Source organism: Amblyraja radiata, chromosome 1 (assembly GCF_010909765.2).
Source record: "Amblyraja radiata isolate CabotCenter1 chromosome 1, sAmbRad1.1.pri, whole genome shotgun sequence".
Taxonomy (NCBI): domain Eukaryota; kingdom Metazoa; phylum Chordata; class Chondrichthyes; order Rajiformes; family Rajidae; genus Amblyraja; species Amblyraja radiata.
In genome coordinates, this window is record NC_045956.1 from 18,789,667 (window position 1) to 18,919,915 (window position 130,249).

The window sequence follows — 130,249 nt, forward strand, 5'->3', positions numbered from 1 at the left end:
AAACAAAGCAGTTCATGCCTGCTCACAGCATGAGAGAGACTATGTTTAGACATGAGCAGATAAATAGTGTGACTAGTTCCAAATCAGAATTGTGTGATTCTGAAGGCATTCATGAAACTGTGTACCACAAAAATGTGGGACGTTCACTGTCTGCAATAAGAGAGTCTAATACCTACGCTTGACATTCAGCAGCTCTCACCATTGAATGCCCCCCACCATCAACATGGTGGCATTGGGAGCAGTATGGTGGCACAGTGGTAGAGTTGCTGCCTCACAGAGACCCAGACTGGATCCTGACTACGGGTGATGTCTGTGCCAAGTTTGTACGTTCTCCTCATGACCACATGGGTTTTCCCTGGTTAATCTGGTTACCTCCCACAAAGACATACAGGTTTGTAGGTTCATTGGCTTCAGTAAAGATTATAAATTGTCCCCAGTGTGGTGGATAGTTTTATGGGCCAGTCCTACTTAGGCGATTTTTCAGTGGACTGCCAACTGGAACAGCAACTGTCAGAGTGGAACACACACACACACATCGCTTCCTTCACCAGCCCGTTATGCAGGCGGGGACAGGGCAAGCGGGGGGAGCGCTGTCTACAAAATTTGCACAGTGCAAAGCCAAGGTGATACAGACACACACCACAATGAACAGGAAGGTTGGCGCTGTAATTAAGATGGCTAGCACAGTGTATGGTAAGTCCGTTAAAAGAGGGGGGGAAGAGGGGGGAGAAGGAGTGGAGACAACTTTCAAGAAGCCAGAGATACACGGCTGTGAAGCTCAGCAGACATTAACATTACCGGTCGATCCAGCGCGGCGACCCAGGCAATGCATCGCCCGCTCCGCTCCACGATAGCGCTCCAGCGCTGTGCCGCCACCGAGTCTTCTGCAGTCGCCTAAAAAGTCACCAAAGTGGGACAGGCCCATTAGTATATGGGAATCGCTGGTCAGCGGGGAATCGGTGGGCCGAAGCGCCTGTTTCCGCGCAATATCTCTAAACTAAAAAACTAAACATCCTGAGGGTCACGATTGACCAAAAACTCAACTGGACCAGTCATTGGATTGCTATGGTAACAAGAGAGGATACTACCAAGAGTGATCCACCCTCTGATAGCTCAAAGATTCTGTAAGGCATCTATTAGGAATTTGATGGAATAGTCTCCACTTGCCTGAATAAGGGCAGCAGCAAACACATTCATCCTAGACAAAACAGCCCACTTGATTGGTAACCCATGTGCCACCCTGAACCCTCATTCCCACCGTCACTGGCCCACAGTGACTGCAGTGGGGTGGGAGATTGCAACCTTCACGTGGTCCGCCCTGTTTCGACGAATGCAATCAACCTGGCGTGCACAATCAAATAAGATCAAATAGAACAAGGTGTCTTACAAGGTGCACGCCATACTCAAGAAAAAGTGACTGCAGTCTGTAACATCTAACAATACACTGCAAATGTTTGTCCATTCAAACAGATTTTCCTAAACCAATAAACCTCGACCAAGGAGCATAAGGGCTGATTGTGCAGAAAGATATCACATTTGCACATTCTCTTACAAATCACAAAGCATCTTGGAAATATATTGCTGGTCCTTACCCAAATCAAAATTAAACAGAAAATTCTGAAATTACTCAGCAGATCGGCCCACGTCTTTAGTAATAGAAATAGAGTTAACATTTCAGGGGCAGCCAATTTTCACTCCTTGCCATGTTTCCGCGTTTATACAGGCACATAAACAGGTAGGAACAAAGTAGCCATTCATATACACAATGTGGCGAGCTGAAGTCATGTTTTGGATCAGTCATTCACATTTACTTTGAGGGAGTTATATCGCCCTCTTCTGGAAATCGATGGAAATTGCTCCCAGAGTTGTTCACATCAAACAAACGGGTGATTGAGATTGCAATCCTATTTAAACATAGGAAACTATTTATTTTAACAATAGTATACTTCGAAAGATGTCTTGATTTATACCAAGAATTTGATTAAATGGGTGACGGTTGGATATTTATTGACAAAAATTGGCAAGAGACATGGTTGGTGAGGAAGGTTGCCAAACTCACAGCAGGGTATAAATCAGTTGAAAATATTGGCAGAGAAATAATGGATGAAGTTTCATCTGAGCAAGGGGTAGATGTTGTACTTTGGGAAGTCAAACGTAAGGGAAAAGTGTACTGTTAATCAATGAACAAATGGATATAGTAGCAACGTTACAAAATTTTGAGATTTAAAAAATCTAGTCTGCAATTTATCCCATCAGATAAAGCATAAAAAGAGGTTTAATTTGACATCTAATTCACTTTCATATCTTCAGTATTAAAAAAGTTATGGCCATTTTCATACTCGGAAATTAGCATCTTGTTCCCCATTGATTTTCCATTGACTTAACACAAAAGCTGTGATCAAGGACAGTCTAAAGCCCGTAACTTTATTAAAAATTAAGAGAACGGAAAGAATTTTTCAGTTATTATAGATTGAAGCATTCTGAAACAAATATTAAACAATCTTACTTGGATGACCTGAAATTAAAGCATATAATTAGTTAGTTACCCAATTGTAGCTAATTCTAAAATTCAATTACTAGATCTAAACATCTATCCATTTCTTAAGGAAAGATTAACATTTTTAAATAGCCTAAGTGTCCAAAGAACATTCACACAAGAATTCACAATAAAACATGATTTTTAAATCTCATTGACATTAATTTATAGGCCAAATGGAAGGGATTTAGTGTTCAATTGCTGTAAATTAATGGCCATTTAAATCAGCTTGCAAGTGGGATTTTGTGGAATGCGCTGGTTTGGACCGTTGCCATTGCGGTGAATTTGAAGCCCATATGCGGCATGAAAGATACTGCGGGATTGAATGGGCCCCCAAGTCAGCTACTCGCAACATAAAATTTTGTATAAAGGGATCTTAAGAAGCCCTTTTTAATGTAAAAATAAACAACCTACCTTGCCTTGTCCCCTACATGAGATCCGTCCCGTTGTCGGGGTTCGCGGCTTTAGAGGATGATTTTTAATCTACTATAACTATTAAATAACCCAATTTAGTTTAAAAATACCTGCAGCAAACGAATTTCGCAGCGATTTTTCGTCAGCAACTAAGTAGGCTGAACAACATCGATTTCAACAGCCTAGAGAAAATCGCGTTTTAAACCCGCCCCCCTCTCAAAGGCGCCAAAGTCGCACACACGGGCAGCGGCAGAACTGCAGCGCCGCTGAAGGTAAAGTTTGCAACATACCTAGATATTGGGGTTCAAATCCATAGCTCCCTGAAAGTAGCAGCACATAGAGAGTGAGGTAAAGAATGTGTCCGGCATACTTACTTTTATCAGTTGAGGGGTTAAGTATAATAGTGAGCAGCATATTGGAGTAGTATAAATCACATTTATCATAGTTAAATCACATTTGGAGTATTGTGTACAGGTCTGATTGCAGCTTTACAGAAAAGATTTGGGGGCTTTGGAGAGGATGCACAAGAGGATCCCCAGGATGTTGGTGGATTAAAGGGTGTTAACCAGACAGAGTGGTTGGACACACTTAGATTGCTTTTTTTGCAGCGTGTCAAGATGAGGGGTGACCTGATAGAAGTATATAAAATTATGAGCGGAAGAGTGATGGATTCTTTTTTCCTTGGGTGGAATTAAAGGGCGCTCATTTAGAAAGGAGGTGAGGAGGAACTTCTTTAGTCAGAGGGTTGTTAATCTGTGGAACTCATTGCCACAGAGGGCTGTGGAGGCCAAGTTCGTGGATCTTTTTAAGGCAGAGATAGACACATTCTTGATTAGAACAGGTGTCAAGGGTTATGGGAAAAAAACAGGAAAATGGGATTAGGAGGCAGAGATCACCGTGATTGAATGGCAGAGTAGACTCGATGAGCCGAATGGTGTAATGCTACTCCTGTAACTTGTGAACTGGTGAAATATCAAATACTAGAGGATATAAATTTAAGGTGAAAGGGGGGAAGTTTAAAGAAGATAATCAAGGCAAGTTTTTTTTTCACACAGAGGATGGGTTGACAAGAACAGATGACAGGGGAGGTGGTGGAAGTTGATATGGAAGTGGCATTTGTGGGGCCTTTATACAGGCACATGAACAGGTGGGGACTGAAGGATATAAATGATGTGTAGGCAGATTAAATTAGTTTAAATTAGCATCATAGCTTGCATAGCTATTGTGGGCCAAAGGGCCTGTTCAACTGCACTATTGTAGGTTATAAATATTTTTGACACAGTCACAAACTGTCTTTTCATTATTGAATAGTTAATCTCCCATGATGTTGTTTATAGCTCATCAGAGCGTAACATGGTCCTGACCAGAAGGTTCACTCCACCTGTTAATCTCCAATTTCCTCCAGGGTCTTCCCAGGATACAGATAGGAACACTTGCAATGAAAGAAGGGCTGTCTACATTAAAAAAAAATAGAAGCATGAAACTCAGAAGCCAGGTGGAAATTATGAATTTATAGTAGGAAATAGCGACAATATTGTGTCACTTAAATGGTGAGGTGTGGTGTGGTGTGGTGTGGTGTGGTGAGGTGAGGTGAGGTGAGGTGAGGTGAGGTGAGGTGAGGTGAGGTGAGGTGAGGTGAGGTGAGGTGAGGTGAGGTGAGGTGAGGTGTGGTGTGGTGAGGTGAGGTGAGGTTTGCTTAGGTTTGGCTAGGTGAGGTGAGGTTAGGTTAAGCTAGACTAGGCTAGGCTAGGTTTGGAGATACAACATGGAAACAGGCCCTTTGGCCCCTGAGCACACTAATCATCAATCATCAAGAGCACCCAAGCAGTCACAGGGAAAATGTGCAAACTCCACACAGACAGCACCCAATGTCAGATTCAAATCTGGGTCTCTGGCTTTGTGAGGCAGCAGATCTACCAACTGTGCCATCGTGCTGCCTTATAGCAACTGAAATGATTAAAATAAAACCAAGGCACTCAGGTGATATGATGGCAGATGCATGTGCCTCTGGTGAGAAATTTTGAAACATGCAGATATATTTAGTAGATTAGAAAAGTTTAAAGGGAATCTCAGAACTGTTTGAAATCCTGACAGGAATTGGTAAATGAATGGTTTTACTTCTAATAATTGCGAACAAGATGACAAATTCAGGAAGATCACACACAGGACTTCAGAAGGCAAATATTCTTCAGGTCGGAGGAATTCAGGTTAGAATTCCTCAGTACATTCTAAGGGCTCGGTCATTGCCAAACCAACCATGATCTTTACGAATAAATTAAATAAGTGTAAAAGAAGTATGCTCCCACATTGCCTATCCATTCCTTCCACAGAGGCTGCCTGACATCATGTTTTCCCAGAGCTTTGTGCTTTGGGCCAGTAGCAACTGATATTCATCCACTTAATAGGTTTGTGAGGACCAGAATCTAAAAGGACTTAAGGGCCTGTCCCACTAGGCCGTCATTTGTGTAGACGCAAAGATAGACGCAAAATGCAGGAGTAACTCAGCGGGAAAGGCAGCATCTCTGGAGAGAAGGAATGGGTGATGTTTGGGGTCGAGAGCCTTCTTCAGACTGAAGAAGAGTCTCGACCCGAAACATCATCCATGATTACCATCAACACTGAGTTACTCCTGCATTTTGTGTCTATCTTCAGATGATGTCACATGCTCCAGACGGCTGTGCAGTCGCATGATGACGCTCGCGACTGTCGTGCATCAGTCACTACCGGCCTGTCGCGTAATTGACGACCAAGTGGGACAGGCCTTTTACCCTTGAAGACATGCAGCAACAGGAAATACTGGACTGTCGCTCAAAGAGGTAGATTTGATCCGGAAAATGCAGAAGAACAGCACACATGGGAGGGGGTCAACTCCAAGCCTTATTCATGCTGCACTTGAGGTCTTGTCAGTGGAGGTGCAATGTTGTTAAAATGTCCTGATCGGTAGAGAGACAGGGTTCCCTCTGGATAGACATAGGCATGCAATGACAACAGGCAATCTTGGATGTGAATACCTCATATAGAATCCTACAGTGTGGAAGCAGGCCCTTTGGCCCAACATGCCCATGCCAACCAACATGCCCCATCTACACCAGTCCCACTTGCCTGCATTTGGCCCATAACCTTTAGTTTAGTTTAGAGATACAGAGTGGAAACAGGCCCTTCGGCCCACCGAGTCCGCACCGACCAGCGATCCCCACACATTATCCTGCACACATTAGGGGCAATTTACACATACACCGAGCCGATAAACCTACATATCTGTACGTCTTTGGAGTGTGGGAGGAAACCAAAGATTTTGGAGAAAACCCACGTGGTCACAGGGAGAAGGTACAAACTCCATACAGACAGCACCCGTAGTCAGAATCGAACCGGGTCTGCAAGGCAGCAACACCACCTCTGCGACACCGTGGCCGCCCTATCCCATCCATGTACCTGTCCAAACATTGTTTTAATGTTCTGATAGTAATATCACAACTCTGGTGAAAGTCAGTGAATACTTCTTCAAATGCAGTTTCCTCCAACTGCGTCACGAACAGCGTAAATGACTCAATGTTTCAATACTATTCAAACATCCATCACTCAATGACGAACGATCTCTGTCAATGATAATTTGTAGCTAACATTCAAAACCTAACCTTGACACTTCTACACAACTGCAAGCCGCACACACATATCTCACAATGCACACACACACCGCAGCTATTTCAAATTTAAATCCTGTCACCCTAGCAGACTGAAAGAGCTTCGTCAAAAGATTTCCACCTTTCTCAAAGGACAATTGGATGATCAGCCATGATCATATTGAATGGTGGTGTGGGCTCGAAGGGCTGAATGGCCTTCTCCTGCTCATATTATCTATGTTTCTATGCTTCTATGATGTTTTTTCACAAAAAAGGGCCCCCGTGCTCACTATTCAGAAAACTAGTCATGTTCCAGAATATATGGGCTGTCTCTTGCCTGCCGCATGTCCAGATATTTTGCACATTAACAAATGTTATTGTTCTGGAAGGTAATTTGAGTGGCACAGTGTAAACCACCGACCCGGCAAAGCTCTGCCGCAAATAGCAAAACATTGGCCTGAAGTTCACCACCAGAGGTCCTCAACAGTTTAAAAAGGGAAGATAGACACAAAAAGCTGGAGTAACTCAGTGGGCCAGGCAGTATTTCTGGGGAAAAGGAATAGGTGATGTTTCGGGTCGAAACCATTCGAAAACATCCTCTTTTCCTTTACTCCAAATATCCTGCCCGACTGCTGAGTTACTCCAGCTTTTTGTGTCTACCTTCGGTTCAAACCAGCATCTACAGTTCCTTCCTACACAGCTTAAAAAACAAACTTGTTTTTGGTTTCTGAATTAATATATATGCTTTTAAACACATTTTCTGTTTCTTAAATAAATGCTAGTCTAATGTGCTCCTATATTACAGAATTATTCTGTGTATCTCAAATTTGAAAGGTGTGCTCAGAGGGTGTCAATGCCAAGATGTATGTAGGGTGCAGCATTAAACCGTGTGCATGGCCTTATCCTGCATGATTAAAACCTGCATGATGATCAGGAGGGACAGTGGAATGCCCTCCTCAAGGTGACTGCTATTTGTATACATTGTGTATGCAAGCAAGGACTCTCACTGTGCCTAGTCACATGTGACATTAATGTATTCATATTCCTAATTTCATGCTTCTTGAATCTTGTGTATTATGACTGTTGGCAGATCAATTTCCCTCCTGGGATAAATAAAGTTTTATTAGAAACATAAGAACATAGAAAATAGGTGCAGGAGGAGGCCTTTCGGCCCTTCGAGCCAGCACCGCCATTCATTGTGATCATGGCTGATCGTCCACTATCAATAACCCGTGCCTGCCTTCTCCCCATATCTTGACTCCACTAGCCCTTAGAGCTCGATCTAACTCAGTCTATCTAACTCTATCTATATTGTGTCATATCGTTTCGTAAACAGGAGCACCTGGAGAAAACCCACGCTGTTGAGTTGATTTTAGATTATTGTCACGTGTACTGAGCTACAGTGAAAAGCTTTTGCTGTGTGCTAACCAGTCAGCAGAAAAACAATGCATGATTACAGTACAATCAAGCCACCCACAGTGTACAGATATATAATAAAGGGGATAAAGAGAATGACATTTAGTACAAATAAAGCCAGTAAAGTCCGATCAAGATAGTCCGAGGGTCTCCAATGAGGTAGATAATAGTTCAGGACTGCTCTCTAGTTGCGGTAAGATGTTTCAATTGCCTGATAACAGCTGGGAAGTAACTTTCCCTGAATCTGGAGGTGTGTGTTTTCACACTTCTATACCTTTTGCCGGAAGGGAGAGGGGAGAAGGGGGAGTGGGCAGGGTGCGACTCGTCCCTGATCATGCTGCTGGCCTTGCCGAGGCAGCGCGAGGTATAAATGGATTCAATGGAAGGGAGGTTGGTTTGTGTGATGGTCTGGGCTGCATCCACAATTCACTGCAATTTCTTGCGGTCTTGGATGGAGCTGTTCCCAAACCATGCTATGATGATCCCGATAAAATGCTTTCATAGGGAGAAAGATTTCTAAAGATTCTTTTTGATAGTATGCAGGCAGCTCAAGACACTGGAAAGATAAATAGTAACAACACATTCCCCACAAAATCTTCTAAATCAACGTAACAGATGAAAGAAGGGTCTCGATCCGAAACAGCACCCATTACTTCTCTCCAGAGATGCTGCCTGTCCCGTTGAAATACCACAACATTTTGTGTCTATTAACGGATAACAAACTACTCTTCCTGGCTAACAGCGAGGCCCTCATCACAGGCGCCTCTCCGTGTTTGGACAGGTCATGCCGATTGACTGCCTTGCACCAGACTCCTGAAACAACCTGTGCCCAGCTTTGTCATGCACAGCCATACCTGTAGGGTGAGTCGTTAATTGCAGCTACATAAAGACACTGGGCAACTGTGCAGAAACTGTGCTGTAAGAGAAAGCCTGCATGCACGACCCAGAAACTGACCTAAAAGTGCAGCGACCTATCATGGGCCGAGGAGGTGAAATCACCAAGTGGATGTACAGGCTGTGAGAACAGAAGGGATGCTTGACAGCAACAGAGTCAGAGTCTGGCGTCTGACCTCCTGCCGGTTCTCGATTATCCACAGAGATAGCCTTCACAATAGAGTCTCCATATGTCAGCGAGTTATGGAGCTACTGAAGGAGTTGCTTGTTTACACATGGGATTGCGAACTATAACAGTACAGCATAGGAACAGGCTCAACAATCCTCAATGTCTAGCCCAACTAGATACAGCTCTAAACTAACCCCATCTGCCCACACATGGTCTGTATCATTCCATCCCTTGCCTGTTCATGGCCTGTCTAAAAGCCTCTTAAATGTTACATTCATATCTGATTTAACCACCTCCTTGTGGCTAAAGGGGTTACGTTTTCGGTACATTTCGGCTTATTATTGCACAGAGATACAGTACAAAGCTTTTGTTTGTGTGCTATCGTATCAAATCAGATAGTACTATACATTAATATAATCAGGGCAAACACAAGTATGAAAGATAGAGTGAAGAGAAAGGTGCCAGAGGACGCAATATCGTTTCTCAGTATCCTAGCGTTCCAGGCACCTACCGCTTTCTACGTCAAAGAATTTTAAATATTCTCGGTCTCACTTTAAACCGATGCCCTCTAGTAATTTACATTCCCACCTTGGGAAAAAGTACTCAGACCATATACCCAATCTATGCCTAGGATTACGTAGTTTCAAATCAAGGCATAGATTAGATATATAGTCCGAGCACCCCCCCCCCCCCCCCCAAGGTGGAAATGTGAAATACTAAAGGGCATTAATTTAAAGTGAGACTGGGGACAGTGCTGACAGATTTTTAAGTTTTTTTTTCTGCAGCTATAATGCATCCTAATTGTGAATGTTTGATACCATTGGACTATTTTTCACACTTGAAATATTACAATGAGATTTAGTTTCGTTTCAAGATACAGCGCGGAACCAAGTCCGCGCCGACCAGTGATCCCCACACATTAACACTATCCTACACACACTAGGCACAATTTACACTTATACTAAGCCGATTAACCTACAAACCTGTACGGCTTTGGAGTGTGCGAGGAAACAGAAGATGTCGGAGAAAACCCACGTGGTCATGGGGAGAACGTAGAAACTTCATACAGACAGCGCCCACAGTCAGGATTGAACCCGGGTCTCCGCACTGCAAGCTCTGTAAGGCAGTCAACTCTGCCTCCCACCGTGCCGCCCTGGGGTGGATTGTAACCAATTAAATGGGCATTGTAAATTAAAAACATGAATTATTCAAATGTGCATCCAACAGCTGACCTAGGTATCGCACAGGAAAGAGTAGTGAGAAGTGAAGTGTGGTTCTCAGGAGTAATGTAGTGTGATGTTGGATCAAAACTAAAGCTGTCAGCCGATTGTTCGTGGTGATGGGAATCACCTTAAAATTAGGATCCTTCGGTCACCAAATTATTGCAGTAAAAGTGTCTGGACTGTCAGTGGCGGTGTACATGAGAAGAGTTGCGCAGGGGAGTAACTGAGAACCGGTATCATTGGGAGTACTACGTATTCTGATACATGTGGGTTGGCTGTAGCAAGATAGAAAGGAAGGTTCCTTCATACCTTCCAAGATTACAGTAATGTCTTAGCTTTAATCATGGTACCTTGTTAGGAAGGTGTTTCATGCCATTTACAGGTGGACAGAAGAAAAGGTTCAATGACATTCCCAAAACCTTTGTGAAAATTGCAACCACACTGACACCTTGGAATCTCTGGCCCGAGGAGAGAAGAAAGAGCATTCAGGGTCTCAAGCCCATGTATTGGGAGCACACACGAGCCCAGCATGAATGGTAGAGGAAGCACATCAAGCACAGGTCACCACAGTGGCGCATCGGTAGAGTTGACACCTTACAGCGCCAAAGACCCGGGTACCATGGGTGCTGTCTGAGTTTGTACATTCTCCCTGTGACCGTGTGGGTTTTCTCCGTATGCTCCAGTTTCCTGCCATTTTCCGAAGACGTGCAGGTTTGTAGTTTAATTGTATTCTGTACATTGTCCCTGGTGTGGATGGAACTAGTGTTGGCGCAGAGTCAATTGGCCGAAGAACCTGTTTTCAAGCTGTATCTCCAAACTAAAACCTTCCAAACCATGCATCTGTCCAACATGCCAGCATTGCTTGCCCCCTCCTATGTAAAATCTGCAGGTCCTGCATTGGTCTTAACAGATCTCATTGCACAGGACAGGAATGGAAGCAAATTATCCTGTGATGGCTCTCCCATCAACCCTCCGACCTACCTCATTGCAGAAATAGGACTTTTTCTCAGGAAGTGTTACACTTCAATGCTGAAATCTATATTCTGTGTTCTGGTATTTTTCTCTTTGCTCTGCCTGTTGCATTTATGTATGGCGTGATTATATTCATGTATAATATTGTCTGATTTAATTGGATAGCATGCAAACAAAAGCTTTTCACTGAATCTTGATCCATGCAACAATTATAAACCAAACGCAATACCAATTTTAATGGATCACCAAATAAGAGGGGTTGTGCTGGAATGACATCTTATCTTCAATCAAAAGCTCATGCATCCAGTATGTAAATAAAACTTGAGAGTGTCAAGGAAGCCATAAGACCTACCATGTGCAGTGATTATGACTTAGTAAAACCAAGCAGTTATAGAGCCTTAGTCATAGAGTGAAACATGGTGAAAACAGGCTCTTCGGCCCAACATGTCCCAGCTACACTTGTCCCACCTGCCTGCGTTTGGTCCATATCCCTCCAAACTTGTACCTGTCTAACTGTTCCTTAAATGTTGGGATAGTCCCAGCCTCAACTACCGCCTCTGTCAGCTTGTTCCATACACCCACCACCCTTTATGTGAAAAGGTTACCCCCTCAGATTCCTATTAAATCATTTTACCAAAATGTTTGTACCTTTTTCAGGCTTTACCGGTTTTTATCCCCAGGTCCTTCTTTGACCATCTTGACTCAGTTATTTTCTCCTATATATGGATGGCTAAGTGGCCTCGTCTTAATAAGACCCACCTTCAAAAAACCAAGGCTGCTGGTGGCCTGGCTCTCCCAAACTTTCGCTTTTATTATTGGGCTGCTAACCTGCGCTGCCTTGCATTTTGGTCTTTCTTTCACAACCAGCCCGATTGCCCTGACTGGGTAACCATGGAATTACACACAGATGATAATATGTCCATACCTGCACTACTTGGTTCCTCACTTCCTCTCCCCTCAATTAAATCGGTAAAAAATCCAGTGGTTAAACACTCTTTGAGGATATGGGTTCAATTCAGGAAATGGTTTGGGTTGCATAACTTTTCTCTACTGAGCCCTATTGCATCAAACCACCTTTTTAACCATCAACTCAGGACCCTGGTTTTAACGAATGACATAGGAAGGGTATTGTGCGCTTCAAGGACCTGCTTATGGGTAACACTGTAGCATCATTTGAACAATTAAGCAACAAATTAAATCTTCCAAAGTCAGATTCTTTCCGATACCTGCAACCAAGACATTGTGTTCTATAAACTGCCCAGCTCTTCTATACCAACAGACACAACCCTTGTTGATACAGTTCTTTCTTTAAACCCATCTCAGAATAGACTTGTCTCAGCTTTATATGGCAGGATGTTGGACCTAAGGCGTGCCCCCATGGACAAGCTCAAGGCAGCATGGGTGGTGAGGCGGCGGCGACATCACTTCGGAGGTCCGCTGGACTGGAGGGCGGCATCTTCGGCCTGGATCGCCTCAGCGCAGAGGGAGAACAAGGAGGGAAGAGACAGAGACTAAGACTTTTGCTTCCATCACATTGAGGAGGTGCTTGGTGAACTCACTGTGGTGGTGTTAACTTGTGTTTATTGTATGTTTTGTTATTTATTATTATTGTGTATGACTGCAGGCAGGGAGAGGGAGAGGGTGAGGAGAGGGAGATGGAGAGGGGGAGGAGAGAGGGGTGGGGTACGGGAGGAGAGAGGGATGGGGGAGAGAGGTGTGGGGGAGGGGGGAGGGAGGGAAGGAGGGAGATGGGGTGGGGGGGAGGGGGAAGAGTGTGGAGGGAGGGGGAGAGGGGTGGGGGAGAGAGGGGAGAGAGTGGGGAGGGAGGGGTAGGGGGAGTGGTGGAAGAGGGACAGGGGTAGGGGGAAGGGGGCAAGGGGAGAGAGGGAAGGGGGTGGGGTAGAGAGGGAAGGGGGTGGGGGAAGAGAGGGATGGGGGTGGGAGGAGGAGGGGGAGGAGAGGGAGAGGAGAGAGGGGAGGGGGAGAGAGGTGTGGGGGAGGGGGGAGATGGGGTACCACCATGAGGTACCACCTCCAGTTTAAATTCCATTTGGAATATTTAGGAGGACCAAGAAACCAAGAACCAAGAGGAAGACTTGGGCTCCACTCTCTCGGAAGATACATGGAGTTCCATTCTTAAACTGGTTAATTCCACCTCTCTATGTGCTCGTCACTGTCTGATTCAATTCAAAGTGGTACATAGGGCTCATATCTCAAAAGCCAAATGATCTACTTTTTACCCTGAGGTTAGTCCATTCTGTGTTAAATGTAAAATTTCTGAAGCCTCTCTTATCCATATGTATTGGTCATGCCCCAGCCTTAACAAGTTCTGGCTAGAGGTCTTTCATACATTATCTCAGGTGTTAAACATCAAATTGGAACCAAAGCCTCTAATCGCTCTTTTTGGGGTCACTGGTGAGGTTAGATTAACTGCAGATAAACGCCGCACTATATCTTTTGCTTCTCTTCTGGCTCGGCGAACAATCCTGCTCAGATGGACGGAACCTACCCCGCCCACTCATACACAATGGCTGACAGATATTATGTCCTGCCTAAAGCTCGAGAAAATCAGGTACTCACTTCAACATTCAAATGGAAGGTTTCAGAAACGTGGGGACCTTTTTTAAATGCATTCCAGACTTTATAAATGCTTGATCATCAAGCACAGTTTAACAGTTTAACAGTCTACCCATTCATTTATCGTGGATTATTGTTGTGACAGGCTGATATTGGCAGTGACTGGGGAGGGGTTATTTTTGGTATCTCATTTTTCTTTTATTGTTGTTGTCTTGTTATATGTTAGCATAAGTTGTTTTTTATTTATTCTTTTCGTACACTCTGTCTGTAACAAATAGACAACTTTGCAATTTGTTATGTCCTAAATTTAAAAGATTTTGATTTAAAAAAATATATATTTTCTCCTTCACCTTGAACCTATGTCCTCTGGTCCTCAATTCCCCAACTCTGGGCAACAGATTCTGTGCATCTACCCGACCTAATCCTCTCATGATTTTATACACCTCTATAAGATCACCCCTCATCCTCTGGCGATCTAAGGAAGAGACCCAGTCTACTCATTAAAGTCCCGCCATCACAGTTGCTCAAAATGAATCTATAGATGGTACGACTGATTATATTTTACAGAATATTATAATCATAACCAATTTTATTCAACATTATCAAATAAACATACAAAATATTATAAAAGGTTTCTCATTTCAAATAAATTCTCATAATGCACTACATTGTAGTTGGTATGTCTGGGAGCAAACAGGAAAATGTCATCATGTGAAATGTGTAGGAAGGAACTGTAGATGCTATTTATACCGAAGACAGACACAGAATGCTGGAGTAACTCAGTGGGTCAGGCAGCATCTCTGAAGAGAACGAATAAGTGACGTTGTCAAAGTTCGTTTTACCTTCCACAGACAACCAGACACAAATCAAATAAAGCAAGATTCTTTTATTCGCTAGCGGGAGCTGGCGGTAGCTGTGAAGTTGATTGGTTACAGTCTCACAGCTCCTCATGGTCCAACTCGTCTTTGACCTTTAAGTCCTGGTTCAAGGCCGATCGTGTTCTGGGTTTCTGCCAGCTGGTTCATGTGCCGCCTCACCTCATAGCAATGGGCACATGTCACAACCTTCCCTCCAACTCCTTGGCTTTTGACCGTCACCCCCATTCATTGGTTTTCTTTGCTGGTCAACATCATTATCAATGTTGACTACGTTTCGGATCGGAACTCTTCTTCAGACAAAGGAAGGGTTCTGAGCCGAAACATCATCTGTTCTTTAAGATGATACTTGACTCCAGCATTTTGTGTCTATCATTGTGTGAAAACCTGCTTCACTTCAAGAGTCAAGAGTATTTTATTGTCATTTGTCCCTAAACAGAGCAATGAAATTCTTACTTACTTGAAATTCTTATATTCCGAATACCTCCAAACATTTTACCTTACGCAATTCTTCAAAGGGTAACTTCCTCAGGATACAAAGATCCAATCATCCGAACCTCAATGTCTGCACAAGGCAATGTCTGAACATGCTGGGGATAGCCTTTGGCAGATGCGGAAGCTACATTCCAGCCTTCACTGCTTCCAACTGCCCAGCAACTCAATTTTTCACATTGTATCTGACATTCTGACATTATTATAACCGCTAAAGACTATCAAGAACTATTAAAAAATAACCTTTGAAGAATAAAAAACTTTTAAATTATTAACTAAGTTAAATACATTTACTGTAAGTGAATAAATTAATTCAAAGAAAAATGTAACTTATCTAGCACCTTCAGAGCTATTCCTTTCCATTTAAGTTCAATGGAGTAATAAACCCATGCCCAGGTCTAACATCACCTTCAATCAGCATGCTAATTCCCAAACTAATTCTGAAGGAATTGCAGGAAGTTGGTACTCTGCTGACTGTGAGTTCTCCGACATCAGAAATTGCCAGCAAGAATTTGCAGCCAATCTCCATTTGATGAATTATCTTCGATTTATTTAAATAATTATTTATTTCACCATTTACATCCATTTGACGAGTATGTACCCAACCAATCGCTGGGATGGCAGGACTGGATCAAGAATGCATCAATTAGTCCTGTCATCCATGGAATTCAGATGAATGGAAGAGGTTCTCTTGAAGTGTGTAAGGTTCCAACAGGACCAGTCAGACGGGATAGAGCAGGGGTGGGGAACCTGCAGCCTTAAGGCCGTATGCGACCTTCTAGGCCATTAAATGCAGCCTTTTGAATCAATCCAAATTTTGCAGAACAAATCCTTTTATTTTTATTTTATTAATATGTTTTTGTTCGTCTTTTATTATTCTTATTTTAATCTTAAAATGAACGTATTTAAAATACCAAAGAGTAAAAGATTCAACAAAATAATCCTCCCCGACTGATGGCCACAATTAAAACATTAGTAAGTCATGAGGACTATTTTAACCTGTTCTGTTCATGATTTAGTTCTAATGCGACTCTAGAATGTACGTTAATCTCCCACAAAAAGCAGTCACAACAAAGTCATTAAAAGGTTAGTTAACTTAAGAATTAACTTTTTTTTTTCATTTTCTTGAAGTTAGTACATAGTAGTTAGATTTTTACAAAATAATGTACATTTTGAAGTATATCTAATTGAAGTTTCCTGGATGCAGCCTTATTAGATTACAGCTAACTTAATGCGGCATTCCAACATGAAAAGGTTCCCCACCCCTGGGATAGAGGAATGATGTTCCCATTGGCTGAAGTCCAGAATCAAGGGTCACCATCTCAACACTTAGGGTATGCTATTTGGAACTAAGGTTAGGAGAGAATCTCTATTACAAAAGGAAGTGGAGACCTCGTCATTAAATGCATTTCTTAATTTTAATGTGACCAAAGGTTTTGGGGAGACACAGGGAAGTGTAGATACTGGAATCTCAGAAGAAGGATCCCGACCCGAAACGTCGTCTATCAATGTCCTCCGGAGATTCTGCCTGACTCGCTAGAATAGAATAGAATTGGGAGTGAATTACATCTGCTCCTATTTTCTATGTTTCTATTCCCTCTAAGTTCTATGCTATTAAGTTCTAACTTAGAAACATATTGTCTGAAAAGGTAAGCAAACACAAGGCTGACCGACATTTTGGTGGAAACTGTCAGGAAACTGTCAGGAAACATCAGGTGCAGCAGATTTTACTTGGAGAGGACGTTTGTACCTTCGATATGCCCCAATTTTTGAAGCCGCCTCAGAAATACTTTTATTGCTACATATATGTTTCATTATTCAAAAATGGAGCACCGTTCACATGTTTATCATCCACCAAATCCAGATTAATCTTTTTGTTAAATTTAAACACCGAATGTTGATAGCAAGGCCAGCATTATTACCCATTGTCCAATGTCCTCATGAAGATGGTTAGAAACAATCATCTTAAACCCAGTCATCCATGCAAACATTCATAGTCATCGAATGATCCTGTGTGGAAACAGGCCCTTTGGACCAACTTGCCCACACCGGCCAAAAAGGCCCGGTTACACTAGTCCTACCCAAAGATCCTATAGCGGAGCGATCTTTGGTCCTACCTACCCACATATGTTCCATATCCCTCCAAACTTGTCCTATTCATGTACCAGTCTTATTCATGTATCTGTCTAACTGTTTCTTAAATGTTGGGACAATACTGCTACAATAATTCCTACAATACCATTTCAGAAGTTACTGGGTTTTGCCACTTTGAAGAAGTGGTAATGCCGATAGAACTAAGCCTCCATGATGCACAACTTAGAAGGAAACAGATGCTGGTAATGTTTTCTTGTGCCTGCAGCCCTTGTTGATGGAGGTGTCCCATGTATGGAAGGTGCCATCAAAGAGGCAATCAGCAAGCTGTTATATAGTGCATCTTATGACCGGTATATATTCCATTACTACAGTTCATGATTGAAAGAGTTTGTGGCTCTGAATTGTGCATTTGAGAAGCGAGTTTTGAATACAAGAGAAAACATGTTTTTACACACTCCTGAATAGTAGCCTTACAGATAGTGGAATGGTTTTAGGTGGTCAGAAAGGAAATCATTCATTATAAAACCTGTTACTGAAGAATTACAGTAGATAGTTTAGAATTAGATAGGTCTGAAGAAAGGTCTCGACCTGAAACATCACCGATTCTTTTTCTCGATAGTCACTTTTCTCGCAGTGATTAGTGGGGTGCCCCAATGCTCGGTGCGGGGACCCCAGTTATTTACAATATATATATAAACGACTTAGACAAGGGAATTAAATGTAGCATCTCCAAGTTTGTGGATGACACAAAGCTGGGTGGCAGTGTGAGCTGCGAGGAGGATGCTATGAGGCTGCAGGGTGCCTTGGATAGGTTGAGTGAGTGGGCAGATGCGGTATAATGTGGATAAATGTGAGTGGGCAGATGCGGTACAATGTGGATAAAGTTTGGTCAAGAACAGGAAGGGAGATTATTATCTAAATGGTGTCAGATTAAGAAAAGGGGAAGTGCAACGAGACCTGGGTGTGCTTGTACATCAGTCACTGAAAGCAAGCATGCAGGTTCAGCAGGCAGTGAAGAAAGATAATGGCATGCTGGCCTTCACTGCAAGAGGATTTGAGTTTAGGAGCAAGGAGGTCCTACTGCAGCAGTTGTACAGTGTCCTGGTGAGATCGCACCTGGAGTATTGTGTGCAATTTTGGTCTCCTAATTTGAGGAAAGACATTATTGCTATTGAGGGAGTGCAGCGTAGGTTCACCAGGTTAATTCCCGGGATGGCGGGACTGACATATGATGAAAGATTGGGTCGACTGGGATTGTATTCACTGGAATTTAGAAGGATGAGAGGGTATTTTATAGAAACATAAAATTCTTAAAGGATTTGACAGGCTAGATGCAGGAAAAATGTTCCCAATGGTGTGGAGTCCAGAACCAGGATTCACAGTTTAAGAATAAAGGGTAGGCCATTTAGGACTGAGATAAGGAAAAACTTTTTCACCCAGAGAGTTGTGAATCTGTGGAATTCTCTGCCACAGAAGACAGTGGAGGCCAATTCACTGGATGTTTTCAAGAGAGTTAGATTTAGTTCTTAGGGCTAAATGAATCAAGGGATATGGGGAAAAAGCAGGAACGGGTTACTGATTTTAGATGATCAACCATGATCATATTGAATGGTAGTGCTGGCTCAAAGGGCCGAATGGCCTCCTCCACCTATTTGTCTATGTTTGTATGCTGTGTGACCCGCTGGGAGCCTGGACAAGGTGGGAGCAGGCCATGGACCGAAAAATCACATGGACTGAGCTCTGGCAGGCTGAACCACAGCGCATCAAGTTCCTGGTCCAGGCAGTGTATGATGTCCTGCCCAGCCCATCGAACCTCTTCATCTGGGACAAAGCGGAATCTCCGGATTGCCCGCAATGCTCAGGCAAGGGGACGTTGGAACACATCCTGAGCAGCCGCCCAAAGGCTCTTGGGCAGGGCCGGTACACCTGGCGTCACGACCAGGTTCTTAAACCCATTGCAGAAGCCATCAGCATGGGAATCAGCAGCTGCAGATGATCACCACCCAGATGATCACCTTCGTGAAGGCTGGAGTGCAGCTGCCAAGAACCACAGCAGCCAGGAATCCGGCAGGAATCCTGGCGACTGCGCACGATTGGCAGCTTTCCATAGACCTGGTGAAACAGCTGAAGTTCCCACAGCACATTGCCACGACCACCCTGAGGCCAGATATCCTCCTGGTCTCAGAGGCGACCAAAAACATTGCCTTGTTGGAACTGACAGTGCCGTGGGAGGACCGTCTGGAGGAGGCCCACGAGAGGAAGATGGCCAAGTATGAATAGCTGGTCATAGACTGCCGCAAGCAGGGCTGGAAGGCAAGGTGTATGCCCATCGAGGTTGGCTGCAGAGGTTTTGCAGGGCAATCGCTCTACAAAGCCTTGAGTGCACTGGGCATAAATGGAGTGACGAGGAGAAGAGCCATCAAGAACACCACAGAGGCAGCGGAGAAGGCCTCGAGATGGCTCTGGATCAGGAGAGAAGGTCCATGGGGAGGAGCGAATGCCACCTGAACACGTCGTGGTCTGATCAACCACGGCTGGGTCGCCTTGGTGAGGGTGTCTGATGTTGAAAGACCCGAAACACCCAATGACCCAGGTTACATCATTGATGATGTGTTCAGGAGCATCTATCGATGTATTTGTATCAACACCAACTTTTTGTGTCCATCTTCAGTTGAAACCAGCATCTGCAGTTCCTTCCTACACATAGATAGTTAATGAGCTAGAACCAATAATTTGACTATGTATACCCTACTAAATAATCAAACTTTACTGCTTTAAACATTTAATGTGCTAGAACCAATAATTTCACTATGTATGCCCTACTAAATAATCAAACTTTACTGCTTTAAACGTTATTCCCTTCATCCTGTATGTGTACACTGTGGGCGGCTTGATTATAATCATGTATAGTCTTTCCGCTGACTGGATAGCACACAACAAAAAAGCATTTCACAGTACCTCGGTAAACGTGACAATAAACTAAATTAAACTAAATGACATCAATCCCATTCTTTGTATTCTCCCCAAATTCTAAGCAAGGCCCCCTGGATTGTGTCATTCACTTTTACATTGTAGGCACTTTAAAGCAGTCAATTAACCTACTGACCCACGTGTCATTTGAATGGGAGCGGAAACTGGACAAAATGAAATTGAATTAAGGAATGGGTGATTGCACAGAAACAGAATTTATTTCAGAAGCAGAGTTACAACCAGGCACATTTCACAGAAGTGTGTAGGAAGGAACTGCAGATGCTGGTTTACACCAAAGATACAGTAAAAATGCTGGGACAGGCAGCATCTCTGGATAGAAGGAATGGGTGACGATTCGAAAGGTGACAGTCTGAAGAAGGGTCTCGACCCAAAACGTCACCCATTTCTTCTATCCAGAGATGCTGCCTGTCCCGCTGTTACTCAAGCATTTTGTGCCTATCTTCACATTTTACAGAAGGGCGAGTTGCAAGCTGGATTATCCTCTTGCTGTGATCTCTTCTGCTTTCTCATACTGCTACAAATACTCAGAGGTGTTTGCGTTCAGTTTTTCTGAGTTTATAATGTATATTATATCAAGCCATTGTGTATTCAATAATAATTAATATTATAATACTCGTTTACCCCTAATCAAGCTCCCCTTGATTGCTTAAAAGGTTAATAAATGAAATGTCAGCAACATATCTCAAAATGTTACTTGTATAATGACATGTGCCTGGGAATGCATCGGAAACACTGTTGTGCTTCAGACAAGTTTTCTCCCGCATTAATCACATTGGTTCTTCTGGAGATGTACATAGAAGATGAAAGACTCAGAGGAGAAACATCCTGAATTGCTGAAAATCTGAAATAAAAGGGAATGTTGGACATATTTAGACAGTATCTGTAATAAGGGAAAAGTTTGAGTGAATGATTTTTTTCCTAGATCTGACAAAACCTTAAAACATTCTTTAATCTTCTCCCCACTGAAGCTCCAAGTCTTTTGTTTTTAACACAGATTCCCAGTATCAGCAGTTTTATTTTACTTCCAGATTATATATGGGTCAGGTAGTTTGTGTTAAAATTCTTCCCCTGATCTTAGGTTGAATTGAACCAGGTGGTCCTCCATAAATAAATGCACTAATCACTACTGCTTATTTAAAATAAATAAAAGATAAAGAAAAAAACTGCTGGAAGTATGTGGAAGATTGCATGCCGACAAAGACAATAGAATGATCCCCAACCAGAAACCATAGACGAACCACAAGTTACTTTCACTGTTAAGATCCGCTGCATACAAGTCAAACAAACCCCAATGGTACAAGAAGGACCTCTATGATCTCTGCAAAGCCATCAAGGGTGCCAAGAGACAATACTGGGACAAACTCGAGTCCAAGGCATAATCAGTTGGACATGCGGAGAATGTGGCAAGGTCTGAATAAGATAACTGGCTGCAAAGCAAGGTCAGGCAACATCATTGGTGATAGTGCGACCTTACCCGATGAACTGACGCAGTCAGGTGACGCAGAGGTCTACAAGAGGTCCAGATACGACCTTGACAAGGCCATCAAAAAGGCCAAAAGGGACTTCCACTCAAAGCTGGAGGATGGGGCGGATGTTCGGCAACTGTGGCAGGGTTTGAATGCCATCACCTCTTACAAGGCGAAATCAGGAGGCAGCTCAGATGCTTCTCACTACATACCAAGTAAACCATTTTCTTTTGATAACATGATTATGGCGTAAAAATACTAAAGATAAATTCTTTTTTGATTTTAATACAAGCAATAATTTCATTTAAAAAAATTACTTATTGCATCGTCTCTCTAAAACTCGAATTCAGAAAGTACAATATTTGTAGTGATGTAAATAAAAAGACATTTGATACACTGCATATTTCAGAATCTAATAATTCCTCACGATCTAGATTGTTTTGAAATATTCATTGGTGCGTTTTTTGTTTCTGTTTCGAGTGGATCTTACCTGGGCACATTATGGTCTGGCTGTGGGAACAGCAGTAACCTGGTCACTAATCTGATAGTGATATCTTTTGACTGGAGTCCCCCAATGGGCAATATGTGTGATCCTCCAAGTTTAAAGCTGGCATCCTCATCTTGCCAAACTATCACAGTTCATACTGAATGTCCAAAATTCATTTTAAATAAAATGAACCTTAACTACCCGATCAGTAAATTCAAACCCACAAATTGATAGACAAAATTAATGGGAAAAGTTAGCTGTCCACACTGGGAAAAAAAAGTTAGCCACAGAGATAAAGAACACCAAGTATCTTGAAACAGATACAGGTCAATAGAAATCAACAATATTCCTGAAATGGCAGGTTAATAATGCAAGGATAGAAAGCTCAATTAGAATGGCTCTGCTATCAACTCAATATAACTATTATCCTCTTTTATCAGTTGGCAAGGCAAGAAATATAGGCTGGTTCAGTCAGTTAAATATCAAGAGAACTATTATGTCTTTAGATCAGGAGGCGTGGTTCAGAGGAAGGGAATAAAGGAACCCACCTATGCACTTCCTGGACTTAACATGATTAAATTGTAACTGATACACTGCTGAAAATAAGCACACTTAAGTAGGAAATCTAAAGTAGAGCAGAGCAGAAGCAATCTTGCAGCACTAGAGCAAGGCACCCAAGAATCAGAAAGAGGATTTGCAAGTTAAGTTAATTTAATCATCCCATCATACTAATATTACGAATGGTCCAAAGAAAGTAATTTGCTTATCAAAGGGAGGGGGCATGAGGGTTATTATTAATAAGGAAGATGGAGACTGGGGACAGAGATGGAGTCCGTTGGTAGGAATTTGCAAGGGAAGGAAACTGGCCTCCAATGATAAGGTTGTCAATCTGTATTTAGCACGTTTTATTTTCAACACTGCAATGATTCTCTCACCAGTAACATGTTAAATTATCAAATTAATTATCCACATTACTATACGATATAGGAACAGTAGGCCATCGAGTGAGCTCTGCCATTCGATCATGGCTGATCTATTTTTCCCCTCAACCCCATTCTCCTGTCTTCTCCCCATAACCTTTGATGCCCGTACTAATCAAGAATCTATCAATGTCGTTTTAAAAATACGCAGTGATTTGGCCTCCACAGATGTTTATGGCAATGAATTCCACAAATTCATCGCCCTCTGGCTAAAGAAATTCCTCCTCATCTTCATGCTAAAGGTACGTTGTTTTATTCTGACTGTGCCCTCTGGTCCTAGATTCTCCCACTGCTCGAAACATCCTCTCCGCATCCACTCTATCTAGGCCTTTCATTAATCTGTAGGTCAAGTCAAGTCAAGTTTATTTGTCACATACACATACGAGATGTGCAGTGAAATGAAAGTGGCAATGCTCGCGGACTTTTGTGCAAAAGACAAACAACCAAACAAACTATAAACACAATCATAACACACATATTCTTTTACATAATAAATAATGGAAGGAAAAACGTTCAGTAGAGTTAGTCCCTGGTGAGATAGGCGTTTACAGTCCGAATGGCCTCTGGGAAGAAACTCCTTCTCAACCTCTCCGTTCTCACCGCATGGCAACGGAGGCGTTTGCCTGACCGTAGCAGCTGGAACAGTCCGTTGCAGGGGTGGAAGGGGTCTCTCATGATATTGTTGGCTCTGGAGTTGCACCTCCTGATGTATAGTTCCTGCAGGTGGGCAAGTGAAGTTCCCATAGTGCGTTCGGCCGAACACACTACTCTCTGCAGAGCCTTCTTGTCCTTGGCAGAGCAATTCCCAAACCAGATGGTAATATTTCCGGACAAGATGCTTTCCACCGCCGCTGCGTAGAAGCACTGGAGGATCCTCGGAGACACTCTGAATTTCTTCAATTGCCTGAGGTGGTAAAGGCGCTGCCTTGCCTTACTCACGAGTGCTGAGGCGTGTGATGCCCATGTCATATCCTCGGAGATGTGGACTCCCAGATATTTAAAACAGTTCCAATGAGACCCCCCCCCTCCCCCCATCCTTATCCTGTTAAACTCTACCGAGTACAGAACCATCAAACTCTACTCATACGTTAACCCAATCATTCCAAGGATCATTCTCATTAAGCTCCCCTAGACCCTCGTCAACGCCAGAGATGAATTGATAACGTTGTTCTTATTCTTATGGCCGAACACAACTTTGTTACACCTGCTGGGATTCAGCCAAAATTGATGGGCACTACCTCCGCCCAACAGTTAATTGGTAAAACAATACCGTTCAGCATTGTTTTATATACTATAGTTTTAATATTAATATGAATTAACTTGGTATGGAAAAATAAGGACAATAAACATGGACAAATAAAAGCAACTTCTCTCAAACGTACCCTCAATTTCTCCACCGCATCTTCTCCCAAGTGCTTTTCTAATACACCTGAGACGTGCTCTTCAGTAAGCCAGGTGTCCGCCTACTGTTGTGGATGGACCTCTCACTCATGTCACCTCTGTGCCTCGCTATTTTGCTCTCGCTTCCCCTCGTCCCAGATGGAACAAGGACAGAGTTCCCCTTGTCTTCTGTTCTCCGCATCAGGTTCTGCTTCCAACGTATCATTCTATGGCAATAGACAATAGGTACAGGAGTAGGCCCTTCGAGCCAGCACCACCATTTAATGTGATCATGGCTGATCATCCCTAATCAGTACCCCATACCTGCCTTCTCCCCATATCCGGACTCCGCTATCTTTAAGAGGCATTTCCGCCACATTCAACGTGATCCCACCCGTCATATTTTCCCATCCCCACCCCCTTCTGCATTCCATAGAGACCATTCTCTTTGCAACACATTGGTTCATTTGTCCTTTCCAAGTCCCTTCCAAGCCAATCCACCCTCGTCCCAGGTATTTTTCCATGTAACTGCAGATGTAGCACCTTCTGGAAATATAGTTAGGAATACTCAGAAATAAACAACAGCACTTCTCAGTTATATTTATTCCCCAGCTTTGTATAAACTGGATGTAGAAGCATAAACAGTACATTTCTACCATTTTCAACAAAAATATAACCATTATGTACAATTATTGTATTAAAAATACAAAAGAGATACAGACTCCACCAATTGTCTTTCTAAAAGACATACAGGTACAAGTAGTATCAAAAGTATGAGGAAATCACCAGTTAATCATACATTTTGCACTTAACATCACAGATTTGTTGAAATGAGATTAGCATTTCTATGTTCTACAATTACAGTTAAGTTTATATTATTTGTGCAACTCTTCAATATATCTATTATTTATCTTTGTCTGCCTATATGCACACAATTTCCATTGACTGTAGAATGACATCGACAAATTATGCATAATACAGTTAAATTACCAATGTATAACTGACCAACATGAAGTATTTTCAAATAAGGCGGGCCAAAAGTATGATTTCATGACAGTTAAATAAAGCACTGATGTTTTAAATACAGTGAAAACACTGCAGTCTTCAATTGAACCTAAGTTTATTTACTGATCAATATGATCAGCTGAGCTCAATGGAAATAAAAATACAAGAAACAGATCTAAGAAAAGCAGTTTCCATACACTTGAGTACTACTCAGACTGGCAGCCTTCACTACTGGGAGTCTGAAGAACGGCAACAAAAGTGCTGCTGCCAATTCAGTAATTTGAAGTTTTAAATAGCAGCAGAAGGTGGTTTGCTTTGAAGTCTCAGTCTTCATTATAGGCATGCAGTGATATTCCAAGAAGCATAAAATAAGTTAATTTCCTTGTACATACTGCAAATTTCAAAGGCTGGAAAAAAGAAATGAGGCTTTTCTATAAGAAGCCTTGTGTCCCTATCATCAAATAGGAGGGCGCCATAATTTTGTCAAAGGGAAGAACTAGCCAGCATGATTCTAGGATACAGAGCGCCATCCACTACATTGTCATCCAGTTCAATTATTTAAAATACTAATTCAAAATCCTACAATCAAAAAATATAAGTTATGTGTAAAATAATACTGTAATCGTGGAGATCTTGTGTTGGTTGTTCTGTAAGCAGTATTTAATCAAAAAAGTTGACATAAATTAAAAACCTGTCTTGATCTCTGTGCCCAAAAGTTAAGTGAATACAACATGTCCTATAATTAGCTGAAATACAAAATCATGCATGATTCGCTTGTTGTTTAAAATCGTCACTTTTTTTTGTTTAAATGACTAACGTGCCAGAGTGGCCAAAAAAAGCCTGCAAAAGAATTTGAAACGTTCTAGGCTGATTAAAGAATGCATCAAGAGCAGGTCCATAGTGAACAAAGTAAAACTCAATTCTGAGCAGTTTGTGGTGCTGGGTGGTAACAGGAGTAGTCTGTTGAATAAGCTCTGTGCATTAAAAGCAATACAGTTCCAAAGTGCCAGGACAGTTTCTTCACAGTATTCCACATGCGGGGATAAAAAGCCCCATGCTGCTTTAAGGCAGGGAAAGAGGCAAGTGGCATCAGGAATTTCATTCAAGAGAGTTCCAAGGTTCCTACATCTGGATGATCTGTTGTGCTGTCCAAAATGTAGCTTGCATGAAGTGAGATAAACTTAAGAAAAAGCAGGAAGCAAAAACTGGTCAAACTGCAGAAACTTGTTCATCTTCTGTGAAAATAAATAAAAGTTGAAATTAAAATTCTCATAATAATCTATACATGTCAACAAATAGTAAAAATCTAAAAGGTGGCTTGGTGCTAAACTGATATTGTTGGATAGTATTTGGCTATTAATGTGAGAAATAATTTCACCAAGATTAAATAAAAAGTCTAGCAATTAATTTAACAATTCTAATTAGCACATGATGCTACAATCCATCAGGGAAATGATCAACTTGAAGTGAACATATCTTTCAGAAAATAAGCACCCCACATCACACTGTATTAACCTATACCAGATTTTGGGAAGTGCTGCACAGGGATATTTTTCTATAGGGGTAAGATCAGCAATTATCTCTCGTCAGAGTTTTTCCTTGAAAGGAACTGTTCTCTAGAGACCACAAATTTGATCATGTAACCAATGGGCAAACTGAATCACAATTAAACGAAGCAGAGTGAAAGTTGTGCTTTACAATACATAAGACTGGGTGACCAAAAGGAAAGAACTACCAGATGCTCTGGCTAAATGCAATAAATTGCTATACAGCTGAAAAAAGTTCTAAAGTCCTTAACAGCACCAAGTAGCAATTTTAGTAATTGAAGATGGATAATGGTAAAATAATTCAGAAGACAAAGGTAGACAAGGCAGCCTTACAAGTCTACAGCTAGAATGTTCAAAAGAAGCAAGTTAAAATGTTAACCAGAATTAACAAATAGACAGAATTAAGTGCCATAATTTTTTTGAACTTCCACTCCATCATTATAAAGTTGTCACAAGCTCCTCTTATGAGTTTTAGAAAAACATCCACTTAAATTACAGGAATAGAGTGGTATAAGCTCAGACAATTTTAAGGAATGAGGCTTCCTTCATTCTGCGAACTAACTTTATCAGTTGTTGCATTGTGATCCTCCAGAATTGTACAATGAAAGTACTTGTAACTGGCTCCTTGGCAAAAACCCGAGACGCATTATGCAGAGATATAATACTGTGTTAAAGATTGATATTAGACAAATATTAAATATTTAAGTAATGGGCACTCGAGACTGATAATAGATAACAAAAATGAAATAAACTCAGCAGGCCAGGCAGCATCTGGGGAGTGTTAATGTTCCAGTTCTGTGTTAGTTCTGTGAAAATGCCAATATAATTTTACACCTGGGAGCAGTATTGACAAAACTCTCAACAGTATGTTAAGAATAATACAGGTACAGATTTTTAGTCTTCTGTAATCGCTACTGAAATAGCTGGTTTTATCTTTAAAACAAAATTAAAACTTTTCTAAATCTTTTGCCAATGAGCCATTCAGTATACCTTAAGGATTCTACCACATTCCGCACTCTTAACAAAGTGGTGCTAAGAACAAAGAGAGTAGCTTTCAGCAAATTCTTTTCTGAACTTTTCATATTTTATTGTCTAAATTTAAAGGGACATTTTCTTTGAGCCCTGGGTATTTTGCATTTCTGCTGAGGTTACAGTTGCTGTGTGGAACAAAATACAAGGAAGTTTCAGGCAACGCACCACTTGCAGGGAAAGAATGGAGCTTTATAAAAGAACTGTAAACAAGGTAATGTTTTAATTTCACACTGGCACTAACCGCAAGGAGGAGAAATACTGTTAAAAAGAGCTCATCTATAGCATAGATGTTTTGTCAATGTGGTCTACGTGGACTTTACCGGTTCTGGCGCTGTACATGCGGCAGCCAGCCTCTTCACTTGTCCATCCATCTATTTATTTATTTATTTAATTCCTGTTTGTTTTGTCTATTTTTAGGTTAGTTAGTTTTCGGACCATGTTCTGGGGGAGGACATGTGTGCTGTGCAATAACTGGTCACTTAAATATCATGATTATTTGTTATTTCATTTTTATAATGCACATGATACTTTCAATATCTTGTAACTTTTGACTGGCGGCAGACCAATTTCCCTCTGGGATAAATAAAGTGGTATTGTATCGTATCAACAAGGCCTTTTCAGATCGGAGACCTGTAACTGGTGGTGCGGCTTAGGGTAGGTGCTGGGTCCTTTTTGGTTTGTCATGTATATTAATTGTTTGGAAGAAAATGGATGTGGCATGATAAATAAGTTTGTAGACAACACCAAAACTGGCAATATAGTAAGTAGACAGTGAAGCGGGTTGATAAAGGTTACAATAGGATGCAGATCAACTGGAAATGTAGGCAAGGGATGGATGATGTAGTTTAACTCAGACAAGGGCTAAGTGATGCAGTTTCAGAAATTGAACCAGGTCACACCATATCGAAGTACACAATTCCCTGAAAGGTCAACACTGTGGTGAAGGTGGTGTATGGTATGCTTCCTTTCATTGGCCAAGTACTGAGGATAGCAGATGGGATGTCATGTTCCATTTGTATAAATCAGTGGTTAGCTGCTCTTAAGAGTACAGTGTGCAGCTCTCTGCTCCCTGAGCTATAGCTTGAATGTGATTAAAAGATTTGCAGGAATGTTATCTGAATTGGAGGGCTTGAGTTATAAGCAGAGATTGGATAGATTAGGATGGTTTTCCCTGGAGCAAAGGAAGCTGAGGGATGACTTTGTGAAGGTTTATCAAATTATGAGCAGCTTAGGCAGGATACAGTCAAAATCTAAAATCAGATGGCTGAGGGTTAAGGTGAGTGGGGAAAGATTTAAAGGGAATTTAAGGGGTAAGCTTTCTTTACACAAAGGGTTGTGGTTTTATAGTATGAGCTGCCAGAGGAGATAGTAGAGGCAGATACAATTACAATGTTTTAAACACATTTTGGACAGGTACATGGATGGCAAAGATTGAGAGGGATATGGTCAAAATGCAGGCAAATGGGATTAAAGTAGAGAGGTACTATGTCCAAGACGGCATGGATGAATTGGGCCATAGTATCTGTTCCTGTACTGTATAACTATGAATGTTTATGAAGCTATGATATCTATTAATGGGGAAACTAGCTGCCTAGGCTTTGCCATAATTGTATGTGAGGAAACTAAATAAAACAGATTTAAGATTTTTTTTTTAAAGTACATTAAGGGAAAGAGGGTAACTAGAGAGAGAATAGGGCCCCACAGAAACCAAAGCAGTCATCTCTGTTTAGAGCCGCAGGAGATGGGCAAGATCCTCGATGAGCATTTCTCCTCTGTTTTACCGCGGAGAAATACATGACTCGGGAGCTTGGGACCGTTAATTGCGATGTCTTGAGGGCAGTCTGCATTACGGTCGAGGAGGTGCTGGATGTTCTGAGGCATATGAAGGTGGGTAAATCTCACGGGCCTGATCAGATATTTCTGAGGACACTGTGGGATTTGAGAGAAGAAATTGCAGGAACCCTGGCTGAGATATATGAATCTTCATTGGGCAGGGGTGAGGTGCTGGAAGACTGGAGGGTGGCTAATTTGTGCCTCTTGTTAAGAAGTACTGCAAGTAAAAGCCTGGGAACTATAGACCAGTGAGCCTAACATTTGCGGTAGGCAAGCTACTGGGGAAGAAACTGAGGAATAGGATATATATGCATTTTGTACATGGGAGGCCATCTCTTACGAATATGATTTGAGGTTTTTTGAAGAAATAGCAAAAAGGCTGATGAAGACAAAACAGTGGATTTTTTCTAGATGGACTTCAGCAAGGTTATTGATAACACTCCGCATGATAAAGTGCTGTGGAAGCTTAGATCACATGGGATTCATGGGGAGCTAGCTAAATGTATACAGAATTGGTTTCATGGAAGGAAACAGAGGGTAGTGGTGGAAGGTTGTTTTTCAGACTGCTGGGCCCATTGCTGTCTGTTGTTTATATCAAGGATTTGGATGAAAATGTACAATGCACAGTGGTGCAGCAGTAGGTTTGCTGCCTCACAGCACCAGTGTTTCAGCATTGAAACTGACTACGGGTGCTGCCCATGCAGAGTTTGCATGTTCTCCCAGTGTCTTCATGGGTTTCCTCTGGGTGCTCTGTTTTCTCTCCTCTGGGTGCTCTGTTTTCTCTCCTCTGGGTGCTCTGTTTTCTCTCCTCTGGGTGCTCTGTTTTCTCCCACATTCCAAAGACGTGAGAGTTGGTAGGTTAATTGGCTTCTGTAAATTGTCCCTAGAATGTAGGGTAGTGCTGAGATCAGGTGATCACAGGTGGGCCGAAAGGCATATTTCCAAGTTGTAACCCTAAAGTCTGAAGCACAATTAGTGATTTTGCAGATGACACTAAAGTGGGTGGTCAGAGCCATACAGCATGGAAACAAGCCCTTCTGCCCAACTTGTCCATGCCGACTCAGATGCCCCATCTACACGTCCCACCTTCCTGCATTTGGCCCATATCCTCTATACCCTTCCTATCCATATATCTGTCCAAATGTCTTTTAAAGGTTGTTATAGTACTTGTCTTAATTATCTCCTCTGGCAACTCATTTCACATACCCTCCAAGGTGAAAAAGTTGCCCCTCATGTTCTTATTTAATCTTTCCCTTCTCCTGTTTCTTTCTTCAGCCTTTTGGGAGAAAGGTTGGATGTTCAGACTTAAGAACAGCTTCTCCTGAACTCGTTCACCTCATTCACACCCCTTTCCTGGACATGTACTCATACTCTTAACTCGACCCCATTCGGTAATTCCACTGCATTTTAATATTCTAATGCACAACTCAGATTCTGTATTGCCATCTTGCACCATTCTGCTTTTTGTACTTGTTGCATTTATCATTATGGTAGGCATAATCATTATTCAGAGGTTCATGTGAACAAGGAATTTCAGTGCACCCTGGCGTCCATGCCGATAAGATAATCTGAAATATGACACTGAAATATTTACCCTTGTTCCATGCTTTAGTAGGAATATGGTTGATTTGTATCTTTGTCTCATTTATCTACTGTTGATCTATGTTTAGATATTATTACCTAATAAAATTACGCTAATCTTAATTTTGAAAATGCCACTTGATCCAGGATTCAGTCTTTTGAAGGAATACAATTCCATGTCTCCACTATCCTTTGCGTGGAAAAAAGTTGTTTTTATATTTCACTTCTGAGCAGCCTAGCTTTAATTCTAAAACTACTACCATTGTGTTTAGTGATACTATATATTAACTAACCCTTCAATAATCTGCCTACTATGTTCTGTTGTGCTGAAGCAAAGCAAGAATTTCATTGTCCTATCAGGGACACATGACAATAAACTCTCTTGAATCTGACCTGAAAGATAGCCTACATAGATAGCTTGCTCAGACAAGGCAATGCAAATGCCTCTCTTCTTACTGCATTTATGGATGGTTAGCTTTTAAGTTCTGACTCATAGTTTTTGAAAAATCAGGCTGTAGTTTTTTTCCAGTATCAAGATTTCGTCTGTATCAGGACAGCACGTTGGTGCAGTGGTAGAGCTGCTGTCGTATAGCGCCAGAGTCCCAGGTGCGATCATGACTACGGGTGCTATCCGTACGGAGTTTGTACGTTCTCCCTGTGACTGCATGGGTTTTCTCCGGGTGCTCCAGTTTCCTCCCACACTCCAGACGTGCAGGATTGTGGGTTAATTGGCTATATTATCCCTTGAGTGTAGGATGGTGTTAATACATGGAGATTGCTGGTCGGTGCCGACTCGGTGGGCCAAAGGGCCTGGTTCTGCGCTGTATCTGTAAAGTCTAAAATAGACTAGAAGCTGAAATCCTGGTTTTCAAGCTTTGGATGAAGAAAGGAGCAGCTGCGCAAGGCACCTTCAGAAGGGATTTTAAAAATTGACGTGCATCTGCTGAGCAATTGATCCAGCATATAATTCCGAAATTTAGAAGCTGAAGTTAATTTCAAATTTCCCTCAAACAAATTACAGCTGCAGAGATTTTGACGTTGCATTTATAAAGGAGAGAACTAGTTTCCTTTCCACTTTGCATGTTGAAATTCATCATCACCTTCAATATGCTAAAACAACTTTAGTCGGTTGAAGAAAAGGTTGTTTGAAAATCTAGACCCCACGCCTGACATGAAACTCATGGTGGACCGGACAGTAGTGATCCCTTCATGCTTCTGATACAATAGGCAGCTCCAACTGCATTTGAAAGATATTATCAGCAGAATTTCTGCAAAATCTGCCAAATTTACTGGAAAGATAAATAACCCACGTCAGTGCCCTCTCCCAGCATTGACGTCCTAATTACACTCAGACTAAATCATGTGCCTGTCATCAGACTCCTTAAACAAATGTTCTTTACCCGAGTCTATCACGGGAAGAGATTGCCAGTTGGACATGGGAAAAGTTTCTATGATGTGCTCAAAGCCCCGTTCCCACAAACTCCTTGAGAATATCTAACTCATGACCCATAATGTGGAGAAGAAATGTTATATAATGTCATCATGAGAACATTGTCCAGGTACTGGAAGCATACAGATGACCTGCTCAATGGTCAGAAGCAGCATGCCAACTCACAAACCACCCACCTACTCAAGGCACATGTTGCCCATCCGTCTGCAGATCACACACTAGCCTTATCAACGATCATGAGACCCACAAAACAGTGGGGCAAGTCATCACAATCTTGCAGGATAACTGAAAACAACTTTTTAAACAAAATGAGTAATCCTTTCTCTACGACCCTTTGATACAGTGAGCTCAGAACTCTGATCATTTTCTTGGTGAAAACAATATATTCTCATCTATTCACTAACACTTCTATTAATTATGTCAAATCCATGCCTCCCGGTATTGTAGTCTCTGCTGACAGTCCATCCTAATCATTCAGTATTGATCCCTAGTAATTTAGAAAAGCCTGAATGGTATCTCTCATCAGGCTCCTCTGCACCAAACAAAAGAATCTAAGAAGACGAGGAGAGGGGGAGGCGAGGAGAGGGGGAGGCGAGAGGAAGGGGATGGGAAGGGACGAAAAGGAGAGTGTGGCGAGAGAGGCGAGGGGTGGAGAGGGAGTTGGAGAGCTCAAAAGAGTGCAAGAGGTTTAACGAGGTAGATTCAGAGAATAGGCTATTACCTGTAGCTTATGATAAATCCGTTCAATCGTCTAATAACAGCAGAGGAAGATGTTGTTCCTGAATTAGATGGTACATGCTTTCAGGGTTTTTTCATTTTCTGCCCAACGGGAGAGGGGAGAAATGTGTATGCCCGGGGTTAAACGCTACTTGATTCTGTTGGCTGCTTTGGAGCATAGGTGGAATCGATGGGTAGGAAGAGGTGTCAGTTTGTGTGGCGGCTGAGCTACATCCACAACTCTCTGCAACTTCTTGTGGTTTTTCTTTTGTAACCTTAGACAATCTTCTTCACTATTTTGGTGCCACCTGTAAATCAATCCCTCATCTCAATCCAGAGATCTCAGCAGCCCGTTCAGGTGTGACAGAGCTTAAACAATATCTATAAATAAATAAATAAATAAATAAGCTTCAAATGCATCTCTTCAAACCTCACCTATTACACTGTATTCTCAATGTGGCCTCCTTTCCATCGGCAAGTCCAAGCATTGATTAGGTAACCACTTCACTAAACAGGTACACTCAGCCCTCCAAGGCCAGCTAGAATTCCAGTTGTTAATCATATTAACTCCCCTTCCAATATTGACCTTTCTGTCCTGGGCCTACTCAATTGCCAGAGTGAGGCCACACGCAAACTGGAGGAACAGCACCTCATCTTCCACTCGGGTAGCTTCATAACCCCCACCTTCTTTCTTTTCTGTGCCCACACACCAGGCACGTGCCGTGAGTAATTACTCAGGGTAGGCAGTCAGTCGGCTTTTTAAAAATCTTGAAAACCGCGCAAGCGCAGATTGTTCTCCTCTCCATAAGCTGTCAGTCGGCTTTTAAAAATCTTTAAAACCGCGCATGCGCAGGTTGGTCTCCTCTCTGGTAGGCAATCAGTCGACTTTTATAAAGTAATTTGTCTTCAAAAGCCTTATCTCTTAATAAAGTATTTAAAAACATATAGCTCAAAGAAATGTACTTATCACATTATTTGTACACAAACTCCATTCTTCTCTCTTTGCTTCTTATGATACTCTTAAGATAATTACAATCCATGTTTGAAAAACCCGCCAAGAAACTTGCGCTGCGCATGCGCAGTACACTGCGCAGCACATGCACGCAGTCCACGGTGCAAAGGCAGAATTTAAGCTGCCTTTATAGGCTGTTGTCATTGAAGGTTTGAAGCGGCATCGACGGCACGCGAGTTGCACATACTTTCGCGTATTACATGTACTGCGGATGAAAGACACGGGAGAATTATGCCTACCGAAGAGATCGATCTCTTAGGTAGGCATAATTCTCCCGTGCCTTTACTATTTATATTTAATAATTACCATTTTATAATTTTAGTCAGGGTAGGCACTGCCTACCTTGCCTAACCTGACGGCACGTGCCTGTCACAGATTCAGTGCGCACCCATTCCTATCCCATCCCTCTTGACCCCCCACTAACCCTGTCCCACATATCCTACCCTCTGGCTTTAACTTTCACTCCTCTTTTCTCCTTATCTGACATTCTTTTGACTTCTTCTCAACTCTAGACATTGTCGCATCTACCCATCTGCCAGTCAAACCCCTGTAACCTGTATCTACTTATCACCTGCCTGGCCTTGTCCCACCCACACCTCTCTATTCCAGCTTTCTCCACCCTGACACAAGGTCTGACGAAGGGTCCTGACCCATAATGTCACCTATCCATTCTCTCCTAAGATTAAATTTCAGTTGAGAGGATATTTTCACAAAAATATTCAGTCCACACAAACCAATATCAAATTATGAGTGGCCCTGGTTATATATTGTGCACATAAAAATAATTCTATCCTTGTATCCTTATTTTACATTTTTCGTCGTTTCATCTCAGGCCTTTGTCCTACCATCAGCATTCACAATATTCCACTCCCATTCAACTCTATATACTTGTTGTTCCAAATTCACGCTGGTTGATTATTATAATTATATCAGCATGAAGCCTGGGGTCAAGGAAAGAGCGTTCACGTCACGGCCCCGTTTTCACCAATTTTTCCACCACCTCGCACAAGAAGCACAAGAAGCGCAAGACAGACACCATTGTATGCAGAAGGCGATAAGTATGTTAGGCTCTGGCTGAACAACTTCTAATCTTGAGTGTGGATTCGATAAGAAGAAGCATGAAGCCTGTGCTCACTGCACTGTTAATTGACTTATCAAATTATTTTAGAGAAAAAAGTTGACTACTCCCAAGTATGTGCTTGCATCTTTTAAAGTGCTTTATGATTGCAGCAGCTGTTGGTAGATATTCTGAAATGGGAGCAATAACGGTACAATTATCAAACTACACTGTGGACATGTGATTTTCTGACGCTGTGCAGCAGACCCTGATGCAAAAGGTGGAAATACGACAAAAATGCTTTGTGTACAAAAAGCAATTGTTTTCTCTCCCCATGTATGATATGGAACTCAAGCACTGCACCCACCCCAAAAACAACCGTTAAATGGAAGTTAAGTATTGTGGTTTTCAGGAACCAAGATTCAAGAGTGTTCCGGCAATGGAACAAAGAAAAATATCAGATATGTCCCTGTTTCTCTTGCCTTTTTGGTGACATTTTTCAAGCAGGATTTCATCAAATCCTTAGGCTAATTTATACCAGAAAGATTACATTAATTTTGCAAATAAATAACTCTATACACTCAAATTCTGATTATATTATAATTTTTAACATTTATCACCCGATAAGATGGTTTTCTGATGCCCCAAGTTTTTGTAGCAGAACGGGAGTAGCAGTCAATTTGGTCACGTGTTAAATGTGTGAATTTAAATTATTTATTGTTTAAGCTATTAATTGAAATACTTAATAATGAATAGAATTTAATCCTGAAATAAAAATCTAGTATGCTCACCTATTTTAGCGATGTCTCATTCTGTTGTGTGACCCCCCCTCCTCCCCCACATTGAGTAATGTCGTGAATACTATTTTTAGCGCTATAACGGGTTTTTATTTGCACTCGTTGCAATTTTTTTTTTAATGTATGCAGCGCGATTATGACCCTGGCATGAACTATGAGCCTCGTGGTGGGTTACGTGCTGACATTTTGTAAGGGAGCTTCAAAATCAGTAAGTGTCCCATAGGTCTTATGTCTTATAAATAAAAACAAATTCTCATTTTGTTTATTCAAATTTTGAAAGTATTAAATTTTGGTCAAATTTTGGTCGATTTTGATCACAAATTAGCTCAAAAGGATCATAGATTGTCCCATTTTTTATCCTGTGGTATTTCATTACGATTTAATAACTTTCAAATTTGGCCACCCATGTCACATGTTGGCACCCTTATTTACGGAAACACCCATATACCAAATTTCCTCTATTTTCTAAAGAAGTAGAGGCATTGATGAGATTTCTTTGCAATTGCAACATGCTGGGACCCAGGACAGATCTTCAGAGATAGACATGTCGAGAAACCTGGAGCTGTGAGTAAAGTGTGAGTCTTTGGCGAGGAGGCTGAGGCAAGGAGGCGACACTTGATTCGAAATTTGTGATTTTTGGCCCATTGAAGAAATGGCAGAAAAGTGTGAGGTGTTGCATTTTGGGACGTCGAACAAGGGCAGGACCTCCACAGTAAATGATAGGCCTCTGGATAGTGTTGTAGAGCAGAAGGATCTAGGAGTACAGGGGCATTTGAAGGTCGAGTAAAAAGGCTTTTGGCACTTTGGCCTTCATCAGTCAGAGTATTGAATATAGGCGTTGGGAGGTCATGTTGCAGTTGTATAAGACGTTGGAGAGACCGCATTTAGAATATTGTGTTCAGTTCTGGGCACCATGTTTTTGGAAAGATATTGTCAAGCTTGAAAGGGTTCAGAAAAGAATTACGAGGATGTTGCTCGGACTAGAGGGTTTGAGCTATAGGGAGAGGTTGAGTAGGCTGGGTCTCTATTCCATGGAGTGTAGGAGGAAGAGGGGAGATCTTATAGAGGTATACAAAATCATGAGAGGAATAGATCAGGTAGATGCACAGAGTCTTTGCCCAGAGTAGAGGAATCAAGGATCAGAGGACATAGGTTTAAGGTGAAGGGCAAAAGATTTCATAGGAATCTGAGGGGTAACTGTTTCACACAAAGGGTGGTGGGTGTATGGAACAATCTGCCAAAGGAGGTCGTTGAGGCTGGGACTATCCCATCGTTTAAGAAACAGTTAAGACAGGTACATGGATAGGACTGGAGTGAAATTGACAAAGCGCAGGCAAGTGGGACTAGTGTAGCTGGGACATTGTGGGCCGGTGTGGGCGAGATGAGCCGAAGGCCCTGTTTCCACACTGTATCACTCTATGACTAAGAAACAAGAACAAAGTAGAAAGAAATCGACATGAACTAAGCACAAAATTAAGCAAAGCCTCATATTTAATCATTTCAGACTATTACCCAAATCAACTGGCAATGAACAAGAGAAAAAAATAATGTATGGTTCAAAGATGTATGTTATAAAACTGTTTTAGTCCATGGGGATATGGCATCAGTACTGTGATAGGTAAGACCTGTATCTTTGGGATAAAGTGTTGTTGCTACAGAAAGTATGTTTGGGGAGTTAATAATTGAAAACAATGTGGGAGCAAATAAAAAGGTATTTTGCATCATTCTTTATTAAAGGAAATACATGCAACATCCCAATGAGAGCAGAGGTAGATAAGTATAGGAGGAAAAGGTTACCAGAACGTTACAATCAGATTAGATATAATCTTACTGAATAGCTGAGTAGACACAAGGGGCCAAGTGGTCGACTCTCGGTCCTAATTTATGCCTGTCAGACAAGGATGACTACAGCACTTGTGCTTCAGCATATTAAATCTGCCAAATGCCAATTTGGACTGAAATTAGGAAATACTGCACCTTGAGTATGTCATTCAAATTTAGAGTATCATTGATGGTTGAAATTAATTCAAAAGGGGGACTTAAATAAAATATTCATACTTTGAAGATCATGGTTAGCCTGAAGAAGGGTCTCGACCCGAAATGTTACCCATTCCTTCACTCCAGAGATGCTGCCTGTCCCGCTGAGTTACTCCAGCTTTTTGTGTCTATTTTAACCATATTTAGTGCAAAAAAAAAATGACCCAAATTATTTGGCTCTGCCCTCTGAAATTATTTCTTGTTTCCTGAGTGATCTCTTTACCTTTTTGCTCTTTGCTTTCTGCTTTCCACTTCATGTTCTTTTTTAAATTTGTCAATTCTCTTTTTGTTTTCTGTTCCTGGTATCATGTGAGCAGAAGAAAAAAAACAGCGAGAGAAAGACATTACAAACAAGGAGATTAAGACCAACAAAGAGCGAGCCTGACATCACATATCACATAAAATAAAGAGCAAAGGATAAAGAGAGAGATGATGGAGGAGCGAATATGACCACATAAATGAGGCTAATTTCAACAATAAATTGAAGACTGATTGCTAAATATTATAAATAAACTGGAAAAAATGTGTAAGTCCAAAATGGGAGTGTGTTGAAATGCAGAACAAATATAACGTATTAACATAAACATACTGGAAACGATGCCAGGGAAAAGATGAATAATGTGGTTTTGTGCAATAAATGTGGAAATGCAAATATGGAATATGTCAGAATGCAGACATATTTATAATAACAATACAATACAAATATATAAGGGAATACAGAGATGCAAGCATAACAGAACAACGGCAATATAGCAGGACATAAAAGCTCGATTGAACAGCTCAGAGAAAGAAGCTGCAAATTGCAAAATAGTTTAAGATTGAGTGATATTTACAGATCTACTGAAAGTAGCATTCATTATTTTATACCTATCACCTCTGATATCAGAATGTATTTACAGTTCTGTGATCATTGTTTAAAAGTGAGGGCTAACACATTGACACCAATGAGGTAAAATGTTTTTTCCGAGCATTTTGAGCCTATGGAACCCTCTTCATTGACGGACAGTGGCAGCAGAATCTTTAATTTTTTTAAGTAAATAAGCATTTGATGAGCAGTGTTGAAAAATGACCATAGTCATGCACAATTGGAGTTGGAATTCCAATGAGGTCGGCAGTCAGAGCAGGCTAAATTGGAGTGGTTTACTCAAAATTCAAATGTTTATCAATAGCATCCTAATATCATAGCATAAACTTTTTTGGTCCTCTTTTGATGTTTCTCAAAGTATATTACCCCTTAATTTACTTTTGAATTGAAGCATTTGTCTGCCTAAGTGGAAATATGTTCCTCAGTTTGAAAAACAGCATTGAAAACATATTTATGTTCCTAATTCACTAAAATATAGAAAAATGGCAATTTTATTTATTCGGCAAAGCATAATGTTCCATGCAAGACATAAACTATACAAGTTGAAAGGGTGTCTCTCATAAAGGTTTTGAGATTTATAGTCCTGCTCTACATTTTGTCTTTGAACATCTTATATCCCGTATCAAACCTTTGAGATATACCCAATAGTCTTTTTTTTTTGTGAAAAAAAGAATCACTATAAACAATACTTAAAAAAATTAGTACCATAACTCAAAGTCTTGAGAGAGAAACATTTGTGCCGAAAGTGCTTTAGTGGTCCAGGAAAAGCCCAGCAAATGTGGTCATTCTAAGCAACATGAACTGCTAGTAGTTGTTACACTATATTTGACAGCTAGCAGCCAGTAAAGCTTAACATTACTCACTCCCGCCCCCCCCCCCCCCACCCCCTCATTTCTGCAAATCATAGAATCTTTCAAGCAATTGCATGGAGTACAAATATTTCTAGAAAAATCTCCCACATTATACTTTAACACTGGCTATGAAAAGCCTCATGCCATAGATGTATTTTTCAAGGATGGCGTGGCCCTATAAATTCTATCATGTACTGTAATATTTATCATGTCTTCCGCAACGGTCATCAAATTATTTCTGTGTCCTCTCTGCACAGAGGCACCCACCTCTGCAAAGGTGTGTTATAGGTGCAATGCACATGTGGGTTTCCTTTCTAAGATAAATCACACAAGAATGGCAAGCAGTAGCAGTTCTCAAGCCAAATGTGAAGCTTACTTCAGATACATAAAATGAAGGTACACAAAAATGCTGGAGAAACTCAACGGGTGCAGCAGCATCTATGGAGCAAAGGAAATAGGCAACGTTTCGGGCCGAAACCACATAAAATGAAGTCTAGTTCTGGAAACTGGTTACAAATAGTTAAAAACATAGCCATCGGTAGAAATCTCCCTTGGGGGTTACAAATTGTAGCTTACTGAGTTTGACTCCAACCATCCTTATTCTCAACAGCCACACCTGATTGTGAAAGTGATCCAGCAACTGATAATGAACCTTACTCACTGCCACATCAAACTGACTTTTGAGATTTCCTTGCCACCAACCATTTTTAGCTGCTGATATACTCCCCTTCTATTTGACCATTGGCCTCCCCTCTACCAATACATCCTATCTTACACGAGTTTCAAAACTGGAACTCAGCAAGTTTGGCACATCTGGGGAGGGAATGGACAGGTGACGTTTTGGGTCAGGACCCTTCTTTACTTGCTTATTCCACAACGGCAGATACCCCAGGGAAAATTTCTAAACTCATCATTTTGTTGATTGTTTTTTATTAGCTTGGAAATTATTTCACTACATACATTTAAAAGATTTAGTTATGTGATCAAATCTCATTAATTCAATGCAGGCACTGGCTTCTTCCAACGTTCAGTGGGTAAATAAAACAAAATCTAGAAGTGTGAAGAAATACTTTTTTGTGTAATAAAGCACTTTTTTGAAAGATTTCAAATGCTCCTACCTCACTTACATGAATCTGAATCATTTATCTCTTATCACAAGTGCTCCTGATTAATTGATAAAAATTTGGTTGTATGGTATTTCCAGATAATTCGTCCTAGAACCTTATCACTACTTCAGGTCTTACCACTCTTAATGTTAAAATGTATGTCATCTGGTCTTTGAACTTTTAAATGTAAGGATCAATTTGGCCAGGCCAACAGGTTAACTCCCCATAGTTAGATATCCTCAAGAAAATCTGTATTAATAACATGTCCTATGCGTTTTAGCAACCAACAGATTGCCTACCGTCAAAGCTATATGTATGGCTGGCTAAATACCTTGTCACATCATCTGACTATTTATTTGCATAGATTTTGGCCCAAATCAAACCACTTGTAGTTATAGATTAGTTTTCACTATGAATTAGTGAAAGGTTTGTGGGCCATTTATCTCTTGTCCTAGGTCTATGGCTCTCTTTTCCTAATGACATCACACTGACAACCGGGAACAGTGGCCAAGTAAGCACTCACATCTGGGAATAGTGGCATTTACAAACATTTAGAGGTCAAGATACAATTCTAACTTCTGGCATTTTGCTCCCGAAAGACCAGAAACTGTGCCAAATCTGGCAAACAGTGCTTCTCAATAAATCTCATAAATAAAGAACAAATCTTTAAACTACTGGTGATCCTTTTGAATGTACAGTTCAACACACATGACTAACGAGTGCATCAGGAAGGGGCAGAGTACATACACAGGAGTATACACCAGAAAGTAGAGGCAAAAAAGAAAATTTATTAGATACAATTATAGGCAAATATGAAAAAAATGAGGAAGATAACGGATACTTGATTAGGTCAGAATAAAGATTTTACTGGAATTAGTGAAAGTGAAAATTAAATAACAATTAAATGTGGTTTACCAGTCATGTATATGAATCCATGAAGTGTGGTGAATAAGGTTGGTGAATTATTGGTGAATTATTAACATTTTCTATCTCCACAGACACTGCCTGATATGCCCAGCATTTTTCTTTTGTTTTGGTTCAGAAATAGCTCTGCACTTCATACCTTTAACATGTTCTTCTGTTTGCTTTCTCACTCTCAGAAGTGCCAACATTAAAAGGAGCTCGCTTTCTCAATTTCCCAGTTCTAAAGAAGTCTTCAACCTGAAATATTGACTGATTCTCCAATGCTGTCTAACCTGCTGATTGCTCCCAGGATTTTCTATTTTTATTTTGGGTTTTTAATATCCAGAGTTTTTTTTGATTTTCAGTTACTGGTCTGATTTTCTAGACACATAGGCATTATATCAGTTTATTTATTCATGTGTTTTGTAGTCAATGCCTACTATGTTCTGTTGTGCTGAAGCAAAGCAAGAATTTCATTGTCCTATCAGGGACACATGACAATAAACTCACTTGAACTTGAACATTAACTATATCAACTATACATCAGTATATATATATATCTATCAGTACGCTGGCACAATACTTTCTCTCTGATTTATTAAATATAAATATGTATATTGATGCCTATGCTTTCTCTTCCCCAGGTTCTTTTACAAATAATCAGACATAACTCATCTGAACCTGAGGAAAGGATCCATGAACCAGTCTTCATCCACAAGAGTGCGGTGGAGAGAGTCAACAGGTTCAAGTTCCTGGGTGAAGATTTGTCCTTGGTCCAGCACATTGTTCAATCACAAAGAAAGCTCATCAATATCTCCACGTCCTTTGAAGATTGTGGAGATTCAGTACATCTCCAACTACTTAAGCAAATTTCTATAGGTGTATGGTAGAGAGAATATTGACTGGCTACATCACGGCTTGGTTCAGCACTTTGAATGCCCAGAAACAATGGAGACAACAGAGAATAAGAAGACATTGATCCATCACAGGTACTGACCTCTCCATTGTCGAAGGCAGATACATGATGCGCTGCCTCAAAAATGCAGACGATAGCATCAAAAGACCCACACCCCACTGGTCATGCTCTCATTTCACTCCTTCGAGTTTAATTTACTTCACTTGCATCTCCCCTTTTCCCTAATATAAATGCACATATTCCATTACTCATTTGATTAGACCATTATTGTATTTTAATATTCGTTTGATTACCCATTTGGTTATTTCATTAGTACTTTAATATTGTTTTGAACTATTTAGATTTTGCACTACCATCTTGCACCATTCTGCATTTAATGTTATATTTATTACTATCAGATTCATGGGAACAAGGAATTTCATTGACTCCCTGGTGTGAAAAACAATAAATTAATCTAATCTAATTACTCAGCTGCTTATCCGTTGCCATTGGTTACATGGGAAATATGAACAAAAAGATAAGGGAAGGAATTCAGCATCATGTGAACAAGGACGTTGCATGTCCCAAGCAACTGTGATTTACACTCTACTCAACTCCATTTTAAATCTCTCAGCATAATACGCCTTCCCTTTCATCTTCATTTGCTTATGGTAGACACAAAATGCTGGAGTAACTCAGTGGGACAAGCAGCATCTCTGGAGAGAAGGAATGGGTGATGTTTCAGGTCGAGACCCTTCTTTTGACTGATGTCAGGAGAGTGGGCGGGACAGAGATAAAATGTAGTCGGAGACACTAAGACTGGTGGGAGAAATGGGGAGGGGGAGAGGATGGAGAGAGAGGGAAAGCAAGGGCTATTTAAAGTTGGAGAAGTCAATGTTCATACCGCTGGGGTGTAAGCTAGCCAAGCAAAATATGAGGTGCTGATCCTCCAAATTCCGCCGGGCCTCACTCTGACAATGGAGGAGGACCTGGAGAGAAAGGTCAGAATGGGAATGGCAGGGGGAGTTAAAGTGCCGAGCAACCGGAAGATCAAGGCAGACTGAGCGGAGGTGTTCAGCGAAACGATTGCCAAACCTGCACTTGGTCTCGCCGATATACATGCGTTAACAGCTGGAACAGCAGATACAGTAGATGAGACTGGAGGAGGTGCAAGTGAACCTCTGCTCACCTGAAAAGGCTGTTGGGGTCCTTGGATGGAGTCAAGGGAGGAGGTAAAGGGTCACTTTCCCCTGCATCTCCTGCGGTTGCAGGGGAAAGCACCTGGCGAGGGCATGGTTTGGGTGTGAAGGGACAAATTGACCAGGGAGTTGCGGAGGGAACGGTCTCTGCGGAAAGCAGAAAGGGGTGGAGATGGGAAGACGTGGCCAGTAATGGGATCCCGTTGGAGGTGGCGAAAATGTTGACAAATAATATGCTGTATGCGACGGCCGATGGGGTGGAAGGTGAGGACAAGGGAGACTTTGTCCTTGTTATGAATGGGGGGAGGGGGAGCAAGAGCGGAGCTGCAGGATATCGAGGAGACCCGAGTGCCTCATCTATAATGGAAGAGGGGAACCCCCGTTCCCTAAAGAATGAGGACATCGATGACCTGGGATGGAAAACCCCATCCTGGGCGCAGATGCGGCGTAGGCTGAGGAATTGGGGATAGAGTCTTTACAGGAAGCAGGGTGGGAAGAAGTGTCGTCTAGATAGCCGTGGGAATCAGTGGGTTTGTACTAGATGTCAGTCAATAGTCTGTCCCCTGTGACGGGAGATGGTGAGATCTAGAAACGATAGGGAGATGTCGGAGTGAAATTGTGTGCAGGATGGAAATTAGTCGTGAAGTCAGTGAGATCTGCATGGGTGCAGGAGGTAGCACTGATGCAGTCGTCATTTTGCTTCATTTGCTTGTCCAGCTTTTCCGTTTCATTATAACTACACTATCCCTTTAGCTGTATGGAAAAAAATGCTGGATAATGAATCTACTTCTTAATTCCCGATTGTCTGCTTTTAGGTGTCCACCTTAACATTCTGACTTCTCGCCTGCTCCACATTGGGAACATCTCTTAGCTGACACTATATATCTGTACCTTTCAGAGTTTTAAAATTCTCTATTTGGTTATCCTTCAGCCTTTTCTTCTCAAAAGGCACAATCCATTTTATCTTCCTTGTGAATAGCAAATCCAAATGATGATTTAATATATCTGCTACCTCCCCAATATTATAGGTGGTATTGTCCTGAATTACTGTATGTCAACCCAACCTTTATATTTAGCTAACATTAGGGTAATTTAAAAAAAATCACTCTCAAGGATTAACTATCCAAGTTCCTCACATGTTGCTCTTTACGATATATAGATATTCACCATTGAAATACCTTTTCTTTTCATTCCCACACTATTTCAATAAAGTCGCAAGTGACTAAACACTTCAGATATTATTCTGTATTTATAATTGTAATTTAGCATGCTCTTCTGAACTCTATAGATTATAGCCACTTGCACCAGCATTTAATTATACAAAAATACAACTCATACATCAGAATAATAATTAGTTACTTACCATCCTCATCTTCTGATGGTAAACCTTGAGCCTGCAGATGAACTAGTCTGGGGTCTGACTCATTTGGCTTGTGCCACTGAGGCTTGCTTAGAGGCCTAACCTGTGAGTGACTGACCATATGTGAAGCTGCATTTTGCACAGACGAATGGCCAATGGTATCACAAGATCTTGCCACAAATTGTGATCTTTGTAGTGCTACATTATAATCTGGAGGCTTCATTGCTGGATGTCGATGACCTTCTTGGAACTCTGCAATTGGAATGCCAACATACCCCGGAGGTGTTGGCGGTGGCTCTCGATATCTGCCCTCTTTACGTGCTGTAGTGTAAGAATACAGGAGCATAAGATATGATTAATATGTACAAAAAACACTCCCCCACTTATGTAAGGGTTACGTTCCGTAAACCCTCGAGTCATATTTTATGCAAGTTGGAATCACAAAGAACTGCAGGTGCTGGTTAATACTCAAAACAACACAAAGCGTTGGAGTAACTCAACAAGTCAGGCAACATCTCTGGAGAGCATGAATAGGTGAAGTTTTGGGTCGGGACCCTTCTTCAGACTGATTCAGTCTGCTGAGTTACACCAGTGTTTTGTGGCATTTCAGTTTTAAAAACTAGGCGCCGGATGCCGCTAGTGTGCACCAGTGAGTCTTTCTTCACCAACTGTCACATCATCCAGTTGATGCAGATGTTGTCATGGTTCACATTGTAGCACCTGGCTGACAGAGCTTTCTTCAGTCTGCCGCCACCGTTAGGATGCGCTCGATCACCATGGGGCTCCCTCCCCTCTCACCAACTGTCGCTTCTTCCTGTCCCTCCATCGCTGCCGCCTTCTCCTGTCGCTTTGTCTACTCCCCGCTTCACAGCTGCCTCCTCCTCCTCCCCCACAGTCAACGATATATTCCAAGGTGGAAGATGTCCTCAATTGCGGGCGTAGGGGGAGGAGAGGCGTTGGGTGGGGGGGGGGGAAGCAGAACAGGCGACAGCCGACAGGAATAAGCAACAGCTGGTGAGAGGGGAGGGACCCCACGGTGACCGAGTTCATCCTGTTGGTGGCAGCGGTCTGAAGAAAGTGCAGTCGACCATAGGCTACAACATGAGCCGCAACAACAGCCACATTCAACTGAACAGTGAAGGTGGTCTCGCTGGTACGCCTTGTGGAAGATGTTGGCACGTCTGCTGGGTGTCGCTCTCCACCGCCTTTCCAGTGTCACAAGTGGACAAAACTGGAAGAGCAGCAAGCCCAGGCAATGCTTTTATATCTATGATCCTGCCGTTGCAATGCCCTTCAGGTCATTCAGGAAATAGGACCATCTATTGTGAATTGTTTACGTAGGTACAAGTTTACTCAACTTACCTATCACATAAGTTGGGAAGTGCCTGTAATTAGGTTCAGAACAACAACCATACTTTGCCGACAATAACAAGATTTAAATTTAAAGAGTGTTTTTAAACTGTTAGAATTTACGAGCACACTAATTATGTCATTTGAGAAAGGTTTGACGTAAATAGCAGAAAAAAAGATGGCAAATTGTAAATCCCATCACTAGGATAAATTAAATATTAACAAAGCAAAAATGTTTCCAAAGGTCTAGTGAAAGAACAAGTCCCTCAGACTCTGTTCCGTCTTTGTGAACCAATTTTTCCAATCTCAGAAAAGCAAATTCATGAGGAAAGTATCAAGTGATGTTCCTTTGATAAATCTAATTCAACTGCAGCATTCAAAAATAAAATAAAGCAAAGGCAGCAAAAGGACTTTGAAGACACAAGCAGACACAGTACATGCTGGTTTACAAAAAAAAAAGTGCTGGAATAACTCAGCGGGTCAGCCAGCATCTCTGGAGAACATGGATAGGTTACATGGATATAATGGTTTTAAAGGACAATGCATATTTATTATTTAAACTAATAACTTAAATAAAATATATGTTGTGTAAATGGATAGAAAAAGTAATCTGTAAAAGTTATTTTATAACTCATAGCTTAGCACTGTGACGTTATACCACGTGCAGGGACATCAGACACCATGCGATATATCATTGCATTCCATGACTGGAAATACTTTCCCAAGGAAAAAGGCATCCGCTAATCTCATTTTGTTGACTAATATATTGCATTGGAAACAATTGCTATTTACACATAAATAAGATGACTGTAATTTCAAAGTTCTATCTGCTTTATGATACAAATTTTCTTGGCACACTAATCAACATTGTTCTTCACATGGGCATGTGCCATCTGAGAGTATTTTTAGCCCAGTAATTTGTTTTGTAGCTGACATTTATATTTGGATAATTTGCTTTAGCAACCATTTACAAAATGATTAAATCGCTCATATGCAGTGGCAAAAAAAAACTACTCTAGGCAATGCTCTTTGTTCAAATCTTTGCACGAATGAATACTTTTAATCTTTTTTGTACTCTTAAAATAACAGTTTTATCACTGCGCATGAAATGAGAAAGTTATCCTAGGAATCTATGCTACATTAACTTTAGTAATGTAGCGTATACAATTGGTGCTACAAGATTGCAAAAGGATAGGGGAAATATACTTTAAAATGTGTGCCATCGTTAATATGCGAATTAGTCTCCACCGGTTTTGAATGCCTGACTTATGGACATGTGGTACTTATAAACAAGCATTTCGGGAACGGATATAAAGGAGGAAAGATATACTGACTGTTGCAGGCCAACGGGAACCTTGTGCCAGGTCAGAATGGGCATTTCAACGTGCTCTCCTCAGCAGCCCCCACCCCATCACCCAAGCCACAACAATCGGGAGCTAGATTAAGCTGAGCAGAGATGGGAACACAGTGCAAACTCACTTGCTGAGTCCACGATGCCGGCTGGTGGCTGTTCTTCCCGAACCTGCTCTCCCTTCCGTTACAGCTGTTTCTGGGATCCACTCTCACACACTCTTTTCTTTGGTTCCGACTTACAAACAGTTTTAGTTCTGAAACAATTCTCAGAAACGTAACCGCACTGTAACCGGAGAACTGTCTGTAAAAGCACGGTTGGACCTCACGTCTGTTCTGCTATTTAATATAACCATGATTAATCTGACAGCAACCCAACTTCATATTCTTTCTATTCTTCAGTCTCTTATCGCAAATCTACCTCTTTTTTAGAACTATTCTATTCAAAAAAAAAACTCTACCTCCACCACCTTTTAGGAAGAGACATACAAAGATTCATGATCCCCAAAAGGATGACCCATTATCTTTTAACTGTGATCCCTAGTAGCATAATCTCCCAGGAGAATAAATAACCTTGCACATCCACCGTACCAACAACCCCAAGGAGCCCACAATATTTTAAAAAACAAATTCACTTTTGCAGTGAAATCTATAAAGAAAAAATGTTGTTGATGACTTAAAAAAACAATTTAATGGATGTCCTACATCTCGGTCTACAGCATAATGCACCTGGAGTATTGCGTACAGTTTGGTCTTCTAATCTGAGGAAAGACATTCTTGCCATAGATGGAGTACAGAGAAGGTTCACCAGACTGATTCCTGGGATGTCAGCACTTTCATATGAAGAAAGACTGGATAGACTCGGTTTGTACTTGCTAGAATTTAGAAGATTGAGGGGGGATCTTATAGAAACTTACAAAATTCTTAAGGGGTTAGACAGGCTAGATGCAGGAAGATTGTTCCCGATGTTGGGGAAGTCCAGAACAAGGGGTCACAGTTTAAGGATAAGGGGGAAATCTTTTAGGACCGAGATGAGGAAAACTTTTTTCACACAGAGAGTGGTGAATCTCTGGAATTCTCTCCCGCAGAAGGTAGTTGAGGCCAGTTCATTGGCTATATTTAAGAGGGAGTTAGATGTGGCCCTTGTGGCTAAAGGGATCAGGGGGTATGGAGAGAAGGCATGTACAGGATACTGAGTTGGATGATCAGCCATGATCATATTGAATGGCGGTGCAGGCTCGAAGGGCCGAATGGCCTACTCCTGCACCTAATTTCTATGTTTCTATAATCTGAAAACACCAAGGACATGGAGATGAAAGAGTGCTAAACTTCCGTCTCATGCACTCATATTGTAGGCCAGATCAATAACTGCGGCGGAACTGGGAATAAAGGCGAAGAGTGCAGTACAGGCCAGAAAAGTAGTGATATTAAAAGAAGGAAAATTATATAGTAGCTTTCACAAAAATTAAAAAATATATTGACCAAATCACATGTGGTGAAAGGCAGGTCTGAGATAGTTGGAGGTGAGTGTTAGTGTTCTTGATAGTCCACTCTTCCCACTTTCCATCCAGCCTCAACTTTATGCCAGACAGGCTAACATAGGAACAGCAATTCTTTCAAAATGAATGGAGATCTTAAACCCATCAGAAAAGATTACTGTGGTTATTTTGAGTTTTTAGTAATTTTTGTGAGTATGTTAACATGTTTTAATTATTTCAATTTTAATTGTTGAATTAAAAAAATGAATTTAAGTCTATCTGAATAGATTAAAAAATGTTTTTGTCTGATACTATTGAGGGCACTGGAAGGAGTGGTCAGCTTGTTCCATCTCTCACATCCACGAACAATGTGGGTGGGCAGAGAGAATTGGGTAGATTCTGGATGGAAAATAACAACTGATTATTTTCAGGTTTTCTAGTAAATTAGATGTGGAGCATAATCTTAGTTTAGACAAATAACCTGTAACTGTGGTATAGATCCATTGAACACTTACCAATGAGACCTTTTGCTGTAGATGAAGATGCTGCTATATGAGAAGATCTCACAGTTTGATTAGAATCTTCTCCAGATAACGTCGTAGTGCTTCCGTCAGAGTCAACCGATACATCCTTTCCACCCCTCCGTTTTATAGTTCCTGTGTCACCTTCGGAATCCTCTGCCCAGTAACCTGGCGATGATGCCCAGCTACTCCTGGACTGAGCATGAACAACAGTGTCTTTGGGTTGGCCTTGCCTGTTCAATTTTGTGCCACGCTCAGAAAACATGGTTTGGTCCATCTGGCTGCCTGTAGCCCACATGGTCGTTAGACCTGTTCCTTCAGCAGGGCTCTCATAATGAAGATTTCCCAAACTACTAAGCGTTTCCCAACTCTTTTGGTGTTGAATTGTTTGGATGTTATCGTGTGATCCACTCGAACAAGAAGTCCAACTTCCTCTACCACTATCCGCTGCATCAAGGGACGTCCGGTCTCCTTGGTCCTGAGTTAACTCTTCCATGCTTGGTGAAGATAGTACTGCTGCTCCTGTATACAGACTTCCTCTGCCATCTGTGCCGGGTGGTGTGTACGAACTAAATAAAACATAACATTTGTTTTAAATGCTGGACATAAAATAATGATGTCCATTATCTCGTATAACTAAATTGACGGCACCTTTATAATCAGGAATAAAGATCTTCCCATGCCACAATTAAAATTAACTTCTTTAATATCTCTTTTCCAGTTTCACAAAGGATCGCATTTCTGAAATGTTACTCAGCTTCTCCTTCCACACATGATGCCAAGTATTTTTCAGTTTTTATGCCACTTTGATCACATTTCTCTTATTCCTTGCAGCACCAAAAAACGGCCAGTTTCAAATACTTCTCCATCATGAGCAGTTCTGACACAGAGAACAAAACACATGGAAAGCATCGAAATGACATCCAGGAGTCTGTTATCTGCCACCAAGGAATCTGGAAGTTGATAATAAACACCATTGTCTCTTTCTCTAATTAATAAGATTAGAACACCATTGTCTCTCTGGATCCTGACAAGTCTAGTGCCACAGAGGAACAAGGCATTACTGACCCCTCCCCACTCCCAGGATTATAGCATTTCCTCTTGTCCGCAGACAACACGCTGATCCGTGCTCCACAAGGTAGTCCCATACTGTACCTTCAGTTGGCAATAGGTTTATGAGCATCAGATACGATTGTAAGATTAAGATATGTTCTAAATCAGCTTGAGAGAATGGTCAGTGTGAAGGATGGAATTGATGGCATATTGAGTTTGCGGTACGATCCGATGATAATAACGTTTATCTAATTAATGGTAGACAAAAATGGTGACTAAGATTTAATATGAGATAAACATTGTGAAAGCACAGATGTAGTCAAAAGACGTGGTGAAGAGCTTGACTTCAATGTCATTGAGATACAAATGAAAGTTGCCCTTATGCCTATGGATAATTATGTAATACTGAATTATGAAAGAATCATAAAAAAATAGACTATAAAGCTTACTGTGTAAGTGTAGAAAGGGAATTAATTTATAGTGATGCTCTGTTATAGTGTCAAAAATGAACAGTGCAACCAAATAAGACCTGGGGAGAAACACAGTCGGACATACTGCTAATGCTCAAGAAAATACAAGTACCTCACATGGAATAAAGCAAGAGTCTTATGCCGAGAACATTTGTGAGTGGTTTGGCCTATCTGACTCGCTAAATTTCAAATGGTTAATTGGAGGAATTCAAATTTGGTTAAAGTTAATAGAATTTCAGGTCAATTTTTTATCTGATTTGAATGAAGTAACTATGCCTCTGACCACTGAACAAATGGATAAGTAAAATCAATTTGTCATTTGTATACTTTGGGAGATTAACTCAGAAATTAATGTCAATCAGTAGTCAGCATGGGAAGCATGGCAAGATAAAATACATGTTTTTTAATCAGAAATCACTGTAACCTTCGACCTAAATCAGAATTAACCGAATTACAAACCTCTTGGAGCTGCATCATTTCAAACAGCAGCTAAGTGCTTGATAATCAACAAAGAAATTGCTCTAACCTGATATAGTATTGATCTGGATCAGCCACTGATCGTTTCTCCAGTCTTCTTTCTACACCCAAGCCTAAAGTTGAATCTATAACACTGACAGAATGTCGCTGTCGTCGGTCATCATGCAGGTTGACAGAGACTGAGTCAAAGGAGGAATTGCTAACAATACTGGAGCGGGAGGAGATTTCACTGTGACCAGAGTCCGAAAAATTATCAGCAGTGGCACTGGGTGCCAAAATAAAACCTGGAAAACACAAAAACATGAAACTATTAATCCAACGTATTATAGGTAAGCTCTGCTAATTAAAAGCTGAAGGGGGAATGCAGGGGAGAGGAAAGAGGAATAATCAGATTTACATAACATACTGCTTCATATCTCTTGCTTTAAGTGACTTAATCAGTGAATATCTACTGGCATAAAAAGGCCAATCGATTGAGTACATTAGAGGAAGCCACAAGGACAAAGGAGTCACAGAACAAAAACATAAAAATAAAATGCCAACCAGGTTCAAGCAGAAATATTTGGTTACAGAAAGATAATTCTAATAACATTTGAACATAACTTATATTCTTTAGCAGGATTTAATAAAATGATTATTGTTAAAATATTCTGTACCGGAAATATCTGCAAAAGAGAAATAACTTGAGGCGCATGTGTGCCAAAGTACAATTTGAATCTACAAATAATAATTAAATATCAGAATTAATAAACAATTTAAGCACCGGGTGAGTAACAAGCATTGGACATGTCTAGTTTATTAAAAAATGGCATAATAAAATAATCATCAAATAATCGCCGCATGCTAACAATTTATTTTTGCAAAAAAACACTTCTTAATCATCTGTTAGGTTGAAAACACTAAAACAAACAGCGACTGCACATTTGAAGCCGTTACAAGCTGCTTCTCTTCCTGATGATGGCAGCTCAGATGTTCTAAAAAAATGATCTTAATGTAGAATAAAGAACTGTTAGAAATCAAATTTTTGAATTTATTATGCCAATATGTTCTTATCCAATGTGACTGCACTCAGGTCACGATAATTAATCTTTCTTTAAAAATTATCTATCACTCTCCAGCAATTTTGTTTTCTGACTTTTCATCGTTTCTCTTATCTGGCACTTTGTTGCTCCATTATCTATGACAGGGATGCAAACTGCAATTTTCAAACCAGCCTATTTATACTATCATTTAGTAACACTCATCCTAGTTAGGCACACTCCTGTTTATCATGCCAGGTGGCTCTCATATTCAGTTGAATATCTTGAGGTTGATGGCTCTCTGCCTTCCGACAATGTTATATTTTGCTCTATATAATGACACCCATCCAAGGAGTTCATGATGCACAGTTGGAAGCTGGTAAACAGCCCAGCACACCACCAAGAATTGCATCTATGCAAATTTATCTATAGCTGAACAATGTTCAAATATCATTCCTTACTAAATGCAAAAGAGAACTATTCAGTCCTTGGGACCATGCTGGCATCCAATAGAGCAATCCAATCAGTTCATCCTCCCTCATTGTTTCCATGCAATCTTATAACTCATCTTCTCTCACATGCCCATGAGCCACCTCCCCCCCCCCAATCCTTTCAATATATACCTATACCAAAGGAGATTTACAGTAGCTAATTAACCTTTCACCATCGATTAGAGATGTTGGAAGAAACCAGTGAACCTGCTGGAAATCTCCGTTGGTATAATCTCCTTCTTGACCAGTGCAACACCACTGCGCTGGTCAAGATGGCACAGCAACGACTGTTCTTTCTGAGAACATTGAAAAGGACTGGTCTGCCCCAACAGCTGCTGACAACCCCCTATCGCTGCACGACAGAGAGCATACTATCGTATGGCATCTCTGTGTGGTATCTCAGCTGCACGGAGGCGGAGAGGAGAGCTCTTCAGCACGTCGTCCACAGAGCGCAGAAGATCATTGGGACACCGCTACCAGCCTTGGAGGGCATCTACCACACACGATGCCTCAGGAAGGCCGTCAGCATTCACAAAGACTCCTCACACCCTTGTAATGGACTGTTCAAACTACTTCCTTCCGGCAGACGTTACAAGGCCTTCTACGCCCGCACCTCCAGACTCGGGAACAGCTTCATTCCCAGAGCTATAGCTGCTCTGAACCGGCCCTGCTGAGTGCCCCCACCCCCATGGACTGTCTCCCTCGGATGGTCACGTCGCACAAACACATCTGCACTTTAGTCTGTTTTGACTATTTTACAGTTGTAATGTTCTTTGTACAAACCATGTTCTAAACCTAAATTTTAGTAGTTACTAAGTTATGATGTCGGATGGAAGCTGCATACCCAAATCTCGTTGCACTTATGTGCAATGACAATAAAAGATATTATTATTATTAAATCCGTGCAGTCAGAAGAAGAATATACAATGGATGAAATCCAAGGCAGAAAGGTCAGTGTGCGCATGGGAATGGAGTTAATATGGTTAGCAACTGGAAGATCCAGGAAGCCTGGCAGGCTCAAAATTTGGGACTTTAACAGGTGCACTAAAGGCAACATTCTACAATTTTACAAAATGTTATGTACTTTAACTAGTAAATTCAGATGATATCAGGTGTAGCTATTTCCTGGCATGTGTTAATTTCAACAATGTTTAATTACATGGCTTCATTCCATTGCTTCATATTGATAATTATTTTAACACATCTTAAAACAAACAAGAGAAAAATATGGTGGAAATTTGTTTTGCTCTAAACGGCAAAGGTATAAAATAACCATTATCAGGAGAAAACTGCTCCTTCTGTCCTCAAAGTACCCATGCTTCTCAAACTTTGAAGAAAATCATATAATTATGTAGCAAAATACCCGTCAACAAATAAGAACAAGGATAACTGGACCTATATTCACACTTTACAATGGAACTAGGTTACCATTTTAGTCAGCTGTAGTTTAGAACTGCGTAAATTCAACAGGAATGAGTAGGTTAACATATGATTGTCGTTTGACAGCACTGGGCCTGTACTCGCTGGAGTTTAGAAGAATGAGGGGGGGGGACCTCATTGAAACAAACCGAATAGTGAAAGGCTTGGATAGAGTGGATGTGGAGAGGATGTTTCCATTAGTGCAGTGGTTCTTAACCTTTTTGGCACCAATACGCGCATACGCGAACAAAAAATTGTATGTGGTATGTACCTCTGTTAGGTTCCTAAACATGGGCTCAACAAATTGATATGTTATTTGTGTCCCCTTCATGACCCCCGGCAAAGCTCCAAACGACCCCCATAGGCCAGGTTAAGAACCTCTGCATTAGTGGGAGAGTCCAGGACTAGAGTTCATAGCCTCAGAATTAAAGAATGTTCTTTTAGGATGGAGATGAGGAGGAATTTCTTTAGTCAGAGGTTGGTGAATCTGTGGAATTATTTGCCACAGAAGGATGTGGAGGCCAAGTCAGTGGATATATTTAAGGCAGAGATAGATAGATTCTTGATTAGTTCAGGTGTCAGGTTATGGGGAGAAGGCAGGAGAATGGGGTTAGATAGATAGAGATAGATCAGTCATGATTGAACTGCAAAGTAGACTTGATGGGCCGAATGGCCCAATTCTGCTCCTATCACTTATGACAATCTCATGAACACTAACCAGACATATCCAGAAATTAAAGCTGAACGTCATACCAATGAACTGAATTCACAAACCAAATTCTGAATTTAGATAGGATGAAATATATGTAATGCATCTTTGACAGTATTTTTAATAGTTCAATTCAGAATAATGAAAAAAATAAGTCCAAATATGATTGCATATAGTTTTTGCATTTGTTTGCAAGTCATATTCAACATTATGCCCTACTATAAGGAACTAGTTTCAGTATGAAATAAAGTAAATCTAGGCTGCATATACTACATACATCTGCAAAGTTCTCATAAGACATGAAAAGCTACTGGAGTGCAGTGATGCAATAGATTTGGCAATATTGTATGATGCAGATTGAAAATTTCATAGCACATTAGCGTTTCAACTTTAAATCATCAAATCATCAAACTGTCTCTTCATTGTTTTCATACCTGGAGGCCTGGTGCATTTTCTTTCTAAAACTCACCTTTCCTTGGTGATGTCTGAGGAGATGTAGGAGGAGATGACAGCTGGGATGATGTGTTTGATATGGTATCTTCTGCCTGCTTTTTATTCCGATCCAAATTTCTTTCTTCAGACAAAGACAGAATTTTCTTCAAAGCTTGAGGAGAATGAGTACCTTAAGAAAATAAGTTAACGCAGCCATGTAATTAAATCTTGTTCAGCTCAAGCAAGTAAAAATAATGCTAAACAGAAATGTAATGATGGAAAAGAAATATATATATTCATCAGCTTTTGCAACAATAATATGTGTCCAACACTTAGGTTATTCTTAAATAGCATTAATCTTGACAGTACATTTGTGCTGGTGCAGCTACAATTTAATTGTAATATCTGTGGAGTATCAATATTGCCTTAGTCATCTTGGTAATATTTACTTTAATTTACTGCACATCTTGCGGCAGTTTTCTCCAAGCTGATGTCAAGATCACATGCCTTAAAGACACGATAACTATATTTGACATAGCCAGAGGCATTGGTACTGCATAATAGAGTAGGGTAATAGAGAAGAAATTGGAGGAAGCATACTCTCATTTTTGGGTACAGGCAACATTCTGTCAATGAGGCAGACTGTTAGCAATATGTTTTCTGTGCCAAGATAAACCCAAAATGCTGGAGATACTCAGCGGGATAGACAGCATCTCTGGATAGAAGGAATGAGTGACGTATCGGGTCGAGTCTGAAAAAGGGTTTTGACCCAAAATGTCACCCATTCCTTCTTTCCAGAGATGCTTCTTGTCCTACTGAGTTACTCCAGCATTTTGTGTCTATCGTCGGGGTAACCCAGCAGCTGCTGTGCCTTCCTACGCATGTCTTCTGTGCCTGCTAGGTTTCCAAAGTTGCGGTAACAGGAAGTAACAGCAAACCCATGTTTTTGCAGTGAAGTTATCACTATTAGAAATCCTTAGGGGAGCCAGCATCATCAATAACCCACACCGCAATGGCCATGCTCTCATTTCACTCCTGCTATCAGGAAGATGGAATACAAGTCTGAAAACAGTAATATACAGTTTCATCCCAACAACTATCAGGCTATTGAACACTATGAACCCCGAATAGCCTGGGTTGCACTAGCAAGAATTTCATTGCTCCGTTTCAGAACAATGGCTTTTGACTCTCTTGAATGTATCATATTTCTGCCCCAAACTGGTGCGCATTTTGACCATCAGCATCAATTCCCCAAAATGTGCAATGCTTACAGATTTACCAAGCTATGCAATTTCTATCCCAAACATTAATTTTCAGCCACATACGGATCTTCATGCAAATATTTTCAGGAAAATAGATCAAAATCAGAGTACTGAAGTAATTTCTAAAAATATTACCAAATGGAGGTAGGTCTTTAACTTGCACTTTCTTGCGTGATGGATATAATGATACAGCTGGGACCTGGAGGACCTGATTCACTTTCTGCTGCTTCTGTTGCTGTGCCCCTGATCTTGGAGCAACTGGAGACGTATCTGAAAGTTTGCCTGCTTTTCTTTCTCCTGCATTCTTGGGTACTAGGTAACAAGGAAGAGATTTTTAAAACATGTTTACAAAACCAAAATACAGACATGCTGAAAATCTAATATAAAACCACAAAAGTGTGAAAATACAGGTACTATCTGCAAAGAGCGAAAAAGTGGCAAATTATGAATTTTCAGATCCAGATAAAGGTTATCAGCCTGAAATATTTACCCTGCCTCTTGCTAGATATTCACTGACTTAGCACAGACATTTTTATCATGCCTTTCCTTGCAAGGTAGTATGAAACATGCTGCAAATATTAAAATTAATTTGTTATTAGTTGGTTCAACTTTTATTCGTGGGTCCTGCATGTTGTATAGAAGGCAAAAACGGTAAATGGTTGAAAAAAGCTTTTCTTTCCACATGGGTAGAAACAAAGAACTGCAGAAGCTCGTTAATACACAAAATAACACAATGTGCTGGAGTAACTCAGCGGGTCAGACAGCATCTAGGTGATTTTTTGGGTCGACACCCTTCTTCGACACCGCAATGATTCAGCAGTATCTGTGGAACGGATTTCCCTTTTCTAGAGCCAGTTGTTCATAAATATCAGTACAAGGGAATCTCTGACATTGAGCAAAAGCAATGTCATCGAATAAGCTGGTAGCCCATCACAATAATCTAGAGATGCCAACCCAAGTTTAAAAAACGAATTATTTTTTTGCTAACTTTTAAACATTTTACAGAAATTGGAATACAGATTTAAAGATACACAAAGTGAGAAATTGAAACATCCATTTTATACCGGACAAAAATAATACTGGATGCAAATTGTTCAGGAAAAACTGGCAGTGTCATTTTCAAGCTGTAGGATATGATCATTGTAAGGGAATGGACGGGGTAAATGTTCATGAATCAGGAAGTGCTTTCCCTGGCACTGTTTTCCCTCCCCACATCATCCCTACCTCTGTAGCCCCCCTCACTCCCCCCAGTCCTCTTTCAGAGAAGCAAGAGTGTGGGCTCTGGTCCACACGGTTTCAAAGGCCCTGCGTCTCCACATGCTCTAGGAGCTGATGAGTGATACAAAGCAGTGAAGAATCGGTCACAGTTATGCGATGGATGTTGGTCAATAGGTAATTAGATCATGAACTGGACAGAGGTGCGGACCAAGGATACCAGCAGTGGCACCAATTCTGGTGCCACGGCAATTATAGCTAAATAATCTCGTAACTTGCAAGCACACAATCAAACCAAAGACCTAAACCAAATTGTCCGATCTGCACTCACAACCTGGAGATGTCAGGTCATGACTGAATTACCTAACCCTCTGCCCTTCTGCTTCCCTGCCCTCCTATCTGCCAGCCGCTCCCTCCTACCTGTCTGCGCCCCCTGACCGCCCTCCTGCCTGTCTGCGCCCCCTGTCCGCCCTCCTGCTACTCTGTCCTCCCCACCACCCTCTGTCCTCCATCCGTCCCTCTGTCCTATAATTTATAATAACACTGAAAGAGGCATCAGCTCCATGCCAGCTCAAAGAAAAACAATTCTGTTACTCTTCTTATCTCTTTCCTTATTTCTCTTGACCCTCAACTCATCCTCTCACACAGGCCCATTATCTTTCATTTGATTATTTTTGTTATTGAGGTACACTCTGAAGTAATTTATAGTAGCCAATTAACCTTCAGAATGGTATTTGCCTAGATAATCAAGGCCCACGTTCTTCTAATGCACAATATAATGAATACTGAAATTGTAGTCGCTCCATTGGTTAATAAAATAGAACCTAATTAAAATTTTCCAAAAAGAGAAAATAATCCATAACTTACATGTATTCGTACTTGGCTCACATTGAAGAGACAAGGCCTGGAGACTTTCTTCATCCATGTCCAGGTTAAGATTTGCAAGGTACTGCTTTACCTTCCGAGCCATCTGTGCATCTTCATAGAGTTTCTTTGCATTGAGAAATGAGCTGCGACGTACTCGCTTCTTGTGTCCCCCTGCCTGTACCACATCTAATACAGTACTATTTGTACTGCCTTGGCTAAGCGACCTGCCAAAGAGGAAAGAGAGAGAGAGAGAGAGAGAGATGCCGCTGGTTTCAGCATGGAAGGTCAAAGATTGGAACATGCAAAAGTCAGATTGAGGTCAGTCTTGTTCAAGCAAAGTAACACATGCCTCATTCCAGTAGGTCAGACAGACAAAAATGAAAGAGGGAATTAAGAGTGAATGGAAAATAAAAATCAGCAACTACTCTGCAGACCCCTATCCTGCAACAACTTTACAATCAGAATTTAAACTACTATAAGCGTCTCTGCCCACTAGTCTAAAAGAGGCTACCACTCCAGCAGAACAGTTGGAGTAGGAATCAAAGCTCATGCAGGACTGTTGTTAAAGGTAGCAGTTAAAATAAATCCTGACATTAAAAATAAACCTTTACAGTTTAACAGTTTTAAAATGTAACAGTTTTAAACTACAGCACAATTTAAGCAGCCACTCCAGAGCAATAGTATGTTGGCCTCCATATAAGGAGGGGGGAAAGAACTACAATGTCCACAGTCCGATAGTGATTAAACTTAAATTTAATGAAACTAAATAAACTCCAGCATCCATCAGAATGGCCATAAACCTGGGTAAATATTTAAACTAAAAGATCCTCACTAAATTATATCTTGTTGTTTTCTGTGTACAAATGACTAAAAATGGCATACAATTTTAGTTTAAATGTATTAAAAATGTATCTGCCAATCAGTCAAGCGAGCTAAAACTTAATATTAAACTGAAAGTCAAACCTCTTGTCAAACAAAAATACTTTAATGCCGTAAGAAAGGGGAAAAATACTTATAATTATAATAACTTTGTATCCACTAAATTATGACTGTCAATACAAGTTAATGTTTCTAAGACTTTTATAATCCACTTTCGAACCAGTACTATATAAACAACGTACATGCTTTAACAATTTTGAAGTTACTGCTCATAACATATTTTCTAAATGACTATAGTAGCCTCAGTAATGTTAGAGAAGACTCATGTGAGTAAGTAAAGATCATCCAATAAAGCCAGAGCACAAAAGGATTAAAATGAAAATGTCAAAGCATAATGGAAGCAGCAGAAAGAAAAAATGCAAATTGGCAAAAATGTCCTTGTGCCTGCAGTACCGCCACTTACCCCAGACTTCTCCACTTCTTCTTCCTGTAAGTGAGAGCCATGAATATTGAAGCATGGGTATAGGAAGAAAGACAGAGAAAGATCACAAGCTCTGACAGAAAAGACCAGATCTCGGGCATGCAGTAACAAAAGCCAAGGGACATAACACAGTCCAGTCACTTCAGTCAACATAACACATATAAGTGACTATGATCAATTGTACTGTTAGATTCAAGCATTTCCCAGTCCAGTCACAGTAACATTTATTCTTCACAGTGGAAGGTAAGTTAACAAAAAATACAATTTGTCAATAGTGAAATTATTCACATGCTACCCGAGGTTTTGTTTTGGCATTGCTCTCTTCAAAGACATTATACAACCTGCCCATTATTGACCACAATACATTATCTTTAGGAAACGATCCAATAAGTAGAATGGAGCAAAACATTTCAAACCTGATTTTCATGAAACCCCACAAGTGTATGCCAGAGATATTTCCCTGCAATTTATTCAAGTGAAGACTAAAACTATATTGATATGATATAATACTTTTCAATCCAAAATAATATACTTTCAATAATATGGATAGCAACTTGAGCTATATCTGATACGCAACTTATTTTAAAATTTGTCAACCCACCATATAAACTCATGGATGAACTTCTGAGGCTTTGGAAAGGGCACAGGGGAGATTTACCAGAACGATGGCCAGATTAGGAGGTATTAACTGCGGGGATAGGTTAGATAGATTTGAACACCAGGAGTTGCAGGAGACATGATACAATTATGACAGGCATAGATAGGGTAGACAGTTTGAACCTATTTCCCAGGATGTAAAAATCAAAGACTAGAGGGCATAGCTTTAAGGTGAGTGGGACAAAGCTTAAAGGAGATGTACGAGATTTTTTTACATGGAGGATGGTGAATGCCTGGAACACGATACCGGGGGTAGTGGTGGAGGTAGATATGATAGTGGCACTTAGAGAATTTTGGATAGGCAATGGAGGAATGGAGGGCAGGTGTGCAGGTGTGTGCAGGTAGATAAGAGATGGTCTTCGAATCAAGTTCAGAATAGACATCGTTGGCCGAAGGTCATGTACCTGTGCTGTACTGTTCTATGTTCAAAGTGCAATGTGCTGCCAGCGCCATATTGTGTCTTTAGCAAAAGCAACAGGAGATACATTTCTATGCTGTATTGTTTTGGCTTATTCATGATAAAATGGTATATCTTTTCCCAATGGAATGCCATATCAAGTGCAACAAAAGCAAAGCAAAGCAAAATAAAAACATTGGGTAACAGTGTCATAATTTGTACAGGACCTGTAATATTGGTTAAGCATGAAAATGGGGAAATGTCAAATTCATTAGCAAAATAAATCATGAGAAATAATTCTGTAATCATAATTACCAGACCTATTAAAAAATGTTGAAAAAAATATTTTGAACTTGAAATAACTGAAACTGCTTAAAATAAAAGTTCTGCAGATCAATGGAGATGTGCAGAGATTGTAGGCAACCTTGTGTTTTCTGTCTGAAGAGAGAGGTATGACTGTGGTGTCTGAAGCATATAACATTCAAGAGATCCTCGAATTAAATCTTGGATTACCCCTTAAATTGACTTTGATCACCTACTGATGCAAAGATAGGTAGGAAAATGAGCTCTGATGAGGACACAAAGTGTCTGCAAAGAGACATAGATATGAGAGAGAAAAAATCAGTGTGCATGATGCATAATATGCAGAAAAATGCAAAATTCACTTTAGTTGGAAAAAGAAACAAATAGAATGTTAAATTATTAAATGTCCTTCAGGTCTGTATGTACTTATGAAGGAAACATTAACTTGCTGGTAAAGGCAATGTAATTAAGACGACAATTGGAATGCTGGTTTTAATTGCATGAAAGAATGGACAATGAAATTATGAAGGTTCACCACAACTATACACCTAGGCTTTGTTTAAGAACATAACTTTCTCAAATAGAACTAAAGGATATTTTTGTCTTAGAAGCAGTTCAGGAAAGGTTCACTAAAATGATTTTTGGAATGAAGTAATCATTCATTGATTACTTCAACGAATGTTGATTTATGAAGAAAGGTCAACTGGTCTTCTTTGGGGTTTTGAATCATTAGATGTGCTAATTGAGCAGTTAATCATGATTAAGGCTGTCAGGGTATCTTTGCTGGGGACAGACTTTGGAACTAAGGGACAAAGTCTTACAATAATGGATTGACTGCTTAAGACACAGTTGAAGACAATCTATTTGCTCTGAAGGTTGTGAATTTTCAGAATTCTTTAGTCCAGCAGATATTCAAAGGCGTTGGGAACATAAACTGTTGAGGTCAAAGGTCAGATCACCCATAATCTTACTGATAGAACCTGCTCAAGGGGATATAAGGCTCATACTTGTTTCTTTTCTCTATGTTTATATTAACACTTCATATTTTCCCATTGATTAAACTGCCTTTTTATACTTTTATAGACAAGAGATATTCTGAAACTACAAAACATATAGTATTAAATTTAAATACCATTAAAATGACAGATTTCTATTACTTGGGGTATTTTGATTTTCAACTACACTGAATAATCAGTTTCAAACAAATGTTTATTTGAATTTTCTTGAAAACTGCACATACCAAATTCCTTGTTGAAACATATATACAATCTATCACATATTTTTGGAGATACAGAACCAATTTAATTTGCAATTCAAGTTCATGGATACGACAGAAGGCATTTGGTCAGTCAGGTGTTAACCTTATTTTTTGGACACAAATTTTAATTTAGCACAAACCTAGTACAACAACCTTGACTTGCTTTAGAATTTCTAAATAACATTGTGCATGCCAAATATTGGACACAGTTTTATCAGTTTTATGAAGAAAAGGGGAGTCAAGGTGCATTTTATTTGCTCCTTGTGAAAAGCAAATATATGAGAATTTTGAACTGCAGTTCAGTTTCCTAACGAAATACATTTTTAGAGCGTTCGACTGCAGAAAGCAGATATTTTAAACAAACCTATATTGAAATGCTTAATACTCAAGACGCTATTATGACAAAATAGTTATGATTAATTTTTAACTGTAACAAAATGAGAATTCTTTTATGCTGCATTTAGTATGTTGATGTGTTCAAGAAGGAACTGCAGATGCTGGAAGATCGAAGGTACACAAAAATGCTGGAGAAACTCAGCGGGTGCAGCAGCATCTATGGAGCGAAGGAAATAGGCGACGTTTCGGGCCAAAACCCTTCTTCAGACTGATGGGGGGTGGGGGGGAGAAGGAAGGAAAAAGGGAGGAGGAGGAGCCCGAGGGCGGGGGGATGGGAGGAGACAGCTCGAGGGTTAAGGAAGGGGAGGAGACAGCAAGGGCTAGCAAAACTGGGAGAATTCAACGTTCATGCCATCCGGACACAAGTAACCCAGGCGGAATATGAGGTGCTGTTCCTCCAATTTCCGGTGTTGCTCACTCTGGCAATGGAGGAGACCCAGGACAGAGAGGTCAGACTGGGAATGGGAGGGGGAGTTGAAGTGCTGAGCCACCGGGAGTTCAGGTAGGTTATTGCGGACTGAGCGGAGGTGTTCGGTGAAACGATCGCCCAACCTCCGCTTAGTCTCCCCGATGTAAATCAGCTGACATCTAGAGCAGCGGATGCAGTAGATGAGGTTGGAGGAGATACAGGTGAACCTTTGTCGCACCTGGAACGACTGCTTGGGTCCTTGAATGGAGTCGAGGAGGGAGGTGAAGGGACAGGTGTTGCATTTCTTGCGGTTGCAACGGAAAGTGCCCGGGGAGGGGGCATTTCTTCCAAACACAAGGCGTAGCTATGGGCACACGCATGGGCCCCAGCAACGCCTGCCTCTTTGTCGGGTACGTTGAACAATCCTTGTTCAATACGTACCAGGGCCCCATCCCCGACCTCTATCTCCGTTACATTGACTACTGCTTTGGGGCCACCTCCTGCACCCACACACAACTGACTGCCTTCATCCACTTCACCACCAACTTCCATCCGGCACTCCAATACACCTGGACCATTTCCGACACTTCCCTACCATTCCTTGACCTCACCATCTCCATCGCAGGGGACAGACTTCTGACCGACATACACTACAAACCAACTGACTCACATGGCTACCTGGACTACACGTCTTCCCACCCTGCCCCCTGTAAAGACTCCATCCCCTACTCCCAATTTCTCCGCCTACGCCGCATCTGCTCCCAGGATGAGACGTTTCGCACCAGGGCATCGGAAATGTCCTCGTTCTTCAGGGAACGGGGATTCCCCTCCGCCACCATAGATGAGGCTCGCACCAGGGTCTCATCCATACCCCGCAACACTGCTCTCTCTCCCCATCCCCGCACTTGCAACAAGGGCAGAGTCCCCCTAGTCCTCACCTTTCACCCCACCAGCCGGCAAATACAACAAATAATCCTCCACCATTTCCGCCACCTCCAACGTGACCCCACCACTCGCCACATCTTCCCATCTCCCCCTATGTCTGCCTTCCGCAAAGACCGCTCCCTCCACAACTCCCTTGTCAATTCTTCCCTTCCCTCACGTACCACCCCCTCCCCGGGCACTTTCCGTTGCAACCGCAAGAAATGCAACACCTGTCCCTTCACCTCCCCCCTCGACTCCATTCAAGGACCCAAGCAGTCGTTCCAGGTGCGACAAAGGTTCACCTGTATCTCCTCCAACCTCATCTACTGCATCCGCTACTCTAGATGTCAGCTGATTTACATCGGGGAGACTAAGCGGAGGTTGGGAGATCGTTTCACCGAACACCTCCGCTCAGTCCGCAATAACCTACCTGAACTCCCGGTGGCTCAGCACTTCAACTCCCCCTCCCATTCCCAATCTGACCTCTCTGTCCTGGGTCTCCTCCATTGCCAGAGTGAGCAACACCGGAAATTGGAGGAACAGCACCTCATATTCCGCCTGGGTTGCTTGCGTCCGGATGGCATGAACGTTGAATTCTCCCAGTTTTGCCAGCCCTTGCTGTCTCCTCCCCTTCCTTAACCCTCGAGCTGTCTCCTCCCATCCCCCCGCCCTCGGGCTCCTCCTCCTCCCTTTTTCCTTCCTTCTCCCCCCCACCCCTCATCAGTCTGAAAAGGGTTTCGGCCCGAAACGTCGCCTATTTCCTTCGCTCCATAGATGCTGCTGCACCCGCTGAGTTTCTCCAGCATTTTTGTGTACCTTTAGTATGTTGATATTAGCCAAATTACTTTAATGTAAAGCAGGTTTACAGCATAATTTTTGTTGTAGCTACTGAATTAAAACAGGTTTGATTTTACAAACAAAAAGCATTTTGCTCACAGTCAGTCTTTCGTAAATGGTTTAGAATGCTATCACTATGGATTTGAGTATCTTGTAAACCAAGTCACTAACCTTGTTCTGAACATAACAGCAGGATCCATATTAACTGAAGCCATACGGCCAACATGACGAATTTCTTTAGCAATCATGCGTAGCTTTTCAAAATTGATCAAACCTTCTACTTTTGAGTCATTTCCTAAGGGAGAAAAATGGACAGAATAACTCCTGAGAAAGAAGCAAACCAGATCCCTATTTTATACATTAAAATTGTCTTTTTAACATCCCAAGAAAGGATAAAAATGTCATTAAGGTTGAAAAAATAAATCAGCAAATATTGAATGGCTGGCACCAAGCCCGAGTTTTAAACATCTGAAGATTGTGACAGAAAGACCAAGGAAGACAAAGAGTTTTAAATATAAGCAATATGAATCACATTTTGCTTTTAAAGATAATTACCTTCATGTAGGAACGTCAGATCTTTTTTGATTACAGGGAAGAGGGGAATAATAGGAGGCTGCAGGTTCTGGTTATTGAGAACATTGCGGTATTTAGCCATATTTCTGGAAGGATCCAAGAGATCCTGAAGATTTTGATATAACTTCTCATATTTGTTTGGAAGCTTTTCCCATGTATTACGCAGTCGTGCCACTGGTGCAAGATATAGACCACTGGATATTGGAATGATAAAAAATAATTACAATTGGCATTACACTCAAAAATATATAAATAGGTCTTATAAGCAGTAAACCAGTAAGTTAACATGAAATGGAACAGATTCCTATTTTTTTAATTAAATCTTTGTGTCAAACTTTAAAACTAATGACAGATATTTCCTCTTGTTTTTCTGCAGAACTAAAATATGACTCCTTATATTGAATTAAAGATCACAGATTATGATTCAATTTACAGTATTCCTGGGCTGTCATACTCCAGTAATGGAGCTATAATTTAGATTTTTGTTCAATTGAAATATATTGCATAAGAAAGATATTTAAACCATATGAAGAAATAATAAAATACAAACACATACAGTATTTAAGCAATAACAATTTTCCATTTTATAAAATGTTAAATTTTATGCAATAAACATCATGAAGAGTTGTGATTTTTGCATTGTATGAATTTGAAGAATGCGGTTGTCAACATTAAAACATGAAATTTTATTTAACAGGTTTTCCAACTGTCTAAAGCAAAATTACGATTTTGAAATTTATAAAAATGTGTAACATTTTGAACATAAAACAGTAATGCAGGAACAAGCCCTTTGATCCACGATGCTAAATTAACCCGTCTGCCTGTACATGATCCATGTACGTCCATTTCCTGGATGATGGTATGCCCATGAAGACTCCTCTTAAATGTCACTGTTGTATTCACTGCCACCATGCCTTTTCCCACTTCAAACGGGTAGTGTGTTCCAGGCACATGCTATTCTCTGATTAAAAAAATCTTGCCCTGCACCTTTCCTTTAAACTTTCCATTTCTCACCTTAAAGCTATGTCTTCTGGTATTTGACATTACAAAAAGACAATGACTATACACCATTCTCATAATTTTATAAAACTCTTTCAGATCTCCCCTCATCCTTCCACGATCCCAAGGAAGCAATCCAAGTTTGTCCAACCTCACGGTATAGTTGACACCAAGCAACATTTTGGTGAACCTCTTCAGTACCTCTCCACAGCCTCCACATCTGACCAGAACTGCACACAATTTGATGTTTAAAACATTTCTCTTTCCCACATTAGTAAAAGCAAAGCATATTTGTTTCCAAGGAGGTTAATATTGTAAACATTTCCAACAAAAAAAAACATATTTGTCCAACAGGATTAGGTTCACAATATCTTTGCACACGAAGAATTGCAACAGCTGTAGAATTTTCTAGCAAGTGATAACTTGAAGGAAAATATGCTATTCCTCTGGCCAACCTTCATATTAACAAACTATGGATGCTAAATAATGCTCAAAAGGACACAAAGTGCTGGAGTAACTCAGCAGGTCTGGCAGCATCCCTGGGGAATATGGATAGGTGGCGTTATGGGTCGATACCCTTCTTCACTCTGAAGAAGGTTCTTCACTCTGAAGAAGGGTCTCGACCCAAAACAACATTCCTAGGTTGTGTTAATGTGAAAAAACACAAAAGGGCACAAAGTGCAGGAGTAACTCAGCAGGTCAGGTAGCATCTCTGGAGAACATGCATAGGTAACGTTTCAGGTCGAGACCCGTTTCCAGTCTGAAGAAGGGTTCTGATTCGAAACGTCACCTATTCATTTTTCATCCAGAGATGCTGCCTGACCATTTATAAGACTGCAGTGCACTGTATAAGGACATCTATTCCAACCCGTGCAACATTTCGATCAATGGTTTTAAAATACAACATCCAAGTTGCCACAACAACCTGCGGCAGTCATGAAAATTTATTGTTTTTGCATTTAAGCACAGTGCAACATTTGAAAGATGTCAAGCTGTGAAAGTAAACATCTAGAAATAAATAAGTATTAAACTTACTGTTCCAAAGTATGAGCTGATGTTATGCATTACATTTAATTCAAGAATGCATCTTCTATAAAGCATGGATACTTTTCCACTTGCTACTCCTCTCCTCCATGCCTCATGTTTACATTTTTCCTAAACCTACCCCACTTTAATCTCCATCCTTACCATTACTGTTCCCTTATTACTGCTCATTACAGGGTCAAATGCATTATTGCAAATAACTTTCTTTACTGCTGGGCGTTACATTCAATAAAACATTGTAAGGTTTACCAACACTGAAAATAAATATTCATACATGACAGTAAAATACTAAAATGGAGTTAAAAGAAAAAATAACGCAGATATGATATGAAGGATGCTGGTATTCCTGCTCAACAACCATCGCCTTACTCACTGCACAGAGATTGTTATAGTTTGTAGATCCAGCCAGTAGAAGTTTAACAGGCCATGTACACAGTTATTTGTCTTAAACACTGCACGGTCTATCACAGGTACTGACCTACCTCCCTCCCATCAAAACGATCTATAGGAGGCGCTGCCTCAAAAAGGCAGCCAATATTAGCAAAGACCCACCACCTAGCCTTGCTCTTACTTTGCTCCCACCATCGGTAAGGTGATACAAGAGCCTTAAAACCGTGACCACCAGGTTTAAGAATAGTCCAGCAACCATCAGGCTCTTTAACGCTATACAAAACTAACCTCAACAATGAACTTCCATGGACTACATCCTGATCTGCGCTACAGATTTAGTTTTTTGGCATTACAGCTAGTTATTAGTTTATTGATTTTTTAAAATTCTTGTGTTTATTTGTGTATATTGCCATTATTAAGAGGCCTATTATATGGGCCTATTAAGCTATTGTAAGAAAGAATTTCATCATTCTATTACATATGACAATTAAACTCTCTTGACTTGGCATTATTAAAAAAAAATTACTATTAAAAAACTGTCTTTCAGATTATTACCTGATTATTGCAAACATTGAATTAAAGTTCTTGCATTCTCTACAGTGTAGTGCCATCTTAATGAAGTGTTTAATTATCTTCATTCTCTTCAATTGGTTTGACTCTCGAAGAATCTCTGTTGCAACCCAAAATGTTTCTTGATTGATAATGTTCTCAAATTTCATGAGATTGACACATTCACTTTTTGATTTAAGTTTGAATAAGTCATCAATGTATTCTGTGGGTTCAATGTTACGAAATAATTCAAAGTTCCTCATGGAGAGCTGGGTGGCAACTTCAACAGTACTTAGCTGAAGCAGTACGATCTGACTTTCCCGGAACAATTCCTGAGCATCCTCATCTGAGCACAATGTCTCTGTCTCCATGTTGTTCTTTAGATAGTACCTTGGAAAGACAAAAACGATCAATCTTAAAAGTAAAATAATACACTAATAACCTGCTCAGAATTACTGAATAGATGGGTAAATTCGTACTTTATGCCAATTTATTTCATACTATCAAGCAAATAATGCTCATTTAAAAATGTTTTAGTAATGCTTTCAGACCAGTAGTTATGGTGATGCTCTAATGTCCTGACAAAACTTTAAAACTTCACATACTGTCACTAGGCAAACAGCAGACTAGATTTACAGTTACACATTTTCAGAGGTAACAGCTTGTCTGATATTTGCACTCCTCTCTTTGATCATTTCTTATAGGGAGATTGAATTACATGGAGGGCAGGCCTTGAGAAATTGAACTATTGTGTTTCTGTGGATGTTTCAGTGGCTTGCCTACGAGCGGAAAGTTCAGAACATTGGATAGGGAACAATGTAAAGCTAATAGAATGGAAAAAAGAGAACTATATGACAAAAAATTGAAAATAATTTTGAAGCATATCACTCTATATAAAGACCAATTTAAACCAGAAACGGACACATTTCTATACCTATACATAGTCCAGTTTTGGTAACTTTAAATTCAAACTCAACAATCTTCCTTAAAATCTACAAAAATAACCCAGTTTATTTGTTAAAAAATTATTGCAGAAGCACAGATTATGGCAAGATAATCATCCTTACCTGCCACTAAGTTGAATTCGATCAGCAAGTTTTGATAGTTGATCTGGAAGACGCCTCTGTTTGATGACGCCTTCAGGCGTGACAGAGACCTCACAAAGTGAGTATGATTCAGGAGTAGCAGTCACAGCAAATTCACGAAGTGCCTGAATTACCACTTCTTTTGCAGTAGTGTCTCTACTGATCATTAAGTAGCGACTTTGTTGATCTGCCTTGAAAACCCTTAAAACTTGGTCTGGAAGTTCTGCTCATTAAAGGAAAAGGAACTTGCATAAATGAAAACTATCTGAGAAAGGTTATACTAACATATTAAATCAATAGGCAGGAAAAGATCCCCCAGTTCATGAGATCTAACATGGGCAATGTGTACTTGCTATAATTAAACATCTGATATTAATATTAATATTGTTTTGCTATTATTGAAATAATTTGTCTTTGTAAACTTGTTCTTTACATATACCTATTTTCTCAAGATTTAACTTCAAATGCATGTAAATGATCTCTAGTATAATAATGGAGAAAATCAGGTAGGAACTCCCCTCGTCCTGATATTGCAGTGAACAAGTTGCCTTATATTTTGGATAATGCCAATGGAAGAGTTTAAAGTACCGATACCCAACCAATTAAATCCATCAGAAAAAAATAGGATATGTGTCCAAAACTTAGGTGTAAGCAAGAGTTTTTGCAGGATGATAAATATTATGTCTAAACAATTTCTCGAGTACTGAAAATTTATGTGTGCACTCAGTACCTCACAGTTTTAAATATATATTTTTAATCTACTTCACTCAATACAACTTTCACTCATTCTCCACATATAAAATTACAATTATTTAAATTATCTAATTTACATTTCTTGGTTCAGGCAATGTCTCTGAACAATGAATGCTGTCTTGAAAAGAAATTCAAGTTATTGCTGAAAAATTCCAAGTAAAGTTTGTGGCGGCTGTCAGCATAATTAATATCTTTGTTGTAAATGGATCACATGCATACGCCCATGATTTATTTTCCCTTGAGACCAACAATAGAGCAGGTGACATTTTATCTCATTTGTAGGCAGAAAATAAAGTTCCTTTAAAACTAAGGTGTCAAAATAATAGTCATGATTAATTAGAAATAATTGGTGTTATTTTGCAAACTGCTTTTGCATTTTTTATTGGATTTGTAAACAAAAATATGTGATTACATAATGCCTGTAATTACAATTATGCTTTCCTGTTTTTCATTTACTGATCAAGATAAATGAAAAACCGTGTGCTTGCTACTTTAAAAAACTATAAAATGCTGGAAATACACGAGGCATCAAAAAGAAAGACATTCTAGGTCACACCCTTCATCAGAGATGTCTTTGCATATTGTTTGTCAGTCTGTAAAATTTTGGGAATTTTTTGCATCAGAAGCCCTTTCATATTGGTCAACGTTAATAATATCGATCCATTGGTGCAACTCTTTCCTAGTCAAATGTGACAATGTTCTAATATTGGGTTTCCCAAATATGCATGTGTTTTATTGAATTATTGGAATATTCCAAAACATAAGATTGGAAAATATTGGATTTATAATTCAATTAAAACCCATAGCATTCCATATGTAAATTTGGAAGCTCGATTAAAACTAATTCTGTTCACTGCATAATTGTCCCACCATACAATTCAAACCATGGATCATCTACTTAATTCCATCAAAAGAGTAAAGGGCCTGTCCCACGAGCATGCGACCTGCATGCGGCAAGCGCGACCAAACCGGAAGCAAGGGCCGTGAGGAGGTCGAGTGATCCCCATACGGGGCCGGTCCCACCAGCATGCGGCGAGCGCGACCAAACCGGAAGCGGGGGCCACGTGGAGGTCGAGTGAGTGACGTGAAGTTCAAGCGAAGTCCGCGGGATGTACGCCGTCAAGACGCTGCGTATGTTAAAGGGCCTGTCCCACGAGCATGCGACTCCATGCGGCAAGCGCGACCTAACGTGGTAGCTTGAGCCATACGGCCTCGCGGGGTTGGTCCCACATCGATCGCCGGAGCCATATGGAGTTGTGCGGAGCTGATCCCGACATCGCGCGGGGATCTGAAAAATTGACTGTGTTCAAAAATTCCGCGCGGCAACGGCCTGCCGGCCCGCAGCCGCCTCGACGGGCGTGCGCAGCGTCTCGACGCAGTACGCAGCGTCTCGACGCCGTACGCAGCGTCTTGACGCCGTACATCACGCGCGAACTTCCCGTGGACTTCGCTCGAACTTCACGTCACTCACTCGACCTCCGCGCGGCCCCCGCTTCCAGTAAGCATGCATGCTCGTGAGACAGGCCCTTAAGTCCTGCAAATTTGTCAGACGGTTCTCATGCATTAAGAAATAACTCATTGTTTCCCACTGGGCTTTTTCACTCATGGAAAAATCATCTTCCCTTTTATGTGCTTGGATGGATTATTAAAATGTGTAAAAGAATTACATTGCTAATTACCCATCTCAAGAGCCAGATAGTCATTCTAAAATATCACAAAGTAACATTAACAAGGTCACTCTATGAACCGAGACAAAATATATTTTTAAATTATTTTCCGATCACTGGAGTAACTGGTGTCCGTTCCTTCCTTCCACAGATGCTGCCTGACTCAATGAATCCCTGCAGCACTTTTGTGTTTTGATCAAGATTCTAGCAGCTACAGTTTTTTGTGTCTCTGTTTTGATCACTTTACTTTTGTACAGGTGTCAATAACTACAATTTTACTATCTGATTAACCACCGGGTGGCGCCAGCAATGGCTGCCTCGCCAACAGTCTGTCTGTCCTTTCCTTCCTTGTGTTTAAATAGTATGTGTTAAATGTATGTTTTTAGTGTTGTTTTATGTGGGGGGAGGGGGTTGGGGGATACTTTTTCTAATCTCTTACCTTGATGGAGATGCGATTTATTCCCGTATCGTATCTGCGGCCTAAAATTGAGGAGTTGACGACCTTTGCTGGAAACCGATTTTGAGAGCTCTACCGTGGGTGCTTACGGGACTTTAACATCATGGAGCCCGCGATCCCTTTGCCAGGGATCGACCTCGGAGCTCCAACCGTGGGTGCTTGAGGACTTAACAGAGACCGACATCGGAAACTCCAAGCAGCGGGAGTTTTGACCGCCCTGACGCGGAGTTGCGATCGCCCTGACACGGGAGCTTCGACCGCAGGTTGCGGGAGCTGTGAGCACCCCGACGGATGGTTCGACTGCCCCGACCGCGGGAGAAATAAAGAGAAAAAAGATTGGATATTTTTGCCTTCCATCACAGTGAGGAATGTGGGGAATCCGCTGTGGTGGATTATATATGTGGTGAAATACATAAATGTTAACTTTTATGTATTTCTTGTTGCTTTTTTTTCATATGGCTGTATGTTAATTTGCATATCACTGTACCTTAATTGGTACATGTGACAATAAAAGGCCTTTGAAACCTTTGAATAAATTGGCGTACTTATAGATCGGTTTCACTCTTACACACGTGAAATCTCTGTTGGCAACAAAGGCACTAAATAAAATTGCAGAGAAGTGTTAAGAGCATATTTCATTCTATCCTTAACAGCTCTTTGATTTTGATTTTAATGTGTCTTCTTTATGGATCAAACCCAGATCTGTCTCATAAGCCACTTCCATGCACATATAGACTCATATGAACGACTTAAAAATCATTGGCCTCAATTTGTGAACAGTCCAAAAAAATAAATATATTCTCACTAAACTGAACTGAACTACAAGTTCCTACAACTGCAGGAAGAATTCTACATTACTGAGAGTGAAAGGTTTTCCAATTCTTCGAAATTGGAACGTATTGTTTTTCTGTGGAGTCAGATAAAATTGTAAACAAGAACGCAAAGAATGCAAAAGTGATTTTACAATTGTTCAAAATAAAAAATCCCAATATGGTTTAATCCTGTTCCGGGGACGCCTGCATTTATACCACGGTAAGACTTTCAATTCAGATATTACCAACTCAAATAGAGCTTGCCAGATTTGACAGATGTGTGTGACTGACTAACAGCCTTCATTGAAAGGTAATAAAGATAGTTGCAATCTCATAACTATACTCAAATGAAGTGAGCACACAACATCAAACCTGTAAGAAACTCCAAATCTCTGTAGTAAATATTTATCTTTGTTATTTATGTAACAAAATTATTTGATGTAATGGCTGATGGAACAAAGCAATGGAATAATTATATTTAAAAAAGTATGCTTTTGCTTAATGGGCAATGACAACTGACTCATTTGCATTTAAATTTAAGGTTTTATATGCAAAAGGCGAAACACCATTACAATTTAATCCAAGTCACGTCATATAATTTATTATGGTAAGGGTCTGGTTAAAATTGAATTGTACACCTAACAGCAAATTTAGTTACTAGCCAAGTGAAATTACTTATGTATGTAAACAACACAAAGCCGAATTGGGTTTCTGCCTAGAAAGTATATTGCATATAGAAAGTATATGCAACAAGTATCCAAATTAGGCACCCAACAGGAAGCACATTTTGGAATTAAATTTACACTCACCTGGTGTAGTGTTGAAATCAAGAATGCGATGATGAGATTGCAACAGGTCAGGATTACTAGAAGATAACGTTCCGCTTACAGGCAGAGCAGGAGCAATATGTCTGCATTGTTTCAAGCCAACTATGCTGTCGTCCTGAGATTGACCAATACCAATATCACTGTAAGAAGTAGAGGAACAACAAAACTGGATCATTATCACCAATTTTAAACCACACCAACGCTGCACAAAACATAACCTATTATTTAAAGCACAGAAAGAAGTCATCAACCTAACAAATCAATGCCACTAAGATTCACATGGACTCACCTCCATTACATTCTCCCACTCCGCTATTCTTCAAGCACTTATTTAGCTTGCCCTTAAATATATTAATACTATTTGCTCAACTTTAAATCACAAAGCAGTCAAGGTGTTTCAGGAAATGATGAGAAAGTAGTGCTGAAGCCAAGTTTGAGTCAGCCATGATCTTTATCAATAACAGAGCAGACTTGAGCTGCTTCTATAGCAGTTCGTTTTTCACATTCCCATTTATATTTTATATATGTTTATAGGATAAAGACAATGCTGTCAAATGCAGCACCTCATTCCAACCTAATTTTCATTGAAATTGTAAGACAAAGGTATTAACATGGTGATGTTAGGTATAGGTGTAAGAATCATCTATGTCTCACATGAAGGTCCCAAATTTATGATCTTCCAAAACCAATTTTTATGTAATGGAGTCATAGAGCTGTACAAGATGGAAACAGGCCCTTCAGCCTGGCTTGTCCATGCTGACCAAGGTGGCCTACTGATCTAGTCCCAATTCCCATATTTTGGCCTACAGCTCTCTAAATCCATCCTATCCATATATCTGTCCATCTCTTTTAAAATGTTGTTAAGAGATAATACTTTTTAATTGGACTATATAGTTAACAACTGACACAACTTGACCACCTTAATTACATCGTCCCACTTATTCACATCGACAATAAAATCCTTGATCAAGCACTGAGTGAAAGCAATATAGGAAGCCTAATGGTTCACTAATAATGAGAAAATCTGCAAATTTTGCAGCGATATCATTGTCAACTATGCTAAAAAAAACGAAGACTAATCCTTCCTTGAGCGAAGGAAAGGAAGGTAGACAGCAGCTATTGGAATGATCACTTCAAAGAACTCTTTCAACTGAGCTTCTATCCTTGATGGTCACCTACGTGTGGAGCCGTAGAAGATGGACAAGATCCACAATGAGTATTTCTCATCTGTTTTACCATGGAGAAAAAGCAGAAGGTTAGGGACACTTAATGGAAATGTCTTGAGGGCAGTTCGTATTACAGTCGAAGAGGTGCTGGATGTCCTGGGATGTTTGAAGATAGATAAATATCCAGGGCCTGATCAGAAGTATCCAATGACACTGTAGGAGAGCTAGAGCAAAAATTGTGGAAACCCTTGCTGAGATTTATGAATCATCGTTCTACACAGATGTGGTGCCAGATTACTGGTGGCTGGCCAATGTTGTGCCTCTATTTAAGGAGGGCTGCAAGGAAAAGCCTAGGAACTATAGAATGGTGATCCTAACATTTTTGGTCGATAAGTTACTGGAGAAGTTTCTGAGGGATAAGTTATATATCTATTTGGATAGTCAGGGGCTGGTTAGGGAAAGTCAGCATGGCTTTGTTTGTGGGAGATCAGCCATCGATGTTGTCTATATAGACTTCAGCAAGGCATTTAATAATGTTCCGATTGGTAGGCTGCTTTGGATGATTAGGCCCATGGGATCCAGAGAGAACAAGCTAACTAGATGCAGAATTTGTAGGAAGCAGAGAGTGGTGGTGGATTGGTGTTTTTCCAGACTAGAGGCATGTGACTCGTGGTGTGCCTCAGATACCAATGCTGGACCCATTGCTGTTTGTGGTTTATAGGAGTTTGGGCAGGTGAGGACTTTATTCCTTGGAGAGCAGGAGGCTGAGGGGTGATTTAATAGTGGTGTATGAAATCACAAGCGTGATATATAGGGAGAATGCACAGAGTCTTTTACCCAAAATAAAGGAATCAAGAACCAGAGGACATAGGTTTATGGTGAGAGGAGACAGATGGACAGATTTAATAGGAACCTGAGGGGCAACTTTTCCACAGAGAGGATGGTGGATATATGGAACAAGCTATCAGAGGAAGTAGTTACTATATCTACATTTAAAAGACATTTGGACAGGTACATTGAAAGGTTTAGGGGGATACGAGCCAAACCCAGGCAGGTGGGACTAATGTAGATGAGACATCTTGGACAAGTTGGGCCAGATATCCTCTTTCTGTGTTCTCTGACTCTATGACTGTGACATGACGTGAAAACAGCAAGATCTTTAGAGCATGTGGTATCCCTAATGACATTTAGAAACTGGGTAAAGATGAACTTGTCAATGTCAGCAAGACAAAGGAGATAGTGATGACTTCAGGAATCGAAGCAATACACATACCCCCAGTTTGCATTGATGGCGCCGAAGTAGAGATGATTGAAAAATTCAAATCCCTAGGTGTAAATATCATCAACAACTTCTCCTGGACTACCTTGAAGCAACAACCAAGAAAGCACACCAACGCCTCTACTTCCTTAGAAGAATTAGGAGGTTCGGCATGGCCCCAATAACTCTCACCAACTTCTACAGATGCACCTTAGAAAGCATTTCATTGGGTTGCATCACAGCTTGGTTTAGGAACAGCTATATCCAAGAACGCATGAAACAACGAATTGTGGACGCAGCCCAGACCATCACACAAACTAACCTCCTTTCCATTGACTCCATCCTGGCCACTCCCTCTTCTCTCCTCTCCCATCGGGAAAAGGTATAGAAGTGTGAAAATAGGCACCTCCAGATTCAGGGACTGATTCTTCCCAGCTGTTATCAGGCTACTGAATTGTTCTTCCACAACTAGAGAGAGTCCTGAACTACTACCTCCCTCATTGGTGACCGTCAGACTATCTTTGATCAGACTTTATTGACTTCATCTTGTACTAAACGTTATTCCCTTATGTACCTGTACACTGTGAATGGCTTGATTGTAATCATGTACTGTCATTTCCCTGAAGGGCCTGTCCCACTTGGGCGTCATTTGCGCGTAATTTACGCGACATCATTTATGCGTCACGACGCAAGCTTGATGCGCGCATGGTGCGTGATGACGTAGGCAGTGACACGCGGTCATGCGCAGCGCCCCAGGATTTTGGGATGTGCAAAATCTTCGCGCGCCATCTGCGTGACGTGCAAATGACGCCGAAGTGGGACAGGCGCTTAACTCGTCAGCATGCAACAAAAGCTTTTCCCTGTACTTCGGTACATGTGACAATAAACTAAACTGAACTGAACTTCAGTTGCAAATTTACAATGTCATTTCCCACATCCAGACATAAAATTCATGAAAGGAGATTCATGAAATCCCCACAGATGCTACAATTAAAATAATCTTCAAGAAAGGAGAAACATCCAATTACTGTAACTGCTATCTGACATAGGAAAGTTCATAACCAGGGACCTCCTCAGTTATCTCCTAAAAACTGAAGACCTATTCCCCAAATCAGTGCAAAATTTGTCCATCACCAAGTACTTTAGATCTGATCTTCTTTGATTATTGGAAATGACCTTATTCATACAACAACTTCAAGCGAAAAGCACCAACAACCACCAAACATGGCTTTTTGTCATCTCACACAGCCTTTGTATTTGTTAATCGAGAAGGAGCATCCTTCTAAAACTGAATATCTAGTGATTAGTCTCCATGTCACCTCTACTATTAGATGGCATGCAAACAATAGGTCCACCATAAACTCAAATGCCAGTGTCACTGTGTCATTGCCTCAACACTTTTCTCTGTCCTCCTTGTCACTTTCAGTGAAAGTTTCAGACCGACATCGCCTCAAGGACTAAGGTAATTCCAACTTCTATCAAGCCAACAAAGATTGCACGTGCACTCTAATGTTGAAATCAGAATTTTGTTGACTCATTTAATGAAGCACATGAGAGGTTGAGTCATATATATAGCACACACAATACAAAAGATGAAAATGTAGGTCATTTCTCTTTTCTCCAGATCTCCACTCATGAAGGCTGACATTAATGATGAAATTTACCATCACCTTCAATCACGTCAAGACCTCAAAATCTGCACAAACCTCATGGTCTACTAACCAATGGTGCTTCCTGGCCTCATGTGGATTTTTGAATAATGGACACAACTCCACTTAGGTAGCTTATAGCCCAAGTGCATGAACATTGAATTCTACAATTTTAAATTAACCTACGAACACCTTTGTTCACTCCCTCCCCCCCCCACCAAAAATCCATTCTCTGACTTCACATTTTGTGCATCCTCTATCCTTATCTCCTTACCTCACACCTTTTGCTTTTTCGTCTCTGACCATTGTCCAACTATCTACCAATCAGAACCTATCCTCACCTGTAGCCACCCATCAACCAGGCTTTGTTCCCCCACCCCTTTTACCATCTATCTGAAGAAGGGTCCTAACCTGAGACTACACAACAAATTTCATTATAAATTTCATTATATAAATAACTAAATTAAAACATTTTTTACACCCACAATCTGAAGGAATTGATGCTCATACTTATAACCAGAACTGCTTAAAATTTTGAGTTAAATTCACGTTTAAAGTATTTAGATCCAAAATAAGTTTAGATCCAACATAATCCTTGAGCTAATCGGGTATGAGAGTGTAATTAAAAGATCTCTCTTTAATGCACAGGAGGAAAAACAGGTCACCTAGCAATTAGTAAGTTATTATTCTATGAACGTATTCATATAAAATTCCCTCCAGGTCCAATAGATCTAGCTCCTTTCTCTTAAGTACCATTTACTCATCCTTAATTCCAGAGTGAACAGAGAATTAATAAAAAGTGATTACATTCTATCTAACACGAATCTCAATGTGTGCGATGGAGAACATAATTCAAGTGAATTAACAAAACTAAACAACCACACACATTATATTTATACAATGTATAGTATATGAACTCCATTTGACTCTGTTCCTTTATAGTCTTAATTGAGCACTATTTTTCTTTATATGGAAGATTTCCTGAAGAACTGTTCTCAGATGCTTGTCACATTATAATGAGCTGTATAAAGGTTGCAATGTTTCTCAAAAGATGATAAAAATAACTGACGTGTATGTCAGACCTACTCAACATCTTCAAAGCATCTGACCTGGTAAGATAGGTTCATGCCATGTCATGTAAATTGAAAAAAATCTGCAATATATATGCAAAATAATTGAAGAAAACAATTGGCGTGAACGTCATTTTCCATTCCATCCTCTGGTTAGGTTTCCAATATCAATTGCATTGTTTCACTTCCTGCAGTAACCTCCATTTTCCAATTCCTTCATTTGATTGTGATCATAAATTCAACATTTAATAGTAGGCGAGATTATTTTTTAACGATTTCATGCTATTCTGCTATCACTACAAGGATTATTTTGTTGCTGCATTGGTGTTTTTTTTTTACATTCTCATCTAATTTATGGTTACAATGAAGAATATTTGTTTCTGTAAGAGAGGTGTAGATCATAACATTGCCTGTATTAAATTTACGCTGCAGAATTTCTAGTCAGCATCAAAATAGCAGCAATGACTTGAAGAAAGCTGCCTTAAAAGATAGTCGATTGCTCTTATGTGCAGTAGTCAATACTGATAGTTTTCAGGCATCAGTTCTAAGAGAAAATTGGCATCTAGAAATAGTGACATCATCAAGCTTCTGAAGCATCATTTACAATGAAGAATTCTCAGACAGTAAGAAGAAATAAAAGCTACACACATCCACATTGTGTAGTAAATAAGGAACAGACTCACAATTAAGGCACAAGCAGAAATATATATTCTTTACAAAAAAGCAAAAAGTAAGTAAGTTTTATTTATATAGCACATTTTAAGTCAACTCGCATTGACACCAAAGTGCTTTACATATATTAAATAATAAGTTTCCATACAAACCCTAGAAAAAGGTTAAAAAAAAAAATGAATAAAATGGACACATTATAGAGTTCAACACAAACGTCCCCCCACAGCAGAATCAAAATTTTCCACTGTGGGGAAAGGCACCAGAAAGTTAAGTCCTCTTCCTCTGTGAAACACCCAAGGTTGGGGCCCATTTGTGGCCTTGCAGCCAGTCCGATGATTTTCAGGGCCCTCTTGCCGTGAAGATGGAACTACAGCGTCGGGTGAAACATTCCTCAGCGGCTTGGAAAAGTCTGGATCGGCTGCCTCCTCCCCAGAGGCCGCGGCACTCGTAGTCCTCAGGACGCGCCGGTTAGAGCTCCGACCCCGGCGAACTCGATCCCTGGCTCTGCGGCGCTCCAAATCCAGCGCCGCCCGCGGCTGGACGCCCGCAGCCACAGCTCCGCGATGTTGGGAGTCGGCGGCCAAAGCGCTCCGGAGCTTACCGCACGGCGACCCGGTAGGCATCGCCCGCTCCGTGTTGGTATCCCAGCGCTGCGCCACCGCCGCCGAAGCTGTAGTCCCAGCCGGTCCCGACAGGAAACGCCGCTCCATTTTCAATGGTAGGCCGCGAGGACGGGGCGAAGAAGCAGCTTGGAGGGATGCTGCCTCTCCGACCAGGTAGGTGACTAAGAAATAAAGTTTCCCCCTTCGCCACCCCCACCCCCGACATAGAAGACCTCCACTAACATTTTTAACAGGACAAGATAAAATAAAATTAAAAAAAGGTGTAGAGACGGTCTGCAGGCAGGCTGCCATACACAGACGGCGCCCACTCCTGCACATCCGCCAGCTTTACTATAAAAGTGAAATCAGAGACTATAATGCAAACGTATTCTGCTGCTCCAGATGTCCAGTACTGATCTATTAGATCCCTTCTTAACCTCCCATTTTGTGTGATTGTATTGCATCATAATAGAACAGAACACATTCTCAGTATGAGGAGGAAACTCGATGCCCACAAAAAATATGCAATCTCTACTCCAACTGCTAATTTAACGTGTTAGTAATGTGGCAGAATTTTAAAGTAAATATATAATAAGAATGGGAAAGAGAATAAAATCAGCATACTTGGCATATGGACTCTTTCATCACCATTCAACATATTGATGGAAAATCGATGTTAAAATATTCACTAAATCAACTCAACATTAATGACCTGCTCATTTGCCAAATACATTATTTATTCAGGAATTATTAATTCTTGCAAAATGTTGCCTCAACCAAGTGCAAATCACACAGCACTTACAAACATATTCATCAATCGTCGAATTTCCATAAATTTCTCAGCAAAAAGCACCCACTTACTTGTAAGGTTTTTGTGGAAGGATGCTGATTCGTGTCTTGTCCAGAATTTTCTTCAGTTTGTTCCGTCCTGCCACTGTATTTGTCTTGGATTTCCTGTTTGCTTTATCTAATCCAATCACCTGTTCAACATCGACAGCTAGGTCTGGGATGGAATAGCGGCTGCCTTTTTTGTCACCTATTTTTGGTAAGTGTGGAGCACCATTTCTCTTTTCTTCTGCAAGTCTGGATAGAAGTTCTTTAAATACTGTGCAAGAAGCATAAACATGAATCAATCAAAGGACTCTGAAAAATGATTATTGAACATTTTTTTGATTTTGGAACAAAAGTGGCTTTGACCAAAATATAAACTTAATGGGAGAGAAGTTCCATACAATTACCTAATTTAAGACACAATGTGACCGTCTATATAAACTATACAGACAACTATGCACATATCATGTACACCTCTGCACGAAGAAATATAGCAAATAGGTGCAGGAGTAGGCCATTCGGCCTCTCGAGCCAACACCACCATTCAATATGATCATGGCTGATCATCCAAAATCAGTATTTTCTTCCCATATCTCTTGATTCCATTAGCCCTAAGAGCTATATCTAACTCTCTTAAAGTTCAATTTATCTGGCTTGATACACTTAATATGAATGGCCTTCCTTACCGTATTTAATAACATAATATGTATCAAAGGTATCAAAGGTATTTTATTGGTCACATTCACATACACCTAGGTGTAGTGAAGTGAAATGCTTCTTGCCATTTTGCAGCACATAAAGAAGGAATACAGACATAACATTAATAAGAGTTTTAAACATAAAGAACATCCCCCCACAATGGTTCCCATTATGAGGGAAGGCACAAAGTCCAGTCCCCAACCCCAGTTCACCCATAGTCGGGCCTATTGAGGCCTCCACAGTTGCCTCTACGGAGGCCCGATGTTCCAGGCCGTTCTCGCCGGATGATGTTGCTCCGGCGTCGGGAGAGTCCTCTCAGCGGCTTGGGAACCCTGGAATGGCCGCGGCTTCCGAAGCCAACAAGGCCGCGCCGGTTGGAGCTCCACAACTGGCGATCTCATCTAGAGATCCCAGGCTCCCGGTGTAAAGTCAGCACCTCCGCCCGCAGCTGGTCACTCCACAGTCCCGCAGCTCCGCGATGTTTTCCTCAGCGATCTTCAGCTCACCGGAGCTCCAGCGCGGCGACCCGGGCAAGGCATCGCCCGCTCCAGCGCTGTGCTGCCGCCGAAGCCGAGGTTCTGGGCGGTCCCCGACAGGAAACGCCGCTCCAGGCCCGCTGGTAGGCCGCGAGGACGGGTCAAAGCTGCAGCCCGGAGAAAAGCTGCCTCTCCGACCAGGTAGGGACCCTGAAAGGTAGTTTCCTCCTCCCCCATTATATGCATTATCTTTCTACAATGACGAAAATTCCTCAGTTAACAAAGGTGTCCATGGCTGGGCCATCCATACAGCAACACAAGGACAACAACCAAGCTCAAGCTGTTGAATAGCAAGGGATAATTATGTCACCCAACTAACAAGCATCAAAAGATACCCAACCCACCACCTCATAACATTCAATGTCATACCCACTATTGGATTCCCCATCGTCAATATCATGGGGTCAACACAGACCCAAACGTTAACTACACACATCTCTGGCTATGAAAGCAAATCTAAGACCTCCTATCCTCAGATGAATGACTCCACTTCTCACTCACCAAACCCCTTCAACCAGCAGCAGGCAAAGAATCTAGAGGGCCATAGAATATCCTCCATTTACCTGGCCAAGTGCAGATTCAAGAAGTCTAAAGAAACATGGCTCCCTTTGGGACAAAGTTGTCTGTCACCCTGTATTCATCACACACTCCCTCCACCACTGCCCCATTGTAGCCGCCATGTCCACCGTCTACAACATACATGGCAGCAACTTGCCTCCAACTTACTTTCGGGCACATCCAAAAAATGGATACCTGGAAGTCTTCCTATGAAGCATACACTTTCATTCTGTGAATATTTTGCCATTTCTTCATTGTTTCAGGCTCTAAGATTTCTACAGTATGGGAACAGGCCCTTCAGCCCACCTTATTCATGTCGACCAAGATGGCTAATTGGGCCAGTCCCATTTGCCTGCATTTACCCACATCCCAATAAAGCTTTCCTATCCATATGGCTGTCAAAATGTCTTTTAATTGTATACAATACTATAACTTCCTTCAGCAGGTTATTCCAGGGAAAAACCACTATCAGAATTAAAATGTTGCCTCTGACGCCCCTCTTAAATCTCCCCGCTCTCACGATGCCCACTTGCTCTAACCCGGGAAATGGACTGTGAGCATTCACTTTATCTGTGCCCTTCATGATCTTGTACATCTCTACAAGATCACCCCTCAGCCCCCCCCCCATGCTCCAAAGATAAAGTCCCAGCCTACATAACCTTCCCCACTGTGCACAACACCACCTATTTTGGTGTCAACTCCATATTGACACACAATGTTAAGATTCAAGATTCAAGAGAATTTATTGTCATGTGTCCCTGATAGGACAATGAAATTTTTGCTTTGCTTTAGCACACCAGAACATAGTAGGCATGACTACAGAACAGATCATTATATTGCCGGATCATCGTTATATCATCATCATCGATAGTTATCATCGGATAACTATATTGCCATCCAAATAGTTAGTATATAACAAACAGCAGCAAATCAAGCTCTGATCCGTGGCACTCTACTAGTCACTGGCCTCCAATCAGAAAAAACAGCCCTCCATAACAACCCTTTGACTTCTTTCTCCAAGACAAGTTTGAATTCATTTGGCTTGATCACCTTGGACTCCATACAATATAGCTCAAGTTCAAGTTTACATTTATTGTCACATGTACCAATTAAGGTACAATGCAGACCAGCCTACAATTCAGGACCTTATCAAAAGCTTTGAAGTCCATCTGCCAATCCTCTGCCCATTGGTCCAGTTGATCAAGATCCCTTTGTAATCTTAGTTAAACATCTTTACTGTTCACTATTCAACTAATTGTAGTATAATCTGCAAATTTACAAACCTTGTTACCTAGATTGGCATGCAAATTGTTAATGTAACTAACGAGTGGACCCAGCACCAATATCACTGCCGCTCACCACTTGTTGCAGACCTCCAGTCTTAAAAACATCCTCTGTCCCCAACATTCAAGCCAATTTTGTATCCATTTGGCAAGCTTGCCCTGGATTCCATGTGATCTAACCTTCAGATCAGCTGACCAGGTGGTACCTTGTCAAAGGCCTTGCTTAGTCCATATAAGGCAATGTCCACCACACTGCCCTCATTAATTTTCTTGATCATCTCTTCAAAAAGCTTTCCAATCTAATGGAGTCTTCCCAGAATCTGAGGGACTTCAAAAGGTTATGGTGAATGTGTCAACCATTTCACCAGCCACCTCTTTTACAACAATAGGATGAAGCCCATCGGGACACAAAGCCATAACATATTTTTTAAGCTTAATTAATTCAATTATTCCTTTATCTTTCATGGCTTTTAAAAAAGACAATAAAATAGACACCACAAATTATATGTATGGAACTTCAGCTGTATTTAGAAAAAACCTACCAAACAAGTTTGTTTTCACAGTGATAGACAAATGAGTGTTGTTCCTAAGAATTTCCAAGGCTTTAGGTAGCTGAATATTCTCAAAGTTTTGTCCATTAACTTCCATTACCTGAAAAACAAAATGCAACTTCCATTTTAATTTTCTTCAATCTCAAAAAAGCATCACACAAGTTAATGTGTAGGAAGGAACTGTAGATGCTGCTTTAAACCGAAGATAGACACAAAATGCTGGAGTAACTCAGCGGGACAGGCAGCATCTCTGGTGAGAAGCAACGGGGGACGTTTCAGGTCGAGAAGAAGGGCCTCGACCCGAAACGTCACACATTCCTTCTCTCCAGAGATGCTGCCTGCCCCACTGAGTTACTCCAGCATTTTGTGCCTATCTTCGGTTTAAAGCAGCATCTGCTAGCAGTTCCTTCCTATCATACAAGTTAACATTGGAGTTACAACCTTTAATGATTTTGAGACTATGTAACTGTAAAAAGATCAGCTTTCAAACTGGTTAAAACAGCTGAATCTGACTAGAATTTTATCATAGACAAGTCATTTTGCAAGCTAATTGTGCAATGTAATGAACAGCTTCACAGATGCAGCTTATTGTAACTGTTACAGCAAGGGAACTAAAACAGCTGATTATTGAAAATGTTAGTAAAAGGTGATAAGTATACCAGATGGTAGCTCAGTGGCATACTTTCTTCATAATACTTCAATTGTTTCTGAAAACATGATGCTTAAATTACTTGCAGTGCTTTTCGGTTTTATTGCTGTTTATCACACAAAAAATATTGAGCTTGTGAGATCACTTCATGATTGCAACGGTTCCATTTGCAAGTTTTTTTAAAAACATATGCACTGTCACAAACAGTACATAAAACCACCACGAAATGTTCAGTTTCTATTCCAAGTGCAGTGGACGAAACAAGGACTAATTATTTAAGAATTTGTATTAATTCTGCCAGTTCTGAGATTAGAGATTAAAAAATCTCAAGTTTGTGAACAATTTTAATTAAAAATTCGGGAAATAATGATTCAAATTTTCAGATGAGGCGATTTTCGAGATCATGAGGTAAATCTCTATCGGAATATGTAAAAATGTCACCGTTAGTGCGTCCTGTTTTCGAGGAGATGTGAATCACAGAAAAACACACAAATACACATACACACACAAATACACAAATGCATCCACATCCAAGGTCAGAGTTTTATACGTATATTGATAAAATTATAATAATTATTTATATTCCATACATTTATATCTATTTATATTAAAAGCAAGACGGATGGAGAATGGCCCACTTTGGACCAAATGGGCAATGTGTGTGTGAAACCACAGGATGTAGGTGAGTTCTTAAATGTGGTAGACATTGTAGTTAAATTCTGGAAGGAAGACAGTGAAATTCTATGACAAGCTAAAACCATAAAAAGATGCATAAGATGCCTCAGCGAGTATAACGGTGGATGAATCCCCAGGATCTCAAGCAATGTATTTCATTTTGTATGGTAGGCAAAAGGAAGAGATTCCTCAGACTATGATGAGATGTTTAGATCTTTGCTAGTCACAAGCAAGATGCAGATGGCTGGAGGACAGCAAACACGTGGTACTTTTATTCAAGAAGGGCAGCCAGGAGATCAGTCTAACTTTAGATATAGTCGAGATACCGCAAAAAAAAATAATCTGAGGGGCATGGTTAATCTACATTTGGAAAAGCAGGGTTTAATCACAGATGAGCAGCGGGAAAACCTGCATGATCTAACTGACGGAATTTGTATTGATGAGGACAAATGTGGTTGATGCAATTTACACAGACTTCAGTAAAATATGGGTGATTAGTCCAAAAAGGGTTGAGTACATGGAAGCCAGGGTAAGTTGGTAAATTGAATCAAAAATTTAAAAACACAAAGTGCTGGAGTAACTCAGTCGGCAAGGCAGCATCTCTGGAGTACATGGATGAGTGACGTTTTGGGTTGGGACCCTTCTTTAGACAGGCTGAGTGACTCCAGACCTTTTTTTTGGTAAACCGGTATCTGCAGTTCCTTGTTTCACTGAATCCAAAATGACCTCAGTAATGGGAAGCAGACGATCATGGTCAACTATTATTTTTTGTCATTGAAACAGGATTAGTGATGTCACAGCAACTGGAGTTGGGATTCCTACTGTTTGTTTAAACATTAACAATTTGGGTGTGATGCAGTAGATTTGATTTGTAAGTTTGCAGATGACAAGAACATTGGTGGTGGCGTTATGGAAAAGAAGAACAATGTTAGCTGCAGGATATTGGCAAGTTGGTAAAATGGGTAGAGGAACAGTGCATGGAATTAAAACCCGATAAGTGAGAGGATATGCATTTTGGGAAGACTAGTAGCTCTAAAAAAGATGCTATGTATGCTAGAAATGTTGGGAATTGTGAGAAACAGAGGGATCTTGGCATAGAAGCCCAAGGATACCTAAACGATGCAACACAGGTAGATATGGTGGTTAAGAAGGCACAGAAAAATATTTGCTTTCATCAGCCAGGGCACAGAATATAAACGCATTAAATTTAGTTGATACAATTTAATAAGACAGAGTTGACGTGGATACGTTTTTTCTATTGAGAGTAGGGAAGATTCAAACAAGAGGACATGATTTGAGAATTAAGGGACAAAAGTTTAGGGGTAACATGAGGGGGAACTTCTTTACTCAGAGAGTGGTAGCTGTGTGGAATGAGCTTTCAGTGGAAGTGGAGGAGGCAGGTTCGATTTTATCATTTAAAAATAAATTGGATAGGTATATGGACGGGAAAGGAATGGAGGGTTATGGTCTAAGTGCAGGTAGATGGGACTAGGTGAGAGTAAGTGTTTGACACGGACTAGAAGGGCCGAGATGGCCTGTTTCCGTGCTCTCATTGTTATATGGTTACAGTAAGATATTGTCACTATCTGATGAGCTGATCAGTTTACCACGCCATCACCTTGTTTTCAATTTAGTACACATTGGAAAAACATTATTAAACAGTACGATCAATTGTAACTTGAGAAAAGGATGAAAAATGATGAAATTTTTCAAATCTCTTCTTTGTAGTTATCAAAATACTGAAGGACTCAAAATTATACCTGGATAAAACTATAAAAATCAGGCAGTCAAAAATGTATTTTAATCCAATGATGCATATTCCAGCAAAGGTGCTTCATTAACGGGATATATAATTGCGATTTTCAAAGAGCGCTAGCTCATAAAATTTGAGAAACTGTTGAATGGGCAAAAATAAACTGTGAAGTTCTGCTGCGGACATGATACAAACGCGTAAATATATTTAATACTTAAGTAGACATATGTTTTTTTCAATTAATAAATTGTTAAAATAAAAAGCATACCTGATCACCACGTTTCAATCCAGCTTCAGTAGCTTTGCTTCCAGGTTCTACACTATCAATGAAGATCCCAAAACCTTTCTCAGTGCCTCCCAACAGGATAAATGGCAAGGGGGATTCACGTGATGACTTCATTAAAGTTACGAGTCGGCGCTTAGCCTTAGCTGCACAAGCAATGTTCAAAAGCCTGAGGTGACCGCCCATTTTCTGCACAGCACAAAAATATATTGTTAACAACATAAATTTCAACTTTTGCTGAGATGAACACAAGACAAGAGGGGTTGCAGACCATATAATCTCTCAAGTTTGCCTCAGCATTCAATATTCTGGCTGGTCCAGTAGCTCAAGACCACTTTATTCCCTAATCCTTAAATCTCTTTATTCAATATATATATATATATATATATATATATATACACAACAGCTGAACATGCACAATATTATAGGGTAAAAAAAGTTGTAGGAAAGATACGTCTCCTGATTTGAGATTTTCACAATAAAAATGAAAATTAAGAAGAAAACAATTAAAAAAAAACGTAACCCAAAGAAAACAAGCTCTCAACATTTGCTCTGTCAATCCTTCTCAGATGCTTATATTCTATTATAAGATGACTGCCCCTTCTTTCAAATTCCAGTTATTGAGAATGTTTTGTATTGATTGGTACTGGCTTATTATCATCACATAAACCAAGATATAATGAAAACCTCAAAGTGGAATAACTCACCTCCCGTTCCAAATTGTTTTCAAATTCCTCAAGAAATGTGGTCATTGCAGAATTTCCTTCAAAATCATTGAAGTGATTGTTTACCCACAATAATACTACCCGTGTAACCTAGAAAGTATTCAGAAAAGTTTAATTTGCATTATTAAAGATTTAACGTGCACAACATATGCTGATAATTCCCGTTTAGAAATTTTAAAACTTACATGAGGATTCATTGCCTCAATTTAGTTGTTTACTCAAATCTTTTATTTTACATTTTAGATGAAAGCTGCAATTTAATGTATATCAGCAGATGGTTGGCAGAATAATCAGATTTAAAACAGTCATTTATGCAGTATAATGATTGTTGTGTTAACTTTAAATTACAAGAAGTACAACTACTGGGGATCATGAACATTCAAGTTCAAGTTCACATTTATTGTCACATGCACCAATTACGGTGCAGTGATATTTGAGTTACCATGCAGCCATACAATTAAAAGCACACTATACACGATAGAACTTAACATAAACATCCACCACAGCGATCACAGTGAAGGCAACAAAGTTCAGTCAGTCTTTCTCCTTTTGTTCACCCGTGTTTGGGGCCTTGACCCTCTGTAGACGCTGCTACGGACGGCCCGATGTACAGGCCCTATCGTCAGGACGGAAGCTCCGACCTCGGGGCGGATGGAACACACTCGACGGTTGGAGTGCCCGAATCGGCCACTTTCTTAAAGGAGACTGCGGCTATTCAATGTTCTAGGTCACAGGCAGGCCAGCGGTCGGAGCTCTTCTCTGGTGATCCCGGCAAGGGATCCTTGGCTCCGGGATGGTAAGTTCATGCCACGCCCAGAATCTCCGCAGTCCGCTGCTTCACGATGTTAAAGTCAGCAGGCCAGCGGTCGGAGCCTTTCTTCTGGCTCTGCGATGGAAGTCCGCACCGCGCCTGGTGCTGAAGCTCTGGGCCAGACTCCGGGAAAGGCCGCACCAATCTAAATTATTAGGCCTCGAGGGAGGCGAAAATGCGACTAGAAGAAAAGTCGCATCTCCGTCGAGTTAAGTGACTGGAAACGGTTTTGCCCTATTCCCCCCCACCAACCCGCACATAAAAACATACCGAGAAACATTAACACATACATTTAGACATACTAAAAAAACAAAAAGACAAAATGACTGACAACTCTGCTGGCGAGGCTGCCACTCGCGGCACCACCCGATCACCCCACTTCAGATTCGTACCCACTTCATATTATTTGTGAAATATGTTTAAATATCCTTTTTTTTGTTTAAACAATTTTCATGATAACAATGGAAAGATTTGTAGTATAATAGCAGATGAAATAAACCGATAATAATAGCACTACAATATTTACAGTAGTGTAAGAAACATATTAGCTGCTTAGAATAGATTTGTGTAAATCCTGAAAATGAGTGCCAAGTTAATGGTAACTAACTTAAAAAAGCCAATAGTGCTCAGGATGAGACTAATCTAAACATATAAAGGGGAAAAGTTGCAATGAAATAAATATAAGAACTAATAAGAAATTGTGCGGCACTGTGGTGGAGCTGGTAGAGCTACTGCCTCCCAGCACTGGAGACCTAGGTCAGATACTGACTTTGTTGTTGTCTGTATAGGGTTTACACTTTCTCCCTGTGACCACATAGGTTTCTTCCACGTTCTCCAGTTTCTTTCCACATCCCAAAAAGACATGCAGGATGGTAAGTTAACTGCTCTTTGTAAATTGCCCCTAGTGCGAGAGGATAAGATAGAACTAGTGGGAACAGTGATCAATAGTCGGTGTGGACCCGGTGGGCCGGACGTCCTATTTCCATTAATCACTCATTCCAATAATTTTAGATTTCTTCCCTGCCAAATAACTTTCCAAGGTGTACTATCAATAGAATTCAAATTTACACGGGTCGATAGTGAATTTCACAAAAGGCAGTAATTGGATTCTTAACACATTAACAGTTGGTGAAGAGAAATATCTGTAGATGGTTAAAATGTTAACTGTCGAGTATTTAATTATTATCATCTCAGATATCAAGCTCTTCATTCTTTTGTTTTGACTCACCTTGTCCCTGAGACTTGGGTCATTAAACCATTCCAGCAATTTCTTCCCAATTTCCATTGGGCTTGATAAGAACGTTCTGTAGGTTAAAAGAAAATCTTCTATATATGTTGGGTCCACCACTGAGTGTTCTTCCACCAGGTGCATTGTTAACCGTTCAGGGGTTCCCTAGTATAATAGAGCAGAACAAATTACAAGAATACATTTTCATATAAAGAAAACAGCAATACGTTTTGATGAAATCTGTGTTTAAAATTCCTGCTTACCTTAATGACTATATGCCCTTTCCTGGTTCCAGTGCGATCCAACTCCCGATGTTCTTTCACCATGACAATTTCTCCCTCTTCCTCTACTTTCTGCATATTCTTTTCCACCTGATTGAGTATTTTACAATAGTCTTGTTGAGCAATGCATACAAACTGCAAAGGAATATAGAAAATAATTCAGTGTTAGTGTTAGTTTTATTACTACCAGATTTGATTTGATTCACTCCACGCTACATTTCATAGCTGCTTCCTATTATTACCTCCTATACCTCAAAATCTCACAAAGTATTATTCTCAGAATTGACTTTAACATTCTTACTGTAACACAGGAAAATAACTTTTCTCAAAGTGCGAAAAAAAAAAGCAAATTTTCTTCTGGAATAATACAAGAAAGTTCCTGATTTTATTAATATGCATAATTCATTATTATAATATTTTAGCATTATAAACCTTTTCTTAACGTAATGCTCTAAAATACATAGGCTCTACATTTCTTGAACATATTATTGAAGCAAGCAAAGATGTTTTTGTCTTCTTGCACAAACCAAGAACTATCGTGATGGATGAGATTTAAAAGACAATTTTCATAAATTAAACATAAGCCAGGACTGGCTGAATAAAGAGGAAAAAACTTTTAGATTTAATGTTAGAACATTAAACGATCCTACATGTATATAATTATTAAAATTAAAATTATTAAAATTAATCAAATAAAATGATTTTCAATTATGTTTAAATAATGCAACATGGTAACAATTTGGTAAAACTGCCATCTCACAGCTCTAGTGAGATGGATTTGTTCCTGATTAGTATGGTGTCAGAGGTTATGGGGAGAAGGCAGGAGAATGGGGTTTTTGTAGGGAGAGATAGATCAGCCATGATTGAATGGCGGAGTAGACGATGGGCCAAATGGCCTAATTCTACTCCTATTCCTTATGACCTGGCACTGTCCATGTGGAGTTTGTACATTCTCCCTGTTACCATGTGGGTTGCTTCCCACATTACAAAGGTTTTTGAGTCAATTGGTTAACTGGTCACTGTAAATTGTCTGAAAGTTTGTGAAATAGTGGTGCAACACAAAGAGTTGAAGAGAAAATGGGGAAGATAAAATGGCATGACATTTGAATAAATGGATGTTTAATGGTCAGCAGAGACTTCATTTGATGAAAGACCAGTCTCTGTGCTGCATGACTGATTCTGAGTTATCTCTATAATACTAAAAGTCTTCCTATGTGCCCTTGACGTGTCTGTGTCAATCTGGCTTTCCTATCTTCTTCCAAAAGCTAGGCCACAGACTTCCATTTTCTAACATCCTACTCACATTTTTCCCGTCGTGGTGATAAACATCTTCCCGTCGCATTCTCATCTATATTTCTGAAGTTATTAACCATTGAGCCCCAAAAACTCACCCATTTTGGAGTGACGTCACAATGCACTCGCAAGGCAGGACGGGACACTCCAGGAGGGAGGGGCACTCCAGCGCTCGCGGTGAACGAAGAGTGGTGGCGGCTGCCGGCGCCCAACACCTGGTGGCGGGCCGAACCCGGTGACTGGGCCTGGGCTGGAGCTGAGCCTGGTGCTGGAGCTGGAGTGAGGGCCGAGCCCAGGGCTTGGGATGGGGCTGTGACCGGGGCCGACAAAGAAGCCGCCGCTGGAACCAAGGACGAGCCTGGGTCCGGGGTCAGGGACGAGCCCGGAGATGAAGTTGGGGCCTGGACTGGAACCCAGGCGGTGGCTGACGGCTGTAGTCTATAGCCAGGGCCGGGCCGAGTACGAGAACCAGGCCGCGTTCCAGGCCCTGGGGCTGCTCTACCACCTGGGTAGGTGCTGGGGCAGGGAATGGAAGAGGATGAGGGAAATGAGGAGGAGGGAAATGGGGTGGGGAGTGGGGTGGTAGAGGGAGATCAGGGGGGGGGGGGGTGTGGAGGAAGGAGATAGGGAGGTGTCGAGGGAGATGATGTGGGGAGTGGGTGGGAGGCCTCGCTACCCATTCCCTACCCTCACCCCCACCCTCTCAACACCCCTCCCTCTCTACCCCCTCCCTCTCCCTCCCTCGCACTCTCTACCGTGAGTGGTGCAATATTGTGTTGGGGGAACGGCTTGTGTTGGGGGAACGGGTAAGTGGTGGAATCTTGCTTTGGGGGAGCAGACCCAACAGGTCCGCACTTAGTCTAGTTAATACTAAATTCAATGTATCACATAAAAGCAAATAATAAAACAGAAACAAATGTGACAAACATTGCCTTCCTCAACCTGTTATTTACATATGCTGTGGCTTAATACATTGACACCAGAGTGCTTGACACAACCCATTTCCTACTCTTTGACAGTTGAAACAAGTAACTGCAGCTGCTGGTTTACAAAAAAGACTCAAAAGGCTGGAGTAAACTCAGCAGGTTTGGCAACATCTCTGGAGAACATGGATAGGTGACGTTTCGGTCTGGACCCTTCTTCAGAATCTTTGTCTCTTTTTTATTTCCTAGTCTTTTCTAGTCTTTAACGTAGTTAGCAAATCTGTGTAACAAACTGTGAAATAATATCTTTGATGTAATTCTAAGCATGTTAATGTTAAATATCGTTCATTCAGCATTTTTCTTGTATCTCGGACACGTAACATAAAAGTCCTGTGGAAATTTTGATTAATAGTTTCAGGCATATTCAGGCCAAATATAAACATAATTACCTGGCAGTCATCAGCCTTTGTTTTCATTACTCCCTTCATGTATTCTTTCTCCAGAGTAGGAGAGACACCAAAGCTGTTGCCCATGCACAGGATTTCCAGCCTTCCATCAGGGTATGTAACCTCAACTGAACCATTTAAAATTACTGACCATGAATCAAGCTAGAAAAAGAATAGAACATCAAATATCCTTCCATACTGCAATTTTCTGCAAGCAAATATCATACTTTTGCAAATTCAAAATACATACAAGGGATGTTTCTAATGCTGCAATGGACAGGAATCTGCTGAGTGGGGGAATTCTGTGAAACAGGGTGGAACTGCTATTTTATAATTAATAAAGAAAATTAGTTAATCAACAGAGGACAGACCGTGGTAAATATTGACTTGGACAGGTTGCTGGATTTTATTTTTTCTTCTTCTAATAAGTGAGTCCGCAATTCCATAAAATGGTCATCCTGTGCTACATGGAAAAACAACGTGCAAATTGTAAGTAGTTTGGGAGTAGGTTTTCATTTTTAGTAATTTCTTGGTTTCCATCAGTGTCATGTATCACTCAAAACTGAAATGGGAGGATTGTGCAAATAAATACATGGCTGAAGAAAAAGTACCAGAAGGATGACTTACGATTCTTGGGATCGGTTCTGGTGATCTGTTCATGACAGATGGATTGCATTAAGGCTGGCCAAAATATATGAGGGTGGGTTGGCTGGTGTTGATCATGTTACAGGTGTACAAAACATTGATTAAGCCACATTTGGAATATTGTGTGTAGTTCTAGTTATCTCAATGCAAAAATGATGTGATAGTAATAGAGAGTGTAGAAGAGATTTACGTGGATGTTGCCTGGTATGGTACAGATATGCCAGGGACTTGATGTCAAAGACAGTCAATTCTGCATCCAGAAACTACCAGGCTAAAGATGCAGCAGGTTAGCGAGTACAAGTCATTGGTATAGTTTAGATGTTTGTCTATTCACACAGCTTTTACTGCATCGAGTGCTTGCAACCACTTTATGAAATTACACTAAATTAGCTGAAAAATGGCTTTGTGATTAAAGGAACCTCAGCAGGGAACTGGGTTTGGATCATCCACTCAACATTCAAGCCAAAAGTGGCTGCCCAGGCTTCAGTCGAGTTTGGCACTTAAAAGCTGGACTCTGCCATCACCAAAAAGCCTATTTTCCCCCTAAATTACTTAATTGCCAATTATTAAAAGCCCATGGATTATACAATTGTTTGGCTCTGTCCATTTCATGCTGTTTATTGTGCATGCAGAACTATATTGCAGCTTCATCAGGTTGGCATCCCGTCAGAATACTTTCTATAGCGCACCTGTAGGAGACATGCCAAAACTTCTCAGATGCTTAAACTAAATACATTGATGCACTTTCTCGATCACATCAGTGTGAAGGGACTGGTTTGAGTTGCTGATGATACCACACAACTTGAAACTGTTGACCACCTTTATCGTAGCTCCTTTGATGAGGATAGGGAGTGTTCACCCATTTGCTTCAATAATCAACTCTTTTATCTTGCTGACATTAAGAGCTTGTTTGTTGTCTTAATACTATGATGCAAGGTTCTCAGTCTCTTTCGTATACTTCATCTCATTGTTGTTGATCCAGCTGAGAACAGTGATATCATCAGCAAATTTAAGATTGAGTTGGCATTGTATATGACTACAAAATCACGGCTGTACAAGGAGTAGAGCAGGGGACTGAGCACACACAACCCTGAGGGGAACTAGTGTCGAGGGTCAGGGTGGACGAAATGTTATGACTCAATTCTAACTGAGGTCTAGCAATCAGGGAGTCCACAAGCCAGTTGCAGATGGGGACCTCAAAGCCATGGTCCAGAAATTTAGGAATGAGCTTATTCAATATTATGGTGTTGAGAGTAGAGCGGCAGTCAATGTATAGTATCCCGACATTATTTAGGTGGCCCAGAACTGAATGAAATGCAAGAGAGATGATGTCCTCAGTAGACCTATTTTTCCTGAATGCAAATTGCAAGGGATCTAGATTGTGCAGAAGTCCTTTTCAGACATGGGCCATTACGAATCTTTCAAAGCATTTAACTACGGCTGATGTTAGAGCTACTGGTTGGTAGTCATTGAAACATGTCACTTTATTGTTCTTAGGGATTGGAATGATGATCAGATCAGGAAGGCCACTGAATTGAAAGTTTGATGATATCAGTGAAGACAGCGAAGATAGGCGCACGGTTTCAGAATACGTCCAGGAACCCAATCCGGTCATGCCGCTTTCTGAGAGTTTACCCTTGTGAATGCAGATCTGATTTCAGCCAACGAGGTGCATGGGACCTGCCAGCAGGGAATGGGGAGACCTGCCTCGGTAAAACTTTGTTTACCAGCTCAAATGGGAATAAAAGGCATTGAGCTTATATAGTAGACATGTGTAACAGAAATCGCCCCTGATTTCACCTTGATGGTAGTCAGGCTCCTCCACAGACGCCTGGCATCCGCTTGATGGAGTTGAGACTGCAGCTTGTGGTGGGAATCCTCAACTGAGCCTCCAGCTGGAATCCACACATATACCAGCTTGTTTTGGCATCCTCTCTATAGACAGCACTGTCTCCAAGTGATATAAAAATGCTTGATGTGGAAGGGAAGTGTGAAGTTGATTTATAAAAATATGGGAAATAATGGGTAACTCTTTCAAGTCCTTCAAGCCTGTTCTGCTATTTAGTTACATTATTGTTAATATTCTTATTTGATCTTGGTCTCCCATCACACTCTCTATGTACACCGATTCTTTTGCCTTCAAAAACCGTACCAATTCCTGTCTTGAATGTTCTCAACATAGAAGTGAAGCCCTCTCATCAGAGTTAAGGGTTTCATTTAAGAAGATTCAGAAGTTTAAACTAGTATTAAAGGCAGCTTGGAAAAGATTTATTGCATTCATCGTAGGGATGAAAAAGGGGCTATCTGATGAGAAACACTGTTTGGACCCATACTAACCTATAAATTCTTGGGATTTCTTTATCCCAAGAAATGGAACATGCTGAAAATCAAAATACATTTGGTGTGCAGGGGAATCTAAGATAAATCATACTCGTCAAATTCACACAAATTATTTGCGGAAGTAAGAGGGAGAGCCAATTGAGAATAACCTATGTCGTAGTGTATTGAGATTTCCAAAAGGCATCTGAAAAAGTCCCACATAAGAGGCCGGTGGATAAATTAGAACCCCATGGTATTGGTGGAAGCATGTTAGAATGGATTGCAAACTGCCTGTCTCATAGAAAATAAAGTTGAAAAGGAATTGGTGCTTTTCAGACTGGAAGGGGGTAACTGGTGAAGAATCACAGGGATCAGTTCTTGGTCTGCAATTGTTCACTATTTACATTAATAATTTAGAGGAAGGAACTGTATGTAAGGTTTACAAAATTGTCAATGTACAAAAATAGATCAAAGGGTATTGTGATTCTGCAATGTGATATAGATACATTGATGGTGTGGGCCAAATACGTAAACAGAGTGTAATGTGCAGAAAAGTGAGGTCATGCGCTTTGGTATGAAAAATCAAAAGATTATTATCCAAACAGAAAGAGACTGAAAGTGAGTGAAGTATACTGGAATCTAGATGCTCTATTATATGAATCACAAAAAGCTAGCAGGCAGATGCAACAAGTAGTTAAGAAACCACAGGGCATTCTGGCTTTCATTGCAAAGGGTTGGAATTTAAAAACAAGGAGATTTGCTGCAATTGTACAAGCTCATATGGAATAAGCCACAGAGTCTTGTTCTCCCAAACAAAAAAACAAATAGTAACTTTGGAGGCAGTACAAAGGAGATTTGCCAGGCCAACTCCTGGAATGAGAGGGTTGATCTACCGAAGGAAATATAATAATTTGGGCGCGTACAGCTTGGAATTTAAATGGTGAGGTTATTTCAAACATATGAGATCGTGCAAAGGTTGGACAAGGCAGATATTTGGATACTTTCATGGGTGGAAGAGTCTTAAACAAATGGACCTAACAAGAAGATAACAGGTCAGTAAATGAAAACTGAGGTACACAGACATTTCTTCAGATAATCATGTGTGAATATCTGAAATTTCCTGTCCCAGTAGGTGCTGGAAGCTGGATCATTCGAAGTATTTAAAGTGGTAGATAAATATTTCATAGGTTGAGGAATGGAGGGGTGTGGAGAAGGCACAGGAGAAGAGATGAGGCTATCATAGATCTGCTATCACGGCCTTTTCCTGTTTCTATTTTCTTGCATCCTCTTGTCAAGGATTATGGGGATTGGGCTGGAAAGTGGTGCTAAAGCAAAAGAATGATTGCCTACTGTCTTATAGTGTGGTAGAGCAGGAGTAAGGGGCAAATTTATTACACTATATTTACTTTTAAATCTATTTTTCCAATCTATATATGATAATTTGACTTTCAGTTCTAAATACAATGCGTTTATGAAATGCTACTCAGTAGTTTTTTCAATGTTGCTCACATCCATTGGCTTCTGTTTATCTATAAATCAGTTAGTGACCTTGTACTCTCAGTGTTGTAACTTACGAACATTCCACTTTTGGTTTCCTCCTTTTTTAACTCTCCACTCAAAGATTCTATATTTTCTATTGTCATCCACTCGGTCTCATTCTTTGTCGACAATCTGCTCTGTGGCTTTTTCCAGCACTGTTTTAATGACCTTGTCCTTTACTTACAGGTCTCATCTTTTCTTTTAATGCCTACACCAATCTTTTTCTAATAGCACCATCGTGGCCTCATAATTTACTAACTTTCAAAATACATTTTGCCATTAATTTTACTTACTCTCCATTCCTGACCCTGTTCGTTTCTAATTCCATGAGTTTAGATTCATCCTCAACTCCCTGCACTGGCCTCAAACTTTTTTAATGTTGTGTGCCTTATTGTTAATCGACTCCTGACACTGCATTTTTCTGGCACTCCGTCCATCATTCACTAGTGCTGCAATTTTGGTCTCCTTCCCGAATTGCTTTACTCTTGGCTCAATCTTGTTGAAATTCCTGCCCTCAGCTTCTATTCAAATATTCGCCCATTCCTATCTAACAACATGCTCTGGTCCATGCTACTTCCAGGCATTCCACTCATTGTTTCCTCATTTTCTTGAGCAGTTGCTCTGGATTGATGGTGAGTTGCTTCCATTCCAGTCCAGTGGGTTCTGAGGTGGCTGAAGAAGTCAATGTAGGAACCTTATTTGACAGACAGCCGGAAAGGCAGGCGGGTAGATGGTTTGGAAGGTGATGTGCTCCTTTAATTACATATGAAGGAGCCTCAAGTGCTCACAATACCTGGACTTTAGAATTTGCAATTCCACCCCAAGTGTACCTTTTCAATTGTGAGCAAACACAGGCAAGAAATTAACCAAATTGGTTGGAATGTTGGATGTGAAAGATATGGCCTGCTCAAACAAAGCCACTGAGTGTAAAAAGAGCCTGAATGCTGCAGATTCTCTGGTAGAGAATGCTGTCTTATCATTCTGGCCATTTTGGATTCTGGATTTTGCAGAAACAGCATTGGTGCCATTTTTCCAATGCCTGGAGATGCCTGTTGCAAGTAATCCTCATCTCAGAACCATATAGGAAGATAGGAATCACTGATATCCTTTATGCCATAGTGAGCTTGGTCTGAGATTCTGATCTTCAAATAGCCACTTCCTCAATTGTCCAAAAAGCTGTATTCAGGATGGTGACATTTTTTTGTAACGGCACACTCTACCTTGTTCTTTTCAAATCCTTTTTTTTTTCACACCCTTGAATAAGTCCCAGTTTTCTAACATACCACACCCTCAACATTGTCCTTTTCTTGCTGCCACTTCCTGGCTCAATCCTTTACTAATATTCTGCTTCAGTCCTTGCATTTTTCAAAAGCTCTATTTGTAGTGGAGTTCTTTAATAAAGGAACACACTTAGCCTCATCCTTTCCCCATGCTCCACTCTTGGCTATGAATTTTTCTATCTCTCCCCCAACCTGTCCTTTTTACTTGGACAGGTTGGGGGAGTGGGCAGATGCATGGCAGATGAAGTTTAATGCGGATAAATGTGAGGTTATCCACTTTGGTAGCAAAAACAGGAAGGCTAAATGGCGTCAAGTTGGGAAAAGGGGAAGTACAACGGGATCTGAGGGTCCTTGTACATCAGTCTATGAAAGTAAGCATGCAGGTACAGCAGGCAGTGAAGAAAGCGAATGGCCTTTATAACAAGAGGAATCGAATATAGGAGCAAAGAGGTCCTTCTGCAGTTGTACAGAGCCTAGTGAGACCACACCTGGAGTATTGTGTGCAGTTCTGGTCCCCTAATTTGAGGAAGGACATTCTTGCTATTGAGGGAGTGCAGCGTAGGTTTACAAGGTTAATTCCCGAGATGGCGGGACTGTCATATGCTGAGAGAATGGAGCAGCTGGCCTTGTACACTCTGGAGTTTAGAAGGATGAGAGGGCATCTCATTGAAATATAAGATTGTTAAGGGTTTGGACACGCTAGAGGCAGGAAACATGTTCCCAATGTTGGGGGAGTCCAGAACCAGGGGCCACAGTTTAAGAATAAGGAGTAAGCCATTTAGAACAGAGACGAGGAAACACTTTTTCTCACAGAGAGTGGTGAGTCTGTGGAATTCTCTGCCTCAGGCAGGTTCTCTGGATGCTTTCAAGAGAGCTAGATAGGGCTTTTAAAAATAGCGCAGTCAGGGGATATGGGGAGAAGGCAGGAACGGGGTACTGATTGGGAATGATCAGCCATGATCACATTGAATGGCGGTGCTGGCTCAAAGGACCAAATGGCCTACTCCTGTACCTATTGTCTATTGTCTACATACTTGATTCCTGGCCTCATTCTTTCCTAACTGCCTGCTCTGGACTTTACCTTTACACTTATTACTCTTAATTTCACTGTTATCTAACATTCCATATTTGACTTTGTATTTTACTTCCTTCGTGTCCATCATCTATGTTTCAAATGTTTGGCCAGGCTCTTGCACAGTGGACAGCCTTCTCGTTTGCCACCGCTAGATTTTCCAGGCAGCATTGTTCACCAAGAAGTGGGCATCTTAGTAGGTGTGGCATGGATTGTACAGATGTTCCACATTCACATTCTGTGTCTGCCGCATCTGCATAGCCCCATTTGCTCATATTGGTCTTGCATCGGCCCATCTCCGTGCAAAGCCTATTGAGGGACTTCAGGTCTTCCAATCACACGTGTGATCAGGTGGTAGCTGTTCCTTGGTTGGGATTGGCATCAGTGATTTTTACTGCATTTATTTTGCTACAAGGCTAGTCTGGTTGCTTGACGAGACTGTGACAGTGGCTGGACTGTGTGAAGGAAGCTCTTCCTCGACTTCGGCTGCTTTGGGGCTGGGTGATGGGAGTGACAGGAATGGCGGGTGTCCACAACTTGCCTACTACATTCAGTTCTACCGGCAACTGTTCTGTGGATTCCTGGTGGAACAATACTGGCCAAGACATGCAAGCTATCCACATCTATTGGTTTTAGGCAGCCAGTGATGCATCTGCAGCTGTCATTAAGGGCGGCATCAACTTACTTTGCATGAGATGATCTCGCCCAAACAGGACAAGCATACTCTGCAGCAGAGTAGCACAGCGCAAGGCAGTTGAGCACAGTGTGGATGCATTGGTACCCCACGACAAGTTTGCCAGGTTGCGTAGGAGGCTGTTCCTTGTCCTCACTTTGCCCTTCACCCTTTCGATGTGTTGCTTGAAGGAGAGGGTTCGGTCCAGAGTGACCCTAAGGTAGACAGGATAGTCGCAGTGTCTCAAAGGGACACCATTCCATGTTAAGGGCAGCATCCTCCCAGCTTTGCGATTACGAAGGTGGAACAGGCTAACTTGGGTCTTAGCAGGGTTTGCCTTCAGTTGGTTGTCCTTGTAGTTTGTCAAGTTGTCTAAGGATGATTGATGAGAGGGTAGCTTCTACCTCATCTATGTGAGTGCTCTGGGCTGCGTCAACTGCGCCAAGGTCGTCAGCGTAAATGAAGCTTCTCGTCCCTGGGAACACTGCCTGATCATTAGTGTATACATTAAACAGCACAGGAGAAAGGACGCTGCCTTGAGGTACGCCATTCTTTTGTTTCCTCCATCTGCTGCCTTTATCATTTAGCTCAACATAGAAGCGTCTGTTTTCCAGTAACTGTTTAATCAGTTGGTCGTGGAAGTCCTTTCTCATATCATGGAGCTTGTTGAGGAGTAGCCAGTGGTTCAGTGTCATAGGCAGTCTTGTCCTTACCAGTATCCTAATACCAGCATTATCACATTCTAACTTCACAGAATAAGTCTCAACTTTTTTAAACTTTGCAGTTTCATCATTGTACATTTCCATTGTTCCATTCGTGAACTTATCGTTTGTTGACAGTCTGCATTCTACCTCATCCTTTTTCAACCCATATTCCATTCAGCCCATTCTAGCACTGATCCATTCCAGTGCTCTGCCCTCAGCTCTCTTCTAATTCTCTGTTCATGGCATTCTTTATTTAATACTCTACATGTGGCTCTCATCATTTTTTGACAATTGTCCACAAACAGTCTTATTCACTCTCTTGAGATTCCTCTGTCAACTTTGCTCGATCATGCTTGTGCTTTGGTTTGCCCTTTTCCAGACATTCCATCTTGCCTCCACTATCCGTCTTTGCCCTAATGTCAACCTCTTCTAAACCTCCACTCTCGACTTCATCCCTTTAAAAAATCTTTGTACTTTGCTATTATCATCATCTGGCCTTGTGCCGAAGCCTCACCCTAATTCTACAGTTCCTCCTCTTTGCCCTATCCTGTTCTAACTCTCTATTCAGCCCTTTTCTGGTACTGCTATTATCCTCTTCTATTTCTGACACTCCACTCTTAGCTTCACCCTTCTCTGCTGCAAAATATGCACTGAGAAACTATCGAGCTATACAGCACAGAAACAGGCCCTTAGGCACAACTCACCCAGCCAAAAAGACTATATTCCCCTGAATCTTTCCGATCCATGTACTTGTTCGGATATCTTTTAAATGTTGTAACTGCCACTACCACTTCCTCTTGCAGCTTGTTCTATTAACGCAGCACCATCTGTGTAAAAGTTGACCCTCAGCCCCCTTTTAAACCTATCCCCTCTCATCTTAAACCTATACCCTCCAGTTTTAGACCACTTCATTCTGGGAAAAGGTTAGTGGCTATTCATTTTATCTATGCCCTTTGTGATTTTAGATACTTACATAAAGTCACCTCATAAAAAGACCTAGCCTATCGCAGCCTCTCGTTCAGTAACAGCTTCATAAATCTATTTCGCAGTTTCTGGTTTAATGACATCAGTTCTATAGCAGAGTAACCAGAACAGTACACAGTACTCCAAATCTCCAACCTGTCCACCTATTTTGCCACTTTTTTGCAGCTGCATCCTTCGGTATTTTTGATCCACAATTCTCCCCAGAGCCTGCCATTTATTGTGCAAGCCCTGACCTGGGTTTGTCCTATTAAAATGCAACCCCTTGCTTTTGTCTGAATTGAACTCCAACTGCCATTCTGTGGCCATTGGTCCAGTGTCAATAAAGATCCCCATGTAATTGTAGATGGCCTTCTTCACTCTTCACTATACTGCCAATATTCATTTCAATAATCACTTCCATTTGAAAATCAAAATGGAACCATATGCAAAAAAATCAACTGATCATTTACAATAGTCATTTTCCAAAATGCAAGTTTTCAAAATAAGTTTTTACATTCAAAAGGGATGGAGGCAAGATGTTACAAAAATGCACTTATATTTTTGATTAAACAGGCGACAAATTTAACTAAAATAGAGAGAGTTTCAGATTTATCTTATGAGAAGAAATATATATATGAATTAAAGCATGACATTACAATGTTTCTATTTCTTAAATTAGAAATAAAAATTCAGCAAATTGATATGAAAATACACACCTCTTCACCATCATTGAGCACAATGGTGCCTGCCCGCTCTACCACTGCAAACACCATCACAGCACAAAGCTCTCTTCTGACAGACATTGTCATGTTGGCAAAAGCTGGGAGCTGATGCATGAATTCCAATAATTGTTCTGCATGGAAAAACAAAGGCATCAATTTATACATCTGGAAACAAGAGGTCAGCAGCTATTTGGACTAACGAACTCTTACAATCCCTTTAAATTCAGCTTGTACATTGTCCTCACATGGAAATTCTTATAGGACCGAATTGGCTTCATGTAGAGCACAATGAATATTTTGATTGCAAATTATATGAATCAGAAAAATCATTATATTTCTTCTGCAACATTTTTGAAGGCCAGACAATGGTAACTGTGTGTTTTTAGCTGTGTTAGTTGATTCAGCCTGAGAAGGGCTCCAACTGGAGTACAATAAGACAAAAGAACATCACTCCTAAGGACATTACCCACCAACTCCAATGGATGCTATTAACTCAGGAAGCTTAATAGGATATATTTCACTAATCTGCCAACCAAAGGAATTGCTCCCATGGATCCTATTGCACCCACATCTACCTAGACCGGCTTCATGGCGAGGAAGCCCCGTCTTCAAAATACCCCTCAAAGTTTTGACAGTAGACAAAGCCCCAACTGTTAGTGATGAGCTATAAACTATTTAACAATATTTCAAATTAAAATACAACTGCAGGTAGTTCTGTTATGACATGTGTTTCCGTAACACAAATTGGATATAACGCAAGTGTTGAATTAGGGACACTATTTGCATTACATGGGCCAAATTAGTTATAATGTAATTTTGAACGGGAATTTAGGTCATAAGGTCATAAGGAATAGGAGTAGAATTAGGCCATTTGGCCCATCATGTCAATTCCGTGTTCAATCATGGCTGATCTATCTCTCCCTCCTAACCCCATTCTCCTGCCTTCTCCCCATAACCTCTGACACCTGTACTACTCAAGAATCTATCTATCTCTACCTTAAAAGTATCCACCGACTTGGCCTCCACAGCCTTCTGTGGTAAAGTATTCCACAGATTCACCACCAAATTTAGAACCATTTCAAGGTTACTTTGGAAATTGGCAACCAGAAAAAAGTATTGAATTTAAACAGCATTAGGGCTGTTTCCATTTAACCTCAACACAGTAATCAGATACCATTGTCCCTTAAAAACACAGCTGCTACTTTAAGCACAGATGGCCATAGACATAGCGATCGCTACGATTGACACTTCCGCAATTATTGACACTCTAGTTAACAATGCAATATTCAGCCTTTAAAGTAATAACAAAAAAAATTATTGCTGCTGTAAACTTTGATATTGAAAAGACTTAAAGACTAAAGATTCTGACACTCTCATCCCTTATCCCCCTTTCCCCCATTAACACAATTATTTCATAACACTTTTTTTATAGTTTCTTCAAAACACAACTGTCGCATAACTGTAGTAGAACCATCTATACAAAATATTAATTGACCATCTAAAATCTTACCAATACTGAAAAACATGAAACCAAAAGTAAACAAGTAATTAAAAATGAAAAAACCAAAAGGAAAAAAGTAATTAAAAAGTAGTGCATCTCCCTTCCTTTTTGACTTATAATCCCCATCAAAATTAATTGGATCTTGTACCAAAAATAAAGAGACCATTCCCCAGTGCCATACCGGGAAATTTCTGTGAGGTTGGACTCTGAATGCCAAGTGGAATGCAGCAATTTGACAGATTTTTTGGGGCCTTAAAAATCTGGTGTCAGCTTGTGATTTGTGTATTACACTGGCACTAACATAGAAACATAGAAAATTGGTGCAGGAGTAGGCCATTCGGCCCTTCGAACCAGCACCACCATTCAATATGATCATGGCTGATCATCCAGAATCAGTACCCCGTTCCTGCTTTCTCCCAATATCCCTTAATTCCGTTATCCCTAAGAGCTAAATCTTGAATACATCCAATGAATTGGCCTCCACTGCCTTCTGTGGCAGGGAACTCCAGATTCACATCTCTCTGGGTGAATAAGTTTTTCCTTATCTCAGTCCTAAATGGTCACCCCCTTATTCTTAAACTGTGACCCCTGGTTATGGACTCCCCCAACATCGGGAAAAATGTTCCTGTATTTAGCCTGTCCAATCCCAAAATAATTTTATATGTTTCCATAAGATCCACTCTCATCCTAAATGTTTTATATGTTTCCATAAGATTCCCTCTCATCCTTCCAGTGAATATGAGCCCAGTCTGTCCATTCTTTCGTCATATCAGTCCCGCCATCCCGGAATTAATCTAGTGAACCTACGCTCCCGCAATAGCAATAATGTCCTTCCTCAAATTAGAAGACCAAAACTGCGCTCAATACTCCAGGTGCGGTCTCACCAAGGCCCTGTACAACTGCAATAGGACCTTTTTGCTTTTATACTCAATTCCTCTCGCTATGAAGGCCAACATACCTTTTGCTTTTTTCACTGCCGCCATACTTTCAGTGACTGATGTACAAGGACACCCAGGTCTTGGTGCAACTCCCTTTTTCCTAATCTGCCACAATTCGGATAATAATCTGCCTCCTTGTTCTTGTCACCAAAGTGGACAACCTCACATTTATCCACGTTATACTGCCTCTGCCATACATCTGCCCACTCACCCAACTTATCCAAGTCACCCTGCAGCCTCAAAGCATCCTCCTCACAGCGCACACTTCCATCCAGCTTTGTGTCATCCACAAACTTGGAAATGGTTACATTTAATTCCTTTGTCTAAATCATAGGCCCAACATACTAAGAAAGTATTCTTTGGGTAACTTGCCAGAAAAGGGAGGCGGTGAAATGGGAGCCTCGCACCGTTATCAGGTGATCGAGACATGTGTTTCCAGAGCAACGCAGGTGCAGTGGCGCGCGTTGCATCTGTATCCAGCACTCCAGGATCTCGCTTTGTGGCAGCCGCTACAAACCCGTGCCCAAGGCAGTACTCTTCAAAAGTCTTGCCCTGCTCGCTCTCTCCCCGCCACCATCTTTCTGTTACCCAATGCATCCGCCACCACAAACAGACGCCTCGGTCTACTATAACCGAAATCTTTTATATATGTCTCTGATTGCGAAGGTCTACTGTATACTGCTCAAGATGTTATTTACTTTATTATTACATATCTTCTTGGAGACCCTTTAAAAATCAAAGTGACATCTAAGTTCAACTTAAGTTCATGGAGACAATGATAAAGAAACATTATAAGTTGATTATCAAAGGTAAGAGTTAACTTTGTTAGACTTTTGAAAGGCACAACATTAAGATATGAAATTTAGCAATTAGAATAGGTAATCATAATCAGTAATCTCCACTTTAGAAGTGACAAAGGTCTTGCAATACATAGAACAGTACAGCACAAGAACAGGCCCTTCAGCCCACAATGCCTGTGCCGCAGATGATGTCAAGACCAACTCTTATCTGCCGGCATATAATCCATATCCCTCTATTCCCTGCAGAGCGACAAATTTATATCATTGTTAATTTCAACACCAACTCACCAATGTCATCATCTGTCCTATCGATGGGATCTTTCTCCAGGCAATCTCGCACAATGTCCCTGCTCATCAATGGGTCTGATGCTCTCTCAATATCTTCCTCATCGTCATCATCCTCAGAATCTACTGCAGTCTCTGGCAGACCACTTAGATCCATTTCCCCGGCCTCACTCTCTGTAGCCTTTAAAGTAAAAAAAGTTAAGACACTGATTACAAATGCTACGCAGGAAATGCACTCCGGCAGTTTGTTAAATATAGCAGCATTATTTTTGAAATCACATATTTTGTTATTTTTATGCATGTACTGCCATTTTAAAAACCTAATGTTTCAGCAACTTGATCTTTAATGTGGTTCTGGAAAAAAAATCAGCTTGATATTTTGCTTTGGTTCATTTTTTAACCATTTTTGTTCAAATTTAAAATAATGTTCTAAATTCAGTCACTAAACCATCAATTGGCCTGTATTATTAGTTTTGCTCTGCTATTTAAAATTCTGAGAAAGAATTAGCATTAAGTGAACTACCGCATACTATTTAACTTCTTCACCTAGTTTCTGCATTTGCTTTACTTCCTACAGTTACTTACTGCCATACACAATGCAAATTCCAAATTTGTCACAAAAGTGCCCTATTTATTGTCTAAAATGTATACCAATTCATCCTTTCTATGAGTGCTGAAAATAAGTTCCCTGATATAATTTGGTCTTTTATCTGAGCCTTGTATTTTGGTCAATGAGTAAATCGATTAACATCTCAATCAAATTGCCTCTCAATTAAACACATGATCATATAGACAGAGTGTTTGACATATTCTTGAAATAATTTTGGTATTTTACATTTGGGTAAGCAAATAAAATAATGCAAGCCAAAGACTTTACCAAATAAGATCCAGACAACAAACTTAAAAAGCACACAAAGCACTGGACAAGATGGGGCCTCATATTCTATTCCTGCAAATATTAGCAAGAAGAAACAATTTATCATTATTGACACACGACGCAAAGTACCAAACGTCTTAACTTCAGATTTAAGTCCAGGAACAAATAAAATGCTTTAAACACTAAGGCCAGATTAATGCTTTACCACTATTTTCAGGCACTGGTTCAGCAGAGCACCAGAGATTCTGCTGGACTCAATTAAGCACTGCACCACAGGTACCAATTACTTTCTGCTGGTTTGTTTAGAGCTATAATTTGCACTGGGCTTGTTTGCTAACTACCTCCTTCTCTTTAGGTAGCAGCATTTGATAAGATGTATTGGGAATCTTAAACGTTACCGTCCTACTATTCTACAACATAAAACCACTGCATAATTTTTGTTACAATAGGCAATATTGGTTTATGTAACTGGAGGTTTGAACAAAAGGTTTTCACCAGAAGATTTTGGGTGAATAGGACACACCTCTGAATATATTTATACATAAATTCTTTATATTTTCTAATTATTTCCAAGATAAAGAATGGCAGATTTCATCATCCTTGGAAACACATGTAAGACAATAGGATATTTAATGAATGTGTGCACGTTAGAGACATAGAAACAGAAAAATAGGTGCAGGAGTAGGCCATTTGGCCCTTCGAGCCAGCACCGCCATTCAATATGATCATGGCTGATCATCCAAAATCAGTACTCCGTTCCTGCTTTTTCCCCATATCCCTTGATTCCATTAGCCCAAAGAGCTAAATCTAACTCTCTCTTGAAAACATCCAGTGAATTGGCCTCCGCTGCCTTCTGTGGCAGAGAATTCCACAGACTAGAAAGCAATACTACTCCAAAACCAACTGTCAAAGATCTCTGTTGCTCAAGAAAAAAATTACAATTGCAACAATTGCAAAAGGAATATGTTTGTTGAAAGAACATAAAAAACTCAAAACAGGAGAAGCTCTACTACTTCCTCATGAGTACAGATAGTAAAACTGATGAGTAGTCAATAAAATTATAGGATTTCTGATGATCTAGGTGATTTCAGCCAGAAAAGCATTGGTCTGCTGTACTCAGGATCTCCAGTCTGGCTAAATAAAAATATTAGTAAAACAAATCCCATTATGAAAGAACTGAAAATTATTTTTTTAAGTTGTAGGTGCTTGAAATATGTAATAAAATAAATAATGTTGGAAATACTCAGCAGGGCACACAGCATGTGTGGAAAAAGAAGCAGAATTCATGTTTCATGAATAACAACCCAACAACTCTCACCACGTCCACAGGTGCTGTAAAAAAGCATTTTATTGGCATGCATCACAGTATGGTTTGGGAACAGTTCCATCCACGACTGCAAGAAATTGCAGAGAATTGTGGACACCACTCAAACCATCACACAAACCAACCTCCCTTCCATTGACTCCATTTACACTTCACACAACCTCGGCAAGGCCACCAGCATAATTAAGGACCCGTCTCACCCTGGTCACCTCTCTCCTCTCCCATCAGGCAAGAGGTACAGAAGGATGAAAAAGCATACCTCTTGATTCAGAAACAGTTTCTTCCCAGCTGTTATCAGGTAACTGAACCATCCTATCAACAACTAGAGAGCGATCCTGAGCTACTTACTATCTCATTGGAGATCTTGCATTTTATCTTGCACTAAATGTTAATCCCTTCATCATGTATCTGTTATCATGGATAGCTCAATTTTAATCATGCACAGTCTTTCCGCTGACTGGTTAGCATGCAACAAAAGCTTTTCACTGTACCCCGGTACACGTGACAATAAATTAAACTAAACTAAACTTTCCATCACAACAGTTCAATAGTAAACTGGAAAGGCTGGTCATCTGAAATTGTTGAATTCAATGTTAAGTTCATTGTAAATAATTGTATTGTAATGCAGCAACTCAGAAGCTGAAATGCTGATCCTTGGATCCAGTTGGATCTTTCTGTTGATGATCCACACACCACTAGAGAATATATACAATTATCTTGTACTCTATGCATATCTTACAATGTTAAATGTTATCAACTTATGTTCAGTCTATTTTGTACTATATTGATAATCATACAATAAGTAAGCCCTGGGAAATGTTCTTCCTGATACAACAGTTGATACCGATCAGATGGGTGTATTGTCATATACACAGAGTGCAATGAAATTCTTTATTCTTACCCACATTAAAAAGGATAGAAGGTACACAAAAATGCTGGAGAAACTCAGCAGGTGCAGCAGCATCTATGGAGCGAAGGAAATAGGTAACATTTCGGGCCAAAACCCTTCTTCAGGCTGAAAGGGGGTGGCGGGGAGAAGGGAGGAAAAAGGAGGAGGAGGAGCCCGAGGGCTGGGGGATGGGAGGAGACAGCCCGAGGGCTGAGGAAGGGGAGGAGACAGCAAGGGCTAACAAAAAGGGCTAACGGAATTCAATGTTCATGCCCGCAGGATGCAGACTTCCCAGGCGAAATATGAGGTGCTGTTCCTCCAATTTCCGGTGTTGCTCACTCTGGCAATGGAGGAGACCCAGGACAAAGAGGTCGGATTGGGAATGGGAGGGGTAGTTGAAGGATAGATGCTGGAACATGCCAGAAAGCCACATCGCAACATTCGTAGTTGGTATTTGATGTGATGACAATACATGTTCCTAAAATTCTTGTAATAATTCTCCTAATTCACTGTAACTGTCCATAACTGGTTCCATAGACATTTGAATGCAACAAATAGCATTTTGAATGGTACATAAAAATCAGTTGGGCATCCCAATATTCACAATGCATGCAACTTATACTTTGTGGCGTGAGAGGTAAAATGTCTGTTTTGGCTTACATGTTGCTTCCAGAATTAGAGCATGATCACTGATGACTGTAGTTGATGTTCTATAATTAAGTATTTGAACAAAACTAATAATTTTGAATCATTGTTCAAAATCATTTCCAATAATACAACTTCCTGATCTATTCAAGTCTGCATAGCTTGGAAACCAATCTCTGAATACCTCCTCTTAACTCTGATGAAGTCAACAATTCAAATATACTAAATGACATTTATAAGTCTGTTCAAAAATATTATCTAGCTTTAATCTCATTGTCATGTCAAGATCAAACGCTTACTGTCCCGTTCTGTACTTGTCTCATGTTTCTGAATCTTTTGAAGTGTTTTTGAAGTGTTTTCATCGTTCCTATTAAAATGAATAACCACATTTTTTTACATTCTATTCAATCTGTCATTTGTTGCTTCTGTTAATTTGCCTTTATTGCCTCACAGCTCACTTCCCCATCTGTCATCAGCAGAGATTATACATGATAGAAGCTCAAGACCCAAACTTTGCAGAAACTTTCCAGCCCTGCAAAACAAAAATTGACACTATCCGATTTTCACACTGTAAACCAATCCTCAATCTACACTAGCATCCTTATATCATAACTCTTGATTATGAGCAATAGCCTCAGGCAGAACCTTAGCAAACGTGTTTTGAAAATCCCCAAATACTATGTCTACTAGCTCATTGTTACTCTGCCAGATACTACCTCAAACAAAAGCAAGATGCTACCATAAATATTTTTAAACCTTGGACATACACCATTAAGCCCATGACATCATTTAGCTTGGTCGCATTCAATTGCCAGCTCTATTTAAAAGTAATTTTCTCACGGCAACCTTTATTTCTTTCTTTTTGTGTCTTCCACCATAAACACTGATATAAAATATCTGTTTATTAGCATTGCAATTTCTTCACACCCCATTGAAATTTTCACTGTGCATCTATATCTGTGTGTAAGGAACCCACATTTACTTCAGCTAGTTTTTTCCTTTATGCTAATCCATAAAAGCTTTTGAGAAAGTGTTTTCACATATTTTGCCACTGTGGCGCAGCTGGTAGAAACACTGCCTCACAGCGCCTGAGAATCCGTTTGATTTGGACCTCGAGTGATGTCAGTGTGGAGTTTGCACATTACTCCTCTAACCCCGTGTGCTTCCACTGCGTGATCCAGATTCCTCTCACATCCCAAAGACATGTGTAGGTTAATTGGTCTCTATAAATTGCCCCTATTGTATACAGAATGGGTGCAAAAGTGGGATAACATTGAACAAGTGTGAACAAGTGATCAACATGGTTGTTGGTGTGGACTCGGTGGGCCAAAGGGCCTGTTTCCAGGCTGTCAATCCAAGATTTCAATCAAAATCCTTCAGGATTTTACTGGTGCTGAAATTCTTCCTCATGTTTGAATTTAGTTTCCTTTTTAGCCATATTACAAACCAAATACCCTGTTAATTTTCCCTTTAGGTAAGAACTTTTCTTATGCATTTGTTCAATTCCAAACAAATATGTGTTTTAACAAGTTTGTCAGGATTTACTAACTGCCATATCTTTTAATCAAATTTCACATCCACTTAGCAAAATAGCCTCTTATATCAGCATTCAACATTATGATGGTTCCATCACCAAGCACAAACTCGTCTCTCCACTCCCATCATCAACAACCTGTACACTAGAACCAATGAAAGCAGAATGGGACTTGCCTCAAGAATAGGACCGCAACACCAGGGCAGTGATCTAACAATTCACAAGTAGCTCTTGACTACCAGAAGCCTCTCCATTACCTACCAGGTTCATCAGCACTGTCACTAAATAATAACCAAACAGCTGGCTGTGTTATTTTATTTCACAAATCAAAAGTGAGCAATTTGATTTATTGACACATATGGCTGCCAAAGAATGCACATCAGCAATCCATCAACATTATTTCAATATTCATATCAAGTAAACCATGAAACTAAATAATTAAAATCAAAATTTCAGTACTTCCCTCCTGTGATTTCTAAGAATTTGAGCAGCATGCTAGAAGGAAATAATTACATTTGTCTCTCGATGCCACATCATGCTGCGTCCTGCCAGCTCTGCATTGTGCCAAGGCTAATATCCTGGAATTCAAAAATGATCTTCCTGCTATCGTAAATAGGGATGTTTGTACATTGTTCTATTGTATTCACATCTTTTCAGTAAATGTAGGAATGCAAGTCAGCATGTAGTAAAACCTATACAACATTTAGATACAAACTGATACAGAGCCACATAAATACTATTGCCATCAGACCAGGTCACAGGCTGGGTATGCTGCAGACATGATTCACCTCCTGACACCATTAAGCCTCCCAGCATTTACAAGTCAGGAGCTGACAGAATACTCTCAATTTGCCTGGATGAGCTCACCAAAGACACTTACCAGCATGTATGAGAGGCAGATCAATTAACAGCCATGCACTGCACCTCCTAAATATTCACACAAGTACACTGGAGCTGCAGTGGATGTCAGCCACAAAATACCAGCACAGTTGCACTACACTGGTCCCACAATATATCTCAAACTTGCAACTATAACCACCAGGAAGAACAAAGAACAGTAATGCGAAACGGGAACCACTTGAGGATACTCCTCCCGTTCGGACACCATCCTGACTTGGAAATATATTACAATTTATTCATTATCACCCATTTAAAATTCTCCCAGCCCATTCAGAGGCCCAGCACCATATGCAAGAGAAATAAGGCACAGACATCGGCAACCGCATTCTTTAAAAGTCTCTTATGAATCAGAATAAGTGTGGTCTGAGCCTGATACACTTTTCAGCACGTGACTTCAGCAGAGTTGCAGTTATATAAGACACTAGACTAAGTGGGACCCGTTGGGTCCCAGCATCACATGGGAGGGCTGGTCCCCCAACGCAATATTCCACCTCTCCACCAATTCCAATATTGGTGGCCAGTGGGGGAAGGGGGGGGGGGGGGGCTTTTTGGAGCGCTAGTATGGGTGTTGTGCGCTGAAGGGACTGGTTTCCAGAGGGCTAGTATGGACATTATGGATTCTTGGGCTGGCGGCTCAGTCACTCAAGCCTGTTGTGCTGGCAGCTCACTCACTCAGGGCTGGTGGGCTCGCAGTTGACTCAAGGCTATTCCATGAAATTCCATTTCAAGCAGGGTGCAAGGGCATCAAATTCAAGTGCAGTTTCATACCATTTCAAGCCGGGTGCGAGGCCACTAAAGACAGCGAGTCGTGACCTCTCCCTCCCCCATCTTACAGTCTGAGCCACGCCCACACTTCCGGGTTTTATAGTCCCTCCCCCCTCCCTTCATGGCATGATTGACAGGAGAGAGAATCTCAACATTTTTTAAACACTAATAACTCTTTTATTTTTCATATATGGTAAAAATCCTCTTGTCCTGCACAGCGGAGGGGGACTGACCAAAAATCACAGCCGTAAGTGGCAGCGTTTTTTCTAAAATCAATATACAGAACAACAGTAAGTGGTCAATATCAGACTTTTAGTAATATAGATTGATGAGGCCGCATTTAGAGTCCGCTCAGTCCGCCTAAACCTATCTGATCTCTCGATTGCTAAATACTTGAACTCCCCCTCCCATTTCCATACTGACCTTTCTGCCCTGGGCCTCCTCCATTGTCAGAGTGAGGCTCAGAGCAAATTGGAGGAATAGCACCTCATATTTCGCTTGGGCAGCTTACACCCCAGCGGTATGAATATTGACTTCTCTAATTTCTTTCTCCGTGGATTGTCACCTTGTCGTGGTGGAGAAGCTTGTGTGGACCTGAGATCCTGAGAGCGATGCCGTCTGGAGCTATGCTCCTGGTAGGGCCACCCATGATGGTAATGTCGAGGGGGAGGTCTCTGACAAAGAGCAATCCAACCAAGACCTCAACAGTGGAACAGGCGGAGGACGATGGCAGACCTTAGTGGAGCGTCACAACAGCTAGGAAGGTGGATGAAGGCTGCAGCAGAAAAGGGTCTCTTTTCTCCATGCCACTGGATCCAGATCTGTCAAGGACCGTGGAGTGGCTGTCTGTGCACCAGTCTCCCCATGTTAAACAAAGTTACGCACAGGCGTCCTCCATATAGGGAAGAGCACCCTGGAGACACCCAAGGTCAGCCATGACCGAAGGGGGCCTAAGAAGAAATTTCAAGTAACCCTTGACTTTCCCTCTTTCTCCAACCTTCCACCTTCCTAGTTCTCCGACCAATCTGACTCTCCCCCTGATTAAATTTTATCTCTGTATGCATTGTTGTCACCTTCTCCTAACTACAATGATCTATTGTATAATCTCCTTGAACTTTGTCCCCATTGATGTCTTGTGTTCATACCTTACACTTCCTTATCTCTGAAACATCATGCATTCCTTCTATCCAGAGATGCTGCCTGTCCCGCTGAGTTACTCCTTTCGTGTACATCTTCGATGTTAACCAACATCTGCAATTCCTTTGTTTAAGAAGGAACTGCAGATGCTGGAAAATCGAAAGTACACAAAAAAGCTGGAGAAACTCAGCGGGTGCAGCAGCATCTATGGAGCGAAGGAAAAGGGCAACGTTTCGGGCTGAAACCCTTCTTCAGACTGCAATTCCTTCCTCCACATTTATAGTATCTGGGCACCATGTTATAGGAAAGATGTTGTCAAACTGGAAAGAGTACAGAGACAATTTACGAGGATGTTGCCAGGACTCGTGGGTCTGAGTTATAGGGAGAAGTTGAGTAGGCTGGGACTCTATTCCCTGGAGCGCAGGGGGATGAGGAGTGATCTTTTAGAGATGTACAAAATCATGAGAGTAATAGATCTGGCAGATGCATTCTCTTGCCCATAGTAGTGGAATCGAGGACCAGAGAACATAGGTGTGAGGTGAAGTGGGGATATGGGCCAAACGCAGGGAGGTAAGATTAGTATGTCTGGGACATATTAGCCGGTGTGGGCAAGTTGGGCCTGTTAAGGGCCTGTCCCACTGTACGTGATAATTCAAGAGTTCTCCCGAGCTTCCCCTGATTCGAACTCGGAGAATTACGGTAATAGCCGCTCGTAGGTACTCGGGGCTCTCGTGGACATTTTTCAACATGTTGAAAAAACTTCACGAGCTTACCGCGTTTCCCGAGTACCTGCCATTAGCGTTACAAGCCGCTAAGAGTCGTCCCCAGCTCCGACGTACCCGTTACGCACAATCTACGTACTTACCACGAGTTTGATTTTTTTTTTAAACTCGGGAGAGCTCTTGGGTAAAGTCGTATAATGGGACAGGCCCTTTACCACACTGTATCACTATGACACTTCAGTGTAATGCTGAGGGAGTGCAGCACGGTAAGAGTTAACAATCATGAAATAAAATATTCAATCATCCTGTTTACAGGGAAGCTCAACATAAATCTCATGCCCTGATTTCAAGCAACAAAGTAGTTAATCCATTGATTTATGATCTTTTTGTGAGGGGGGTGTGGTGTGTGAGGTGGAGGATGGAGCAGATTGACATTCTAAATCACTTCTGAAAGACATGCATAAATGCAGAGGACAAGAATATGGACACATTTCTACTGCTGACATTCTGATCACACTTTAATGCTGAATTTCTTAAGGAATCCAACTGCACTGCACCAACTTCCTGCCGTTTTCCAGCATTTACATTTGAAAGCAGCAACTGAAAGCTGTGGTAATTTCCTTGACCTTGTTATTCATGAAAGTGCTGTGCACAGGATCTCTTCAACCGAAAACTATCGATAGAGATGCATGCTGCTTGCTGTTCACCAAGGTCTGCACCAAACCATCTCATACACCAGGCTGCATGTTGTGCATAACTGAGTAATATTAATGACTAAAGTAGATTCCTGCTGATCACCTGATCATTCTTAAGGTGATTTTAAATATTGTATGCACCACCGGCCACACATTAAGTTATATACAGTAAATTAGATTCACAATAATCCATTAGTTATAAAGTACATTCAGTAGTAGTGACAAAATGAAGAGGAAATAAAATGTTCAATTTTTGCTTAATTTACCCGATTAATTCAGCAAATGCACATCCAAAGTTAACTATCAAAAAATGGTTCGGACTGTCTATCCGAGCTAAGCCTCTCATAATCTTATAAACTTCCATCAGGTCGAACCTCAGCCTCCAATGTTCCAGACTAAACAATTCAAGTTTCTTCAACCCCTCTTTATAGCTAATACACTCTAATCCAGGCAGCATTTTGTTAAATCTTTTCCACACCTACTCCAAAGCTTCCATATCCTTACTGTAATGGAGCAACCAGACTGCATGCAATCCTCCAAATGCAGGTCAGCCAAAATCCTATAAAACTGCAACATGACTTCCTGGCTCTTATACTCAAAGCCCTGACCAATGACCATAACTTCTTTGCAAATTGCTCTACTTGAGATGCCACTATCAGGAAGCTACGGACTTGGACACCAAGATCCAACTGTACATCAATGTTGTAAAGGGTCTTGCCTGCAACTGTATAGTTAGTTTCTCCTAACATTTGACCTTACAAAATGGAACACCTCAAACATGCATAGATTAAAATCTATGTGTCCATCTTGTGGAACTCCAATGGTCACAGACCTCCAACTAAAATAACACCCTACACCTACAACCCTCAGCCTTCCATGAATTAGCCAGTTTTCAATCCAAATGACCAAGTCACCATGAATCATACGCATCTTAATCTTCTGGACTATGGCTAAAATCCATGTAGACAACATCCACTGTACTGTGCTCATTGATCACCTCCTCATAAAACACAATCTTCTGAAGCTACAAAGTACCATTTCCGTTTATACATTTGTTTAGAATGATCTTGAACGATTTGCCTTTCACTTTCAATTAGAGTGTTCAATTAGACCCACCCTTTGGTCTTATTGAAATCTAAAAGTGCATGAAAGAAAAAAAGACAGGTTTGCCAGCAAATGGTTCTCGTATCTTATATGCAAGCCCTCACTGAGTGATTTGAGAGGACTACTGCTCATACTCTTGACTTGTTTTGTCAAATGTTGCCTTAATTAAACTCAATTAAACTTACTTGACTGGCACTGCAGCCACTACCCAAAATGTTTACCCATCCTCAGCCCGCCTGCTCAACCGATCAAAATCCTGCTACAGTTTTTGACAACCATCTTCACTATCCACAATACCACCCACTTTAGTGTCATCTGCCAACTTTCTAATCATGCCTTATATGTTCTTATCCAAATCATTGATAGGGATGAGAAACACCAATAGTGCCAGCACCGGACCCACTGAGGCACATCACTAGTCACAGGCCTCCAGTCTGAAAAACAAATGTCCACCATCACCCTCTGCTTCCTTGCATGAAGCCAATTTTCTTTTCAGTCAGCTACATCTCCTTGGATCACATGCGATCTTTTGTGGGTTCTATTTAAAAATCATGAATTACCCTGTGGGAGTACCTTTACCACATAGAGGTAGTTTCAAAAAATAAATCACTGTTGTTTTCTTAAAGACAATTAGGAAAGGAAGCAAAAGATGGCTTTGGCATGAACAAAATTCTCTCCTGAACTAAAATGGACCTTTCTCTTGAATAAATGTGTACGAATAATTTGGAATAATTGAAAATAAAATTGGTAATAATCTTGTAATTATGATACTAATATACTCTACAGAACCTTCCATAATTCATTGTTCAAGGTGCTCTGAATGTTCACTCAAATGGAAACTGTAAAGGAGTGATGTCTACCACACTGTAACCTTTACTGAGTCCTTTATTATAGCACATGGTACACACGTCCCAACACTGACTGCATCTAGTCTTCAGGCGTGCTGGAACCAACAGGGAGGAACAAGGGGAGGATATCACAGTTATACTGATATGATGGGGCGTGGTTAATGGTGATGAGGTAGCTACATTATAGGTTGCATGCATAAACCATCTACAGAAACCTTCAGCTTTATATCATTAAATGCACAATTTAGTAGATTAAATTTATTTTAAATAATTATTTTTAGCAACAGAATTTAGAAAAACAGGATTATGAACACATACATTTAAAACAAAATCAAACACAAAATTAAAAGTACACAAAATTACAAACAATCTCATTATCAGTAGCTGGCAATAAATCTAATAAACTCATGAAGTGGAAAATTGCTGACATAAACCTAACACCTATACCTTCCTAAAAGGATGATTTGAGGATCTGTCATCTGAATTCATTCAAAACAGAGATTGACAGATTTATAGATATTGCAGCAATCAAAGAATATGGGGATAGTGCAAGAAAATGGTGCTGAAGAAGAATGGTGCCAGGATCTTGACAAATCCCCAAATTGCTTGAAACACACATCATCAACTCCAGCTCCTTTTTTTAAAAAACATTTCCACAATCTCAGGACCTCCCAGAAGTACCATGAAACAAAATTGGCCAATTCACCCAAAGCAAAATTTACTGAACATCACAAAATAATAGTTCACTTTAAAAAAAATATTGCTTGAGACCAAGACAATTTTGGCCAGGAAACCATCAATCTAAGTATCACGGAAACTTGTAACATCTTGGAGCACCGACCGATAAGGCATTTAGAAGACAGAACATCAAACAATGCAACATCCCGCTCAATAGCACAGGAGTATTAGCCTTGGTTGTATTACTCATGTCAAGTGCAACCAACTGAGAAAACTCTTGCTCTACATTTCTATTAAAAACTACCACTTACCTGGTAAAGATCAGATAAACTGCTGCTGCCAGAGTCACTGGTGATGCTACATCCTGAATGACTGGAGGATACCTGAGTCACTTGTGGGTGGAGGCTATCTGTGAGATGTAATTTGGTGAAGTCTGCAGGAAGCTACACAATGGGAAAAGGATAAAGAAAAGTGAGTCTGACACAGTCAGCTTATGGTACATTTAGTCATCAAAATTGTTGTTATGCTAATTGTAATAATCTTATGCAGCAATCTCTAGTCACAGTGTTCTCTAGTCACAGTAAATGTGAAATATTTTAAATGCAGGATATTCTAAAATATTCCAAAACTGACATTCCATTTCAAATAAAAATGCTTCTTAAGGTTTTGCTTTCTTTTATGCTCTCACTAGTATTATGATCACAATGAATGGCAGTGCTGGCTCGAAGGGCCGAATGGCCTCCTCCTGCACCTATTTTCTATGTTTCTATGTATAAGTACTTGTTCCAGGTACAAGTGGCCTTTCATTCTATCATTTCTGTGCTCAGTAAAAACAGACTTTAAACTCAGTCTATCAAAAGCATGATCTCATAGTTAGAAATCTTCAAATGTTCAATCCAGGTACTCTTCAAATATAGTTAGAGTTTCTGCCTCCACCATTTTTTCAGAAACCTATTAGTTATCAAATGAAAACAAAATCAAATTATCCCTTTAGTCATTCTCCTCATCATATTAAATTTATGTCCTCAGCCATTGTCCTCTGTTAACTGTACTTTTGTTTTCCTTATAAAGTTCTCCCATCACTTTACACGTCTTAATTAAATCTCCCCTCAATGTCATCGTAAATCTCTTCTACATTTCTCACACCTTTCTTCAGTATTTGTACGTAGTACTCTACATACATTTACAAACATAGGTCGAAACTCTCTAGACCACCACTCTAATTAGTACAGATCGGTTAATTTTAGATCTTAGTAAGTTAATTAGTATAGATGTGTATGACAGAATCAAAACATGCTGGACTACAGGAGTGGCTAGACCACAGACACGGAAGGATCTGGACCCAAAATATCACTATCCATATTCTCCAGTCAGATGCTGCCTGATCTTCTGAGTTACTCCAGCACTTTGTGTCCTTTTAGGTCTGTCATTCTGCCCTAGTTTGGCATTCCATTCTGAATTATCCACGTCACAGAAAACACATCTCTAGCACTGCTGCCTCTTTCCAATCACATACCATTACCTGCCAAGGACTGATTTATGACCCTTCATCTCCATCAGTTATATTGTACCTCATGGCCACATCATTCAAACAGTCATCTTTCACAAGATACCAAACTCTTCATCACTACTCTCTCCATGGAGATTCATCAAGCACGAATGTGATTATGAATTCAAAATCATGGTCATGCAGGAGATATCTAGGCCGGGACAGAATGTTACACACCGTAACTGAAGTTCCGAATTATTGCAGATCCTGTTGTGCAGCAGAATGGCAAGAATTATATGGATGAGGGACAAAGATGAGACAGCAACTACTCTACTTCTATTGTGGCCCCACTTAATCATAATAAAACACTATTCAGCTTTTCCTCTCTGCAGAGGTGCAGATGGAATAATCTTTGCAGTGCCCACACAGCTCTAAATGTTGAAGAAAACAAAGCAAAGTGGAGTCAGTCAGTGCAGCGTACCAGCAGTGGTTCACATTGAGAATAGTCATTTTAAACACTCCTGCCATAGCAGACACATGCCTCTTCTAATTGCACCACCACACAACATTTCTTCAGATGACAAGTGTCAAGAGCTATGTTTGAAAGGGATATCCATAATTTCCAACTGGCCAGCCATTTAATCAGCTTCTTAGACAGAAAGGGATGCAAGACTATCACAGAAAGCATTTTGCCAGCTCGCAGTATATCTGATACAGACTTCAATGCATCTCTATTTGTTGGTCTTCACTACCTGTACATTGGTGGGCATCCCATACAGTTAGCATGGTGATGGTCATATTGATACTCATGTCCAGTTGCCAGTATTTGATAACTGATTCTGTCACAAACCTTATTTGTTCCAGCAGCACAATTCTATCCTTAAACTGTGATTAATTGTAGCTTAAATGAAGGCCCACTACTCAAAGAATGAGCTACTTCCATCTTGTAAATTCGAAATTCAATACTTGCTTTAAATCCATCCGCCGTTGAAAAAATAATTCATGAAATGTTCACTTTGTTTTACTCTTCCAAATTCCATACACCACAGATTATTCAAAAAGGTGCTGCACATTTGCCGTTTCATGATTCATGATCCTTCTGGTCGTCCAACTCCAATTTAAATGTTTTTATCTCACATTAAAGCCCATGATGACCTTACCTCTTGTCATCACTACTTCTCTATCATATTTAATCCTCCACATAATTATCTCCAAGGACAATCGATTTGGTCTGTTGCCACTGTTTTAGCAATGTTTCCTTCCTTTGACGCACCAATTACAACTTTGGCCATGCTTTCTCTCCCTGTACCTAAATTTCTCTACTCTTCTACCTTCAACTTGGACCATAATGTTACTATATTCACCACATTTCCTTGCAAAACTGAAGGAGACTGTTTTGGCCCATCATGTCTACACAAGCTCAAAGAGCAATCTTTTTTCACTAAATATTTCTGTATTCTTTACTCCCAATATTCCCATCAATTTTCCCCATAGTGTTCAACATATCATGAACAAATTACTGAATTTAATAAAGTTGACTACCTACCCACACAGCTTTGAAATGTGGGAGGAAGGCAACACAGACAAAAATGTGCAAACTCCAGGGTCAAATTTGAACCCAGGTCAAAGAAATTGTGAAGCAGCAACTCTATGAGCTGGTTACTATCCTTAATATCACCTTTGACTTGACATCTATATATTTCTATTTCTAGCACCTTGTGCATATTTGACATAAAGACCTTATAGTTGGCATTAGCCATGACTTGGATGTTAACAAACTCACCTATGAATCAAAGTTTATGAAATTTTAAAGCCCCGCTTTAAAGAATTAAGAACATATAAACGCATGAAGAATTAAGAGCAGACACTCCAACATAGTATTGAATAAATACTGCATTATAGTTGATGTGGTCTTTTGAATGGGATGTTAAATGTGCTCTCTCTTCTTTCTTGGGTAGAATCTAAACGTGTCATGCCACTGAAGTGACAAAGTAGAGGATGTAATGTAAGGATTAAACAGACTAAACTAAAATGGATTTGTCAGCTAAATTAGCAGCACCACATTTCAAACCCTGTTTAGGAAAACAAGTAGATGTTCTGGAATAATGCTTAGGCTAACTTGAAGGAAGCAGTAAATTATGAGGCCACCTGTGAGGTCACTAAGACTAGCTTTCCTTTCCTAGAGACATCTGAGACCAACAGAGAGTCTGATAGGACACATAGCTCACACTGTTATGGTACCAAGGAGGATAGCTAGTTTTATACATTGTCACCTGTTGTTCTTAGTGATGAAAGTAATTATATAACAGATCTTCACCTTTGGGGGAGAGAAAAAGAGCTTCACCAGAGGGGGAGAAATTTAAGAGTGTTTCACCCACAGGGAGAGTGTGAGGGCTTGGACTGTGGTGTGTGCTGGTGACAGCCAGACAGGAGAATCAAATACACAGAGGCGTAAGACCTGATATTTTGTATTGTTACTTTATTGATAGTTTTTCTATCTATTACTTGAATTTTGCTTGAATAGTTATTTGTGCTCTTCAGCATGTGCTTTCTCCATTCATTGACTGAACCTTTGAGACCTGCATATATTTTGTTACAGGGGAGTCCTGTGTTCAAGCCAGTGTTTATACCACAATCAATCCAACCAAACTTAGAAAATGTTATCATAATCACAATTTGTGAGATTTTCCTGGGGAAAAAAGTGGTTGCTGCAGTTCCTAATTTACAACATTACTATATTTTAAAAGATAGTTAATTGTCCATAAAGCATTTCGAAACACTACTGCCATGACGTGTGCGACACAAGTACAAGCTTCTTCAAAATGGCAACCTGAGCAAAATATGTTTAAACACCATGTTTGAATTTCTAGAAGGGGAAATAGTTCAAAATAAACTAATTACAGTTTATTACTTTCTGGATGACATGTAAATTATACAATATTTCAGACTGTAACTCTTCATAAACACTGATATCCAAAACATTGTACAACATTAAATATTTGAATATTTTTCATGAAAATTGTGTTATGACAGCGTTATCAAACCATCAATGGCAATGTTTTGTATTTCACATTTCTGTGTACTAAATGATCATTCTGCAACAAAGAACAGCAGCAAATGACAATCCCACCTTTACTTGATTTATTTTTGCATGCTTATCAAAGAGCTTACTAAACAATGAAGCAGCAATTCTTTTTCCTTTGTCGCCAAAAGGCATTGGGACTAACTAATCTGCTCTTAAAGCTACTACAGCTGAAAAAAATTAGCCAAGCATAAACAAAGGATTAAACCTTGCTGAACAAACATCTACAAATTGAATCCATATTATCTTTACAGGATTCCCTTAATGAGTTCAAAATGGTGTACATTTCAACAAAACTACTTCTGGATGAAATCATTTCAGCATACTCCCTTGGATGCAATAACAAACTGATATGCAACATCAAACCAATAAAGTACCCAGTATTTTTATTACAACCCCAACTTCGCCTTTTAGTTAAGAATATATTTTACCTTCGAAAAGAAATTGTGCTGACAGAGCCCAGAAGCTCTGGGCAAGAAGTTCTCTCCTGCTTTAAATTGAGATTTTCAGAAATGCTGAAAACTTCTGAGTCAAGTTTTTTTTTAAAAGAGACGTAATGAGGTGGGATCAATCAAGATCATTCACAGATTCAACTTTTCTAAACCAAAATAAAGATGTCTGAACATCAATGCTGTTAAGGGCCTTGAATACTTTCCTTTTATGTTCGACCTACCAAAGTGCAACCTCACACTAACTCAAATTAAATTCCACCTATTTGTCCCCCATATCTGTAACCGATCTACGTCCAACTGCATCCTTTGACAGTCTTCCTCAATTTCCGCAAGTACACAAATATTGATGTTGTCCACAAGCTTACTAAGCAAACCATCTACATACACATCCAAAAGGGGGAGGGGCGTGTGCACATGCAGGCACGTAAATATGGATAATGTGACTTGGACATAAAGGTAGATGGATTGTTTCGTAAACGTGTAGACAACATCAATATTTATAGATGCGCACAGTGAGAAATGTCACATACTACGGGAATTCTAACCCTGCAGAACACCACTAGTCAGACCACCAGCCAGAATAACATCCTTCCACCACTACCCTCTGTCTTCTATGGCTAAGCCAATTCTGAATACAAACTATCATGTCACATAGATTCCATGCATCTTAATTTTCTGGATCAGACAATCATGAGGGATCTTATCAAATGCCCATAAAGACAACATCCACAGCCCTATCCTCATTAATCACCTTTGTCACCTCTAAAAATAAATCTCAATCATGTCAGTACGACATGACCTGTCGCAGAGAGCCATGTTGACTGGCATTAATTAATCCGTTCTTGTACAATGCGATCTATCCCAAAGAATCCTCTCCAGTAACTTTCCTAACACTGATGTGAGGCTCACCTGCCTGTAATTTTTTATCTCTACTTTCCTTCATAAACAAAGGAATACCGTTAATGATTCTCCGGTCCTCTGGGACCTCGCCTGTGGTTAGCAAGGATATCAAGAGTACAAATATCTTTGTCAAGCCTCCTACAATTTCCCATCTTGCCACTCGCAATAACCTGGCATTGATCGCTTCAGGCTCTGGGAGTTTATCCATCTTTATGTTTTCCAAGTGACCGGACACTAACTCCTTCTCGATCTCAAACTGTCCTAACAAATTAGTATACCCCACATCAATCTCACTATCCTCCGTATCCTTCTCCTTGGTGAAGACAGATGCAAACAACTCGCAGGATATTCAAAGTAACTTGCCGACATACCCTGACTCCAGACATAAATTCCCTCCTTTTTCCTTGGAGTGGTTCTACCTTTTCTCTAGTTACCCTATTTTTGATGTATGTATAAAAAGCTTGGGCTTTACCCCCGCAAGGACCAGACTTATCTATATCCATAATTATCTTAAAACCTTTGACGTTGTGATCATTGTTCCCAAAATGCTCTTCCACTGAATGACCAGTCACCCGTCCAAGCTTGTTCTCACAATTCCATCGAATGGTAGAACAGGCTCCAGTGTATATACGGTCTGCTCCTACTATTTATGTTCTCATTCATTAGACTTTAACATTACTTGTGCCTTCTTGAAAACATACTTAATGTCTGGCTTCTGCCATTGTCCTTCACTCATAATGCTTGAATCATATTTGCAACATTAAGTCAATGCCGCTCTATGTAAAGAGATTCATGTCTCTATTTAGGTAGAGTCAGAAATGTATTTTCCTTGATTGTAATCCAATGCACTGCTACTTCTGAATAAATAATTTCCAAATGTTCTACTGTTTTTTATACCCAGTTTTATTTCGAATTCGCTGGCTCTTTATTCTGATGGAACCCCCTGTAGCTGTACATTCTCCATTATCCTATCCTTCAAATAATGTTTTGAGTCATTATCACTGCTTTATGTCAGTGTACTACTCAGTTCCACTTAGCACATGCTGCTTGCTATTTTGAACACGAATCAATAATTTTCTGGGTTTTTTCTTATTCTCTCAGACCTCTCTCTTCTGTCTTGGTACTTTCTTCCAGCATTTTTAATTTTTTATTTCAGATTTCCAGCATCTGCAGTTTTAAAAAATTTTCAATTTGGGTTTCTAATGAGATGAGTGTAGCATATTCCCGAAACATCATTATAACATTCAGGAATAAAACCCTGAAACATCATTATAACATTCAGGAATAAAATAAAGGAATAAAATTGGATTGTCAGAGAATAACAAGATGATACATCAGCTCCATTCTCACTCAAGCATAAAACACTGAAACTCAGGTAATGAATTCCTGGATAATGAATGCTTCCATGCCTCATTCCTGCAGAAGGAGCAGCTATCAAGCATTTGTAGGAGGCTCTAAAAATGTAGTCATTCAAAGCAGGGTTAAATTCTTTGCCTTTGCTTACAATTCATGTAGGGCAATTAGATTTAGTCCAATTCATTTTTTATGATTGATTGGGTTAATTAAAGTAACCGATTAAAATAGTGATCATTTATTTACACTGATATGCAAAAAGCTAATGCTGAAATATATTATCAAGGTAATTAATGTAGTAAACCAATAGTTGAAATAAATGAGAAGGTAAATACAAAGCAAGCTCTGGCTTATTTGGCACAATGAGCAGAACTGCTACACAAATGCAACAAAGTTTCTGATTGATACCTTGGAGTTTAAAGGGAGGGGGGGGGATTAAGAGTTCTGCCATGGATCAGGGAAAGGATGCTACATTTCTTCAGTACAGCAAAAAAATGCTTCAAATTCCTCATATGTTGCAAAACATACTTGGCTAATAAATTACTATCATGATTATGATTATGAAATGGCCACAGCTGCAAATAAGCATACCATGTTTGCCTGCTTAGTCAACTGTCCGGGACGTGAACTAAATGTATGCATGAGCTAAAGCAATGGACAACTCCCAGAGCTGAAACCCAAATTAGAAGCGAAACATCTTGTACATGCCCCTATACGGTTTGGCAACTCAGAGTGCGGAGGCAACTGATGCAATGATTAATTGGAGTTAGACCCTTAAAAAATCTCTTGAAGCACAGACTCCTCACATCAAGAGAAGAGGAAGCCAATATATTTATTTTTCATAGCATAACTATCAAAGATAATTCAGTCTTTCAGTGAATGCACAGCTCTCTGCGAAGTTGTGGGATTGTATTTTATAAAACCTTTAGTTTTATTATCGGTATACTCATCAGCCATCCATAAATACCCTTGTGAAAGTGCAGCATTCTGATCAAAGGTAATTCATAGAAACATAGAAAATAGGTGCAGGAGTAGGCCATTCGGTCCTTCGAGCCAGCACTGCCATTCAATATGATCATGGCTGATCATCCAACTCAGTATCCTGTACCTGCCTTCTCTCCAGACCCCCTGATCCCTTTAGCCACAAGGGCCACATCTAACTCCCTCTTAAATATAGCCAATGAACTGGCCTCAACTACCTTCTGTGGCAGAGAATTCCACAGATTCACCACTCTCTGTGTGATAAATGTTTTTCTCATCTCGGTCCTAAAAGATTTCCCCCTTAACCTTAAACTGTGACCCCTTGTTCTGGACTTCCCCAACATCGGGAACAATCTTCCCGCATCTAGCCTGTCCAACCCCTTAAGAATTTTGTAAGTTTCTATAAGATCCCCCCTCAATCTTCTAAATTCTAACGAGTACAAGCCGAGTCTATCCAGTCTTTCTTCACATGAAAGTCCTGACATCCCAGGAATCAGTCTGGTGAACCTTCTCTGTACTCCCTCTATGGCAAGAATGTCTTTCCTCAGATTAGGAGACCAAAACTGTACGCAATACTCCAGGTATGGTCTCACCAAGACCCTGTACAACTGCAGTAGAACCTCCCTGCTCCTATACTCAAATCCTTTTGCTATGAATGCTAACATACCATTTGCTTTCTTCACTGCCTGCTGCACCTGCATGCCTACTTTCAATGACTGGTGTACCATGACACCCAGGTCTCGTTGCATCTCCCCTTTTCCTAATCGGCCATTCCACAATGTTCTTGGTGAGAAAGGACCAGGACTTAGACCCAACAATGGGGAAGAACAGCAACATATTTCCAAGTT

General features: G+C 40.6%; 1 protein-coding gene across 3 annotated transcripts; it reads right to left on the minus strand.

Annotated features, from left to right (window-relative positions):
* Positions 1–25,171: 25,171 nt before the first annotated feature.
* rapgef2 (Rap guanine nucleotide exchange factor 2) lies at positions 25,172–121,578 on the minus strand. Of its 3 annotated transcripts, XM_033018290.1 has the most exons (24): positions 121,456–121,578; positions 109,030–109,207; positions 105,497–105,633; positions 95,589–95,747; positions 92,906–93,058; positions 92,643–92,807; positions 90,586–90,693; positions 89,864–90,067; positions 86,510–86,618; positions 82,922–83,165; positions 75,626–75,783; positions 71,110–71,350; positions 70,049–70,432; positions 67,043–67,254; positions 66,659–66,782; positions 61,289–61,312; positions 59,947–60,170; positions 58,000–58,176; positions 56,640–56,792; positions 52,582–52,816; positions 50,527–51,101; positions 45,837–46,154; positions 38,878–38,953; positions 25,172–26,826 (listed from the first exon to the last, which is right to left on the minus strand). In XM_033018290.1, the coding sequence occupies exons 2-24, from the start codon at positions 109,181–109,183 to the stop codon at positions 26,820–26,822; spliced, it is 4,341 nt and encodes a 1,446-aa protein (XP_032874181.1). In that variant the 5' UTR covers positions 109,184–109,207; positions 121,456–121,578; the 3' UTR covers positions 25,172–26,819. The 3 variants fall into 3 exon arrangements, with proteins under 3 accessions (XP_032874181.1, XP_032874163.1, XP_032874173.1); XM_033018272.1 differs by lacking the exon at positions 61,289–61,312 and having other exon boundaries at positions 121,456–121,554; XM_033018282.1 differs by lacking the exon at positions 38,878–38,953 and having other exon boundaries at positions 121,456–121,554.
* Between the last annotated feature and the right edge of the window lie 8,671 nt (positions 121,579–130,249).

What these genes read in the sequence shown, in the direction of transcription:
- rapgef2 (XM_033018290.1), bottom strand. Translation starts at nt 109,183, where the DNA reads ATGGATCTAAGTGGTCTGCCAGAGACTGCAGTAGATTCTGAGGATGAT. An exon ending in TGTGAAAACAAACTTGTTTG is followed by an intron (nt 83,166 to 86,509) that starts GTAGGTTTTTTC and finishes CTTCTTGCACAG; the next exon opens with TATTTAAAGAACTTCTATCC. An exon ending in TAAAGACCTACCTCCATTTG is followed by an intron (nt 56,793 to 57,999) that starts GTAATATTTTTA and finishes TATTTTCTTAAG; the next exon opens with GTACTCATTCTCCTCAAGCT.